The sequence below is a fragment of the Cryptomeria japonica genome, chromosome 5 (assembly GCF_030272615.1).
Source record: "Cryptomeria japonica chromosome 5, Sugi_1.0, whole genome shotgun sequence".
In the NCBI taxonomy this organism is placed as follows: domain Eukaryota; kingdom Viridiplantae; phylum Streptophyta; class Pinopsida; order Cupressales; family Cupressaceae; genus Cryptomeria; species Cryptomeria japonica.
Window position 1 is genome coordinate 115,853,283 of NC_081409.1, and position 144,179 is coordinate 115,997,461.

The 144,179-nt window shown below is 37.5% G+C and overlaps 2 protein-coding genes across 2 annotated transcripts; both read left to right on the forward strand.

The window, feature by feature from the left end:
* The first annotated feature begins 6,319 nt into the window (after window positions 1-6,319).
* On the forward strand, window positions 6,320-98,862 carry LOC131066972 (protein ORANGE, chloroplastic). Its single transcript, XM_058001879.1, has 8 exons — window positions 6,320-6,872; window positions 26,545-26,659; window positions 27,844-27,960; window positions 28,257-28,343; window positions 31,615-31,691; window positions 31,938-32,065; window positions 97,797-97,933; window positions 98,598-98,862. The coding sequence occupies exons 1-8, from the start codon at window positions 6,607-6,609 to the stop codon at window positions 98,673-98,675; spliced, it is 1,005 nt and encodes a 334-aa protein (XP_057857862.1). The 5' UTR covers window positions 6,320-6,606; the 3' UTR covers window positions 98,676-98,862.
* A 15,197-nt stretch (window positions 98,863-114,059) lies between these two features.
* Window positions 114,060-117,162, forward strand: LOC131875741 (uncharacterized). The gene is made up of 3 exons (XM_059220382.1): window positions 114,060-114,314; window positions 114,415-114,513; window positions 116,821-117,162. The coding sequence occupies exons 1-3, from the start codon at window positions 114,060-114,062 to the stop codon at window positions 117,160-117,162; spliced, it is 696 nt and encodes a 231-aa protein (XP_059076365.1).
* The last annotated feature ends 27,017 nt before the right edge of the window (window positions 117,163-144,179 follow it).

Below are 144,179 nucleotides of genomic sequence, written 5' to 3' on the forward strand. Positions count from 1 at the left end.
GTTGATCATTGGAGATCGAATTGGGTTTATGTAAGAGGATTTAGTCCTCTGGTATTGAGCTTAACCAGAACTATACTCAGGCATAGGAGATGCTATCTTTGTAGTTCATTCATTCTTTCAGATTGTAGTCTGGATTTCTATGTAGTCAGTGAGACTCCTTTTGTGATGAGCAATGTGCTCTAGGTTGTTGGCCTTCTTGCAAGTGTAGGCCCCTCAATTGTAATTGACATACTTATTGTAGAAGTATTATCTGACTGTGGGTAGGCTTCCCACCATGGTTTTTCACTTTATCGGGTTTCCCAAGTATAAATCTTGGTGTCATGTGGATGGTATTTATTCTCTGATTATTGTTTATGCTTAATTGGTTTAACTGCTAGTACGGTATTTGGTTCAAGCATTATGTTAATAATGTTTTGGGTTCCGGTATTAAAGTTTTAATTGCTAAATGTTCTGGCAATCTGTGACAATTGATTCACCCCCCCTCTTAGTTGTCTTCTGGTTATTTGAATTGTCTAACACGGTGAGGTTCCTGTACTCAGATCCATTCCTAAGAATGATGTAGAAAATTTAACAGGATCTAAATGTGATGGAAGAGCAATGACGGTGAATAATATTAATGATCCGATAGTAAAGTATACTTCTATGGTGACCGGTTACCGAATCTATTACTCTAGCAGGATGAATAGCATCCCTGCTACTGCTATTCACACTGCCCACCAGATGATAAAAGAGGATGTTGATTATGACTTGTCGGAGGCGTTGAGGATTCAACTAATGCTGAACCTAGAATCCATCAAGAAGGATAAGAGGTTAAGGTTTAAGTTTGGACAACTAATTCTTGGTCTATTCTTTTATTTTCAGAAATGTTTCCCCAGTATTGGTGATATCCAATGGATAGATGACACTCCAACATTGGTACAAATGAATTATAGCATAAGAATGCTTGGTAATGGTTTTGATAAGATTGCATGGGGATACTTTAAGGACTTTCAAAAGAAAATTCATGCAAGGGAAAGGATATCGACAGAGGTTGTCAACCGGTATGAAAACACAATTTGCTTTATGGTTGATACAGATACTTGCATGATGGAGATAATTGTGCCTCATACTACATGGGTTATGCCCATGGGATATGAAGTGGACAAGGATCTTCTGATTGCATATTTTGATCATTTGCTTGCCCAACCGGTAGATACAACAACAAAACATTTTGGCACTTACAAGGAGAAATTCCTTCAAGTGCATTCAGAACTTAACATACCAGTTATTGCAAAGAAAGTTAGAAAAGAAGTTGAAGCATTTGTAGAGCAAGCATGATTCACAAAGGAAGCCATTGTTGAAGCAAGAGAAAAGCATGCTGCTCAATAGGGCAGAACATCAAGTGCACCAACCGGTACCCCCACCGGTGTAAAGACAAGAGCTAGAAAGGAGGAAGCTACAAAGAAAGAAAAATCAGCAGCTGTTAAGAAGGAGAAACTAGTAGCAACAAAGAAGGAGAAACCATCAAAGATTCAGTTCCAAAGAAAAGGTAAGATTGTTGAACCACCTACTGCATTGGTTAAGACTGGTAAAAGGAAAAAGCAACAAGCACAAAAACCGGTAGATGCTGATGAAGAAGAGACTGAGTCCAAAGGAGAAAAGAAAGCCCTAAGGGCCAGCAACAAAAGGTCAACGAGTGTTGGTACTTCAACTATGAAATCTTCAAAACTAGTAACCAAGCTCACACCTCTTGAAAACTTAATAGTAAACATTAAAGAGTATGGTGTATTGATTGGTGTGAAGAAAATATATGATAAGTTTAGTGAGTATGAACAAAGGGAGATAGAAGATGCAATTGTTTACATGATGAATAAATACAACAAGGCCCTAATTGAATTGCAATGGCAGATTCCAAAATCTTTGTACAATATAATTGATGCTAGATGGTAGGCAGCTATGAAACAAGATAGAGAATACATTGAATATTTTTTGAAAAACTTGCAACCTGAAGCTACTGAGGAAGAGCTAGATGAAATTTTTTCTAAGGCAAAGTCATCTTTTAGGTCGAAGAAAAGGTTGACAAGAATGTTAATTGCGGAGACCCAATCAGTCCATGAGGAGATTGAACAAATTTTGAAGAAGGTACTGGGTCTGATTTCGGATGAAGAGGAAGAAGTTAAGGAAGATGAACCAGAGAGGTTTGAGGTTGAAGATCTTCCGAAAGGTGTTAAAATAACTGATTTTGAGCCTGTTGAAATTGTGCTAGATGATCAATCGGTGAACACACAAACTGAACCTATGAATATCCCTGATGATGATGACACCGATAATAATGATGATGTTCGTGCTACTGACAATGTAAATGTACAAGATGTTGATGTATTATTTTTTGAGAAATGTGTACAGGAACAGGGACAAGAAGAAAAGAAAGATGAAGAAGAAAAGAAGGATGAGGAGCCACCGATAGTAACTCAAATTGTTGATACACAACCCCCACCGGTACAGAAAATTGGAAAGGATAAGGAAAGTGAAAAGAAAGAGGAAGTAACAGAAGATAAGCCTAAAGATGCAGAGAAGAAGATAGAAGAAAAATAAAAGGAAAAGGAAGAGGAGAAAATTGAAGACAAAGAGGAAACAAAGGAGAAGAAGTCAGAGAAGACTGAACCTAAAGTGACACCTTTGTCACTTGATTCTAAAAAGAAAATTGTTGATGAAGATGATGATGATGCTATAAGAATCAAATGACTCCTAGACATGGACAATTTGAGCTCAACTGAGTTGATGGAGATTGCAACTGCCATGCAATCCCGAGCTAAGAAGAAGAGGATGAAAGAACATCAGAAGGAGGCAGAAACAATAAAGAATGTTGTTGAGATTTTGTCTAGTCTCCTACCAAAGACTGATACTAATAATTTTGTTACTCCTATTGACAAGCTTGGTCAACTTGTTAATGATGTCGGAGAATAGATGAAATCTTTTGAGGATGCAACTTATATTAGTGTTGAGAAGGATTACAAGAAGAAAAGAACTGAGCAATTAATGACTGAAATTGATAAAGGGAAAGTTGCTCTTACTGTCAATAAGGACTATTTGACAGAAGGACTTGTGACTGGAGGTAAAATACTCTCAATTGTTTCAAAATTTTCATTGTTTTGTGCTGATTTGAAGAAGGAGGAAGCTGAGCAGGAACTTGAAGTTCTTAGTGAGTCATTCAAGCCCCTCAATGACTTTGCTATCAAATTTGGAAAATCGGTTGTTGAACTTCAGCATAAGTAGAAAGCTTATGAAAATGAACAGGTTAAGAGGATCAAATCACTGCAAGAATTATAGACATAGCTGATACCGAAGGTGGAAATCTTGCAGAGAGCTTATAAAGAATCTGAAGCTATCCCTGCAACATCGGAGATGGGTACCATAGATGCCATGGAGGAGTTTGCTGGGCAAATAAAGACACATGTGGAGATAACAGACACTACTTTGGATACTTGACATAATGATCTGACGCAATTGAAATCACATTTTAGTGATGCTTTTTCTAAAATTGTAGTGTAAAAACATTTTAAACTCATACATCTATATATATGCTATGCAATTTTTGATGCAGTTTTGATGTAACATGTATTTATCTTTCATGTTTTTACTTCTTTGTTTGACATTCTTGTCAAAGGGGGAGTAATAGTTGAAGAGTCAGTCAAAATTTTGTATGTAAAAGTAAAGAGAGAATTAGTAGAGAATCAAATTTCTGTAATAGCACGCAATTTATAAGGGGGAGTATATGTCATGAAGTCAATTTTTGTATTGCACACTTAGTTGACAAAATTTTTCTTAAGTGTTGCCATCAATGCCAAAGGGGGAGAATGTTGGCATTTGACTGAACCAGTAAATGATTGATTTGTGAATTTGATGAAGAGATTGAGATTCATGTTTGATGACTAAGTCTTATATTTTCATTGATGGCAACAATGTTTTTGTAGTCATCTAAGTCTGGGAAGCCAACCGGTAAGGTATAACCGGTACAAAAGACAGTTTAACAGAGAACCGGTAAATAGGTCCTCAACCGATAAATAGGAACATAGTTGCATTCATGCAACCGATACAGACAATTCATAAAGAGTTGGATGATGTGGTTTTACATGAGTGATGGAGACAGGTATTTGGAGCTATGTTCATGACTGCATTGGCAAATTCAACCAGACAAACAAGATTTGATGTACAGAGCAGGTATTCTGATGAACACTTAACCGGTAGTGATACAATCACTTAAATCGGTAAACCGACATAGGTTTTCTTATATTTTTAGTTTGTTATGTCAGTGGATGACATAAGTTCGACGTGCAATGTTAGTTTGTCTAGATTCATTGAACCTAGGAAATTGTTCCAAGGTTGTTAGCCGACTAAGTTGATGTCTATAAAAAAGTGTGATGAGTTATGAGATAGACATGCGTATGTTAATGAGATCAAAGGCGAATATTGAGATTCTGATTGTGCAGCGATTAGTGAAGCTTTGTATTGATGTGTTGTTGAAGTTTTGAGGATCTGAAGCAGATCTTATTAGACTCAGAGGTGTTATATGAAGATCATTTGAACTGTTGTTATCCTAACAGTTACAACAACAAAATCCCTTAACCGGGTAGGTCCTAACATGCCTTACATTGTAAATCCCTTAACAAGGTAGCTCTATATCAGAGTGTTAAATCCTCTCGCGAGGTTGATTCTAACAGGTCAAAGCTCCTAACATGGCTCATCATTAAATCCCTTAACCGGGTGACTCCTAACCGGGTCTGCTCCTAATAGGGCATATTTGTAAGACCTTAATCGATCAAGATTTCTATTTTGCAGATAGTGAATCTTGTGGGTATTAGCTCCCATTGTGGTTTTTCCCTTTTGGGTTTCCACGTATAAATCTATTGTGTTATGTGGAATTTGTTTTATTGGGCATTAGCTTATGTGGTGATATTCCTCTTATGCTTGTTAAGTTTTAAGTTGTTTAAGTTGGTGATCAGATTCATATTGTTTTTGCTTGCACTGATTCACCCCCCCTCTCAGTGCCTTATAAGTTTATTATATTCATCAAATCAATCATTATCATGCTATCTATTCTATTTGATCAATCGAGTCTTTCTTCATTTGATATCCATCAACCCTTTTTCTACAATCAATTAACATTCTTCACTTCTTCCTAACATTTTTCTCTTTCATTATATTTTCTCTTTCATCTCACATTCTTTTCTTCTTTCAAGAGATCATTCATTTCTTTCATACATAAACAATCTCTTGAGGGGGCATCTTACCTCCATCCCGTTGTCTACTAGGGCATAATTTCTCAATTTTTTTCTTTGAAACAATGCTCAGAATCGCATTGTCTCAAAGAGAGGCAAAATGAAGACACCTAATTCTAGTCAGGGCATTAAATTTTCATCATGCGTCCTAGGGCAATAATAAATCAATTATTTGCCCCTTATTCTAATATTTCCCCTCAATAATTAAATAAATTTAATTTATTTGATTAACTAATTCTTAAATATGAATTGTAAATCAATAAATTTAATTTATCAATTTATCATATTTATATTCTCATATCTAGATAATTAATAAATTTCATTTATTAATTATCCCATATTTATCTTTTCAACTTGCCAATTTGGAAATATATGAGGACAATCAATTTATTTATTTATTAAATCCCTATATTATCTTCCTCGATTTGATTCCATCTTCCTCGATTTGATTCTAGATTTCTTTCGCTTTTTTTCTATCTCCTAATGGAAACTCTGCTATGTGTTTGATCCTAGCTGCTGATTCTACCTATCTCCAGATTAATTTCGTCCGTTGATTCAAAATCCTTTTTTCCATAAATTAAGCTCTCATTACTCATTTTCAACAACCACATTTCGAGTATCCTTACACTATTGATTTCATTCTATTTGCTATCATCTTGCTTGTATCACACTTCCATCATACATCTATTTGAAGGAGAAAGAAAAACAATAGAAAATTATAGAAGAGACATCTGCGTTTATGGTGGTTTGCGTTTATTTTAATTGTCTTATCTTCATAGCTCTTTTAAATTTATTAAAGATCTTTTCATTAGTATTTTAGATTTGTGATCCTAATTTCCTAACTACACTAACAACTTTAAAGTCACAACTATTTGTAAAATATTGTAAAAAACATTATACATTAGATCAACAAATACTATAACAACTATTAGAACATGCTAGAATCCTCAGTACTACTCTTCATCTAATACAACAATTAAAGGATGACAATTGTTTTATAAAATAAAATAAAACCCAGTATTGTGCTATATCCGTAACACTGTAGAAGACAGCTGTAAGAACCCAAACGAGCATTGTTCGCACTACCGGCTTCAAAAATAAAATATCACATCATGAATGGAAAGATCTTTGTCTGGTTATGGCGTCTACCAGAAGGAATCAATTAGAAGATTCTCGCACAAGAGGCCAATCAGTTCATAGCATAAAAGAAGTAATGGGTGGTGGTCATATATGAGCCTAGTTTTGGAAGTGCCAAAACTTTTTGTCATCTCAGTTCCATCCATTCTGTATAACAATTTATTATGGTTTCCAACAATCCTTAAAACTACGCAATTCATAGTTTCACAGAATGGCTGTGAAGATGGGCTGTTTGCAGCCTGAAAGAGGGAGCCCTGCGTTAGCATTTCTGCAAGCTGGTGGAGCTTACAGAACAACAGTTAATAAGAAAAATTCACTAAGGCCTTTTTTGGGCAGTAGAGTTGTAGGCTTGGCAGAGAAGGGACACGGGAAGGAAAATGAGAGGAGGAAGCTCTTGCAATGGCAAGTCAAGTCAATGGCTGCAGATGACAACGGGCCGATGGCTCAGAAGGAAGGAGATGAATTGGGTTCTTCCAGGTTTGTTAAAATTATTAGTATCTTTTTAAGACGCCATATGTCAGTGGATGAACGTGTTTTCCTTTTTAATCAAACATTTTGGATTTTAAACATGCCACATAGGCACCTTAGTCCATCGTTGGGCGTAGCCAATAGCAGTAACACAGTTTTCGGGATATATACGACACAATTATAATTTATAGGCATATCCGAACAAGAATTTCTAGCAATGTTTTACGTTTCCATGTTCACATTCGTAGGGAAACGATTTTACCTTTTCCTTTTTTTTATAGTGTTTTGGAGTTGCATAAAAGGCTCCTTTTCTCTAGTCTCAGTTAAACGTGCTTTACAGTTACACTGACCTATTTGGACTTATTAATATGTTTTCATTCTCTTCTCGGGCTATGGTGATCCTGTGACTCGGTTACTTCCAGTTTTAATGCCAGATTTTTTTAATTGTTTTATAGTAGGCTTTAAAACTGAATGGATTTGATGCCCAATAAGTAACATGTATACTAGCTACCACATTGTATATGGAACATTTACTCACAAGCACTAAATCATATCTTTGCCAAATGATCCTTGGAAACTAATGGCACTTTATTGGGTGTATTACTCAATATAGTTCATGGTGCCATCGTAAGATATACCCAAGAACAGGAACCTAATTTTCCAGATATACCCAACAAGTTTTTTTGGAATATCCGAATAAGATAATTTTGTTGCAATGGATTAATTTCTCTATGATGTGGGGACTCTGTAAAGTCAAAATTGGGTACTTCCAGGTTTGGTGTCAAAATTGCTCCTGTTGTTTCCAAGCAGGATTTATCATTTAAGACATTTTGGTTTTGCTAACAAGAAGTAGCATTGTTGCTAGTAAACATGTTTGGATTTTTCGATCGATACCATGTTGTATACCTAGCAGGTATAAACATCTATTAGGTCTCTTCGTAGTGACCCTTGCTAACTAATGAGGCTTACTAAGGTTAATCGATCATAGAACACAGGTCATAATACCCTTGTAGGATATATGGAAGAGCAGAAATCCAGCTTTTGGGATATAACCAATAAATTTTCTTGGCATATGTGAACATTTTTTTGTTTACAATGCTTCAATTGCTCAATGGGAATGTAGGGATCTGTTGATGTGTTTTTCATGCACATGCGAACACAGAATAAAATACCAAGGTATCTTATCCTTTCTTGAACAAAGTTTCCCGACTGCTGAAGATCTGCAACCTGTGGCTCATTCCAATCTATGTTCAGTTCTTTATCTTCCTTCTCATAGGACGATTGGAGATATCTACCACTGTCCTGGGCTTGATCGGCTACTCTGTAAACTTTACATTTCCTGATAAGATCCAAGGGTAACCTGGAATGCATCTTTCTTTTCACCTCCATATCATCCTGAACATTCATCCAGAAGTCCTCTACTTGAAACTCATGTTTGTATTTCTTCCCAGCTGTCTCTTCCATATGACCATGAGGGTCGAAATTCTCCCTTGAGGCAAAGGATGTGAATGAATACAGAGATAATTCCTTCTTTGCATCTTCTGCGGCTTGAGAATTAGGACACACTTCAATTGAATTTCCCAGTAAAATAGGTACGGGGATACCATTTCCATGCTTATTTCTTGATGCTTTAGCATAAGTTGCCAACTATCTAGTCACCTCAAGTAATATTATTCTGTCCGTAGGATATCTTGGCAACATATAGGGAGGTGAAGGACACCCATGGACCCTAATGTAGGTGAATTTTGGAAATTGGATGAACCATGCACCATGCACCATGCTTCTTCACGAGCTCTTGTGCCTCCAGAGACAGTCGATGGTGAATCCCTCCTTGCAATGTCCTGGTGATATACATCGTGAAGGTGTCATTGACTAGTTTGTAGCAATTCTTAGGTGGATGATGTAGTTGAACATAAGAATCACATGCTCTTATCTCTCCTGCCCCTCTCCCAACAACTCCTCTATGGGGTTACCCGGCATACTCAAAACTTCTGACTAAGGAATATAAAACATATGAACTTATGTGGATTGGCTTGGTAGGGACTAGCCTCCTCAACTGTACGTCTAGATTGTTGCTAATGATTCTAGCCCAATTGAGCATTCCTTTTCCTTGGACGATCACCTGAATAAAGAAGAACATCCACTTGTCGAAGAAGAAGGCCTGAGAGGCACCTATAATCCAATTGAGCATGGTTATCAAGTCCCTGAATTCTTCTTGGAAATCAATTCTGTGTGGCGTATTAGGTATCTTGTTCAAGCGAGGCCTACTCTTGAGTAACCAATTCTTGTTGACGAAGTTCAGACAGGTATCAGGATCATCTTCGTAGATAGACCTAGCCCCTTCCAAGCTCTTATAGATCATATCTCTTGGCTCCGGAAGATGAAAGGCTTCACTTATAGCTTCTTCTGAAAGATAGGCTAGGACAGTTCCATCCTTGGCTACGATCGTCCTTGAATGTGAATCGTAGTGCCGGGCACATTCAATCATCAGCTCGTGACATTTGACTGCGGGAGGGAAGTTTGCAGCCTTGATGATGCCACTCTCAATTATCTTCTTGGCTACGGGTGACAGCTTGCCGATGTAGGGTGCTTCTCGAAACTTCTTCACATTGAAGTTTCCTAGATTGGTGTCTCCGATATTGCTCCATTTGGACACGATCCTGGTCTCCAAATCATCGTTCCTTTGATCTTCTTTGATGAGAGCCTGCCGGATAGTGGATCCACTGGCCTTGGGGGTCGTCATTTGATACCTAAAAAAGAGGCTTAAGTTAGGTTTGAGTATAATACCTCAAGATAGGAGATTTGAAACCTTTTAAGAAATGATTAGATTACAATTTGAAAATAGAGTGATAAACCCTTAAAATTATGAATTCTCAGATTGATATCACTTATGAATCAAATCAGATTATTGAAGACTTAACCTCACAAAGGATTGATATAGAAAAATGAATCAAATCTTCAATATGCTTTCAAAAATCTGATTGTACATACTTTCTAGCTATCAACTTGAAAAGATGGATAAAGAAAAAAGAAGATTTGCTGGACGAAAGGTCTTTGATCTGAATTTTAGGTTCTCCCTTGATGATTTTAGCCTTCATCAGCCTTTAACCAGCCTTCCTCAACCAGAAATTCGCCTAAACCTGCTGAAATTCGCACCTCTCATTCTGCTCTTCAAATTCGCATAGGAAAGAACACAAATGAATGATTAAAGATTTCAAAATTCACCTTCCTTTATAGGGCGCTCTCATCATTTTACCCAAAAGGCTGACTTCATAAATGTATAAAAAATAAAATAGAATCACCTCAAAGCATGGCCGACTTAGCAACAAAGCTAAAAAAGAATATTTGGGTGCCAAAGGATAAATTTCTTGATCTTAAGGCTTAAAAAGAAATCGATTAATCCATTTTTATAAGTGCCTAAATCATGCAAATTTGCCTTACTCACACAAATGAGGCTTAATTAGCAATTTAATGAGGGGATATAGGTAAGCCTAGAAGATGCTAGAGTTTTTTTCTTTTCAAAACTTGATGAAGGCACATTTTCTTCATAGGCACTAGAATGTTCATGGCATGGGAAAAGCTTAAATCATCCCAAGGAGGCTTGCTTGAACATCTCACCTAGGTACATCTACTCCATCAATCAACACCTTCACAACCTTGATTTTTCACTACTTCATGCTCTTGTCATCATGTCCTTGCAACTTGCCTTTGCCTAGCTCAAACAAGGTGAAAAATAGGCATTTCAAAAGGATTTCGCCCTGGACCCTTTGGAAGGGTCAGGAGCGATTTCCATGATTAGGTCTCAATTGCCTCACTCTTTCACTCCGAATTTCTCTTAAAGGTAAGCATATGCTAGTTTTAGCTTTTCAAAAGCCTAGGGATTCATTTTTTAGCTTCCACCATGGGTGAATTAGGTGATCATGAGAATTTCGCTCTGGAGAAGGGTCAGGAGCGAAATTCAAGTTTTAAGCTAAAATTCACACTTCTTTTATTCACAATCCTCTCTAAGGCATACTTGTGGCAATCTCTAAGCCCAATCCACCTTGATCATTGTCTTGGCTCAACACAATCTTTTGGAGGAAACATGATATTTTGTGAATTTTGCTCTGGACCCTTTGGAAGGGTCAGGAGCAAAGTTCAAGTTTTAAGCTTAATCCTTCATCTCCTTTACCTCAATTCATCTTGCAAGGCTAAATAACATCATTCCAACCTCAACCATGCCCTAGGAATCAAAGTCTTGACTTTACACAAGGAGGAAATAGGTAGTTTGAAGAATTTCGCTCTAGACCCTTTGGAAGGGTCAGGAGCGAAATTCATGTTTTGCTTGTTTTCTCTTATCTAGCTTCATTCTTTTCACTTTGTTTCCCCTTGACTCCCTCATTTGAATCCATTTCTCAACCTGACAACATTTGCTTGATCCCTGTTGATGTGTATTTTGTACACGACCAAACACAAAATAAAATACCCAGAGGTATCTTATCCTCTCTTGAACAAAGTTTCCCGACTGCTGAAGATCTCGCCGAAGGATCAGTCGGAGTAACTCCAAGGTTCTGATATGTAGGTTATCTACGTGTGGATAAGCTCTTTGTGGTATGATGTGATTTTGCTGGAATCACAAGGGGACTTACACTCGATGATTTGAACGTCTGATTTGCTTTAAATATTACTAGAACACAAGATTTCACTAGCCTAGATTTTGAAAAAAGGAATAAAAGATGAGGGCGAGGGAAGGATCTAATTCTGACACTAAGAATGTAGGAGCAATGAATGACCTTTGATGAAATTCTAACTAAGTCTTGTTTTGACATCCCAGGACCATCTCCACAAGGTTAGTGCGATCTTTGGAGGAAAGGTTTATGATGTTCAGATCATCGCTACCGGCATAGACACCATCAGGCTGATGCATATCAGTGAAGAAGCGACAATTGAAGTTAGGCTTAAGCTGAATGATTCCAGTTGACTACACAAGGCAAGTCTGCAATCAACAAACTGCTAGTAGTATGGATATACAAATTTCACCATCAATCAAACACATTTCTTCCACTCATCTAATAACATGAAATCAAATCTGAGAAGTATAGAGACCATGCAAATTGTTGAATCGACCCATAGATTTCACCATTTATTCAATGAAGTTTACAAGTCTTTTACAACAACATCTTGGCAACAATCTTTGCCTTATCTTTCTATTCTACTCTAACTGCTATTCTATCAGTTGACTATTCACTATTAGCTAACTATTCACCCACTATCAACTATTGACTAACTATTAGCCTTTACAAATGACGAGCCAGGGCTTATATAGTGCTCTCAATACAATTCAATGGCTCAGATCAATTTGAGATCAATGGCCGAGATTTTACAATGAAAACCCTAATTAGGGTTTGTTACAACAAACTCAACTCTAGCCAATGAAATAATTGCATTATTTGGACACATGTTTTCTCTGGAATATTTGACCAATGGATAAGCGGGGTAGGTACATCGAAGTTTGTGTCATCTTTGATGAGTCAGGTACATTGAATCTAGACACGTTGCGGTGGACCAATCCGACTAGAGTAGTGATGGCTGGGACGCCACCTTGTCTGACACTTGGTTGATGTTCAATTTGGTGATGTTGAGAAGCTAACTTTAATTAACTCTCCTGAAACTATCTGCTCCTCCAACGGACCCTTGCTTTAACCTCCTTTGTCTTTGATGTGCAGGATGGATGGTGTACCTTTCCTTGAAATGCTGGACTGGAAGAGGTCGTCTTTGATGATGTTGGACCGGAAAAGGTCGTCCTTGATGATGCTGGACCGGAGAAGGTCGCCCTTGCCCTGGTTTGGTCTTCTTTTGTTTGCACAACAAACGAAAAGATGATTAAGGTCATAAAACAAATTCATTTCAACATAGCATTTTATACCTTAAATTATCAACAAGAAGACATCAAAATGAAGTTTGCTCAAGGTTCTCCCCAGGGACAGGCCCTATAAGAATTTCGCCCTGGACCCTTTGGAAGGGTCAGGAGCGAAATTTGCTATTTTGCCCAATTTAGACCTCTCTTCAACATTATTTCACAATTAGCTCCTCGCCTGGCCCCAACAAGGTGAAAAATAGTAGTTTCAAAGGATTTCGCCTTGGACCCTTTGGAAGGGTCAGGAGCGAAATTTGCAGTTTTGGACAAATTCCATCATGTCTCTACTCCAAAATGCCTTCCAAGGCAAGCATACGCTATCCTTCTCCTCACCAAAGGCTAGGAATCCACAACTTGACCTTCCTCATGGGCAAACTGGGTAATTTTGGGAATTTCGCTCTAGACCCTTTGGAAGGGTCAGGAGCGAAATCCACTCTTTAGCTCAAAATCCTTACCTCTTGGACTCAAAAACTATTGAAACACATGCCTATGGCCATCTTTGCCTTGATCATCGTCTTGGCTTAGCTCAAACTTGAAGGAAAAAGGACATTTTGTGAATTTCGCCCTAGACCCTTTGGAAGGGTCAGGAGTGATTTTCATCATTTGGCTCAATTCCTTCAAACTTGATAATTATTGGCAATTTGAAGTCATTCCTGAGGCCTCCTTTGATCTTGATCCACACTAGATTTGGCATAAAATTGAGGGAAAAGATAGGTATTTGCACAATTTCGCCTTGGACCCTTTGGAAGGGTCAGGAGCGAATTTCTTCCTCTAGCCCAAAATCATCATTTTTGGAGACAACAATCAATTCAAGGGCAATCTCAAGGGCATCCCTCACCTTAGTCTAGGCATGGCTTGGCACAAATTTTGGAGAAAATGATGGGTTTTAGGATTTTCACTCTGGACCCTTTGAAAGGGTCAGGAGCGAAAATATTGTTTTAGGCTTATTCCTCCATCATTTCAACTTGAATCCACCTTAAAAGGCAAGAAAACACTTCTCCTCACCCATCCAAGCTACAAAAACCCAAGTTGGACTTGACTTTGCTAGGAAAATAAGGGATTTTAGGAATTTCACTCTGGACCCTTTGGAAGGGTCAGGAGCGAATTTCCTATTTTGAGCTTGTTTTGACTACTCCATTAGCTCAATCCAATATTCAAAGGCAAGAACACATCAAAGTCCTTCTAACCATGCCATAAAACTCAAGAATTTGACCATCTCCAAGAAGAAAATATGAGTTTCCAAGAATTTCGCTCTGGACCCTTTGGAAGGGTTAGGAGTGAAATTCACCCTCTTGGCTAAAATCCTTCATTTTTCAATGCTTTCAAACATTTCCAAAGGCCAAACATGACCATTCTTCCTTTCAAGATACCTTGCAAATCAAAATTTGGTCAAACAAGGAAGGGAATGAGGTCTAAGAAGATTTTCGCTCTGGACCCTTTGGAAGGGTCGGGAGCGAAAATCATGATTTGGGCTTGTTTGTTCAATTTCCAAACTTTCAATCTCATTTGGGAGCAAACATAGATCATTCTTCATCTAAGGAGCAAGATTTCAAGCTAAAACAAGGGAGCAAATGAAGTATATAATGAATTTCGCTCTGGATCCTTTGGAAGGGTCAAGAGCGAAATTCATCTCCTAGGCAAAAACTTGATTTTCTAAAGCATCCCACTCCCTCTCAAGGCAAGAACATACTAATTCCTCCTTCATCATGCCAACGCCTAGCCAAAACAAGGAAGAAAACAAGAGATATAAGGATTTTCGCTCTGGACCCTTTGGAAGGGTCAGGAGCGAAAATCATGTTTTGACCTTGATTCTTGATTTTTCAAACTCTAATCTTCCTTGGGAGGCAAACATAGACTACTTTCCTTTCATTTCCACCTTGTTCCGGACTTTGGCTAAAAGAAAAATGAGTGTTTTCAAGAATTTCGCTTTGGACCCTTTGGAAGGGTTAGGAACGAAATTCCTACTTTAGGCTAATTTCCATCATTTTGTCACCTCAAGTCTCCTCTCAAAGACAAATGTGCATCAAAACCTTCCCATCACACCCCAGAAGTCAACAAACTTGGTCATGTCAAAGAGCAAAGTGGAGAAAAATGAATTTCGCTCTGGACCCTTTGGAAGGGCCAGGAGCGAAAATCATCCTTGGGCTCAAATCCTGACTTCATTTTCACATTTCCTCATTCAAACAACGTTTTTACCTTCATTCAAGCCTAGGAATGCGTTAGTTCTAGGTTTTGGTCAAAGTAGAATGTCTTATGGAGAATTTCGCTCTGGACCCTTTGGAAGGGTCAGGAGCGAAATTCGCTTTGGACCCTTTGGAAGGGCCAAGAGCGAAATTTGACATTTTGGTCTCTCCGTCAGGATCATTTTATGGAATATAACATTTAAGTATAAGTGACATTTCTTTGAGTTATATTCCATATATACTGTCAGGATGTTTGAGAGTGGTTTCGGACCTCCAGGAGTTATATTGCAAAATCTAGTTTTTGGAGGATTCTTCAGTTTTCCAGACTTACTCAAATTTCAGGATCAGGACATTTCAGACTTAGCCAAATTTCAGGATCAGGACATTCCAGACTTAGCTAAATTTCAGGATCAGGACATTCCAGACTTAGCCAAATTTCAAGGCATTTGAAGATTAGGATGACATTCGTGACTTCATCACTCACCAACTTGACCTAGCTCGGACCTTCAAGAATAATACTCACTCACCAAGCAAGACACAATTAGCAACAAGAGCAAAACCAGGCCCTAAGGAAGACTTTCAAAGAAACCCTAATTCTGGGGTCCCAAAGACTCACCTCGGCTCAAGCAGAACCTACCATCCTAGTGATCCCCTTGGCGACACTCAAAAAGCAAAGGCTAACAGACAAAACTCTAAAACCTAGAAAGCAAAACCCCACAAAGTGAAAAAAGTAGGGGTCCCCATTTGCAATGGGGCGATGTGTGAATATGTCACAACAATCCCCAAAAGGCTTGAAAAGGAAAATTCGCTCAAAATCCTAGCTAGGGATAGGACCTATCCAGGATTTTGCTTTGGACCCTTTGGAAGGGTCAGGAGCGAAATCCTTGTCCTAGCTTAGAATTTACATTTTTGGTGGTCAAAAATCATTCAAAGGCAATCCTAAGGGCTTCTCTCACCTTGGTCTAGGCCTGGCTTGGCACAAATTTTGGAGGATAGGATGGATTTTAGGGTTTTCGCTCTGGACCCTTTGGAAGGGTCAGGAGCGAAAATCATGTTCTAGGCTTGATTCTTCATTTCTCCAACTCCAATCTTCTCTGGGAGGCAAACATACATCATTCTCCTTGCATCCACGCCAAGGTCCTGACCTTATCTAAGGAGAAAATGAGTGCTTTCAAGGATTTCGCTCTGGACCCTTTGGAAGGGTCACGAGCAAAATCCATATTCTAAGCTGAAATTCTTCATCTCCTCCACCTTTAATCACTCCCTAAGGCAAAAAACATGTCTAACACTTCCAAACATGCCTTAGAAACTAAAAATTTGGTCTTAACAAGGGAGAAAATGAGGTCCATGGAGATTTTCGCTCTGGACCCTTTGGAAGGGTCAGGAGCGAAATTCATATTCTTGGCTAGATTCTTCATTTCTCCAGCTCCAATCTTCTCTGGGAGGCAAACATACATCATTCTCCTTGCATCCACGCCAAGGTCCTGACCTTAACTAAGGAGAAAATGAGTGCTTTCAAGGACTTCGCTCTGGACCCTTTGGAAGGGTCAGGAGCGAAATCCATATTCTAAGCTAAAATTCTTCATCTCCTCCACCTTTAATCACTCCCTAAGGCAAAAAACATGTCTTTCCAAACATGCCTTAGAAACTAAAAATTTGGTCTTAACAAGGGAGAAAATGAGGTCCATGGAGATTTTCGCTCTGGACCCTTTGGAAGGGTCAGGAGCGAAATTCATATTCTTGGCTAGTTTCTCACTTCCTTCATCCTATTCTCCTTCAAACTTGATCAATTCAACTTCCTTCCATCCAAATCAAAGGCAATCCACCATCAAACTAGCTCCAGGCAAGGCTAACCTAGGTCTTAAGGCCAAAAGGAAGGTTAAATGGAGGATTTCGCTCTGGACCGTTTGGAAGGGTCAGGAGCGAAATTCTCCTTCCAGGTTGATTTCCACCATTTCAAAGCCTTAAACCTCTTCTCCAAGGCAAACATGCATCAAAGCCTTCTCAACTATGCCTCAAAAATCCAAAACTTGGCCAAACCAAAGAGCAAAATAGAGGAAAAGGTGAATTTCGCTCTGGACCCTTTGGAAGGGTCAAGAGCAAAATTCTTGCCTTAGACAAAATCCACACTTTCAAACACCTCCAGTCACTTCCTAGGGCTAGAACATATCAATTTGCCCTTACCATGCCCAAGGAACAAGGTTTTCAATGCAAATAAGGAGAAGAAAAGGCGACTTGTAAGAATTTCGCTCTGAACCCTTTGGAAGGGTTAGGAGCGAAATTCATCTAATTAAATTGATTTCACACATCTTTCCTCCTCAACTCACTTCAAACTTGATTTGACCAATTTCTTCTAACCACAATCAAGTCCACTTACCACTAAATTAGCTTGAAAACTTCGCCTTTCAATGCCTTAGGCAAAATAGGAGGTCAAATGAGGATTTCGCCTTGGACCCTTTGGAAGGGTTAGGAGCGAATTTCCTCCTCCAGACTAATTTCCATCATTTTGTCGCTTCAAATCTTCTAGCTAAGGCAAATATGCATCCTAGTCCTCCACACCATGCAGTAGAAGTTTCAAACTTGGCCAAGACAAGGACCAGAGCAGAGGAATATGAATTTCACCCTGGACCCTTTGGAAGGGTCAGGAGCGAAAATCTTGATTCCAGGCCTGATTCATTTTGGAATTACTTGACTTTGCCCTGGACTCAAGCCTTGGTGCATATCCTTACACATGCTTGCCAATTTGCTCATCAATTCCTGAAATCGCCTCCTGAATCTTCCCTTGGCCACTGACTCTGCCTAATCGTCTCTGACTCAGAGGAAGACAAGACTTTGACATGAAAATCAATACTCTTGACCTACCCTGACTTGAGACTTTTATCTCTTTTGCACAATTTACCATCTTCGATCTCCTGAAAGGTAACACTCCTCTAAGACAACCCTAGGGTTCAAGGCAGACAACATATGACTTCCCAAATCTAGGCCACATTCAGCTTTGAAAGAAACCCTAGGATGAGCTCTTTGAGAGAAACCCTAATCTACCCAGCCCAGGCGACCACCAACTCACTCAAAACACCCAGCAAGTAGAGAAAAAACCCAGCTAAGGGAAAGCAAAACCCAAGAAAAAGAGGGGGTACCCATCCTGATGGGGTGATGGGTGAAATGGTCACAACAGGACCTTATGAAGAGGACTCAACAATAAGAGACCTTTACAATCAAATAAAATTGGAAAACACTACTATTAGATGACAAACATTGTATAACTTGCCTTGTGTTTTGTATCTTTTTATTACTAAGGAGAGTAATGGTGGGGTCGCATGGGGTGGCCGCCATACCTAAAAGCCAAGTCCTGCCCGTGAAATTTGGAGCAGGCATTGATTTTGAGGAAATTTTAAGCAACTCATTTAAAGGGGTTGGACCTTTCCTGTACCATGGAGTTCTATTTGTGGGTAATCGTTTTTCTTAAAATTCATAAATACTATTCAATCTATTTTGTTAGACAAGTCTCCTAATTTTGAGCAACAAGTCCAAAATTCCAGCAGCTATAGTGAAAAATATGGCAGCTCCCTTCTATGGAACCGTTAGGTAAGCATAAGACAATTCTCCCAGGGAGAAGGGCTAGCATACTTTTCCTAGTGGATTCAGTTCGAAGTTTGAAGTAAAATACTGTATTCTCGATGATATATTGGCAGTATATTCATCTCTGGCACTGTTTTAGGGCTCCGTCTACCCAGCCCCTATGATGCACCCGCATTTTATACATGCAAAACATGTTAAACATACAGATAACTGGCAAAACATGTTAAACATACATATAACTGCATGCCGGTGCATTGTAGGGGCTGGGTAGATGTTGCCCTGTTTTAGGGCTCCATCTAAAAATTCGCAGTCTGTAGTTTTTTCAAAAAAATACACCATATTTAGGATACTATTTGGAAAAAAGATTCCCTAGAATCTCTGAGTGGGTGTTGCAAATTTCCACTTCTCTAGTGGTGAGTCAAGGTCTCTGGTCAAGAAAAAGCATCCAACATTTGAGGTGAAAGTTGCTGTTTTTCCTGTTAATCTTTTTTGAAGGTTTAGCCATTCCCAGGAAAATAGGAGCAGTAGCATGCACCATGTGACAGCAATCTCAGCCTACTAGGTTTAAAATTTGGGGATTGTGGAAATAGCTGCTGCATGGTTCAGGTAAATTGTGCTCAGAGATTGAAGAGAACCTCAGGCCTGTGTGATAGTTTATTGGGTGCACATGTATTGCCATCCTATCTTAGTGGACCCCATGGTGATACATAGAGGTAGACCCAGGTTAGTAATATGATTACATAATGCTCATATGTATTTCTCTTCACTTCAACCCATACCTCAAAGTGCCGCATCAGTTGCAGCTATATCAATGTACTCAAGGGCCAGTGAGAATGGATCCTTTGCTTATAGTGTGAAACATTTCGCTTCCCACTACTTGCTCAAGTTTCTGAATATGCTGGAATCCTGTTTAGATTCTTTCGAGCGTTTAGTAATATCTCGAATCTTGACATCATGCCGGGCCTTCCAACTTCTAATTCTTCCTTTACTTGTCGTGGTGATACACCTTTCAAATGTTTTTGCCAATTCTTTTTAGTTTTTCAAAGTTTTTGGTTGAGATGGTTCAAAATTCTACCTTCTCATGAATGTAGGTGTGTCTAAAGACACAACCTAGAAGTAAGCCAGAAGAAGCAAGATTGTATCTATAATTTTTTTGTCCTTGTCCAATAAGGACCTTTATGGAGCCTACAACTGTGGGACACAAATGTGGGCCCAATCATGGGTGTGACATTTTGTTCTTTTCTTATGTGCTTTGTTGACTACATTTTCATGTATCGTGTCATGTGAATTCATTTCTAGTGATTCCTGTGGCGATTTGAACCCTGGTTTTTGTTGTGGTAATGCTCAGCCTTTACCACTCAGTCACACCTGCTGGATAAGATAGTATTAGTCATTAGTTTAGGACTACTTTATGTATAAACTAAAACAAAAAGCTTAAGATCCCTTGGTATATAATCTGGAAGCTCAACCTTGCTACAGTGCTTTCTTTTGCTAGCTTTCTGATTATCATTTGAATTTTCTTTAGTTACAGGTGTTGAATTTTTATTTTAGATGATGCTGGCCCAAAAGGGTTCTATCATCTATGAATGCAATCACCATTGGAGAAAATATATGGAAGTACCACCTATCAATGAAAACTATTAGACACAAAAATACATGGATTTGTTTTAGGTTTGAATATGCCTTACACTAAGGTTCCACTGGAGAAGTGTACAGCATCATCCAAATACAGTTTACTACTACTCCTTTGAGGATCATTCAAGTTCGAATGTTCAACTAATAAGGGCTTTTTAGTCTTTTTGTTTGTAAATCACTAATTATTTACAATGCTTGCCCAACCAACGTTGATGTGAGTGGATTATTATTATCAAGACTGCCAAAATTTAAGTATCCCATTTGGATTGTTATGATCTGTCTTACAATGGTACAAACCGATATGATGTATTTGGTTTATTTCACATTGTCATTTAGGAACAATGCTATTTTTTTGTTTGAATCTTAGTAGTCACCATACATAAAATTGAATAGAATATTAAATTGTTTCCATGGCTTTAGTAGAATAGCAAGGTTTCCCAAGCTCTAGGAGCACCATTTGCCATTTATTATGACAAGCAAGGTCATGTTCTCTATGGTTTGTATTTTCTTGATAATCTTAAAGGACAATGACTTGGAGTTCATCATTGGACATAATATTATGGACCACCTTGCATGTAACGTCTACAAAGTCAGATTATGCTCTGATATACAAATCTAAAACTGGTCTTTAGATGTGTTGATGTGTATTTCATACACAATCATACACAGAATAAAATACCCAAAGGCATCTTATCCTCTCTTGAATAAAGTCGCTAACTGCTGAAGATTTCGCAAGAAGGATCAGTTAGGATGACTCCAATGTTCTTTTTGGTAGGGTCTCTACGTGTGGATAAGCACCAGTGGTCGTTGTGATTTGCTGTGTCATCAAGGGGCCTTACGTTGCCGAAGTTTTTGCTGAACTAAACAAACTTTTACAAAAAATAACAAAAGGATAGGGTTTTGCAAGAGGTCTAATTTAGTCTAACCCTAAGAATGACTTCATGTGGACAAGACTTGGCAAGATTCAACCAACTTCAATTTTGCCATAAAATAACAACTCAATTGAAATTGATGCGATCTTCTAAGGTAACAAATGGTTCTTCAATACATCAAAGATCAAAGACACTACCACGAAGGTACATATCCAAGATACAATAACGATTGAAGGTTAAATGATTCGAGTATTCTCCAGTCGACCACGCAAGGCGTTCCTACAATCAACAAGAAGCTAGTGGTTTGGAAAGCGAATCCAACCAAAGATCAAGTCCAACACTTTGTCCTTTGAATTAACACACTACTTTGATCGAGAAATGATTCAAGAAAATTGAACAACCATGAAGATAACCAAGAGAATTGCAACAAAACACCATAACTTCAATATTTCATTGATTCCAAAGTCATCATATACAACAATTGTTTGAATTCTTTCCTCAAAACTCAATCTTGCTACAAAAGTAAATTGCTTCTAAACTCTAATCTCTCTAATACATCAATAATCTAATCTTCTTCTCACATCTAACTTATGAAAATGAAATGAAATGAGGGTATAAATAGCATCCTCAATTACAATGAATGGTCTAGATCAAAAGTAGATCAATGGTCAAGATCATGACACCTAAACCCTAATTAGGGTTTGTTACAAAAGTTCCCCTTTTATTGCACAACATTAAATGCATAGCCAATTATAAATTTGGCACGAAAATCTAGGAGACATAGACCAATGACAATTAAGGTGCCATGTCATCTATAACAATCTCTCATCTAGAATCTTATTCCCTTTCCAATGCTCCTTTTTAGCATATGCAATGAATCTTGATACGATTCCCTCGATCTCAGCAATTGGAATCTCGGGAAGATTCTTCATTCTTTCTTCCAAGTGGAGGATCATCTTCGTACATTGACCTGGCTCCTTCTATGCTCTTGTAGATCATATCTCTGTGCTCTGGAAGATGGAAAGCCTCACTTATAGCTTCTTCTGAAAGATAAGCTAAAGTGTTTCCTTCTTTGGACACGATCGTTCTGGATTGAGGATCATAATGACGAGCACACTCGATCATCAACTCATGGCACTGAACTGCTGGAGGGAAGCCGGCCGCCTTAATGATGCCACTTTCAATTATCCTCTGGGCGACAGGTGATGGCTTGCCAATGTAAGGGACCTCTCGAAACTTCTTCGTGCTGAAGTTGCCCAAGTTAGTATCTCCAATGTTGCTCCACTTCGACACGATCTTGGTCTCCACTTCTTCGGTCTTTTGATCTTCCTTCATGAGAGCTGGACGACTGGTGGATGCTCCCGCCTTCGGGGTCGCCATACCTACACAACATTTCATAATAAGTAACTAGATATTGCAATGCATAACATAGATTAGATTAATTTTAGGAAACCTCATGATAAGTCTTTGAGTTATCATTTCCTAAATAACGATTAAGCTATTGAAATTCAAAATTTCAAAATTCAAAACTTGAAGCAATGACGATCAACGTTCAAAATTTAAAACAAGGGACCACATCGCCATACCTCTCTTAAGAGCTAACTCTTAAAATGCAAAACAAGAAAATCGCATAGGCAAAAATCGAAATTAGATGGCTTCAACGTGATCTCCTTCAAATGAACGTCCTCTTTATCAATTCGCCACCCTTGGGGATGTCTTTGACGTGATCTTCAATGTCCTTGGCAAGTTCGCTCAATATGGAAACTAAGGTTCGCACTCCTTTGATGATGCTCGCGCCTTCCTTTGCTAAATTCGCACTCTCTAAACACAATTCGCACTTCTCCTTTGAATGGAATTTCGCACCTCTCCTTGATGAAATTCGCACCTTGTAATTGTCTTCTCCAAATCGCATGCAAAGGGATGATTGAATGATGTTTTAAAATGCCATATCACACCCCCTTTATATAAGCGCTTACCTCCTTGATTGCCTCTAGGCCAACTTGGAAATAAAGCAAATAATAACAATAATTAAATAAAGGGAGGCCGACTTTTGTATAAATATAAAAATAAAACCCAAGCGCTCACCTCCTTATTTAATTAATTAATTAAAATACCTTTGTAATTAATTGTTTCGGTTTTTTTAAAAGGCAAAATTAATTATTAAATGCCTTGTGCGCACCCATTAAATGCCAATTTTAATTAAAAATATCAAGGTTTATCGAAATTTAGCATTTAATGCAATTTAAAAAATGATGTTGGCGCCTAGACATGGGAAGAAAAATGAACATTAACTTCATCGCTCTGGTCCCTGGGAGAGGGACAGGAGCGATTATGCATTTAGGTCCTCCATCTTTCATCTTTCACGTTTGAAACTTCATCCCCTACGTCCAAAATGAGGTTCTCGCTATATATTTTGATTGTGACTTATTTCATCTTTGGAAAGAATGCCCTTTAGACCATTTTCGCCCTGGTCCCTTGGTGAGGGACAGGAGCGAACTTGTATTTACTCCTTGGTCTTTGCCTTCTAAGTTGCCAATTTGTATCGCAAGGCAAGTAACAACTTTATTCTTTCATTCCACTTTTACTTCACTTGGCATCTACAAGGCATTTTGATGTTTAAATAGATTATCGCCCTGGTCCCTTGGAGAGGGACAGGAGCGATCCTGAAGTTCTTAGCCAAAATTTGCTATCCTTCAACCTTTGTTCTTTGTTCATTGCTTCCTAAATGATGTCCTTGATCTTGTGTATCCTTGCCTTGTCTTGATTTTGAAGGAAAATAAATGATCTTGTGCAAATCGCCCTGGTCCTTGGCTCAAGGACAGGAGCGATATAGGTTCCTTGTTCAAATTGATCACCCTTTGACGCTTAATTTCTTTGTATATCATCTTCTTAAGATACCTTTGATATTTTGTGACCTCGCATAACCTTGACTTGGCGTGAATTTTGAATGAATTAGCAAATATAGTAAATATCGCCCTGGTCCCTGACTGAGGGACAGGAGCGAACTTCAATGTCCTGGGCTCATGCTTGCTTTCATCAACTTGCCATTGCTTTCATCGTGTAAAATGAAGTCCCTTGATCCCTCTTGGCCACTTGATACTTGATAAACCTTTGAAAATCTAAGCCTTTGTGAAGATTTCGCTCTGGTCCCTGGGAGAGGGACGGGAGCTAACTTGGGTATATAATGAAAATTTTCCATCATCTTAACTTGTAATTGTCTTCAAAGTGCAAAACGATGTCCTTTACTCCCCTTCAAATATTCAAAATGTGGATAGCAATCCAAACTGGGCCTCATTTGAACACTTTCGCTCTGGTCCCTGCCTGAGGGACAGGAGCGAACTAGGATATTTGGTGCAATTCTTTCAATATTGGCGACCATTGATTCTTCGTTCTTCATTGAGACGCTTCAAAATGTCCTTGCCACCCTTCACCTTGACTTGGAGTGATTTGAACTTGGAGGAAAGGCATCATAACTAACATATCGCCTTGGTCCCTAGCTGAGGGACAGGAGCGAATTTAGACTTGTAGGCTCCATCCCACTTTGCCAACTTCCAATTTTATCTTCAACGGTCTTGTAATGCATCCTTTCATTCGTTCATGGCTTGGAATTCATTCAAACTTGGCAGGAAATTGACCTAAGGCAAAAATCGCTCTGGTCCCTGGCTGAGGGACAGGAGCGCCTAGGCCAATTTGGAGTTCATTAGGTGTCTTACAATCTTCAATATGTATTCAACGGGTTCATTTCACCTTCCTTTCTTGCCTCAAACCCAAAACTTGCTTGCTTTTTGCCCGAAACATGCCTCATGAGGAATTTCGCTCTGGTCCCTGGGAGAGGGACGGGAGCTGCATTGAATTTCGCCCTGGTCCTTGACTGAGGGACAGGAGCGATTTTGGCATTTTGGTCCATTTCCCTTCACGAAGGCACTTCAAATTATATTCAATTGATAAAACATATCTCCTTTGATCTCCCCAAATCGTCAAGTTGCTTAAACCCTGCAAGGACAAGGTGATGTTTGATTTTGAGCTTTGGTCCTTCACTGAGGGACAGGAGCGATTTTTACTCCTGGGACATTTCCGTGCTCATGAAATTCTTCAAATTATATTCAACGGAAAGATCACGCCTCCCTTTACTACTTCCATTCGAAAAATCATCTTGATCCTGCAGGGACAGTAAGATTTTTGAAAACGAGCTCCGGTCCTTCACTGAGGGACAGGAGCGATTTTGCTCCTACAGGCCAAAATATCATGATTTCGGGATTTTGATCACTTCACAAGGTAAAAACAAGTCATTTCCAATGCCCGGGATCAAATATCAAAAAAACTCAAAATTTGGTCAAAATTACTCATTTGGACAAAATTCACAATTTCATCACTCATACTTAGACAAATTTAGACTCTTCATTCAAAATTCCAATTGAAAATAGACCAACTCACTTAGCCTCTGGCGAATTCACTTTATTCAAAATTGCATCCTGCGAGAGGAAGCTCAAACAAAGCTCTCAAGACTGACTGGACTTTGGCCTGAAAACGACAAAACAGAAACCCTAAGGCTTGACCCTAAATCCAGACAACTGACAAACAACCAAAACCCTAAAAAGCAGAGCGAAAGGCGAGCAACAACGAGCAAAAAGAGGGGGTCCCCATTTAAATGGGGCGATGTGTGAAATGGTCACAACAAGATGCTAATTGCTTTCCTTTGCAGAGGACTTGTTATGGCTGTTTTAAACCAACTTGCTGCTCTAGATCCTCAAAATTCTTAAGACTGGTCTGCAAATATATTCTCCCTCAAGTGAAGAACATAAAGTGAGTCATTCACCAATGGACATTGACTTACTTGCTATTTTGGCATTTGGAGGTACTCAGTTTGGCTTGGCCATAATTCTTTTTTTAGCATGATTTTCTAGGATGCAACTCATCCTCAAATTGTCACAGATATCAGGGAAGAATATCAGAAATAAATGCTCAAAATTCTAGTTGAAGGCAGCTGCTATAGTCGCTGTTTGACAATTCGGCCTGAAATCAGATTTCATTATTCAATTTGTAGTCAATCTCATTTCATCGTGGTCATAGTACTTCATAGTGTATAATCTAGGTTTCCAGCCTTTTTGCCTTAGTGGCAAGAGGAGAACTTAGTATGGGCTGCTTGAGAATCTGTTTTATTAGGCTTATGAAGTATGCCTATTCTTGTCCTTATTATACCTTTAAGTTTTGATCCTTCTTCAAAATATGTGCTATTTTCCTCAATTATAATTCATAAATTTTAGTACCATGGATATTGAATGAAAACCTAAAGAGAGTTTTTTTGTAAACTTTGATGTTAATATAGAATAGAGAATGGTAGTTGCTTAATGTTTTGGTTTGCCTGTCATGGTATTTAATTTTTAAACTTCATGCACTTGTAATAGGCCTTTTGCAGCATCCATGGGTTTCTGCTTTGTTTAACGATTCATTCTCATATAGTAACTTATGTCTATAATTATTTATAAGCAATAATTTGTTCTCTTTTTTTAAAGCAGTTTCTGTATCATAGAAGGACCTGAAACAATACAATCCTTTGCAACAATGCAACTGCAAGAGATTCGAGACAATGTTAGGAGTCGTCGCAACAAAATCTTTCTTCTTATGGAAGAGGTAATGTAACAGAATGCCTTGATGCGCTTATTGCACACTTCAGGTATTCCTTATTTGAAAGATATAATGTAGTAATATACTAATATGTAGTTTTATGGTACATGAACTAGCATAAATGAAGAAGGCCTATTCCGTTGATTCTTTTATATCTGTAAATCTTCAAATAAATTATTGAAGTTAAATCCTATTATGGCCAAAGATCTTTGCATATTATAAGCTGTATCTTGAATTTTTACTAAATTCATGTCCAGATGTGATATATGCACTTATTAAATTTGGTTGATATATATATATATAGTCCATTATCATAGCCATTTTCAAGGTTCTTAAGAAATTATTATGACTTATAGTATAATAATAGGTCTGATATTTACATAGTTGGAATTTAACTGAACTTCATCACTAGGATGTCTGAGTTAGTTTGAGCTAGGACCACTTGAAAATGATCTAGGCTTGTTTGGCACTGATACAACTCACAATAACATAACTTGTGCATATATTGGGCAACTGCTCTGAGATTAGTTAAGTTGATTGTTGCAAAAGTTCGAAGGTAATTAAACTAGAATAATTTTATCTGTTATGCAATCATCTAGATTGTAAGCCAACTAAACCTCATGCATAACATCGAGACTTATAGTATGACAAATCACTCTTTGTATGATGGGGACATTTAGGCATACTAGATTTCATTATTCTTCTTATTGGTGTTTCTAATAAATTATAATACATGAGTTTGCAATTAATTATTCTTGAGTGGTAGTTGCATAAGCTTTTGGTACTTAAAATTTTTAAATTACTTTTGAGTGGTAGTTGCGTAAGATGTAAGTATTGCACAACTTGTATCCAATCATTTACGTTGTTTCTGTATATGTTTGGCAATTCTCTAACAGAATATGTTTTCTCATATAGTATCTTTTTCTCCTATATGCAGTATTTATTTCACAAATCACGGCACATAATATCTTCATAACTGGGGCCTGCTTTGTGCAACTATTTACAAACAATATGAACACTGATTTCTTAAGATGATGAACCAAATGTGATTTGATTTAGATATTGAAAAATACTCTCTACCAAATTGCTGCTGGTTTTATCTTGAAAAATATGTGGAACTCAGGTGTTGTAAGATGAGGTCTTTCAATTCAATAATGGGTATGTTTGCTAATTTTTTGTCTACATTCTAGGTTCGAAGACTTAGAGTACAACAAAGAATCAAAATTGCTGACATGAGCAGTGCAGGTGATGAGATTGAAAATGAGATGCCTGACATTCCATCTTCCATTCCTTTCCTCCCTCACATGGTGAGTTTTTAGAATATTGGCAATGATCTTACAAGTGTTTTGTGTTTTACTATTTAAATATTAAAGTGGAGAACACTTCCGATATTATGAAAAGTAAATAGAATTCAACTTTGTTTGTGGGGTGTGTGCATGTTCATTTGTTCATGCCAAATAAAATTCAACTTTTCTTGAGTGCGTGTAGACGTACTTGTCTGTTAATCCTTGCGTGTGGAAGCAAATTTATTTAGTTAGCATGATGAGAACAAATATTCTGCTATCTTAATAAATTCTAACTGCCATGTTTACTTTATAAACAGACACCAGCGACACTAAGGAAGTTTTATGCTACCTGCTTTTCATTTATTGCTGGGATCATTATGTTTGGTGGCCTTCTTGCACCTTCTGTAAGTGAACTATATGTTTATGGATTCATGGTCTTTAGATAGTAAAGTTAGACAAATTTTATTGATGTTATATTTGTTAGGGAAAATTGCTTTATCTTATATGGAATAATTTGACTTTTTGATTGATTCCCTGTTGTAGATAAAGATCACATGTATCTTATTTTTTGTTGTTCTGTTTCCACTCTAAATTTAGTTCCCTTTTGAGGGACAAAGTATAGATTGTTGGATATACCAGTGTGCTAGGACATGTTCAGTATTAAACATATTAGTGTCTTTCAGTAAATCACTTTGTCTTTAAGGCATTCCATATCCCACCTATTAGCTCCTTTAACGATCTCTTTTAATCTTCTATTATACTTAATGAGCTCTTTTGATCTTCTATATAATAGTTTATCAGCTCAAGTATTTCTTGGTTCAAAATATCTCTAATAGTGATGAAATTATATCTCAAATTGTACCTTTTCGTGAATTGGTTCTCTTTTATCCTCTATGACCATCTTTGTTGCACTTGCAATCCCCATATTGTTGTAGGGAATAATCTCATCCAATATCGTTCACCTATCTATCCTCTTGATTTCTGGAGTGTTCCACATATAGTATGGTACCATGTTGGGTTCACTTTATTATTTTGGCTGAAAGTGGGCAGCTGTATACTTTCTTGGTGAATCTGGATTGGATATTGTTATAATCTTCCTTTTCATGATTGCTCTATTCACTCATTTCAGAAAACCATGGATTATCTTTCTATGTTAAAATCTTTTCTAATTCGTGTGTAGCTTATGGCAATCCTGAAAACCATAGCATCTTCTGAATTACTGAATTGTTGAGCCTGGTTGTGGCTAGAATTCATGCATCAAGCCTTGGAAATCACAGTAGCCGTACTTTCTTCTGTCTATTTCTGCATAGCCATCCATTCTTTGATGCATTTATCATGTCTGTGTGTTCATTGCCTCCATATGTATTCAGTTGGTGATTCAAAAAGATTTACTTATCCAGAAAGTTCATTAGTTATTCATTATTGAATCGGTTGACTTGGTGCTGATCCTGTTTCTGAAGTAGTCACACAGATCTTCACTCAGGTAGAGTTTTCTTTTTTTCTTTCAATTTAGTTTCTTTGTTTTTGTGACAATAATTGTTTTGTAATTTTTTTATCGAGAGTGTTGAAACTTGAAATGTATATCAATAAAACTGCTACAATGCAAGTTCTTTCATTTTCCCCTTTTTGCCCCCAAATTTATAATTTCTTATAAAATCTGTGTAGAATTCCCAAGTTCCATTATGACAACAAAGCCAAAATAGGGTGAGGTACTCTTACCAGGTTCATACACAATGATGAAGATTTAAGCCATACAAACTTGCATTAAATTAAAATCTATGATACTCCAAGTTTCTGGGACAGGGATGGCAGGGGGACAAGTTTTTGGAATGGCCTTTTTCGGGCCATTTTTGGGGATGGCTATATAGAAAATGGGAAATTTTCAAATATTCATATGATAACATGGATAAAGCATTCGTCATGTACATTATAGGTCCTTAATAGTAATATTTGTGTTGAATTAAGTGTTCACATGAGAGTCAAACAAATTAGCAAATGTCAGAACTTAATTGCTTTCATAATTAATTCATTGTCAATATGCATGTGATATTAAAAAATAGTGTAGAAGTTACAACAAAATGCCCGAAGCCTTCAAGTTTCACTTCAACTACAATATGAAAGTACAAAAACTAAGAAAGTATACTGCTGCCTTTAATCTGCATCTGCCAACACTAGTCACATCATTAGTCATGACTGGAAGCACATTTTCAGGGTTTGGACACCAACATATCATCATTGCAAGCATTGTCAGCAGCCTATCTTTCACCAGTTTGTGGTGGATTTTCAAAGATGTATAGGGTTTGAGAAATGCAAATAAGGAACAGTCAATGCCCAAGCTTTCTGCTGTACAGGAAGATGAAAAAAATAGAAACAAAACATGGTCAAACGCACCTTAAGCACATGGTCATGCAATGCAGTCACAAAAAAATCAGACTGAATTTTGAAAACACAAAAGAGTGGTCACTTGATCCCCAAGCATGCTCATGGAAGGAAAAGTCATATTTCAAACAAAAAATAACCAAAAGGATGAATAACAATAAAGAATCATTTTTTAAAGAGCTTTTTTTTTTAAAATTTAAAAATTGTTACTTTTTTATGGGAACAGCTGCCATCCCCTTTAATTTTATCTGGGATTCCCCTGCATTTTCCCCCAATTTGGGGACGGCCAGTGGACATCCCCTAGGCATCCCTATGTCCCCAGAATGTTTCGGAACAGGGATGGCCCAAAAAATTCTGGGTACGCATCCCCAACTTTCCCTGATTAAAATACTTCCAACACTGCATTAAATTACATTACACTTGGAATTCATAATTGCAGAGTCAGGCATATAGTTGAAAAATGGAAGATAGGGTTTCATATTGTTCTTTTGTTCATCTCACCTAGTTTTGCACATAATGAAGGGATATAGGTTACTGTTCCCATTTCATGCAATTACCTGTTAAAATATTTCCCAAAGATTAATTACAAAAATATCTTTACTCTACAACAGCATGAGAGCCTTGAGTATACTTGGCAATAACAATGAGTGGAAGGGTTCCATCCTCATCTCTCAAAATTCGGCTCAAGCATTTTTTGTCCTTGGCTGAATCACTAAAAAAATGCAAAACAGATGTAGAATTCCAGAATTTCATACCCTCAATAATGAAAGGAAACTTGTAGATATACTTTTGCAATTTAGGTGTCCCGGGTCACTTTTTGCTGGTAAGCCTTGAAAATAAATATTTGAACAGAATTTAGACTTTAGTTTCAGAGACATTTTTTTTTGACATTTTGCATCATCCTAGCTGAGTAAAAATGCTCAATCTAAGCGATTAACTCTTCCATAACTACATAAGTTGGATTGTGGTGGAAATCTTTTGTGTTTGTTTCTTTGCCATTTTTCCTTGTTAGTCTTATTAAAGAAATGTTAGATATGTTATTTTCTGTTCTCTAGTTCTTGTGACACAGACTTGATTGCATTCTTTAACATAAATTGTGGCCCTATTCGTATTTTCATGTTACATTCCTAACAGTCCCGTTTCTGTAGCGTTTCTGAGATGACATGACAAGATAATATTGTAAGAAACTGTTAAATATGGTGCTTGTGTGCTTGCTTTAATTTCTTCATTAATTATGATTGATGCACTCTCATCTGAAAATATACTTACTGTTAATGTTATCTGCTTTCTTTTCAGCTAGAACTTAAATTAGGGTTGGGTGGAACATCATATGAAGATTTTATTCGCAACATGCATTTGCCAATGCAGCTGAGGTATATTTGAGAAACATGAATACTGCAAATCTCTTTTTAATTTCAAATTTTGCCTTTTACAGAGCTGGGAAATTGCAACCAGTAAATTTGCAACTTTATTGTTTACTTTTAGCAGAATTTTAGGATGTACATTCTTTTATTTGTGTACCAGAACTTAATGTATAGACTACGTATGGCTATTAAGCTGTCTGGAGAAAACTTGTAATAGATGATCTTGTTTTCTGAAATTCAAAATTTGTGAATCAGTCAGGTTGATCCCATAGTAGCATCCTTTTCTGGGGGAGCAATAGGTGTTATATCAGCTCTTATGGTGGTTGAAGTCAATAATGTTGAGAAACAAATGCATAAGAGATGCAGATACTGCCATGGAACTGGTATGTATCAGTATACCATATTTTGGTAAAGATTCTCTATCATTTATTCTGAAAAGTTGGATTAAATTTTTGCAACCTTGTTTCTAGCAAAGAACCATGCTCCCTAGGTTATATCCATTTATGTGGTTATATCTTTACTGTGAACAGAGATCACTAGGTTAGGGCATATCATGAAAGTAATATGGACAATCTTCCTTAGTCTAGCCATTTCTGATAGCAGTTTTTGGCAACTTAAAGGAGTTTACTGCAGTGAGGCACCTATTTTTAATATGTAATGTACGCATTTAAATTATTTGTTTTATGCAAGCATATCAAAATTTGGCTTTTCTGTGTATTACAACTTTAATGTAATTGGATTTGCACTACAATATTGTATCATGGAGTATAGATTGCTCTCTTACTGTGGCAGAAGACTCAATTTCTTGTGCCTTAATGAACCTCACATACCTGTTGACCTAATCACACATCACCCCATCCCAGATAGGGACCCCCTAACTTTTAGGCCCTTTTGGTCATTTGGTCTTGGTTTTTTGTGGGTTTTGGTGGCAGTCTCTCCAGTCTCTTTCCTTCCCAGGTGTTTGGGGGGTTGAGCTGGTCAAGTCTTCTTTTCGTTTGAGTGATTTTGGTGAAGTCTAGGGCCTATTTTGCAGTCCAGTACCTCTCAGCAGCTGAAGAACTGGAAATCTAGGATAACAGACGGATGGCTAGAGTGGTGGTCAAAGATTTCGGGCCATGACAATTCCACCATAAAAGTGGGTCCTCTTGTGCGATGTTGTCTATATCCATCTTTGCCGCATCTGAATAACCTCTAAGAGTGGCAAATCTTCCCCACTCAGTGCGCATTGTGCCGACATCTTTGGAATCAAACATCTTCTCTATGCACCTAAAGAAACCCGCCTTCACCTCATCATCCTGAATCGGTGTCAGTCTACCCGGTCTAGCCTTGTACCACTTAGGATTCAAGGCAAAGGCAACCATATGCAAAGGAGTGTTCAACTTGTCCCATCTACGCTGAATGATAGGCTGGATTTGCTCATTGTAGAATGCTAAAGAGGGGTCCTTCACTCGCACAGCAGCCTTCATCTGGTCAAGCATAGAGTCAATGCATTCATACACCTCTCCAAGGTTAGGTGCATCCCCATCCCCATATCTGATCACCTGGAATACTGGAGAAATGATAGAGACAATGTATTTCGCATCAGTCCAAAACACATCACTCTTCACTATCTCCTTCACCCTTCTCCCTTGCTCTTTCTTGGCCTCAGCCCACCTATTCCACTCATTAGTCATAACCATGAGTTGCAATGCCTCTTGCAACTCAATCATTCTCTCCAAGAGAATGAAATAGGATGCATATCTAGTCTCAACTGGTTTCAAGAACTCCTTCTTCGCGAAGGTCCTGAAGAGTGCATGTGAAGTGTGGTGGTTGCAGATAAACATCTGCACATCTCTCGCATCGGTGACCACTCCTCTAATCCAGTCTATCTTCCCCATGTCCTTGAGTGCATTGTTCATGGCATGCACACAACATGGGGTCCACCAAATGTGTCTATAGGCTGCCTCGATGAGTCTCCTTGCTGCTCTACACACATGGGCTGCATTTGTCACTACTTGGACCACATTTTGTGGCCCAACCTCCTCAATAGCCTCCTTGAGGACCTGAAACTGGAAATCAGCATCTTTACGATGCCCTGTACAATCAACTGCTCTAAGGAAGTATGGGCCCTCTGCACATGTGACCATGATGTTGATGAGTGGACGATGGCTAATGTTCGTCCACCCATCCATAACTATGCTGCACCCCGATGCCACCCAACATGCTTTCATCTTCTCTATCAAAATATTGATCTTGGAATAGCTTTTATCCAAGATCGAGGTCCTCATTTTCGTCTCCCCTGGTGGCACATAAGATGGTCCTCCCTTGGCCACCATAGCCATCATCTCCCTATAATAAGGAGACCGTGTAACATGAAATGGAATGCCATTGGCAAAGAAGAACTTGCCAATGGATTCTTCTATCTCATCTCTTAGCTACACATTAAACATATTAGTAATGGGGTTGCTCTGTGCTGTCTGCAACTTACGTTTCCCAGCCCTGGCGGCAGTAGAAGTGGAAGTGGATGGAGATCCAAACATCATTCCTCTCGTCTGCGAAGCATGAGAAGTATGAAGTGCTGCCCTAGCAGACAAAGTAGTAGGCATTGAAATATTTGTGTCATCTGGAACCCCCCAAATCCTTTTAAACTCAATTCTGTATTGTATATTTTTGGCTTCCTCCAAAAACTTACAATGCTTCACGCCTTTTCCTCTCCAAAACAGAAAGTGTGCATTCACCCTACTAATGCTACCGAACCATTCTGTGTCACAAATATTGCACTTCCACTTCCTTGTTCCCCCACTTGAATGTGATGCAGTGCCTTGTACTGATATTCGTGAAGCAAACTGTTTTAGAGGAGACTTAGGATCAAAATGACCCCTAGCATATGGTGCCAACAACTCTGAAGGGCAACCTGTACTAGCTGGTGCACTTGCCATAGAGCTAGATTGGGCTCCAGGATCAGCCCCATGGTCACCCCCCTCATTTTCAGGTTCATATTCTGAATCATTCTCACTATGAGAATGGATTTCCACGTCATCTTCACTCATGCCTTGGGAGCTCATTGTTTTGAATATTTTCTGATTTTCATTGTTCTATGTCATTTTTGGATTTTTTTTCCCTATTCATCTCAAGACTCAAAATGAGATTTGATGTTGAATCATTTTGCCCTCAAGATTCAACATCAAATCTCATTTTGAGTCTTGAGATGAATAGGGAAAAAAAATCCAAAAATGACATAGAACAATGAAAATCATAAAATATTCAAAAAAAAAGTAAAAAACAAAAAAAAAACAAGAAAAAGTTGAAAAACCCTACCTTGTGCTTGAAAAATCTCTCCAATCATTTTGCCCTCAAGATTCAACATCAAATCTCATTTTGAGTCTTGAGATGAATAGGGAAAAAAAATCCAAAAATGACATAGAACAATGAAAATCATAAAATATTAAAAAAAAAAGTAAAAAACAAAAAAAAAAAAAGAAAAAGTTGAAAAACCCTACCTTGTGCTTGAAAAATCTCTCCAAAATGTAGAAGAATCTTCTTCTTCCTCTTCTTCTTGCTTCTTCTAGCTCCTATCACACTTGCAATCAGCTTTTCTCACCCCTTCAATCAGTCTTCTTCAAGTTTTTCCTCCTCTTTAGCTTGCTGGAAAAAAAAATCAGTTTACCAAAATGAGAGTTAAATCTAAAAAAAACATGCTTTTGTGTTGTTTTGGGGGGTTGGGTGGGGCCCACGTCCAATTAGGGTTACCCCTTAATCCCCCCAAAAGGCACATGTTTTTTAAAATGTTGCTTTTTTAGTTTGTTTAGGCGTGGGGACGCAGGAGACGCCTGGGCGTCTCCCAAGGAGACGTCTCCACGTCTCCCTAGGAGATGCGGAGATGGGGAGACGTCTCCACGTCCCGGCGGCGATTGGGTGGCGGTGGCGGGATGGCGGGGGACGTCGCGTCCCCGTCCCCGTCCCCCCGTCCCCGAGACGTCCCTGACGGGGGGACGCGCCCAAAAAGGGGGGGGACGCGTCCCCGTGGTTCACTGCTATTTTGTCCTTTTTTTAGGATTTCTGCCTTTTGTCGTAGGTTTTAGGGGTTTCTGTTAGGGTTTTGGAAAAACTAAACACACTACTGGAATCAAGACCTTCAAGGAACCTCCCAGTAAAATTTGAGCCAAAAAGGAGCTAGAAAGTTCCTATTCTTTAGGGATTTTACTGAGTCCCGGAATGTCGTCATTTTGCCAAAAATCAAACTTACTATTTTTAGTAAGTTTCTATTCATAGTAAGTCATTCCTGTGTCCTGTCTAGGGATCTAACGTTGGCACTTTAAAGGTTTCTATTTTTGGAAAGTTTGTTCTGACATAACCATCCGGGCAAGGTGACAAAGATCAGGCATTTGCAACTATTTCTAATTCCGGAAAGTCAGAAAGCAGACAGAGAAAGCCAGAAGATGGTTGAGTGCTGGAAGCCCACTCCTGAAATGGAAAGCTCGAAAAAATTCTCCCTGTCTAGAAAAATCATCCCAAATTCTTATAGGCGCCAAAATCAAGGAGGCATGGAGGATTCACAAATTTCATTGAATTCTCCGCCAGTTCAAAATTCCGCCCAAGATGAAGGACATGCGCCAAAATCAAGAAGGCAAGGAGGATTCGCAAAGTTCATTGAATCCTCCCCCAGTGCAAAATTCCGTCCAAGATGAAGGACAGGTGCCAAAATCAAGGAGGCATGGAGGATTCACAAATTTCATTGAATCCTCCGCCAGTGCAAAATTCCGCCCAAGATGAAGGACAGGTGCCAAAATCAAGGAGGCATGGAGGATTCACAAATTTCATTGAATCCTCTGCCAGTGCAAAATTCCGCCCAAGATGAAGGATAGGCGCCAAAATCAAGAAGGCATGGAGGATTCACAAATTTCATTGAATCCTTCGCCAGTGCAAAATTTTGCCCAAGATGAAGGACAAGCGCCAAAATCAAGAAGGCATGGAGGATTCACAAATTTCATTGAATCCTCCACCAGTGCAAAATTCCGCCCTAGGCCAAAGGAAGGCGCTAAAATTAAGCTACCATGGAATTCACAAAAAAAAACATCAAAATTCTTCCTTCCTTTGAAGGGCGCCAAAAAAAGATATCCATGGAAAAGGTTGAAAGACTCAAAATTCCTTCACAAGTGAAGAATTGTGCCCTGACCAAGGAAAGGATGTTGAAATGGCTAAGTCAGGAAAAAAATCAAGGATGAAATGATGAATTCCACCATGAAGAGTGAATTCCACGCCTAAGTTGGAAAACTAAAAATTTGTCTGAGGCACGCGAAAATCCAGGGATCAAGGATGGATGCTTCAAGATGAAATTTCCTCCATCAAGGTCAAAATTCCATGCCTAGTCAGGAAGTTGAAGAGAAATTTTCTGAGGCATGGAAATAATGAAATTCCTTCACCAAGCTGGATTCCACATTCAAGTCAAAGAATGAAGAGAAATTGTCTAAGGCATGAAAATCTAAGGGTCAAGGAAGAATGAAAAGCAGAAATCCCCTCCAGAATTTTTTTGAAATTTCTATTTTTAGACACCAAATCTTATCAGAATCCAATTTTTTTTGCATATTTGGACTCGTGGGAGAGTTCTCTCTCTCCTAGGCCCGGATCCTAAATTTTAGGAAATTTCCTAAAAAATTGGAGATGTAAAAATTGGTCGAAAAGCTCCTTGCAAACATGATGAATTCAAAGAGCACAAAAATTCCTTCCTTAAGGAAGAATTGCGCCCAAGAAGAAGAAATTCCAAGAAAGTGAAAAAATTGACTAAGTGATGGAAATTCCTTCATGACAAAATTCTTGGAAAAGGTGAAAATTTGGCTAAGGCATGAAGAATTTCCTTCCTCAGGGGTAAAGAACAAATTTCTTTCCAAAGGAGAATTCCTTCACAACATGAATTCCATGCCGGGATGAATTGAAGGTAAAAAAAAACAATTTCTAAGGCAAGGAAGGAATCAGGGATGAATTGAATAAGAAATTTCCCCTCGAGATTTTTTTTTGAAAAATCCATTCTGGGGCATCAAATCACATCCAAATTTCAAAATGTTTACAGATTTGCATTCGTAGGAGAATTTTCTCTCTCCTGGACCGTGGAACCCCAATTTGGAAATTTTCCTAAAAAATAGGAAATGTGCAGAATTGATGAAAAACCTTCTTCAAGCAAGGAAAGTTGAAGAGACTTAAAGAAAATTCTTCCTGAATCAAATTTTCTCTCTCCAACAATTCAAGATGTGCAAGAGCGGATATACGACGGCAGGGTCCACTTGCATGGCAAGGATCTATTGAACGCATGGTAGTATGGTGGCGCATTCATTGCTAGAATATTTGACCAAATGGCAACCCGGTCATTGCATGTTGAATTTATGTCGGATTCTTTTTGCATGCAGCCACCGCATGTGGAAATGATGGAGCATTTATGACATAATGGGGTGATTTTTGCATGGATGAATATTCAACACATGTTGGGCGAATTTGAAAGAGGTGGTGCATTTAATGCGCAATGGATGCTATTTTGGGTACTTTTGAATTAATTGTATATGGGCATGATGGGTTATTAATTGGAGATTCCCACCTTGTTGCATCTTGAGTGGAGAATCTTCTAGGGCGAAACCCTAATTAGGGTTTGCATGGCTTGAGGCCTATATAACGGGGTGACCCCCCTCATTTCTAAAGGAGGGAGACTTGTATGAAATTATTGCATGGCTTGAGGCCTATATAACAGTGAAACATTGTTCTTTGATGGTGTCCACTTAAGTTATTTTTTCAAAGCTTGCATGGTTTGCATGGCTTGAGGCCTATATAACAGTGAAACATTGTTCTCTGATGGTGTCCACTTAAGTTATTTTTTCAAAGCTTGCATGGTTTCACCTTCATCACTTAGATTAGAAATAGTAAAGTGCTTTGATTTCAATGGAGAATGTAATGGTGTTTGATGAATTTCCATGGTTCATACTTTTGGCATATTGTTGATTATAAGATGTTGTGTAAAGTTAGCCTAAACCCCTAAATTTGTGCTAAGTTCGATTGTGGATAGTCGTTTGGATTGCGCCGTTTTTGGGTATTCAAATGCACTTTCTCAATTTGAAAATCCTCTAGCATCCCCAGAAGATTGCACTGGTTCTTGCGGAGTTGTTGATCTTGGCGAAGTAGAGCTTGGTTTGTTTGGAATTTGTCCACCAAAGTACTATTCATTGTTATCACTGCCCTTAGGAGTAAATTTAGATCCTTCTAAACCCTTTCCTTTTTACTTTCCAGTTCATTTCAGTTCAGTCCGTTCGAAGCAGCAGCATCGCAGAATTGCCATATCCGATGATGGAGTTCCAGCCACAACAAAGAAGTGAAAGAATGATGCAAATGTAAGGCCCCTTGGATTACCAGCAATCACATCAGCCAACTGAGTCACGTCTGTAGCATAAAGGAACCTTGGAGTCGATTGTTTGAACTTCTTGCAATCTTAGCATGCAATCGCACTTTGATCAAGAGAGAGTGAAGTGACCGTTAGGCAACTTTATTCTGTGTTCGACGCTGTCATAAAAAAACATGTCAACAATATCCTATGGAGGGTGATAAATTACAGAAATAATTTTTAGTAAGATTTCTTTGAGATAAAAAAATCAATGCAACATATATATGCACAATATAAAGAAAACAAAACATAATAAGTTTCTGATGTAGGAAAAGTATAGATTATAGAATGTAAGATTAAATTTTCTTCCTTTTGTTCTTTTTAGGGTTTAAAGGGAGTGGGTTAGGATAGGGCAGGGGCTGGGTTAGAAGTGGGTCAGGTTAAGATTTTCTGATATTTTTACATGTATATTATTTTGTTTCTTATTCACTTAGTGCTACGGATCTTCCATGGAAATACCCTGGAAATTTCAGGCTCTTTCTTAAACAGCATAAACATTTCTGTGAGGGTCCTGCATTTTCTGGAGAATCTAAAATGAATCCCATAACCTGGACCTGGATCAGTACCTGAGTCATTTTCAGGCTGAAACCAGGGTGGGTATGTTCTTTCCTTGCTCAACACCTCTAATATTTCTTTACTAGGAGCTATTAATGTTTTGTCAGTGTTTACTTGTATACTATAGTTGTATGGAGTTATAAAAGTGGTACGATATGGAACACTTGCTGCCTGTGCCCATTGTAAAATGCTGCCATTGTGTGATAAATTGTTTCCCCAACCTTATTTATCTGTTCAACTCTGCACTTTTAGCTGTTGTCAAACTATGAGCTGCTTAGGAATCAGATCCATATGATGTCGTATTCTTATTATCAATGATTGTCTTTCAGGGAAATTATCAGAAATAATGTCACTATATTCTTCTAACAATCAAGAAATCTTAGGTTGTGGTGCTTTTGATTTGCATGCACTTAGGAAGAACAACAAAACAAGTGCTATCTTTCTTGAAATCTTTCAAAAATTGTTTACCATTGACTAATAACACTCTTTTAAGACTATCCACCTTTTCACCCATTCTTTCACATGTTTTACTTATCTTTCATTAGTTTATATGAATTTTCTTTACCATTATGTGTATCTTTTCTATCACATTGCCATGGTCTATCCAATAAAATACAACAAACATTTATTCATCTTTATATTTTCCGATTTTAGATTTCACAAGGTATTTATTCACTAATTAGAATTCTATGATCTTTTTGCAACCAAGGTACTCTCTAGAGATTAGGATACATTAATATTTCAAATGCAGTTTATAAACACTTTAACTTGAAATTATATTGTCAGTGCTGCTACTATTAATGATTAGATTGCGACATTTACACATAAATCTAAACAAGTCTTTCTTTTGCTCTGATTCATTTAGATTTTTTTCATTTTTAAACAACTTTTTTATCATCAGCAATGAGTCAGGACTCACCTTTCTTTGGCAAATTTCCCTTTTCATGTGGTGCTCTTTCTTCATCAACATGCATCGCTCTTATGTTTCTAGTAGGTTTTATATGATAACTTCTTGGCGATTGAGTATGCACCGCTCTTTCTTGGAATTTGCACTGTTTCTTTTATATATTTCTCTATCTCTCTTATGTCTTCAATAACCAGTTTAATTAAATCTACCTATATCATTCTAAAAATACTCAGATCTATCTCTGCAATAACTTCCACTACCATCTTTTGTTTCTGTTTCATCATTATATGCTTCTCTGCTTTTGACTTGATAGCTTCCTCTGGAGAATCTACCACCTTTTCCTCTCTTGCTCTACTTATTCTAGAATTTGTGGCTCAACTTTTCTTCAACCTTTAGGGCCAATTGGTGTGCCGCCTCAACAGTTTGCATATTCAACATGCTAAGGTTTTCTTAAATAGATCCTCTCAAGCCGTTGGTCTATCTAGCCACTTTCTTTTGATTTTTGCCATAATGACTGGCTTTTATTGTTAGCCTATAATATTCTCCAGTATAATCATTTAGTCATAGCTTTTTGTGTCAAATTTTGCAACTCTTTCAACAAATCTAGCTGATAATTTGCAAGAATAAACTTAAATTTCAACTTATATACCATCTTATCTCATTTCTCAATATTAGGCTTTCCTTTTCACTTTCTTTTCTATTTGAATTACTTTCCACCAAACGGTAGCATAACCTTTTAACTAAATTTTAACAAATTTTACTCTATCAGGATTAACAGTATCTTTATACTCAAAATGTTCTTTTATAACGATTCAAACTAGTAGCATAGTTAGGTATATCAACTCTAGTTTTCTTACCAATATTGGAGATTACTTTCAACATTTTTTCTTCTTTATCTTCTTCAATATGCTCAATTGGATCTGATCTGCTAGTTTTTTGTTTGTTATCACTTTCATCTCCTCTAGAGAAGGACCTCTTCTGCAGTCTTTTTTAACATCCAATTGGATTTGGACATTTTTTATCGTATGAAACATTTTCTCAATTCGTCATACAATATGGAGTACACCTCAATCTCTATCCATCCTTGTAGAAGGCATTGCAACAATTTGAATTAATCTTGAGTTCAAATCATGAATAAATTGCTTTGGTGCAAATCGCTTCATAGTCCATGGTCTGTTCATTCAATCAGCTCACAATTCATCAATAAATTTTCTGCCCAAAAATGTAGCATGGAAAATTCACACCTAGAAAAACTTCTACACAACTCAATGCTAGAAGACTCTCTTGCAATCCTCTCCCTCTAGAGATATAGAATGTCAGGTACAAGTACATTTAATTTAAATTGATCTGAAGATCTTCCTCAGATTCACAAGCCATGCTTTGATACCATATGATGTACTAGATTGGAGGGTTGAATGAAGGACTATCTAACCATGCAACAATTTATAAATTCGCAATAGTTAACAATGAATTAACTGACAAAACACAATGCACAATGGAATTAATAGAAAAAGTGTGAATAATGAACATACAAAAATGTTAGTTAGAAAGAAGCTTCAATGAGCTTACAACTTGCTAGGTGTTGTGACGTATTCACACATCGCCCCATTGCAAATGGGGACCCCTACTTTCTGCTTTATAGGGTTTGCTTTTTAGGTCTTTTAGGTTCTTGTCTATTGACCTTTTGCATTTGAAGGGTCGCCAAGGGGCTCATTAGGGTAGCAGGCTCTGCTTGAGTTAGGTGGAACTCCTCAAGAGGTCAGGTCAATTGAGTGATTAGAAGTAATTTAGATCATTCCTAGGGTGTTTTTTGTGTACTATCTGGTCACACTTCAAGTTGCTAAATCAAACCTTGGTTGAATGCATAATGTCCTCCTAGGTCCCATCCCTTACATCAAGGGTGGAGTGAATTCGCCTTGAGAAGTCTGGAATGTCATCCTGATCCTCAAATGTCCTGAAATTTGGCTGTTTGGAATGTCATCCTGATACTGAAATTTGACTGTTTGGAAAATTGAAGAATCCTCCAAAAACTAGATTTTGCATTATAACTCCTGGAGGTCCGAAACCCCTCTCAAACATCCTAACAGTATATATGGAATATAACTTAAAGTATCACTTATACTTAAATGTTATATTTCATATATGAATCTTGACGGAGAGGTTAAGATGTCAAATTTCGCTCCTAACCCTTTCAAAGGGTCCAAAGCGACTTTCAATTTCGCTCCTGACCCTTCCAAAGGGTCTAGAGCGAAATTTCACAAATGACCTAAATTCTTCACCTAAATCATTGAAAGGTTGAGCAAATTTGCAAGGATATGGAAGGAAATGGATCTAGGATCAAGTTTAAGACAAAGTCAAGTCAGTTTGAAGGTGAATTGAGCCTAGAATAGGAATTTCGCTCCTGACCCTTCCAAAGGGTCCAAAGCGAATTCCTCTATAGGACACTCTACATTGATCAAAACTATAAACTAATCCATGTCCTAGGTATTATTGCAGGCAATTCACTTATTTGGAATGAAGAAATATGAAAATGAAGTCAGGATTTGAGCTCAAGGAAGAATTTCGCTCCTGACCCTTCCAAAGGATCCAGAGGGAAATTCATATAAAACCCTATTTTTCACAAAATCTTGAGCTAGATGTCAACTTGAAGAGCAAATTCACATGATCGTAATGGAAGGAAGCCTAACAAAGTTATGTCCAAGGCATGGAAAGGAGAAAGGAACTGAGAAATTAGCTCAAAATATGAATTTCGCTCCTGACCCTTCCAAAGGGTCCAGAGCGAAATTCTCCCTAGACACTATTTTCTTCCTTGTTTTGGCCAACAGCCTTGTTCCTTGGACATGGTGGAGGTAGATTGATATGTTCTTGCCTTAGGAAGTGATTGAAAGCATTGAAAAGTGAGGATTTTGTCCAAGATTGTGAATTTCGCTCCTGACCCTTCCAAAGGGTCCAGAGCGAAATTCTTCATAAGCCTCATTTGCTTCCTTTCTTAGACTACCAACCTTGTTCGTTGGGCATATTTGGAAGTGGATTAACATGTCTTTGCCTTTTGAAGTGATGGAATGTGAAGAAGTGAAAGATTTTTAGCCTAAAACTAGAATTTTGCTCTTGACCCTTCCAAAGGGTCCAAAGCGAAATTCTTGAAGAACACCTATTTTTCCTTGGAGAGGGTCAAATCCTTGGTTTTTATGGCGTGGATGGGAGTGGAGTGATGTGTCCTTGCCTTTTGAGGTGGATTGGAGTTGAAAAAATGAAGAAATGAGTTCAAGACAAGAATTTTGTTCCTGACCCTTCCAAAGGGTCCAGAGCGAAATTCCCAAAATCTATTCTTTCTTCCAATTTTTGTGTCAAGACAAACCTTGATTAGGGTGAAATGAGCTTGGAGATACCCCTAGGCATGCCTTTGAAGGGCTTGTGGCCACCAATGATGAAGATTCCAAGCTAGAACTTGAATTTCGCTCTTGACCCTTCCAAAGGGTCAAGAGCGAAATCCTAAATAGGTCCTGACCCTGGCCATGATTTTTAGCGAAATTCTCCTTTCAAGCCATTTTGAGGTCAAACAAGTGTTGTCTTCGTGAGAGGGGGATCCAAAGTTGAGAGTCAAAGGAAAGCAAGGTTTGAAGAATGAATCTAGGTGAAGGAAAACAAGCAAATCAAGAATTTCGCTCCTGACCCTTCCAAAGGGTCCAGAGCGAAATTCCCCAAATCATCTAATTTGCCCATGATTGAGATTAAGAGATGGATTCCTAGGCCTTGGCGGAGAGAAGACTAGTGTATGCTTGCCTTGGAAGGCATTTTGGAGTAGAGAAATGATAGAATTTGTCCTAGAATGTGAATTTCGCTCCTGACCCTTCCAAAGGGTCCAGAGTGAAATTCTTAAAACCTCTATTTTGCTCCAATTTTGCATCAAACCTAGTGTTGGTTGAGATTAAAGGCATCCTTAGACATGCATTTGAGCAAGTTGTGGTCACAAAATGTGAAGATTTTGTCCAAAAATGCATATTTCGCTCTTGACCCTTCCAAAGGGTCCAGAGCGAAATTCCTTATAGAACCTGTCCTTGGCCAAGGTCCAAAGCAAAATCCTCTTTTTTTGGTCTTTTGGAGGTCAAATCAATGATGTCTTCAGGAGAAAGCGATTCAAAGGTCAAGAGAGGTTCAAGGCAAGGAGATGAGGTTTAAATTGAGCAAAATAGCAAATTTCGCTCCTGACCCTTCCAAAGGGTCCAAAGCGAAATTCCTATAGGGCCTGTCCCTAGAAAGGATCCTGAGAGAATTCCATTTTGATGCCTTCTTGTTAATGATTTAAGGTAAGAAATGCTATGTTGGGATAAATATATTATGTATGCTTAATCATCTTTTTGTTTGTTTTGCAGGTGGAAGAAAATCAGGCCAGGACAAGGACGACCTATTCTAAGCCCATCACCATCAAGGACGTCCCAGATGCATAAAGGAGGACTCAAGGTGTTCTGAAGCGTTGGAAGACTTCAAGTGTTTGAGGAGTTGCAAGCTAGCCTCAAGACCTCATTCTACCACATGAAGAAACCACATGATGACAGAGAAGAATGACACTTCAAGGCGAGGTATGCTACTAGAGAAAGAACACTTGACAATGAGGAAGCCTCATCAAGCATATGGGAGTCAAGGATGTACATCATTCATCGCGTCAAAAGACAGAAAAGAGATCAACCAAGACACAGACGTCAGACAAGGTGGCATCCCAGTCATTTTTCCTCCAGTTGGATTGGTCCACCTCATCATGTCCAGATTCAATGTACCTGACTCATCGAGGACGACACAAACTTCGGTGTACCTACCTGTTGTGACCATTTCACACATCACCCCATTAGAATGGGGACCCCCTCTTTTTCGCTTTTGTTTTGCTTTTTCTTCTCTCTGCTTTTAGGGTTTTGAGTGAGTGAGTTGTCTGTCTGGGCTAGGGCTAAACCTTAGGGGTTTCTTTTGGATGTTTTTCAAGCAGAGTCCAGTCAAATTTTGAAAGTTATTAAGTGTCCTCCCAAAGAGTTGAGACGATTGAAGTGAGGTAAGCCTTTTAGGGGAGTCAAGTAGGTCTTAGGTTAGGTCTAATCAGGGTTTTTGGGGGTAAAAATCCAAATTTTGGCTAAGTGTTAGCATTTTGAGGGTGAAATTGTGTGTTTTTGCATAGGTGAGTTTTGATCAATTTTTTGAAGTAAGATGATGCCTGAGACACAAAAATCGCTCCTGACCCTTGCTAAGGGTCCAGGGCGAAATTCATCCTGAGTGCAAATTCTTGTTTTGAGAAGGCTTGCTAACTGGTTCCTAGCCTTGAGAATGACCTAACTTTGCCTTGTGAAGTGATTGGAGACTTAAATTTTGGATAGTTTAGCCAGAAAAGGTAAATTCGCTCCCGACCCTTGCTGAGGGTCCAGGGCGAAAATGTTATTTAAGGCATATTTGTCACAGACTTTTCTAATTTGTTTTGTGCAGGGTCTCTAGGAGAGATGATTGGACGTGACTTGATGCTTTTGAAGATTTGAAGGCATGGAAAATGATGAATTTTGAAGGCTAAGGGAAAATTCGCTCCTGACCCTTGCTGAGGGCCCAGGGCGAAATTTTGATTTCCCTCATCTTATAGTGAAAAAAGGACCCAGTGTTGGACATGAGTGGAAAATCAATGACTTTCTCCGTCCACCTAAGGGAGTTTTAACTTGAGATGATGAAGGATCTTGTTGGAATCATCAAAATCGCTCCTGACCTTCTTTGAAGGTCCAGGGCGAAAAAACTTATTAGAGTCATTCCTGACCTTGTTTGGTCAAATTGAGATATCAAAGGCGTGGTGGAGGACGAAATGAGCGTGATAAAGCATCCGGACTTGATTGAAGATGATGAAATGATGGAATTTTGCCCAAGAAGGGTAAATTCGCTCCTGACCCTCTCTGAAGGTCCAGAGCGAAATTTTCAAAAGGCACATTTCTTGCTAGGTCAAAGTGATTTTTTATGATTGGAGTAGATAAAGGCAAGTGCGTTTTACCCATCGAATATAATTTGGACGATCAACAAGGAGGCAATTAAGCCAGGTTTGAAAAGTTGCTCCTGACCCTCTCTGAAGGTCCAGGGCGAATTTCTAGGATTCTCTCCTTTCTTTGAAGAATTAAGACAAAATCTTGCTTGAATGAATGAGGAAGAGTGTGTTTTGCCCGTTGAAGATAATTTGGAGGGCTAGCAAAAGATGGATAAGCTTGAATTTGCAAAATCGCTCCTGACCTCTAGTAAGGGCCCAGGGTGAAAAACCTAATATCCAACCTTTTTCTCCAAAATTGAGCAAAGCTAAGCCTAGGCACAAGGTTGAAACGATGTTTGAAATGCCTTGAGGTGGAATTGAGATGCTAAGATTGCAAATTTTGATGACAAAAGGGAAAATCGCTCTTGACCCTCTTCAAGGGTCCAGGGCGAAATTTCCATGTATGCCCACTTTCCTTGCATTTCGAGATGATATTTTTGTTCTCAAGACTCAGCAGGGAGTGAAGTAGGATGTTCTACGCCTTAAGAGTAATTTGAAGTTGGAATGATCAAGAATTTGTGCAAAATCGCTCCTGACCCTCACTGAAGGCCCAGGGCGAAATTTGCAAAACCAACAACTTCCCTTCAAGATCGCGCTAAGGCAAGGTTGTGCTAAGGTGGAAAGGTCCTCCAAAACATGATGAACAAGGATTTACCTCCAAAACTTGATGATCTTGGCCTAAATTGCAAAAGTCGCTCCTGACCTTCACTAGAGGCCCAGAGCGAAAATCTTTGAAGTCCTTAGTTTGCATTGCAAAAGCAAATCAAGCATGCATGGAATGAGTGAAGGAGATCATCGCTTATCCCACAAGGAGAGTTGACAATTAAAAGATGAAGGATTAAGAGCAAAAGTGAAAAATCGCTCCTGACCCTCTCTGAGGGTCCAGGGCGAAAAAATCCTAATTGCATTTTCCTCCTAAAGATCAAATGAAATCAACTTCAAAACTCCAATAAGAAATGCCATTTAAATGACTAGACGAAGTTTTGGGCAAGAAAAATGAGGAATGCAAGAGCAAAATTGAAAGTTCGCTCTTGACCCTTGCCAAGGGTCCAGGGCGGAGTTAGTAGCATTCTTTATTTTACCATATTTGAGCATTGATATTCCCCAAATTCCTCAAAATTTCGAAGCCTTTGAAAAAGAAATTAATTAAAATTAAATTGGCATTTAATAAAGGACATATTGACATTTAATAAATTAATTTTGAGCCTTAAAATATCGAACTTTTATTGTTAAGGCATTTAAAATTAATTTTTATGAAATTAAAATTAAATATGGAGCACTTAAGGTCTTATTTTTATTAATTTTATCAAGTTGGCCCCTCCTTTTTGCAATTTTTTTTTTTTTTTTTAAACCTCTTTTTGCCAAGTCGGCCTAGAGGGAGCAAAGGGGTGGGCGCTCTATATATTGAAGGTGTTTTTTCATTATTCAAATCATTCAATCATTGCTTCAAGTGCGAATTTGGAGAGCAAGAAGGAGGTGCGAAATCTGGTCTATTCGGAGCGAATTTATTTCAAGTGTTGGAGACTAGAAGGAAGTGAAATTGATTCTTGTGAAGACTAAAGGAGGCGCATTTTTATTCAAGGGAGAACTTTGATCTACATTTTGCCTAGCGAAATTCATCTATTTTTGCATCATTTCTTAGAGTTTAATACTCGAGGAGGTATGGCGAAATCATCTTGACACCATTGTTGAAGATTTGAATTTTGAACTTTGGTTTTGAAAATTCCAAGTATTGCATAGTTAATTAGGAAATGATAACTCAAGATTTATCATGAAGTTTCCTAATTAAAATCCTAAATCTTCCTTTCTACTCTATACTTCTACGCTTCAAGGTATATTACTAATTGTGAAATGTTGTGTAGGTGTCAAGATGGCGACTCCAAAGGTAGGAGCATCTACTAGTCGTCCAGCTCTCATGAAGGAAGATCAGAAGAATGAAGAATTGGAGACCAGGATCGTGTCCAAATGGAGCAATATCGGAGATACCAACTTGGGAAACTTCAGTATGAAGAAGTTTCGAGAGGTCCCCTACATCGGCAAGCCATCACCTGTCGCAAAGAAGATAATTGAAAGTGGCATCATCAAGGCGACCGGTTTCCCTCCAGCAGTCCAGTGTCATGAGCTGATGATCGAGTGTGCCCGCCATTATGACACAATCAAGATCGATCGTATCCAAGGAAGGAAACACTCTGGCTTACCTTTCAGAGGAGGCTATAAGTGAGGCTCTCCATCTTCCAGAGCATAAAGATATGATTTACAAAAGTTTAGAAGGAGCCAGGTCAATGTATGAGGATGATCCCGACACTTGCCTGAATCTCATCAATAAGAATTGGTTGCTCAAAAGTCATCCTCGCCTGAGCAAGATTCCCAATACACCACATAGGATCGACTTCCAGGAGGAGTACAGAGATTTGATAACTTTGCTCAATCGAGTTACAGGGGCTCCTCAGGCCTTCTACTTCGAAAAGTGGATGTTCTACTTCATCCAAGTGATAGTCCAAGGAAAAGGAACGATTCATTGGGCTAGAATTATTAGCCATTGTCTGGATGTGCAGTTGAGAAGGCTAAGACCTACTAAATCATTCCACATGAGCTCATATGTCATATATGCCTTGATCAGGAGTTTCGAGTATGCAGGGCTACCTCACAGAGGAGTGATCGGAAGAGGACCCGGAGAAGTGAGAGTTTGTGACTCTTATGTTCATTTGCATCATCCTCCCAGAGGTGACTACAAGTTAGTCAATGACACCTTCACGATGAACATCACTAGGATATTGCAAGGTGGGATTCATAATCGACTATCTCTGGATGCACAAGAACTTGTGAAGAAGTATGGTGCATGGTTCATCCAGTTTCAAAAGTTTACATATATCAGAGTTCATGGGTGTCCTTCACCTCCCTACATGTTGCCGAGGTATCCGACAGATAGGATAGTGCTACTTGAGGTGACTAGACAGTTAGCAGCTTATGCAAAGGCATCTAGACACAAGCATGGACATGGAGTTCCCGTGCCCATCATATTGGGGAATTCAGTTGAGGTATGTCCTAATACTCAAGCCTTGGAGGATGCAGAGAAGGAATTGGCTTTATATTCATTCACATTCTTTGCCTCGAGGGAGAATTTTGATCCTCATGGTTATACGGAGGAGACAGTTGGTAAGAAGTACAAACACGAATTTCAGGTAGAGGACTTTTGGATGAATCTCTCAAGTGATTTAGAGGTTAAAAGAAAGATGCATTCCAGGGTACCCTTAGATCTTATCAGGAAATGCAAAGTTTATAGGGTAGCAGATCAAGCATAGGATAGTAGTAGACATCTCCAGTCATCTTATGACAGAGAAGACAAAGCAGTGAAGATAGATTGGAATGAACCTGAGGTTTTGGACTTGAGAGCTTTAATGGCTCCAGTTTTGTCATGTACTCGCAGATGGGTGGATGTGCAACATCAGAAGCTAAGAGAGCAGAGCATACCAATGACTTTTACTTTGGAGGAAAGACCAGAAGGAGGAGGAGCGAGCGTAAGTGAAGACAATTCTCATCCTAGAGGCGCAAAGAGGAAAGAAAGACCTGAGAAAAGAGAGCCCTCCAAGAAGAAGCAAGAGTCCAATCGAGATCGCTCATCAGGCACATCTTCTCGACATGGAAAAAAGGCAAGTCAAGCTGAAGGACAAGAGAAGACGGTGCCTGAGGTTGATGAATTTATGGAGTCCATGGTACAAAATGATAAACCTGAGAAGGGGCAGGCACCTCAGCATTCATCAAGTCAATCTCCCCAAGTTGATGAGCTACATGAAGAGAAGAATGATGATGAGGCGACATCTCCTCTCCGAGAAGATGAACCATTGCCTAAAGAAATACAAGTTATAGAGACGAGATCCGCCATCCCGGATTGGTTGAAGGAGAGACTAACGAGGGTGATTGTGATTGAAGATGAAGATGATGTAATTGACTTAGAGAGCCTTATAGGAAATTCTCAAGAAGTAACAGAGAAGAAGAAGGCCACCAAGATGTCCAAGGTGATCAGAGATGAGACAGGATCCAGGAAATTGCATATAGCTACACCAGTAGTGGACAAATATGAAGGTGAAATCCTTGCAGATGAGTATGATGTAGAAACATTTGAGCTTGGTCCCCTCACTACTAAACAGGCACTGGATGAGGCAACCGATTCATTTGAAGCACTTAAAGACAAGCTTAAAGAAGAAATGGAAAAGAATAGAAAGCTTGAGAGAGAAGTCGGTGCTTGGAGAGGTTACTTTAGCCATCTCAATCAGCCCTTGGGACGTTAGGATCCGGCAGTATCTCCTGTGCAAGCACTTCCCCTCGAATCAGTTGGCGAGGCAGAAAGAGTCAAGAGCTTGGTTCAGCTTATGAGCTCTTGGATTGACAAATCCCACACAGTAGCCGTTGAATTTACAACAAGAATGATGAAGACAATCCACCGAGCTATCCAGGTCCTTGAGATCGTCCACAATCTAATGATAACTGTAGCCGCTTTCGCTCACACTAGAGATGTTATCATCCTTGTTCTGCAAGTAATCAGGCAAACACCAAGGAAAATCCTAGCACAAGGAAAGATAATGGATGGAGGAGCTCATAACCTACTTCAGTGGTCAACTCTACTCCAGATGAAAGAGGTTCTTTTCGAGGACATTAGCAGCAAATGCAATCAAGTTGAAGGTGTCATCCATCCAATTCAGGATAAGGTGTTTGAAGTGTTATGTACCATTCTCGGCAGGAGGATCGAAGTTGAGACGGATGTGGACCTCCAAGAGTTGGAAGAGAGAGTCAAGGTCATCTTTTGCAAAGATGAGAATGTCATCACAGAAGAGCAACGGGATCTAATGTTCACTACTATGCTCCTGATTGAGAAGATCAAAGAACTCGAACCTGGATGGGAAGCTGCTCTTCTCATTGCATTTGATCAGGTTATCCACTTGGAGGAGCGCATGAAGAATCTTCCTGAGATTCCCATTGCTGAGATTGAAGGAATTGTGTCTAGATTCATTGCATATGCTAAGAAAGAGCATTGGAAAGGGAATAAGGTTCTAGAAGAAAGGTTGTTATAGAATGATGTGGCATCTTAATTATCATTGGTCTATGTTTCCTCGATTTTTTGTGCCAATTAAATATTTGGCTATGCATTTAATAATGTTCATCTAAAAGGGGAACTTTTTGTAACAAACCCTAATTAGGGTTTAGGTGTCAGAATCTGAGCCATTGATCTTCTTTTGATCTGGGCCGTTCATTGTAATTGAGGATGCTATATATACCCTCACTCATTTTCATTTTGTCATTAGAGATTAGATATTAAGGAGATAGATAGTTAGAGCTTTGGAGAGAAGAAAGTTATTTTGTAGCAAGATTGAGTAGTGAAGAAAGAATTTCAAACAATTGTTGTCTATTTTGGCTTTGAGATCAATAAAATATTGAAGTTATGGTGTTTTATTGCAATTCTTGTGGCTATCTTCATGGTTGTTTACTTTCTTGAATCATTCTCAGTCGAAGTAGTATTTAAGTTTGAAGGACTAAGTGTTGTGCTTGATCTTTGGTGAGATTCATGTTCCAAACCACTAGCTTCTTACTGATTGTAAGGACGCCTTGCGTGGTCAACTGGAGATATTTAGATTGCTTGAACCTTCAGTCATTATTGAAATATTGATATGTATCTTTATGGTAGTATCTATAATTCTTGATGATTTGAAAATCACTAATCACCTTAGAAGATCGCATCAATTCCAGTAAAGTTGTAATTCCTTGGCAATACTGAAATTGGTAGAATCTTACCAAGTCTAGCCTACATTGAGTCACTCTTAGGATTAGATTAGAATTCATCTCTTGCAAACCCTATCTTTTGATCTTTTTTTGAGAATTTGTTAGTATTAGGAAAAATCCTGTTCCTACAGTCAAGCAAGAGTAATGCGGACCAGCTTTCAAAGTGCGTAAGACCCCTTGAAGAAATAGCATTCACAACAACCACTGGTGCTTATCCACACGTAGAGATCCTACAACGAAGAACCTTGAAGTCACCCTGATTGATCCTTTTCGCGATATCTTCAGCATTCAGAGGCTATTGATAGTGTACAAAATACACGTCAACACTACCCCTGCTTCCTATTGGTCCTCACTCCTGGAATGTAATTTTCTCATTGGCTAAGGAAGTTTGTTATAACAAACCCTAATTAGGGTTTCTATCCTTTAATCCTAGCCATTGATTCTAAGTCAATTAGAGCCGTCAATTTGTAAAGGGCTCTCTATATAAAGCCTTGGCTCCTCATTTGTAAGGGTTAATAGTCAAAGAATAGTTAGGAGTTAGCAAAAGAGAGATAGTCAATAATTAGTAGCTCAATAGTAGATAGCATTTTAGAGTAGAGTAGAAAGAGAAGGCAAAGATTGTTGCCAAGAGATTGTTGCAAAAGACATGTAAACTTCATTGAAGGAATGGTGAATTCTATGTGTCGATTCTACAATTTGCATGGTCTCTGTACTTCTCAAATTTAATTTCATGTTATTAGATGAATGGAAGAAATTTGTATGATCAATGGTGAAATTTGTATATCCATACGACTAGCAATTTGTTGATTGCAAACTTGCCTTGCGTAGTCAACTGGAATCATTCAGCTTAAGCTTAACTTCAATTATTGCTTCTTCATTGATATGCATCAACCTGACGGTGTCTATGCTTGTAGCGGTGATCTGAACATCATAAAGCTTTCCTTAGAAGATCGCACTAACATTGTGGAGATGATCCTAGCATGTCAAAGCAAGAATTAGTTAAAGTTTCATCAAAGGTCATCCATTGCTCCTACATTCTTAGTGTTAAATTAGATCCTTCTCCAACCCTTATCCTTTTCCCTTTTAAAAAAATCAAGGATCAGTAAAGACCCACGTTCTAGTGATATCCAAAGCAAATCAGACGCTCAGGTCATCGAATGTAAGTCCCCTTGTGATTCCAGCAAAATCACATCATACCACAAGAGCTTATCCACACGTAGAGAACCTACAATCAGAATCTTGGAGCTACTCCGATTGATCCTTCTGTGAGATCTTCAGCATTCGGGGAAGCTTTATTCAAGAGAGGATAAGGTACCTTTAGGTATTTTATTCCGTGTTTGGTCGTGTACAAAAGACACATCAACACTAGGCCTTAGTGATTTGATTACCAAATCGATCAATGAGATCTTTTAGAATTTAGAACAAAACTTTTCCTCTATTTTCCTTACAAAATTTGAGTTATTGCTTAAGCTAGTGAATCATTATTTGCTTTTTCTTGAACACGTGCTATGGTGTGGATTCTACCCTCAAATGATATCAAACTGTTCCTTACATAAGTGAATGTAAAATGATATGCACCCAATAGAAATAGTTACGCTGATTTAGGTGAATGCGACAGAGATCAATAGTCCCAACATTAGATTTTTTATCAATAGTCAACCTCTAAATTGGCAACATCACCTTTTGTAATATGTAGTCGAACAGTAATGTGCAGATTCATCTCCAATGATGCACCTTTAGCTAGGAGCCTCCAAACGCAATGTGGTGTCATACATGACCTCTCTTAGGATTCATTCAATTTAAGTAATTTAAGTATTGGCTCAAGATTTAAAAGCTTGTTGCAAGTCCAAACAAAGTTTGGTCTGAAAATACATCTGGACCACACCAAGGGACCTGCTTTTGACCATTCTTGAAGACCATAAAGAAGCTAACTTCAATGCCCCAGTAAGTGTGCAAATGATTTTTTCCCCAAGGCCCTACCATCTATGGTTCGATAATTGCTGACAATGCCTAGAGTCTTCCATCATTGACTTGATCACCTGTTTAGTTCCATATCAGATTCAAAATATCATCTTCATTAATATTCAGTCTGATCCTATTGTGCAAATCTTAATATTCGTGTGAGCATCTAATATGGGTTGTTGTCAGTCTATCCAAACTTGTTACTTCCCACAGAATATGCTTTGAATTAATGAGTTGACTCAAAATTGTTATTAATATCCAATCTCCTGAAAATTATATGTTCGGGAATATAATCCTCTTTATTTGAGTCCCATAGATCATGCCATGAGCTAAGGTTTTTCTACAAAGGATATTACAATAAAATCTTAAGGTTAGTCCAAGCAAATTGCCTGCAGATCTAAAAGGACATATGTTGCTAATACCAAGGTGTAGTTTACATCAAAGATGCAGAACTTACCACTTCTATTTTTCCTTTCATGCGCTTTCCAAGTTAGAGACTCCATGTTGGTATAATCTACATCAAAGGCGCTCAACTTCCCACACCCATTATTTTTATTTCAAAAAAAATATGCTGTAAATTTCATAGTTGAGAAACTCAGACTCAAGGAAAACTTGGGAACTGCAAATTTTTCGAACATTAAAAACCACATAAATTTGTAAAAAAGATCCTCAAAAACATGCATACTAGTAAATTTAGGGAACACAACTAATTTCCTTCATATATAGATTATATTTTGAGTTCAATACGCATCATAGACCAAAAAATGAGTTCAACGCATTTCAACTTCCTAAAAAATGATAGTTTCAATGTTCATAATCCATAAATTTCTCCCATGACTAAAGCTCAAAATAGGCTGCTGTTGTCTAGGTATCCTTAAATTGGATGGTTTTGTTGCAGCTTGAGGAAAAATATCATCCACGACAGGAGCATGCTATGAATGTGATGAACCCACCATTGATGGCTTGCCATCTCACTCATATGCTGCCACTTCTGCTTGCCATTTTGTTGCCTTCCTCTCCTAATTAGCTATATCATCCTCAGTTAACAACAGTTCCACATTGTCAGCAACCTAATAGGAATATGGAACAATGTGATTGAGGTCAAGTTTCCTATGTGTCTCCCACCCTTTGGCCTTCTTTGCACACAAGTGGAGGTTGTAATGCACAAAGAAAAGGTCATTCAAGTGTGTGTATGAGTTAACCTATTGCCCTTCTTTGTGTAAATTCTCTAAAAAACACTTCGATTGGACTTAAACCAGAAGCCCTATAAAGATGGGACAAAATGTGGATGGCAAGAGTTTGAAGATTAGGTGTTATTGCACTAAAATCTTTCCACCACAAATTCATAAAGACAACGTGTATAATTTTGTAAGGGTTTAAGTAAACTTAAAAGTTAGAAGTAAACAATAAACAAAAATTAAACAATATATGTTTTTTAACTTGGTTGTAGAGTGACTCTCCTATGAATGCATAAAGGCAAAGAAAACAATCTCCTCTTTGCCATATATATACTTGTAACTCATTATAAATGATGTCTTTAAGGTTCTCATTGGGGACCAACCTCTCCATACATGTGTTGAGGTCAGCTATAACCTCCTTATTTGCCTTGAATGTATTGGAGAATAAAATTGTGTTCAAATAGTAGATAGTAGCATAGATATGTTGAAGTTTTTGGTTCCATCTCTAATCGATAATGCGTCAAATGGGTTTGCTTTTGTTTTTATTGGACCCATACCATTATAGTATAATAAAGTACACATCTAAAGCTAAGATATTGGGTTCGCAGCTTGGACAGCCGGGTCCCGATCCAGTTCGATTTGGGTACCAATCCCAGTCTGGTCCGCTTGTGAGTCCGGCCAGGGTGCATGCCAAGATGCTCCGGTCTGTCTTGGGCAAACCTGGATGCCTAGGCCCCCTTTTTTAAAAATTTTATGCACAAACCCCAAAAGTGAGTTTTTAAACACTTGGGCAATTCATTTTTTCTCATTTCTTTTGCAAGCAGCTGTTTTTTTCTTCAAGGTTGAGAAAAGTTTTGCTTGTAGCATCAAATAGAGGGAGTTGAAGATTGATTGTTGAAGCTTGATCAAGTGTTGTAGCCTCATTCCTACTCATTTGCAAGCTTGCATTGGCTGAAAGAAGTAAGTTTTTTCTCATTTTTTTCATCCATTTTTGTTTCACAAATGTGAAACATTATTTGTTTATTTTGCCTATTTTTTTCCATTCTTTCGTTTTTGTTTTGAATATGTTCATAAAATATCTTGCCATAGGAACTATGATGGCATCGGCCTCTTCCTCCATAGGCACAAGTGAACAACAAAAACAAAAAATAGATCCAAATTCTCCTTTATGGAAATATGTTGATATAATAAGAACACTTCTAGGAGGTGGGAGACGATACGTTTGGAAATGCTAGGGATGTTTTAAAGAATGTTCTAGTTCATATTATTGGGTGGTCTGCCATTTGTGTGGAATACCAAGAAGATGCATCAAAAAAATACCTTGGAAAAATGGTCTGTCTATACTAGAAGAGACAATGTTAAAATAATCCTGGAGCACAAAGATGTAGAAGAGAGAGAAGCACGTAGATTAAATCAGCCCATTTCAAAAAAATCAAAGGGAATGCATGCCCCATCTAATCCCAATATAGTGGTAGAAGACAAATCATTTTTTTCCACAGCTGAGCCTGAGAGTGAAGCACCCATTGTACGCAAAAGATCAAAGGGACCTTTGGAAATTGCATTTCAAAATGAGAGTCGAGACATTGTTGACCAAGATGTATATATGCAAATGGGTTTGTTTTCACTGTTGTTCGCTCCCCATATTGGAAAAAGATGTTGAAAAGTGTTAATGAAGCTCCAAGAGGGTATAAGGGCCAAGGTTTTGAGAAGCTACGTGGCACCTTGTTGGAAAGAGAGGTCAAGGGGGTTGAAGATGCATCGAAGCCCATAAGAGATTCATGGATTGAGATATGTGTATCCATTGTTTCAAATGAGTGGAAAGATTCAAGAAATTGTCTCTTGATCAATGTCATAGCGGTGTCCCCTAAAGGGGCAATGTTTTTGAAAGTTGTGGATTGTGAGAGGCAAGTAAAAGATGGGCAATTTATTGCTGATATTCTCATCTTTGCCATTGAGACATTGGGACCCCGCAATGTTGTTCAAGTGATAACGGATAACACAAAGAATTGTACAGCTGCTGGTTTGTTGGTTGAGGAACGATATTGCTATATCTTTTGAACACCTTGTGTGGTCCACTAACTCAATCTTATACTAGAAAAAATTGAGTGGATCAAAGAGGTGTATGCAGACACTGAGGACAGCCAAATGTTCATCACCAACCACCACATTTCTCAATGGATTTTTAGATCATTTTCAAGTTTGGCGCTATTGAAGGTAAGTGAAGTAGTAATTTGATTTTACCTTTTCTGATTTTTTGATTTTCATAATTGGATTGTGTAATGTGTATTCTTCTTTAAAGTTTATCTCTAAAATATTAATCATTTTGGCTTTAATTTCTATTATATGTTGCAGAGATCCATTTTTCATTTAACACAATTGTCTTGAGATGACTTGTGAAAGTTAAAGTGGCACTTTGTAATATGGTTATCAGCCAAAAGTGGGCTATATGGAAGCAAAGCCCATTATGAGCATGATTCGCCACATTGACATGGATAGGCCTTAAAAATCAAGCAAAGGATATAAGATGACTCGTGGTGGGATTGTGTGGAGTATCTCTTTGGTTTCACTAAGCCCATTATGAGCATGATTCGCCACATTGACATGGATAGGCCTTGCATTGGAGAGGTGTATGATGGCATTGACTCAATGCTTGAGAAGACAAATTGCATCTTAAGTGCAAAAGACGAAGACCTTGAGGTGACTTTCTCCAAACAATTGCAAGCGATTGTTGAAAAAAGGTGGAACAAGATGACAACTCCACTACATCTTCTTGCCTATGCATTGACTGCAAAATACTATAGCAACCAATATCTTGATATGCTAGGAAGGCTTGCACCATATAGAGATATAGAAGTGTTTGAAGGGTACAAGGCAGCATTCCTTAGACTCTTCCCTAAAGATGATGTGTGAGATTTGATTACAAATGAGTTCATAGATTTTGTGAATGCAAACGGTCTAAGTGTTGACACTCTTTGTCATAGGTTTAAGAAGGATGCTCATAGTTGGTGGTACTTCCATGGCCAATGCTTCCAAAACCTACAGCCCCTCGCTATCAAAATTTTATCACAAGTAAGTTTAACAATTGATGAATATTTATTTTTTCACAGGCAAGTTTTATTTATAGTTTACTTTGTCTTCATAGGTTGATAGTTTATCTACATCAGAAAGAAATTGGAGCACATATTCTTTCATCCACTCAGTAAAGTGTAATGAATTGCAATCAAATTGCGGAGAACTTAATATATGTGCATTCCAACTTGCATCTTCTTTCACACAAGCAACATGACTACAAGCAAGGGGAGTTGAAGATGTGGGATATAGAGCCAGAGCATACTGACTTGGATGCTTCCACTTCTCAGCTTGTTGCATTTGGGGACTCAGAAGTGAGAACACTATTAGTGTAAGTGCAAGTGGCATTGGCATTGGTTCATCTAATGTCAATGTCAAGGATGATGATGATGATGATGTTGATGATTTAGAGAATCCATTTGATGATTAAACTGTAAAACTAAAGTTCCAATTGTTGAAACAATGATACTTGAACTCATTATTATCATTTTGATATTGCACTTTTAAGTATATGATGCTATGATGGTATGATCACGATGCTATGATGACATGTTTATGGTGGTTTTGTTGTTTATATGATGCTGTGTGACATTCTAATCTTAATTCATGCTTCTAGGCTATATATATATATTGTTTCTGTATTAATAAACCCAAAACCCATTTCAAAATTTTGCTGAACCAGCGAACCAGGTTCTTGTACCTGAACTTGAACCAGTAACTTAGATCTAAAGCATATGCACAATATTAAATTATACTAATATTTTATAGTAATTGTTGAATATTGAATAGGTTGCTGATTGGTTGGTATTTGGTTAGTCACATGTTACTTAACTATTTCATTTGTATTTATTGCTTCCTTTTTGAATAGCATCAATGCTCATTGTGATCTATTGCATTTTCAATATGATACTAAAGCAATAATTGTCCTTGCACCCATGATTGAAGAAGTGTTGTGAACCTGTCGAAGAAATCTTGTCAAGTGTGAAAAAACTGCAACGGAAGAGCCGGGGAAAATTTTCATTTTTCTATTTGCTAAGCACATGCTAAGTGGTAGCAGATACAAAACATGAGAAGTGTTGAGTGGTGCCCATCTGCTGCACCAAAACCAAATGAACGAGAATGCTCAAAGGCCATCCTCCTCCACTATCATTGAAGTGCAGCCATAGGGGACAACTAGACATTGCATGGAGTTGAGGTTGCAATACAGGGTGGCTACATGTAGAGAAGAATTGTTGTCATCGTCTTGTGCACTAAAAAAGGTTGGGATTCTTATTCACAAATTCCTCAAAGTCATGGATGTGGAGGACATTGTAGAGAAGCCACCACGAAAGATAGTGGTCACACTCAAAAAAATAAAATTGCAAAGTGCCTTGTGCATAGCAAATTGCAATGAATGTTGTAATTGCAAATTTGCCAAAAAACACAAAAATATGAAGGAGAGCACATAGACTAGAGGGGTTTGTTTTTGAAGGAAAGAAACTCAATAAGGAGCATTTAAAAGAAAATGCATCCTATCACTTATCCTAGTTGGAAAAGGAAAAAAATTATGAAGACACTTAATGTTTGAAGAAAATACAAGATACATGGTTGAGAAATCAAATTTCTATGACTGCATAAAATGTAGTTGAAAAAGGAAAAACTATATTAATTGTTATTTTTGCACTAGGAGAGATTAAATTCTCTTTCTTTGGAGCATTATAAAAATAATTAAATAAGCTATTAATTGTTATTTTTGCACTAGGAGAGATTAAATTCTCTTTCTTTGGAGCATTATAAAAATAATTAAATAAGCCAATTTTTTGTTATTGCTTGTAAACGTTTATGGCATTGACCCTATAAATTGTTGGAAGAATAAAGGTCATATATTTTTGGGTAATATTATCTCCTCCATTCATTGCCCATTTGTCTCCTTTGTTATATTTAAATCTTGACAATAAGAAATTCCAGGTATATATGAAAGGCATCCATGTACAAGAATTTCTTTCTAAGCAGGTGTCATTGATAGGGCAAATCACTTTCCCTTATTGCTTGGTACAATTTCTGTTCTCTTTTACATACCTTAAGATCTCTTCCATGCACAATTGTGTATGTACAACGAGGACAGTTGCTTCTATGTACCAATGGGTATATCGTGAGGGAAGGTATATAGAAAAGTTGAGTATATCAGATTGGTGGTATATAGAAAGGGGAACATTCTTGGAGAGGTATGGAACCTTCAAATTCAAAATGGCTTCAAATGCTCTCACAATCATGCTTCTAGATTATTAACTACTAAGTGATGATAAGTATAACTATTCAACCTAGAAAATCAAGATCGAAACTCATCTTGAGTTTGAAAATTTGTGGGATATTGCTGCCGGAACAATCACCAAACTAGCAGCAAGTGCAAATAAGCAAACAAGATTTGATAAGGTCCACCAGAAGGCCAAATTGATCATTTTGTTTGGTGTTTCAGATTTAGCTTCACATCAGAAACAATGACGACAACCAAAGAGGCCTGGGGTCACCTCAAAATATTCTATGAATCAAAAAATAATTAGTTTCATTTGCATAGTTAGTTACATTCTATGTTGCCGATTTGGGTACAGATACAGATTCGTGGGTACAACAATTTTTTTTTCCTTGGTATGAGTACATCCGTGTGTATATATATATATATATATGATTTTAAAAAAAGCTTTAAAATTAATAAATAAAAAAGTAACCTATATTAATAAGCAGTATTAAATATATATATAAACACTCACTCGACAATAGGCACTAAACAATTAGTATACTTGCCACACGGGAATATCAATAGACACTAAACAAACATAGGGAAAAATTAGAATGAGCCATACTAAGATGTGTGGGTGAAAAATCAGTAAAAAAAGCACCAGTTTTAGTAGAGCTTGTAGGGATGAACCGGCAGCGAACTCATGGACGCACTCGGCTCAGACCTAGGCCCGGACCGACACCTGCATTTCCGATGTTGTTTCCTATAATAGAGGTTACATTGCTTGAAGATGCAAAATGACTAGTAGTTGGAAAGTTTATTTAGAAAAGTTGCAAAATTGAAGGCATCACTTAGTTGTTGCCTAAAGATACAAAATGATAAGTTGGAGAGTTTATCCAAGAGTTTTAGAATTGAGGGCATCAATGCAACGATTAAGGGAAACTCTTTTGTACCCATTGTCTTGAGAGCACTACCCCCTACTTTATGAGTGTTCATCACTTGTTTTAATGTGGCTAGTAAAACACTATTGTTTAAGGACTTGGCAAATTTGCATTAACAAGAGGCAATTCATGATGAGACCACAAACTCCCAAGACAATCAAATCCTTGCAGTTGGAGTGTTCTATTTGGTACATCAAAACTCAAATAAGACAATCCGTTTGCACATAAAAAGAAGTGTTTCATTTGTGGGAATTGTTGATGATGTTTTTACGCACTATGCAACATAGAATAAAATACTAAGTATTTTATCCTCTCTTGAACAAAGACTCCCCAAATGCTAAGTTGTGTGATCAAATGGGACAACTCCAAGGTTCTAGATGTCAGGTCTTGACGTGCTCTTGGATAGATTCAATTGTTTGATGTGATATTGCTGGAATCACAAGGTGGACTTACGTTGAATGCTTGAATGTCGTTGGAATGCGGGATTTCACTTGATTTGAAAAAAAGGGGAAAAAGGATAAGGGTTTGAGAGAGATCTAATCTACTCATAAGAATGCAAGAGAAATGAATAATCTTTGATGAAATTCAACTAAGCTTTGCTTTGACATGCAACGAACATTTCCACAAGGCTAGTGTGATCTTCTAGGAATAGCTTTATGATTTTCAAATCACCACCACAAGCATAGATACCATCAAGTTGATGCATATCAATGAAGAAATAGCAATTGAAGTTAAGCTTGGCTAAGATAGATCCAGTTGACTATGCAAGACACTTTACAATCAGCAAAGTGTTAGTAGTATGGATGTACGAATTTCACTATTGATCGTACACGAAGTTCTTCCATACATCTAAACAACATGAAAATAAATGAGAAGTAGTGACCATGCAAATTGCTGAATTGTTGATGTGTATTTTGTACACGACCAAACACAGAATAAAATACCTAAAGGTACCTTATCCTCTCTTGATTAAAGTCTCCAAATGCTGAAGATGTTGCGAAAAAGATCAATCGGGATGACTTCAAGGTTCTTTGTTGTAGGATCTCTACGTGTGGATAAGCACTAGTGGTCGTTGTATATGCTGTTTCTTCAAGGGGCCTTACGTACTTTCAGAGAAAGCTTGTCCGTGTTACTCTCTTTCCTAAATGCAGGAATAGGATTTTCCTAACACTAATAGATTTTCAAAAAATGTCAAAAGGTAAGGGTTTCAAGGAAGAGATACTTAAACTATTCCTAAGAATGACTCAATGAAGACTAGACTTGATGAGATTCTACCAATTTCAGTTTCACCAAGAAATTACAACTTTTCTGGAATTGATGCGATCTTCTAAGGGGATTCAACAGTTTTTCAAATCATCAAGGATATAGATACTATCATAGAGATACATATCAATACTTCCAAGAATGATTGAATTCTTAATCAATCTCAAGGTTTCCAGTTGACCACACAAGGCGTCCTTACAATCAGTAAGAAGCTAGTGGTTTGGAATATGAATCTTATCAAGGATCAAGCACAACACTTCTTCTTTCAAACTTAAAATCTAAATGCTATTTCGACTGAGAGTGATTCAAGAAGATAAACAATCATGAAGATAGCCACAAGTATTACAATAAAACACCATAACTTCAATATTTTATTGATCTCATAGCCAAATGGACAACAATTGTTCAAAAATCTTTCTTCACTACTCAATCTTGCTACAACAATAACTTTCTAACTTTCTTCTCTTTAAGCTCTCTCTCTTCTCTAACTTTTCTCTCTGTAACCCTTGAAATGAAATGAGTGAGGGTATATATAGCATCCTCAAATACAATGAATGGCCTAGATCAAAAGAAGATCAACGGCTAAGATTTTGACACCTAAACCCTAATTAGGGTTTGTTACAAAAAAGTCCCCATTTAGATAAACATCACCAATCCATAGCCAATAAAGAATTGGCACAAAAACCGAGGAGACATAGACCAATAGGAATTAAGCTACCACATCATCCTATAACAACTTTTCATATAGAATGTTGTTCCCTTTCCTATGCTCTTTCTTAGCATATTCAATGAATCTGGACACAATTCCTTCAATCTCAGGAAGATTCTTCATTCGTTCTTCCAAGTGAAGGACTTGATCAAAAGCAGTGAGAAGAGTTGTCTCCCATCCAGGTTCAAGTTCTTTGGTCTTCTCAATCAGGAACATAGTAGTGTACATCTGATCTCGTTGCTTATCTGTGATGATGTTCTCCTCTTTGCAAAAGATGACCTTGATTCTATCCTCCAACTCTTGGATGTCCACATCTGTCTCGATCTCGATCTGCCTGTCAAGAATGGTACACAACACCTCAAACACCTTATCTTGAATTGGATGAATGATACCTTCAACTCGACTGCATCTGGTGTTGATATCTTCAAAAATGACTTCTTTCATCCGGAGCAGAGCTGACCACTGTAGGAGGTTATGGGTTCCTCCATCCATTATCTTTTCTTGAGCCAGAATCTGTCTTGGTGTCTATCTTATCACTTGTAAGACAGGAATGATAACATCTCTAGTGTGAGTGAATGCAGCTACAGTTATCATTAGATTATGGATAATCTCAAGGACCTGGATAGCTCGATGAACTGTCTTCATCATTCTTGTTGTAAATTCAACGGCTACCATGTGGGATTTATCAATCCAAGAACTTATAAGTTGAACCAAGCTCTTCACCCTTTCTGCCTCACCTATTGATTCAAGAGGGAGTGCTTGTAAAGGAGATACTACTGGATCTTGACGTCTCAAGGGCTGATTAAGGTGACTAAAATAGTTCCTCCAGGCACTGACCTCCCTTTCAAGCTTCTTATTCTTTTCCATTTCTTCTTTAAGTTTGTCCTTAAGTGCTTCAAATGAATCAGTTGCTTCTTCCATCGCTTGCTTAGAGGTAAGTGGACCAAGCTCAAATGTTTCTAAGTCATACTCTTCTGCAAGAATTTCATCCTCATATTTGTCCACCACTGGTGTAGCTACCTGCACTTTCCTGGATCCTGTCTCATCTCTAATTACCTTAGACATCTTTGTGACCTTTTTCTTCTCCATTACCTCATGAGAATTTCCTATAAGGCTTTCCAAGTCAAACACATCTTCTTCCTCTTCAACCACAACTACCTTTGTCAGTCTTTCTTTCAGCCAATCGGGAATGGCAGATCTTGTTTCCCTCACTTGTATTTCTTTAGGTAGTGACCTATCTTCCCGAAAAGGAGATGTTGCTTCATCATCATTCTTTTCTTCGCGTTGCTCATTAGCATCAACTTGGGGAGATTGACTTGATGAATGCTGAGGTGTCTGTCCTTTCTCTTGTTTATCATTCTGTACCATGGACTCCATAGACTCATCAACTTCATATACTATCTGCCTCTGATCTTCCCCTTGACTCGCCTCCTTTTCATGCCTAGAAGATGTGCTTGGTGGGTGATCAGGGTTTGATTTCTGCTTCTTCTTGGAAGGTTCTTTCTTCTCAGGTCCTTCTTTCCTCTTTGAGCCTTTGGAATGAGAAGTATTCTCACTCACACTTGCTTCTCCTTCTGGTCTTGCCTCCAAAGTAAGTGTCATTGATACATTCTGCTCCTTCAACTTTTGATGCTGTACATTCACCCATCTGCGAGTGCAGGATAAAACGGGAGCCATTAAAGCCCTCAAGTCTAAAACCTCGGGTTCATTCCAATCTATCTTCACTTCTTTGTCCTCTTTCTCATAGGACGACTGGAGGTATCTACCATTATCCTGGGCTTGATCGGCTACTCTATAAACTTTGCATTTCCTGATGAGATCTAAGGGTAGCCTGGAATGCATCTTTCTTTTAACCTCTAAATCACCTGGGAGATTCATCCAAAAATCCTCCACCTGAAACTCATGCTTGTACTTTCTACCGACTGTCTCCTCCATATAACCATGAGGGTCAAAGTTCTCTCGCGAGGCAAAGGATGTGAATGAGTATAAAGATAATTCCTTCTCTGCATCTTCCGCGGCTTGAGTATTAGGACACACCTCAACTGAGTTCCCTAGTATGATGGGCACGGGAATCCCATTTCCATGCTTGTGTCTGGATGCCTTCGCATAAGCTGCCAACTGTCTAGTCACCTCAAGTAGCTCTATCCTATTTGTTGGATATCTTGGTAACATGTAAGGAGGTGAAGGACACCCATGAACTCTGATGTATGTGAACTTTTGAAACTGGATGAACCAGGCGCCATACTTCTTCACAAGGTCTTGTGCATCCAGAGACAGTCGATTGTGAATTCCCCCTTGCAATATCCTGGTAATGTTCATCGTGAAGGTGTCATTGACTAACTTGTAGTCATTTCTAGGCGGATGATGCAGATGAACATAAGGATCACAAACCCTTATTTCTCTGGGTCCTCTTCCAATCACTCCTCTGTGAGGTAGCCCTGCATACTCGAAACTCCTGATCAAGGCATCTATAACATATGAGCTCATGTGGAATGATTTGGTGGGTCTTAGCCTTCTCAGCTGCATGTCCAGACAATTGCTGATGATTCTGGCCCAATGAAGCATTCCCTTTCCTTGGACTATCACTTGTATGAAGAAGAACATCCACTTTTCGAAGAAGAAGGCTTGAGAAGCACCTGTAACTTGATTGAGCAAAGTTATCAAGTCTTTGTATTCCTCCTGGAAGTCAATCCTATGTGGTGTATTGGGAATCTTGTTCAGGTGAGGCCGACTTTTGAGCAACCAATTCTTATTGATGAAGTTCAAACAAGACTCAGGATCATCTTTATAGATCGACCTGGCTCCTTCTAAGCTTTTGTAAATCATATCTTTATGGTCTGGAAGATGAAGAGCTTCGCTTATAGCTTCCTCTGAAAGGTAGGCTAAGATGTTCCCGTCTTTGGTTACAATCGTCCTTGATTGTGAGTCATAGTGGTGGGCACACTCAATCATCAACTCATGACATTTGACTGCGGGAGGGAAACTTGCCGCCTTGATGATGCCACTCTCGATTATCCTCCTTGCAACAGGTGATGGCTTGCCAATATAGGGGACCTCTCAAAACTTCTTCACATTGAAGTTTCCTAAGTTGGTGTCTCCGACATTATTCCACTTGGACATGATCCTGGTCTCCAATTCGTCGCTCCTCTGATCTTCCTTGATGAGAGCCTGCCGACTAGTAGATCCTCCGGCTTTGGGGGTCGTCATTTAATGCCTACACAAAAATTTAAGATTAGTCTTTAAGCATCATACCTTAAAGCATAGCTTTTAAGAACTTCCAAGGGAATAATTCAAAACATTAATTTGAAAAGGACATGATTCCTCAAATTAATTATGAATGAAAATTGGATTTTCAAGACTTAAAACTTTAAAAAAAAATGCTATGAAAATCAAAACAAGTCTTGAATAAGAGCTTCAAATAATTTGATTCCTCATACCTTCTCCTTTGAAAGCCTAACTATGAACCTTGAAAAATGAAGAACGAAGATCAGACTTTGCTGGATAAGGATTGAATTGCTGGCCTTCTTGGATGAATTATGTCTTGATTAACCTTCAAAAGAAGTTCGCCTTCCACTAGCTTCTCAAAATCTGGAAATTATCCTTCAAACAACTTCAAAATCTGGAAATTATCCCCCAACTCGCTAAGAAATTCGCTCCTATGATCTGCTCCTCAAATTCGCATAAGAAGGAATGAATGAATGATTTGAAAATGCTACAACACTCCTCTCTTATATAGGGCGCTCACCCTAGTTAAGCATAAGGCCGACCTAGCAAATAAGCTTTAAAATAAGATAAAATCCATTAAAAAGGAGGCCGACTTGCTTGTAAAAGCAAATAAATGTATTTGAGCGCTCACCTTTATTTTTTCATTTTTGAATTAATTTCAAAGCTTTAAGGGTGGATTTTTACATTTATTTTAAGGCTTGAAAATTAATCAATTCAATTACAAAGGCCTCAAATTATGCGAACTTAATTTAACTTCCCCAAATGTCTTGAATTTGGCTAATTTAGTGAAAATTGAGGAACATCAAGGTTTGATTAAGGCTTAATGAAGTTTCCTTATGATTTCGCCCTGGACCCTTTGGAAGGGTCAGGAGCGATTTTTCAAATTAGGCCTTGAATACCTCATTCCTTGACTCCAAAATCTCCTGGAAGGTGAGTTCATGTGTGTCTTGACCTACTCCAAGTCTTGCCTTTCAACTTTTTATCATTTTTCATGAGGAAATTAGGTGAAAATGTGAATTTCGCCCTGGACCCTCTGGAAGGGTCAGGAGCGATTTTTTCATTTTAGGCCAAAATTCACCTTAGTTTGATCACTAAACTCCTCCGAAGCAATCTCCAGGGTTCATTTCTCTCCATCACTAGGTTAGCTCATCAAAATTTTGAAGGAAATGCCACCTTTTGGGAATTTCGCTCTGGACCCTTTGGAAGGGTCAGGAGCGAAATTCTCTCCTGAGTTCAAAATTCTAATTTTTGTAAGTCCAAAACCTCACCAAGGCATTCCAAATGGCATCTTTTACTGTAGTTCAGGCTTAGTTTCACTTGAATTTTGGAGGAAAAGGTGTCTTTAGTGTTTTTCGCCTTGGACCCTCTGGAAGGGTCAGGAGCGATTTTTCTTGCTTAGGCTTACTCCTCCATCATTTTAACTCAATCCACCTCACAAGGTTAGGCAATGATCCTCTTCATTGACTTCATGCATGCTTGGTTTGTTATTGCAAGGCAAAATAGGTGTTTGAAGGATTTTCGCCCTGGACCCTTTGGAAGGGTCAGGAGCGATTTTCCTTCTCTGACCTAGAATCATCAAATTTTGAAACAAACACCTACTCACAAGTGGTCTCAAAGGCCTTTTCTAGCTTGGTTTAGCCTTGTCTTAGCACAAACTTGAAAGGAATGCACTGGTTTTGGATTTTTCGCTCTGGACCCTTTGGGAGGGTCAGGAGCGATTCTTAGGTTTTAGGGCAATTCCTTCATCCTTTCATCTTCGAATCATTTCCAAGTGATAGAACATCATGTCTTATTCCCATCCAAGTCATGAATAGCGAAATCTTGTCTTAAATTTGCAAGAAAAAGGGAGAATTTAGAAATTTCGCCCTGGACCCTTTGGAAGGGTCAGGAGCGAATTTCTTTCTTGGCTTCAAAACTTGCATTCTTGGCAATCCATTTCCACTCTAAGGCAATCCAAATGCCTTCTCACACCCATGTCTAAGCTTGGTTTATTCCAAAATTTGGAAGAAAGGATGACTTTGAGGATTTTCGCTCTAGACCCTTTGGAAGGGTCAGGAGCGAAAATCTCTTCTAGGCTCAATTGCTTCATCTTTTCAACCTCAATCATCTTCAAAAGGCAAAAACATACTCCCTCATACCCATTCAAGCCATAAAAACCAAAAAGTTGTTTTTGACCTTGCAAGGAAATAGGTGCTTTTAGGAATTTCGCTCTGGACCCTTTGGAAGGGTCAGGAGCGAAATCCACCATTTGGCTCAATTCCTTCACCTTTTGATGATTTTTTGCAATCTCAATTCACTCCTAGGGGCAATTCTTTCAGTGTTTGACCTTATCCCATACTTGGCTTAGCAAAATTTGATAGCAAAAGGTGATTTTGAGGGAATTCGCTCTGGACCCTCTGGAAGGGTCAGGAGCGATTTTTGCAATCTTGACCAAAAATCTTCATTTTTTCACCTTAAAACTTCTTTGCTTAAGTGGGATTTCATCTTTTATTGTCCTAGGAACAAGGTTTTCATGTCCAAGAAAGGTTAAAAATGGGTTTACAAGGAATTTCGCTCTGGACCCTTTGGAAGGGTCAAGAGCGAAATTGCCTTTCTTGGCTAAAATCTCCATCCCCCAACGCTATCAAACACTTCTCAAAGCAAGATCATGTCCATTACTCTTTTCAACATGCTTTTGACACTTCAATTTGGTCAAGCTGAGCAAGAAATGCCTCCTATAAAGTTTTTCGCCTTGGACCCTCTGGAAGGGTCAGGAGCGAATTCCTCAATTTAGGCTCAATTCAATCATCATTTCAAGTTGATTTCACCTCTCAAGAAAAAGACACTACTCCTCTTTCATCTATGCCAAGCTTGACTAGATTTTTGCAAGAAAAATAGAAGGATTTGAAAATTTTCGCCTTGGACCCTTTGGAAGGGTCAGGAGCAAATTTCCCTCTTTTGGGCAAAATCCTTCATTTCTTCATGACTTCTAAACATACCTAAGGGTTTGAATATGCTCATTCTTCCTTTCATGATGCCTTAGACTCCTCAATTTGACCAAACAAGGCAAGAAATATCCCTCATAGATATTTTCGCTCTGGACCCTTTGGAAGGGTCAGGAGCAAAAATTAGGTTTTAAGCAAAATCCCTCATTCTTCAAAGTTGAAACTTCTTCAGGAGGCAAAAACAAGCTATTCTTCTTCCATCATGTCAAAAACTTGACCCTCTTCATTGCAAAATAAAGGCCTTTTGGGAATTTCGCCCTGGACCCTTTGGAAGGGTCAGGAGCGAAATTTCCCATTTTGGTCAAAGTTCTCAATTTTTTCATGCTTCCAAATCTCAAGGATGTCCAATCTTTCCCCCAAGATACCCTGCACATCACAATTTAGCCAAAGTCAGTGAAAAATAAGCTCAAATAAAATTTTCGCTCTGGACCCTCTGGAAGGGTCAGGAGCGAAATCTCCATTCCAGGCCAAATTGCTCAGTTTTCAAGTTTTAAACCACCTCATAAGGCAAAGTTAGGTCCTTTTCCAAGCTAGGAACAAGTTTGCAATTCCATCTAAGGCAAGAAAGAGTTTTTAGGATGAAATTCGCTCGAGACCCTCTGGAAGGGTCAGGAGCGAAAATCTTCTTTCAGGCATCATCTTGCTCTTCAAAAATCCATCAAATCCTTCTCCAGGCAAGAACACATCAAGTTACCTCCAAACGTGCCCTAGAAAGCATTACTTAGTCAAAAATGAGGAGAACAAGAGGTTCATAATGATTTTCGCCCTGGACCCTCTGGAAGGGTCAAGAGCGGAAATCCTCTCTCAGCTTGATTCTGGACGTCTTAAACTCCAATTTTCCTTGAAAAGCAAACACAGATTCTCCTTCACGCATTTCCATCGAGATCCTGCCTTTAATTACCGACTCTGCTCAACTTACTCAGCCCGGGAAACAAACATGACCCTGACCAGAAAAAACCCTCTTTCAATCTAGACCTGACCTGAGATGAGACCTATTCACCCTGCCCCCTAATCTAACCAACTTGAATCTCCTGAAAGGCATGCTTCATTCTGGCAATCTTGAGGCTTCAGGCAGACGACTAACAACCTCCTAAACCAGACTAGACTTAGCTTGAAAGAAACCCTAAAATGAGCTTCCAAAGTTTAGCCCTAATCTAGCCAGCCCAAGCAGACCACTCACTCACTCAAAACCCTAAAAGCAGAGAGAAAAACGAGCAAAGAGAAAGCAAAACCTAAGGCAAAAAAAGAGGGGGTCCCCATTCTAATGGGGCGATGTGTGAAATCGTCACAACATGAATCAACACATGAATTTCACCATATCTTCAATGAAGTTTGCATGCTTCTTACAACAGTATCTTGGCAACAATCTTTGTTTTCTCTTCCTACTCTACTCTAACTATTTGCTTGCTATCTAACTCTATCAACTATTGACTACTCACTATTAACTATTAACCTTTACAAATGAAGAGGTAGAACCTTATATAGTGCTCTCATTACAATTGAGTGGCTCAGATTAACTCACAATCAATGGCCAAGATTGAAAGATAGAAACCCTAATTAGGGTTTGTTACACCCATTACAAAGCATTTAATGCTTGACCAATGATAAAATTATATTAAATGGGACACGTGTCCTTTGAAAATTCAACCAATAGATGACGACAGTAGGTGCATCGAACTTTGTGCCCATGTGATAGTTATCTTCTTTGAAGGATGAGTTAGTTACATTGAATTTGGGCGCCTTATCATGTAATAATGTGATTGGATAAGTGATGATTGGGCACCACCTCAGCTTGTTCTTTGTAACTCATCACAAATGTAGGAATGTATGAGGCATATCTCTTGATACTCAACATTTCCAAACTCGATCAATGAATGAGGTGATGGTGACTTTTCTCAAAATCAATCCTCTAGCTTTGATTAACTCTTCTGAAACTATCTCTTGTCTTGATCACTTGCATTCTCCTTGTCTTGTGCAGAAACTCCTTCGTCTTGGATATTGTTGTGACGTATTCACACATCACCTCATTGCAAATGGGGACCCCCCCACTTTTTCGCTTTCTAGGTTAGTGTTGATGTGTATTTTGTACACGACCAAACACAGAATAAAATACCTAAAGGTACCTTATCCTCTCTTGAGCAAAGTTTCCCGACTGCTGAAGATCTCGCCGAAGGATCAGTCGAGGCAACTCCAAGGTTCTTGTATGTAGGTTCTCTACTCGTGGATAAGCTCTCTGTGGTATGATGTGATTTTGCTGGAATCACAAGGGGACTTACACTTGATGACTAAACGTCTGATTTGCTTTGAATATTGCTGGAACACAGGATTTCACTAGCCTAGATTTTGAAAAAAGAAAAAAGGATGAGGGCGAGGAAAGGATCTAATTCTGACACTAAGAATGTAAGAGCAATGAATGACCTTTGATGAAATTCTAACTAAGTCTTGTTTTGACATCCTAGGACCATCTCCACAAGGTTAGTGCGATCTTCGGAGGAAAACTTTATGATGTTCAAATCATCGCTACAGGCATAGACACCATCAGGCTGATGCATGTCAATGAAGAAGCGACAATTGAAGTTAAGCTCAAGCTGAATGATTCCAGTTGACCACACAAGGCAAGTCTGCAATCAACAAACTGCTAGTAGTATGGATATACAAATTTCACCATCAATCAAACACATTTCTTCCACTCATCTAATAACATGAAATCAAATCTGAGAAGTATAGAGACCATGCAAATTGTTGAATCGACCCATAGATTTCACCATTTCTTCAATGAAGTTTACAAGTCTTTTACAACAACATCTTGGCAACAATCTTTGCCTTCTCTTCCTATTCTACTCTAACTGCTATTCTATTTGCTATTAATCATTAGCTATTCTAACCTCTATGAACTAACTATTAACCTTCTAACTATTAATGACTAACTATTCACCTACTATCAACTATTGACTAACTATTAGCCTTTACAAATGAGGAGCCAGGGCTTATATAGCGCCCTCAATACAATTCAATGGCTCAACCTCAATACAATTCAATGGCTCAGATCAATTTGAGATCAATGGCCGAGATTTTACAATGAAAACCCTAATTAGGGTTTGTTACAACAAACTCAATTCTGGCCAATGAAATAATTGCATTATTTGGACACATGTCTTCTCTGGAATATTCGACCAATGGAGAACCGGGGTAGGTACATCGAAGTTTGTGCCATCTCCCATGAGTCAGGTACATTGAATCTGGACACGCTGAGGTGGACCAATCCAACTGGAGGAGTGATGACTAGGATGCCACCTTGTCTGACACTTGTAACTTGGTAGATATTCAATTTGATGTTGCTAAGAAGCTAGCTTTAATTAACTCTTCTGAAACTGTCTGCTTCTTCAACGAACCCTTGCTTTAACTTCTTTTGTCTTCGATGTGCAGGATGGATGGTGTACCTTTCCTTCGAATGCTGGACTGGAAGAGGTTGTCCTTGATGATGCTGGACCGGAGAAGGCCGTCCTTGTTGATGCTGGACTGGAGAAGGTCGTCCTTGTCTTGGCTTGATCTTCTTTCATCTGCAAAAACAAATCAAAAGATGATCAAGGACATAATAAATTCATTTCAACATAGTATTTCACACCTTAAATCATCAACAAAAGATATTAAAATGAAGTTAGTTCAAGACTCTTTCCAGGGATAGGCCCTATAAGAATTTCGCCCTGGACCCTCTAGAAGGGTCATGAGCGAAATTTGCATTCCTAGCCAATTTAGACCTTTTTTCAACATTACCTCACAACCAGCTCCTTGCCTGGCCCAAACAAGGTGAAAAATAGGCCTCCCTAAGGATTTCGCCCTGGACCCTTTGGAAGGGTCAGGAGCGATTTTCTTGATTAGGCCTCAATTACCCCATTTTTTTCACTCCAAAATCCTCCAGAAGGTGAACATATGCTTGTTTTAGTCCAACAAAGTCTAGGGATCCATCCTTTTAGTTTCTCACATGGGAAAATTAGGTGATAATGGGAATTTCGCTTTGGACCCTTTGGAAGGGTCAGGAGCGAAATTCACCTTTTAGGTCACAACTCTTCATTTTCTTCACTTCAATTCATCTCCAAGACCAAGGACACATCGCCTCACTCCTATCTAGGCCATAAAAACCAAAAACTTGACTTGATTTGCAAGGAAAAAAGGGTGATCCTAGGAATTTCGCTCTGGACCCTTTGGAAGGGTCTGGAGCAAAATTCTCATTTTGGCTTCAAAATTTGCATTCTTGGTGACCAAAATCCACTCTAAGGCAATCCAAATGACTTCTCTCACCCTTGTCCAGGTTTGATTTTGCTCAAATTTTGGAAGAAAAGATGGTTTTTAGGATTTTCGCTCTGGACCCTTTGGAAGGGTCAGGAGTGAAAATCACTTTTTAGGACAAATTCTACCATTCAACTCACCTCCAAGGTCAAGGAAACTTTGCTCCATCCTTCCCTAAGCCATAAAAACCAAAAGCTTGACTTGATATGCAAGGAAGATAAGTGATTTTAGGAATTTCGCTCTGGTCCCTTTGGAAGGGTCAGGAGCGAAATTCACCATTTGGCTCAATTCCTTCACATTTGATAATCATTGATAAGTCAAAGTTATTTCTAAGGACCTCTTCCATCAAAACTCACCTTAGTTAGCACTAGGCTTGGTACAACATTGGGGAAAAAGGTGGTTTTTGAGAAAATTCGCTCTGGACCCTTTGGAAGGGTTAGGAGCAAATTTCTTGTGTTGAGCTCATTTCTTGTGTTGAGCTCATTTCTTCATATTTGATGACTCTTGACAATTCAAGGACATGCCTAAGGACACCTCTAATCTTGACCCACACTAGACTTGGCATAAATTTGAGGGAAAAGATAGGTTTTGCACAATTTCGCCCTGGACCCTTTGGAAGGGTCAGGAGCGAATTTCATGATTTGCTTGTTTATCCTCATTCAATTCCATTCTTTTCACTTTGTTTACTTGGACTCTGTGGTGACCATTTCACACATCGCCCCATTAGAATGGGGACCCCCTCTTTTTGCTTTTGTTTTGCTTGTTCTTCTCTCTGCTTTTAGGGTTTTGAGTGAGTGAGTGGTCTCTCTGGGCTAGGGCTAAACCTTAAGGGTTCCTTTTGATGTCATTCAAGCTTAAGTCCAGTCAAATTTTGGAAAATTTTTAAGTGTCTTCCTGAAGAATTGAGATTGTTGAAATAAGGTAAGCCTGTCAGGGGAGTCAAATAGGTCTCAGGTTAAGTCTAGATTGAAGGTCTTTAGGGTAAGGTCCAGTTTGTTTCCTGGTCTAAGTCAGTTAAACACAGTCAGTGAAGAAAGTGAGTCTAGTGGGCTAAGTTGAATAGGTGAAGAAATAGATCAAGAGCCTGATAATGCCAAATTCGCTCCTGACCCTCGCTGAGGGCCCAGGGCGAAAATCCTTGTAGACTGGATTTCCTTCACAATTTTGGCTAAGTGTTGAGATTTTTAAAGAGGATTTTGGTGTGTTCTTGCCTGGGGAAGTTTTGATTGAATTTTTGAAAGCAAGATGATGCCTGAAATAGAGAAGTCGCTCCTGACCCTTCCTGAGGGTCCAGGGCGAACTTCATCCTAAAACACAAATTCTTGTTTTGAGAAGGCTTGCTAACTGGTTCCTGGCCTTGAAAATGACCTAACTCTGCCTTGTGAAGTGATTGGAGACTTAAATTTTGAACAGTTTAGCCAAAAAGGGTAATTTCGCTCCTGACCCTTGCTGAGGGTCCAGGGCGAAAATGTTAATTAAGGCATATTTGTCACTGACTTTTCTAATTTGTTTTGTGCAGGGTCTCCAGGAAGGATGATTGGACGTGACTTGATGCTTTTGAAGATTTGAAGGCGTGAAAAATGATGAATTTTGGAGGCTAAGGGAAAAATCGCTCCTGACCCTAGCTGAGGGCCCAGGGCGAAATTTTGATTTCCCTCATCTTGTAGTGAAAAAAGGACCAAGTGTTGGACATGAATGGAAAATGAATGACTTTCTCCACCCGCCTGAAGGAGTTTTAACTTGAAATGATGAAGGATCTTGTTGGAATCATCAAAATTGCTCCTGACCCTTGCTGAGGGTCCAGGGCGAAAAAACTTATTGGAGTCATTCCTGACCTTGTTTGGTCAAATTGAGATATCAAAGGCATGGTGGAGGATGAAATGAGCGTGATAAAGTATCCAGACTTGATTGAAGATGATGAATTGAAGGAGTTTTGCCCAAGAAAAGTAATTTCGCTCCTGACCCTTGCTGAGGGTCCAGAGCGAAATTCTTTATATGCACATTTTTGGACCTTTCTTGGACATGAATTTTTATTCATAGCGTGAAACAAGATGAAATCTTCCTTAGCAAAGACATTTCATGATGAAAAGTGAAGCATTTTGGTCTAGATGGCAAAATTCGCTCCTGACCCTCTCTGAAGGTCCAGAGCGAAATTTTCAAAAGGCACATTTTCTTGCAAGGTCAAAGTGATTTTTATAATTGGAATAGATGAAAGCAAGTGTGTTTTACCCATTGAATATAACTTGGACAATCAACGAGGAAGCAATCAAGCCAGGTTTGAAAAATCGCTCCTGACCCTCTCTGAGGGCCCAGGGTGAAAAACCTAATGTTGGACATTTTTCTCCAAGTTTGAACGAATCTAAGCCTAGACACGAGCTTGAAATGATGTTTTGAAGTGAAAAGGGATCGTTGAAAGTGAGGATTTTGAAGGCAATTGCAAAAAATCGCTCCTGACCCTCTCTGAAGGCCCAGAGCGAATTTCCAAAGTACCCTCCCTGTTGTGTGGAATTAAGACAAAATCTCGCTTGGGCAGAAGGAAGACATAATGTGTTATGCCTTAGAGGTGATTTGGAGACTTAGAGATGAAGGAATATGCCTAATTTGCAAAAGTCGCTCCTGACCCTTGCTGAGGGTCTAGGGCGAAAATCATAAAACCAACATATTTCCTTCAAAATTGTGCTAAGGCAAGATTGTGCTAAGGTAGAAAAGCCCTTCAAAAACATGATGAATGATGATTTGCCTAGAGAAGTTGATGATGCTAAGCCAGGAAGCAAAAATCGCTCCTGACTCTCTCTCAGGGTCCAGGGCAAAAATTTTGAAAACTCCCATTTTACCTTGCAACAACAAAGCCAATTTGGGTGAGATGGATAAAGCAAGGACATTGGCAGGTGATGAATAAAATTTCAATGAAAAATGATAGAGAATTAAGCCCAATTTGCAAAAATCGCTCTTGACCCTTGCTGAGGGTCCAGGGCAAAAAAACTTGAAAGAGGATTTTATTGCTTATTTTGGAGGCATTAACACGATCTTGCTTGATGGAGAGGTGTTTTGATAAGGAAATGAGGATTTATAGTCAAAAATGAAAAAATCGCTCCTGACCCTTGCTGAGGGTCCAGGGCGAAAAGCCTCAAAATCACACCTTTTCTCCAAAATTTGATAGAGCTAAGTCTGGAGGCCAGTGAGAAAGATCTATTTGAAATGTCTTGAAGAGATTTTGAACGTTGACAAATGCTAATTTTGAGCAAAAAATGGAAAATCGCTCCTGACCCTTGCTGAGGGTCCAGGGCGAAATTTCCTCTAAAGATATCATTTCCTTCAAAATTGTTGATGAATTAACTTGGTTGTGCAAGGAAATGGATCTTAGAAATAACGATGAGGGTTCAACAATCAAATTAAGGTGGATCACAACCAAAAATTAAAAAAATCGCTCCTGACCCTTGGAGAGGGTCCAGGGCGAATTCTACATTTCCACCTATTTTCCTCATGCAAAATGTCAAAATTTGAAGTGCAACACCTTAACTGGATATCAATTTACCCTCCAGGATATTTTCAAATCAAGATGCAAAGTATTCAAGGCTCAAAACAAAAAATCGCTCCTGACCCTCTCTCAGGGTCCAGGGCGAAATCATCATGAAGTCTCATTAAGCCTTGTTTTAAAATTTGATATTCTCCAATTTGCATTAGATCGCCAAAATTGCTAAATTTGAGGCATTTGGAAAATTAAAATTAAATTCGCATTAAATTAAAAGGCATTTTGGCATTTAATAATTAATTTTAGGCCTTGAGAAAACCGAAATTTTAATTTGGAGGCATTTAAAATTAATTTTATTAAATTAAAATTCAATTAATAAGCGCTCAAGGTATTATTTTGCTTTTATTTGCCAAGTCGCCCCCCCTTTTTTGAAATTTTATTTATTTTTTACCTCCTTTTTGCCAAGTCGGCCTAGGGGAAGCAGGGGGTGAGCGCTCTATATAATAGGGATGTTTTGATCAAGTTTAATCATTCATTCAATCATCCTTTTAAGTGCGAAATTGGAGAGCTGATTGGAGGTGCGAAATAGAGCTTATTTGGAGTGAATTTCTTCTAAGTGTTGAAGGCTAACTAAGGTGGAATCTATTCTTTTGAAGGGTAAAGGAGGCACAATTCATCCAAGAGAGGGCTATGATCTAAACCTTGCCTAGCGAAGTTCATTTTTTCTTGCACCATTTTCAAAGGTCTTAGAGTTTAATACTCAAGGGGAGGTATGGCGAAATCATCTTAACATCCTTGGTCAAGACTTGATTTTTGGACACTTTTTTTAGAAAATTCTTAAGTGTTGCATGGTTAATTAGGAAATGATAACTCTAGATTTATCATGAAGTTTCCTAATTAATATCTTTAATCTTCCTTTTGAATTTTAATTTCTACACTTCAAGGTATGAGGAACTAATTTCGAAATGTTGTGTAGGTATCAAGATGGCAACTCCAAAGGCAAAAGCATCTACTAGTCGCCCAACTCTCATCAAGGGAGATCAGAAGAATGACGAATTGGAGACTAGGATCATGTCCAAGTGGAGTAATATCGGAGACACCAACTTAGGAAGCTTCACTGTGAAGAAGTTTAGAGAGGTCCCCTACATTGGCAAGCCATCACCTGTTGCGAAGAAGATAATTGAAAGTGGCATCATCAAGGCGGCAGGTTTCCCTCCAGCAATCAAGTGTCATGAGCTAATGATCGAGTGTGCCCGCCATTATGACTCACAATCAAGGTCGATCGTATCCAAGGAAGGGAACACCTTAGCTTACCTTTCAGAGGAGGCTATAAGTGAAGCTCTTCATCTTCTAGAACATAAAGATATGATTTACAAAAGCCTAGAAGGAGCTAGATCAATGTATGAAGATGATCCCGACACTTGCCTAAATCTCATTAATAAGAATTGGTTGCTCAAAAGTCGTCCTCGCCTGAACAAGATTCCCAACACACCGCATAGGATTGATTTCTAGGAGGAGTACAGAGATTTGATAACTTTGCTCAATCGAGTTACAGGGGCTCCTCAAGCCTTCTACTTCGAGAAGTGGATGTTCTTCTTCATTCAAGTGATAGTCCAAGGAAAATGAACGATTCATTGGGCTAGAATTATTAGCCATTGTCTAGATGTGCAGTTGAGAAGGCTAAGACCTACTAAATCATTCCACATGAGCTCATATGTCATATATGCCTTGATCAGGAGTTTCGAGTATGCAGGGCTACCTCACAGAGGAGTGATCGGAAGAGGACCCAGAGAAGTGAGAGTTTGTGACTCTTATGTTCATTTGCATCATCCTCCTAGAGGTGACTACAAGTTAGTCAATGATACCTTCACGATGAACATCACTAGGATATTGCAAGGTGGGATTCATAATCGACTATCTCTGGATGCACAAGAACTTGTGAAGAAGTATGGTGCATGGTTCATCCAGTTTCAAAAGTTTACATATATTAGAGTTCATGGGTGTCCTTCACCTCCCTACATGTTGCCAAGGTATCCGACAGACAGGATAGTGCTACTTGAGGTGACCAGACAGTTGGCAGCTTATGCAAAGGCATCCAGACACAAGCATGGAAATGGAGTTCCCGTGCCTCGGAAGATGCAGAGAAGGAATTAGCTTTATATTCATTCACATTCTTTGCCTCGAGGGAGAATTTTGATCCTCATGGTTATATGGAGGAGACAGTTGGTAAGAAGTACAAACACGAATTTTAGGTAGAGGACTTTTGGATGAATCTCTCAAGTGATTTAAAGGTTAAAAGAAAGATGCATTCCAGGCTACCCTTAGATCTCATCAGGAAATGCAAAGTTTATAGAGTAGCTGATCAAGCACAGGATAGCGGTAGACATCTCTAGTCATCTTATGACAAAGAAGACAAAGCAGTGAAGATAGATTGGAATGAACCTGAGGTTTTGGATTTGAGAGCCTTGATGGCTCCTGTTTTATCATGTACTCGCAGATGGGTAGATGTACAACATCAGAAATTGAGAGAGCAGAACGTACCAATGACTTTCACTTTGGAGGCAAGACCTGAGGAAGGAGAAGCAAGCGTGAGTGAGAACACTTCTCATCCTAGAGGTGCAAAGAGGAAAGAAAGACCTGAGAAAAGAGTCTTCCAAGAAGAAGCAAGAGGCCAATCGAGATCACCCATCAAGCACATCTTCTCGACATGAAAAGAAGGCAAGCCAAGGAGAAGGTCAAGGGAAGATGGTACCTGAAGTTGATGAATCTATGGAGTCCATGGTACAGAATGATAAGCCTGAAAAGGGACAGACACCTCAGCATTCATCAAGTCAATCTCCCCAAGTTGATGAGCTACATGAAGAGAAGAATGATGATGAAGCGACATCTCCTCTTCGAGAAGATGAACCATTGCCTAAAGAAATACAAGTGAGAGAGACAAGATCTGCCATTCCGGATTTGTTAAAAGAGAGACTGACAAGGGTGATCGTAATTGAAGAAGAAGAAGATGTATTTGATTTAGAAAGCCTCATAGGGAATTCTCAGGAGGTAATGGAAAAGAAGGCGGCCACCAAGATGTCCAAGGTAATAAGAGATGAGACGGGATCCAGGAAATTGCAGATTGCTACACCAGTAGTGGACAAATATGAGGGTGAGATTCTTGCAGATGAGTATGATTTAGAAACATTTGAACTTGGTCCACTCACTACTGAGCAAGCAATGGAAGAAGCAACTGATTCATTTGAAGCACTTAAAGACAAACTTAAGGAAGAAATGGAAAAAAATAGGAAGCTTGAGAGAGAGGTCGGTGCTTGGAGAGGCTATTTTAGTCATCTCAATCAGCCCTTGAGACGTTAGGATCCAGCAGTATCTCCTTTGCAGGCACTTCCTCTTGAATCAGTTGGCGAAGCAGAAAGGGTCAAAAGCTTGGTTCAGCTTATGAGCTCTTGGATTGATAAATCCCACACGGTAGCTGTTGAATTTGCAACAAGAATGATGAAGACAATCCATCGAGCTATCCAGGTCCTTGAGATTATCCACAATCTAATGATAACTGTAGCCGCTTTCGCTCACACTAGAGATGTTATCATTCCGGTCCTGCAAGTAATCAGGCAAACACCAAGGAGGATCCTGGCACAAGAAAAGATAATGGATGGAGGAACTTACAACCTACTACAGTGGTCAGCTCTACTCCAGATGAAAGAGGTTCTTTTCGAAGACATCAACACCAAATGCAGTCAAATTGAAGGTGTCATCCATCCAATTCAGGATAAGGTGTTTGGGGTGTTGTGTACCATTCTTGGCAGGCGGATCGAGATTGAGACAGATGTGGACCTCCAAGAGTTGGAAGAGAGAGTCAAGGTCATCTTTTGCAAAGATGAGAATGTCATCACAGATGAGCAACGAGACCTAATGTTCACTACCATGCTCCTGATTGAGAAGATCAAAGAACTCGAACCTGGATGGGAAACGGCTCTTCTCTCTGCCTTTGATCAAGTCATTCACTTGGAGGAACAAATGAAGAATCTTCCTGAGATTCCTATTGCTGAGATTGAAGGAATTGTGTCCAGATTTGTTGGATATGCTAAGGAGCATTGGAAAGGGAACAAAGTTCTAGAAGAAAGGTTGTTATAAGATGATGTGGCATCTTAATTCTCATTGGTCTATGTTTCCTCGACTTTTGTGCCAATTAAATATTTGGCTATGCATTTAATAATGTTCATCTAAAAGGGGAACTTTTTGTAACAAACCCTAATTAGGGTTTAGGTGTCAGAATCTCAGCCATTGATCTTCTTTCGATCTGGGCCATTCATTGTAATTGAGGATGCTATATATACCCTCACTCATTTTCATTTTGTCATTAGATCATTAGAAATTAGAAGATAGAGAGATAGATAATAGTTAGAGCTTTGGAGAGAAGAAAGTTATTGTGTAGCAAGATTGAGTAGTGAAGAAAGAATTTTGAACAATTGTTGTCCATTTGGCTTTGAGATCAATAAAATATTGAAGTTATGGTGTTTTATTGCAATACTTGTGGCTATCTTCATGGTTGTTTATCTTCTTGAATCATTCTCAGTCGAAGTAGTATTTAAGTTGGAAGGACTAAGTGTTGTGCTTGATCTTTGGTGAGATTCATGTCCAAACCACTAGCTTCTTATTGATTGTAAGGACGCCTTGTGTGGTCAACTGGAGATATTGAGATTGCTTGAACATTTGATCATTGTTGAAATATTGATATGTATCTTTATGATAGTATCTATATTCTTGATGATTTGAAAATCATTAATCACCTTAGAAGATCGCATCAATTCCAGTAGAGTTGTAATTCCTTGGCAATACTGAAATTGGTAGAATCTTACCAAGTCTAGCTTACATTAAGTCATTCTTAGGATTAGATTAGTATTCATCTCTTGAACCCTTATCTTTTGATCTTTTTCGAGAATCTGTTAGTATTAGGAAAACCTGTTCCTGCAGATCTAAAGAGCGTGACATGGACAAGCTTTCTTAGAAAGTGCGTAAGACCCCTTGAAGAAACAACATTTACAGCAACCACTGGTGCTTATCCACACGTAGAGATCCTACAACGAAGAACCTTGAAGTCACCCTGATTGATCCTTTTCGCGATATCTTCAGCATTCAGAGACTCTACTCAAGAGAGGACAAGGTACCATTTGGGTATTTTATTCTGTGTTTGGTTGTGTACAAAATACACGTCAACAGACTCTTATCCTTGGATCCCTCTCCCATGCTTGCAACATTTCGCTTGACCTCAAAGTGACTAGAAAAGAGAATTTCGCTAGAAATCATGGCCAGGGACAGGACCTATAATGAATTTCGCCCTGGACCCTCTGGAAGGGTCAGGAGCGAAATTCTTCCTCTATCCCAAAATCATCATTTTTTTGAGACAAAAATCCATTCAAGGGCAAATCTTAAGGGCTTCTATCATCCTTGTCTAGGCCTGACTTGGCACAAATGTGAAAGGAATAGGTGGATTTAGGATTTTCGCTCTGGACCCTTTGGAAGGGTCAGGAGCGAAAATCTCATTCTTGACTTGATCCTTCATCTTTTCACCTCCAATCTTCTCTAGAAGGTAACTAAACATCATTCTCATGCAAGGAACAAAGTCTTAAGCCCAAGCAAGGTCAAAAAGGTAGGCTTGTAAGGAATTTTGCTCTGGACCCTTTGGAAGGGTCAGGAGTGAAATTCACCTTCTTGGCTAGAATCCTTCATTTTTTCAAGGCTTTCAAACATTTCCAAAGTCCAAACATGTCCACACTTACCTTCAAGATGCCTTGCAACTCAAAATTTGGTCAAACTAGGGAGGAGATGAGCCTTAGGAGGATTTTCGCTCTGGACCCTTTGGAAGGGTCAGGAGCGAAATTCACCATTTGGGCTTGATTGTTCATTTTTTAAACTTCAATTTTCTCCTGGAGGCAAATATAGATCGTTTTCCATCAAAGGAGCAAGGTTTCAAGCCAAAACAAGGGAGCAAAAAAGGTTTATGATGAATTTCGCTCTGGACCCTTTGGAAGGGTCAGGAGCGAAATTCACTTTTTGGGTAAAATCTTCATCTTTCAAAGTGTCCAACTCCCTCTCAAGGCAAGAACATACCAATTTATCCTACATCATGCCAACACCTAGCCAAAACAAAGAAGGAAATAAGAGCTACAAGGATTTTCGCTCTGGACCCTTTGGAAGGGTCAGGAGCGAAAATCATGATTTGACCTTGATTCTTGCTTTTTTCAACTCTAATTTTCTTTGGGAGGCAAACATAGACTACTCTCCTTTCATCTCCATCTTGGTCTTGACTTTAGCAAAGGGGAAAATGAGTGTTTTCAAGAATTTCGCTCTGGACCCTTTGGAAGGGTAATTTCTTTTCTAGGTTCAATTCACCTTCAAACTGACTTGACTTTGTCTTAGACTCGATCCTAGATCCATTTCCTTTCATATCCTTGCAAACTTGCTCGACCACTCTTTGACTTAGGCGAGATCTTGAGTCTTTGGTGAATTTTCGCTCTGGACCCTTTGGAAGGGTCAGGAGCGAAAATTGAAATTCGCTCTGGACCCTTTGGAAGGGTCAGGAGCGAATTTTGACATTTTAGCCTCTTTGTCAGGATTATTTTATGGAATATAACATTTAAGTATGTACTTTGAGTTATATTCCATATGTACTTCCAGGATGTTTGAGAGTGGTTTTGGACCTCCAGGAGTTATATTGCAAAATCTAGTTTTTGGAGGATTCTTCAGTTTTCTAGACTTAGTCAAATTTCAGGATCAGGACATTCCAGACTTAGCCAAATTTCAGGACATTTAAAGATCAGGATGACATTCCATACTTTATCACTCACCAACTTGACCTAGTTTGGACCTTCAAGAATGATACTCACTCACCAAGCAAGACACAATTAGTAACAAGAGCAAAACCAGGCCCTAAGGAAGACTCTCAAAGAAACCCTAATTCTGGGGCCCTGTGGACTCACCCTGGCTCAAGCAAAGCTTGCAATCCAACGATCCCCTCGACAACACTCATCTTGCAAAGGCTAACAGACAAAACCCTAAAAGACCTAGAAAACAAACCCTAGAAAGCAAAAAGAAGGGGTCCCCATTTGCAATGGGGCGATGTGTGAATATGTCACAATAGTTAGGTCCTCTTAGCTTGGTAAGTTTAGTAGCTATTAGCCCTTGCCTACGAGGAGTGAATATGTCTTGTCAAGTTAGGAATGAGGTTGTGTTGTCAACCTTGTCAAGGTGGTTGATGTTGCTAAAGGTTGTCAATTTGCAAATTAGAGGGCATTAGGGGTTTGAGATGGCATGAACTAGGGTTTTTGATGTGCAACTTGACAAAGCCATGAGTTTACTCAAAAGATCGATCTTGATAAATGTTAGTTTAACAATTTCAAGTTTGTATTGCAAAGCTATCTAATTTGGCCGATCAAGTTTCAAACTGCAAAGCAAGTCAATTTCACCACTCAAGATTTGCACTGCAAAGGTCTTCAACTGCAAAAGCTCAAAAAGCTGCCATGATGTTAACATGGAAAGGTAGCTCAAAATTCCGCCCAAGTGTTGAATTGCAAAGCTATCTCCAAAAGCTACCAAGTGTGGAAGAGTTGCAAAGGTGACCCTAAAAGCCGCCCAAGGTAAAACTTGCAATGACTCCCTAATATGCCGCCAAGGTATGAAGTTACAATGGTGCCTCTAATTGCCGCCAAGAAGCAAATCTTGCAATGCTCCTCCAAAAATCCGCCTAAGTCAATAAAGTTGCAATGCTCATCCAAAATGCGGTCAAGGTGTTAAGCTGCAATGCTCCTCCAAAATTCCGACTTGAAGCAAAACTTGTAATGCCCCCTCAAAATGCCGCCAAGGAAAGAGATGCAATGATCATTTAAATTTGCACCAAGAAAGCAATGATGCAAAGCTCATTCAAAAAATCCGACCAAGTATTGAAGATGCAAAGGTGCTGATAAACATTAGTAAGATCAAATGGTGCAATGGTCATTGAAAATTTTGACTTGATGGTTGAATTGCAATGGGGTCCTAACTTCCCGCTTAGATGTTGAGTTGCAATGACTCTCCAAAAATCCGATTTGATGTCACCAAATGCCGCCGAGGTATGCAATTGCAATGCCCCTTCCAAATTCTGCCAAGGTGGTTACTTACAAAGGTCATCTAGATTTCTGCCAAGGTAGTTAACTTGCAAAGGTCACTAAGATTACCGCCCAAGAGATTGATTGTGATGGTCACTCTAAAAGCCGCCAAGATGTTTAAATTCAATGGTGTCATGAAATGCCGCCACAATCAATACTTGCAATGGTCATCCAAATTTCCGCCATGAAGGCTAAGTTGCAATGACCCTACATAAAGACGACTTCATCAAAAGTTGCAATGGTACCTTAATATGCCGATTTGAAGATTGATTTGTAAAGATGCTAATGAATACTGCCTAGGTCAAAGGATGCAATGGTATGATGAAATTCTACTAAGTAAAAGACATGCAAAGGTGTTGTCAAATGCTGCCATGGAGCAAAGTTGCAAAGCCATCCTTAAAAGCCGCTGCAAGAAAAACTTGCGAAGACCTCCCAAAATCTGACCAAAGGTTTAATGGCAAAGGTCTCATGAAAAACTGCCTTGATGTCAAATAGCAAAGGTGCTTCAAAAGGCCGACTTAGCAAATCTTACAAAGCTACATTGAAAATCCGCCAAGGCTACAAAACAAAATGTCAAAATTCATGAGTAAAGTCGGCCTTCACCCTAAGGATATGTCTTTTGCCCTAAAAGCTCCTATATAGGAGGACTCAAAGCATTCATTCAATCAACAATTCTTAACAAGTTCTTCCTTCAACAGCGAATTTCATCAGCAAGGCAAAGAATCCAATCAGCATCAACAGCAAATCTGATCCAAAAGCAGTGACTTTAATCAATAGTGACAATGAAATTCATAAAGGAAGAAGCGATTTCATCAAGAAGACAACAAATTTGCTCAAACCAAGGAGCGACCTTCTCTCTAAATGCACTCATCAGACCTGCAATACATTGAAATTCAGAGATCACATTATAAAGATGTGTAAAATTATATATCATGTGAGTTGATATCATACTTGCTATGTTTTGCAGATGTGAAAGGAGGATTACAAGACCCCGCCACCATGCAACTTCAAAGAGGAAGACTTCTTCGGCAAATGCAAGGACATCAAGGAAGGTGACTACACAAGAAGGATTCACTTATACAAGGACATGATTCACAACACCAACAACATGAAGAGAATCACAAAGAAAGAGTTTCCAAAAGAGTGAAGAAGCAGTCATCACAAGGCAATATCAAGATTCAAAACTAAGAGGGAGTCAACATCTATACCTTGCACCTCCATCGAGACATTCAAGAGGATAGTTTTAAAAGAGTTAATCAAAGTTAGAAGATCATCATCATCATCGCCTTAGCTGGATAATGTTGAGTATCAAGAAATGTTATTCAATACTCATTCATGATGATCTATCAAGTTTACAAGTGCAAGATGAGATGGCATCCTAGTCATCATCCCATCAATTAGAGGAGTTCCACCTTAGCATGTCCGGATTCAATGAACCAAGCTCATCCATGGTGGCACAAACTCCGATGTACCTACCCCCACTATTTATTGATAGAATATTCTAAAGATGACATGTGTCAAAGCATTGTAATTATTTCATTGGCCGGAATAAGGTTTGTTGTAACAAACCCTAATTAGGGTTTCATTGTAAAATCTCGACCATTGATCTCAAATCAATCCAGGCCATTCATTGTAAAATGAGCTCTCTATATAAAGCTCAAGCTCTTCATTTGTAAAGGTTATAGTAATAGAATAGAATAGTGAATAGTAGATAGCAATCAGAGTAGAAGTTAGATTAGGAGAAGGCAAAGATTGTTGTTAAAATCTTGTTGTAAAGAGCATATGAATTCATTGAAGTTGTGGTGAATTAATGTGTCATTTCAACAAGTTGCATAGTCTCTACTTCTCAATTCATTTGCTTTCATGTTGATAGATTGAATGGAGGAATTTGTTGAATGTATTTGTGTGGAATCCGTTTAGTCCATACCACTAGCCTCTTGCTGATTGTAAGTGTGCCTTGCGTGGTCAACTGGAATGATATGAGCTTAACTTCAAATTGTTATATATCCATTGTTTATGCATTAACTTGAATGGTAATCAATGTTTGATGGTAATGATTTGAACATCTTTGAATTGCACCTTAAAAGATTGCACTGAACTTGTGTCGAATTGTTCAGTTTGATGGTGAGACCTCGCCCAGTAGGATTCCATCTCTTGCATTCTTAGGATTAGAATAGACTCCTCAAACCCTATATCTTTTTCTCTTTCTTTATTATCCTAGCAAGTAGTTAGGATCTAAGTTCCAGCGATTCAAGCATTCAACAATTCAATGTAAGTACCCTTGGATTACCAACAATCACATCAACCATTGAGCTTATCCACACGTCGTGATACATTTGTGAACTTTGGAGTTGTCTCAACTCTCAAGTGATCCTTAAGCCAATCTTAAGCATTCGAGTAACTTTGATCAAGAGAGGATAAGATACTTTTGGGTATTTTATTTTGTGTTCGCATGTGTATGAAAAACACATCAATAGATACCCATCCTTGGAATCCTTTGTCTTGCTTATGTGGTAAAATCTTGACGTTTTATGTGAGTTGATGTTTCTTCCACGCCTTGGGGTCTGATGTTCCTTCCATGCCTTGAAATTGCCCTTCTTCACATTCCTTTGCATGTTCATTCCACGTGCATCAAACCTGGAAACAAACATAACTTGGATCAAAACATTGCAAAAAGTACCTAATCAAGCTTCCTACTACCTTCTCTAAATCTGGAAATGAATTTTCTGATCATGGAAACATCTGATTTTGAGTTTGATTTTTTGAGAATGACCAAATCAACCTATTTCAGACCTGCAAATTGCCTCTAAACAGACTGGTTATATGAATCAGATTGCTTCTTTGACAAAATCGTCCTCTCTTAAATGAATACGCCCTTGATGAATCACTGGACTTTGTCAAACTGTGGTGTAGATTCGATAGTCTTCTCCAATTTGCTGTAGGATTAATGAATTCGCTGTATCTTCAAGTCAGAACTGCCTTTCACAGTATGGGAATTTGCTATGATCTACAATGGCAAATTTGGATCGCTGCACTTGAGAATAGATTGTGCTGTGAAAAGGACTGATTCGCTGCATATGATTATCATCTTCGCCTCCTTCAATGACCTTGCTCTTGCTTTTAATAAAAAATCGTCTTCTACTTAAGGGAGGGAATTTGCTGTAACAGAGACCACTTCGCTGTGAATGGTGATTGAATTGGATGTCTCCACTGACCTCATTCTTGCTTTGATGAAGATCACTGTATATAGAGAATAAATTTGCCTTCAAGAAATAACAAAATTCTCAAATAAACCTGATTGAAATTGCTATCCACACAAGCATATCTGCAATATCTATTCTATGTTTGATCAAATGAAATGATCAAACATGATTTATAGTTGCTTGGAGGAAGAATCGCATCCTTTCACCTAGCCGACTTGCAACCATCATTTAATGTTTTGCAATTGAACTTATAAGGCCGACTTGATTTCAAATTCAAAATTTAAATAAACGTCTATAATCAATTGTGGCGGGGCCTTTGCAAATCGTGTTGATTCAAATCGCATCTCATGGATGTAGCATTAAAATGTGTCTTGTCATTGCCAAGGGAGGTATCAAAATCAAATGTTGCACTTTGACATTGCCTAAGGATGGGTTGATGTGTGAAGTTGCACATGTCCTTTGCCTAAGGACGGGTTAATATCCTTAATTTTCTCTTTGTCATTGCCCTAGGATGGGTTCATTGCTTAAGTCGCTCATGTCCTTAGCCAAGGGACTGATTTCATCTCTTATGTCGCTGATTGACGTTGCCTAGGAACACCTTGATTCCTTATGTCACACTTTGACATGGCAATGGAAATGCTAGTTTGCTTACTTGGATGGGCACAGGAAATCGCAATGCTTAGTTCATGTCTTAGAATGGTCAAAGGAAAATCTTAGTTCCTGCCTTAGAAGCAAAGGAGAAGTCAAGGCTTATGTTGCACATTTAGCTAGGTAAAGGAAATCCTTAATTCGCTGATTTGGCAAGGCAAAGGAAATACCAATCCTTAATTATGTGTTTGACACCCAGCTGGAAATGCAAGGCTTAATTCATTGATTTTGATAGTCAAAGGAAGTCACAAGACTAAGTTCATGTTTCTTTTGAAGGCAATCGAAAGTGTTGATGTTGGTGATTTGACCTCTACAGTGGCATTGTAAATGCCTTAGAAACTTTTGATCTCCACCGTAAGGTTTGTGTGGCCCAAGCATGCCACGATAGTGAAGGAAGGTCGAAGGTAATAAGGTGGAAAGGTGCGTGACAAGAAAAGGGAATGGTAAGGAGAAGCCGCGGGGTAAGGTGGAAGAGATGCAGGGGTAAGATAAGAACTGTGCGGGGTAGGCTAAGTGCTGCAGTGGGGTTGGAGTTAGGAAAAGGAAGCATGGGGGAAGTGATGAAGAAGGTGCCGGGAAATAGGGAGGCATAAGGGGTAAAGGGGATGTTGTGGGAAAGAGAGGAATTAAGGAGGGTAGGCTAGGCTAGGATCGGCCTATGATGGGTGGAAATGGGGTTGAAGGTGGGCAGTGGAAGGGTAGGCAAAGGGAAATAAGGGGGCAAGGAATGTGAGATGTGGGTTAGAGGATGTAGGAAATGGTAGTTAGGAGGTATAAGGGATGGACGAAAGGTAGGAAGTGGGGTTGATGGAAGGGTAGTAGATGAAAGGAAGGGTGGGTGTAGGGATGGGATGTGGGAGGAAAGGAAGAATTGTGAAAGGAAAGGGTATTGGGAAGTGGAAGGAAGGGTAGATGGAGGATGGGAGATTGTGAAGTGGAAGTGAAAAGGTAAGTGGAAGGAAAGATCGTGCTCTTACTTGGGGACCGGGAGTCGTAACTTGCACATTTGAGGGGTCAATGGAAGTGATGTCAATGCCTTGGCTGGGCAAAGGAAGCGTTGTCAATGCCCAAGTCGCTGATCTAGGCAATCAAAGGAAATTTTCATGCCTTAGTCAAATTTCAGCACTTTATTTCTGATTTTGTAAGCAAAAGATGATCAAATGGAATGATCCTCACGAATTGTTCATTTTGTAAGCCTTGAAAACTGATTGACCTCACTTCACCCTAAATAGAGAGCCTTGACTCGATTAGCTCCTAGCCAAACTATACCTCTTACAAATGAAGGGCTAATAGAAAAAGACTACAAGGACCAACGGCTAAGCTAAGACAGCTAACCTAGAAAACGAAAAGTGGGGATCCCGATTTGCAATGGGGCGATGTGTGAAAACGTCACAATAGGAATAAGGGATACACTCTCCAAGAATTTTGGTATAATTCATTTGCAAATGGTGAATCCAACTAGCATAAGCTGAACCATAATTCTCAAGGGGGACATGGAGAAGAATCCCCATTGGTAGAAAAAGAACAAGAAGCAACAAGGGAATGTTGCTTCAACAAGTATTTTCAATTTTTAAAGAAGATTTTTCGTAGGGTGCAGAAACTCAGGTCTCCGCATTTGAAACTCTTGTTTGGTATGTTGATTCTAGTGCATCTAGACTTGTGAAGAGAAAACGAACAGTTTTACAACCCAACCACTTCAACTTTGTATGGGCAAGTTTCACTTGGTGATGATACATTCTATGAAGTGCATAGCATAGGTGATGCATGTTGAGACATGGACCAGCTAGGACTTGAACCTAGGACCTTCCATACGCTGCTGGAGTGCTCTACCACTGAGCTACTAGCCCCTTTTTGGACCAGTCCATCGTCGGTCCGGGTGTGGCTTATTTCCAACACCAACACCCCCCCTTAAGCCACACCTCTCGTGTGCTTGGGGTTCCTAGCCTGGACCTGGCTCTGATACCATGTTGAGACATGGACCAGCTCGGACTCGAACCTAGGACCTTCCATACGCTGCTGGAGTGCTCTACCACTGAGCTACTGCCCCCTTTTTGGACCAGTCCATCGTCGGTCCAGGTGTGGCTTATTTCCAACACCAACAATGCAATCGAGATTAGGGGGTCTTATCAAAACGCCCAGCCACACAGCCAAACAACAATATTGACAATCACAAGAAGTTCTAAAACATTTATTCATGTGCAGTGTTTGGGAATACAATAAACAATGAGAGACATTACAACCTCTTTCTGGTTACATTTCTCAAGAACTATTCATTCAAAAATTACAGTCTTCGTTTCATTACAATATCTTCGTTCTTAAAAATAACCTCAATTGTTAGCAGCTTCTCTCCTTTCACAACCATCCAGCTGCAGACCCTGCTTGTGTCACTTGACCTACACCTCCACAAAATCGATGGAAGAATATTGCATGCTTGTGAGCAATAACATCTTCCAGCTCTTCCCCTGTTGAACCCCCCTCTTCATAATACAATGGTAACCACATGTATTGTTTGCTTTGGAAGTTAAACTATTATCAAGAATTGTTGGTTATGGAAACTGAAACGTCTTTCAAATTGTCCCAACTTCCAAGGATATGTTGTGCCTTTTCAGCACAAGGATTTTGACCACTATATGCTATCATTTTGAAATACCTTCTGTAAACATGTTTTTCATGAAAAAAAGACTCTTCATTTTCTCCTTGTTGACGAAATTGATCTTATGCAAACCTCTTTCAGTGTTTGTAGGAGTTCGAGAACTGACAGAAGTACCGAAACAATCTTCTTTTGACAAAAATGCCTTTTGGCTACGAACCATTACTTCATGTGCCTCATCAACTTCCTTTTTTGGCAAATTGAGTTTGCAAACCAAGCTTTTTAGTGAACTTGCAAACTTTCAAACGTTTCCTTCACAAGTCTTTTCGGTGTTTTGACGAAAACATGAACTTTGGAACCTTTTCAATGAACCCTCCAATTTGCGAACATGGAAAATTGCTGAAATGTTCTAACTTTCCCAAAGACTTCAAACTTCATAAAAGTGATATTCTTCTGTAAAGTCCCCTACTAGGTTTAGGCCTGTTTTAACCATAATTAATCAATTTCAATATTCTTATGACTTAAACTAAATTGATTAGGAGACAAATCTATCTTAACATGAATCAAATCTGTGATATTCCATAGTTCAATTAATTTATCAATTATTAATAAGTAGACTGTTCATCTACCATACTAGATAATTACTTTTATCATCCATAATTCTTAATGCAAAGTTCAATCCTTGTTACTACTCCAGTTTTAAGGAAGAAGGAGATGACTATTTGCCAAGCACTTAGATACCAAACTCAACAGGCTCCCTCAAAGTTTATGGGACACTGATCCTTACTCTATTTTGGGAATCATCCTATTGGTTGGATTTAGATTGCCCCTCTTGGAAACAACTCGATCTCATCTTCTTAAATACTGACAGTACTAGCAAGAATGAATAGTATATACATATTCTCTTTAATGTTTATTTAAGAGTTCTTTCTGATTTTACAATCTAATATTATTATTTTTCTAGTTAAAACATATATATATATATTCTTTTAATTATATTTCTGATATTACAAGTTACAGCAGATTATTCCCAGAATGAAACATTAATAGTATGATAGTAATAGCATACCGTTGGCAGTAGGTTACAAGTCGCTGACATCCACTGACTCAGCCTTTTCCTTTTCTTCCCTTTCGATGCCCATTCTTGAATGCCAATTTACATTATATATCTATCCATTAGTAATGAAGAGTCACGTCTTTTCTACAGCCCCGTCCCCCTTCTAAAAGAGGTGTCTCTTCTAACGGTGATCCTTTCCCCTTGTTGACTAAACTATTGTGAGTTAATAAAATTCTTTCCGTGCCACTTAACTAATGACCTGCGGCTGCCTTGGTATAATCTTATTTCTTTAATAACTCATGTATTAGAAAACATACCATTGTCTCTCACCACTTAAGTATATGCAGCAGTGCAAACTGGGATAGCATGGCTGCCTCTTGCTGAATTGATTTATGGGATCTAAAAACCTCAGAAAATCGTGTAGTCTCATAATTGAGACGATTTTCTGATCAACAATGTCTCTTTATTTATTTTGTTTATGTTTTCACTTATGCTAGAAGGCAGATATGTAGTTGATAGGCGGGGACATGAAATCTTCTCTTAACCAAAAATGAGTTGCACAATGCTCTTGAGACATCATCAAAAACTAATTGAAAAAACAACAAAACGGAAAGCAAAACCTGAAATGTTTTTGGTTGATGCTGATCGCTCATGCATTTGGATGCTCTTGTATCAATAGGTGACATTTGTCTACCACTCAAGACTCACAAATGTTGACTTAAGAAGGTCCTTTATGTTCTCCGCTCACTAAGAGCTTTTAGTTAGTAAGTTAATTGCTAGAGTTAAAGGTTGGATCTGATAGATATAATGGTGAGAAACTTTGTGTCTTTTGGGACAAGACTTGCAATGGTGAAGTTGTAGGTGTGCCTCAAGGGTTGGCAAAATGTTTCAATTGGTTGTTGTAAGCCATGAAGGACTTTCTTTTGTAATCAAGGCACATTCATGTACCACTCTTTGGCATATTAGGTTTGGTCATCTTAGTTTGGGCTGGCTTTTTGTCTTGAGTAAATAAGACATGGTGTGATGACTTCCCTTCGTGAAAAAAGTAGTTTCTTTGCTTCAACAATCTCGCTAGGAAACAACATTGGGCTCCTTTTCCTATTGTAGAAACATAAGCCTTTGGTCCCCTAGATTTGGTGCATATTGATTTGTGTGGATCAAGGACAACAGATCATGGTCATGCCCAATATTTTCAGTTTTTTGTGGATGATTATACTAGAATAATGTGGGTCAATTGTGTGACTAGCAAAGATCAAGCATTTGCAAAAAAATTTGAGCCCTTAAAGGACATCCACCTAGGTCAAGGGGGGTAATTCACTAGTGAGGAGTTCATGAACTACCTTCAAAATGGTATCAAAAAACAGTTGACCACAACATATATGCCTCAACAAAATGGAGTTGTAGAGAGGCATAATTGTACCTTAGTAGAAATAGTGTGATGTATGATAATTGCTAAAGGATGTAGATCTAGTTCTTGAACGTACATCCTTTCGAATGCAGATGATGGCAACAGATTCATGCATGGTGATATTTGGGCAATTTATGCCTTGCATATCTGTCCCACAATAGCTATATGTTGTACCTGCTATTGCATTTTTCCAAGTAAGGTTTCTAGGCTTGCCACCATCTATTCTATTTGTGGATGCCATTTCTTTTCAGAAAAATGGAAATTAACACTAGCAAAATGAAAAAAAAACAAAAAAAAAACACCTTAGCAAAAATAAATGGGTTGAAAAAAGAAAAACTAAATAAATCAAATTATCAAAAAAGTTAAAAACCCTAACAATTAATTAAAAACAAAACAAAAACAAAAACATAAAACCTAAGCATCTTTCTGCAAATACCTTGAAAATAAAACAGTATACGAAAACAAATCATACTGCTGCAAATCCTGCTACTAGGAGCCAAATAAGAGCTTGAATGAGCACTCAAATGTCTGCAAAATCTTCTTCGACTATTGCTAAAAAATAAAAACAGTTGAAAATGATGAAAAATGTTAATTTTTTGGGCCAGATGGTATTTATGTAAGCACAGCCAAGATTTTTCTATGAAATTGCAAGTTTTTACTAAGTGAGCGGTGAATTATCTGAGAGTCATGGTCAAGTTTTTCACAAAAAACTTGGGGTTCAGTTATTCCATGAGTAACTCATGAGCAGTTTTGACCTATGAGATTATTTGCGAGTTTTTCATCTACAGTTTACTGTCCAGGGATGACTGTGCATCCTTGAGACAGTTGAGGCATGCCATTAATATCACCAGCTATCCTGGGTTGGTCAGCTATTCCCGGACATTTCTGGAGGGTTCAGTGCTGTTTCTGGGATGTAACTGATCCAATGAGGGATGCTGGGGATGTTTCTGAGACCTCTTTGCATCCCCGAAACATTATGGGGATGGGGATACCTGGAAAAGGTCCAGAGACATGTCCCTGTGTATCTCTGTTTCAAACAGGATCAAAGTAAGAAGCATTGGACATTTTGTACAACATCTTTGAAAATACATAACCACTTCTCCCATACTGCAGCTCCTTTACAAGCATTGTCAGAAAATGGAAAGTCTTTTACTGAGTAAAAATCAGAAGTTGCACTTGATGGGTTGAAGATTATAATATGCAGCACTTTGGTTTTATTTACCTAACTTTCAGCAGCCATTGAGGTATGTAATAAGTGTTGTGCATATGCAAGGAGGATGGCCAGTTTTCTATCATTCTCATTTTTCCCAGGGCAGTTTTTTCAAAATGTTACACATATGGCAAGGAATTATATGCATTAGTACACGATGCAGAAGAGAAAGCATTATTCAATGGGGAACAAAAGGGGAGGGCATGCTGATCATCAGCCCTTGCAATACTTGTTTGCATACATGAAACAAAGTGCACCAACTGAGAAATGTTTAAATAGATGAGAAAATAATACCAGTTGTAAATGATTATTAAGTACAAGAGGGGGACAACAAATATGGTAGCAAATATGAGAGCATTTTGCTATCATTCTGAGTTGTTTGCTAGGACAGTTTTGAACTTCTGACATATCAAAAGAATTGTATGCATTAGTGCAAGCAATGAAGAAGTGGAAGCATTATTTGATGTGGAAGGAAAGTATACCCAGATCACCAGCCTTTGCATTACATATACTCGAAACAAATTGCAGCAATTCCACCTTTGAAGGAATCAGATGCTAATAGCAGTTCCACTTACTGCTTAAGTAGTAGATATGCTGTCTATAGCTTGACTGCCAAATATTGCAGCCATTTGTACCATCATGCAGCTTGACTTTTTTCGCCCCATGAGGTGTACAAGGTGCAATCTGAGCAAGATGGAGATTTTGTGGAAACATTTCAACACTTTCGTGGTTTGTGGAGGTCACCGGATTATCACTACAAGGATTATTGTCTGAATTGAAAAAGCTATGTGTGCCTTAAAGAGAGTCTTCATCTGGTGATGGACATATGCCTAAAACTGGTGTCACTTCAAGGTTTTCAAAATGATTGCTAAGCTGCAGCAGTATTTGCATTGGCCCAAAATTCAAGTGGATGTGGTAAGGTTTAATGGTGGGTTTATTTTATGCTGGACAAGAAAACCAAGAATTGGAAATTGGGATTATGCACGCAACTGCCACTTTGTTTTTTGTACTAATAATTTTAGCAAAATGTTTGTTTTGATTCCATGAAAGAAGACAAGCTCAGGTCAAGAAGCTACCAAAATTTCTCTATCAATGTATGGAATATATGGATGCACTAATGATTGTCTAGGCCATAAATCTATTGTTTCCAATAGAGTTGCCAGCATCTTGAAAAAGTTTTGGACTACTTAGTCGGTAAAGGTGGACTCTAAGTCGTAGCAATCCACCACATACCATCCACAACTGGATGGCCAAACTGAAGCAGTGAACTAGACATTATTAGAGCTCTCGATGGGTTATTTTTGGAAGAGCTCAAACACTTGGGGTTAAAGCTTGACCTACATTGTAGTCAGAAAGCAGTTAAGTTTACCAAAGGAAGCAACAGATAACTATATGTTGGAAGAGCGATAATACTTCATTTTTTAGTTATGGAGTTGCTTTTTATTCAATTTGGTAAAAGACTTGTAATCATGAAAACACAATATCATATTCCTATTGTTCTGATGAAAATATTGAAGATGAGTTTATTTTACTGTTCAAAATATGGAGTCAACAAACTTGATTTGAATTTCGAAGGATTTGTGGTAGGAAATCATGTTTATGTGGATTTTTCTTTAATTTTTTTTTGTCTCAGAGGAGCTTTAGGAATTTTATTCATGCATGTATTAGTTATCCAGCACTCTCAGTTGATCACTTTATTTGAAATTTGGTGTCATTTATGTAAACCTGATAAAGTACTTTGGAACCATTAGCAGAAGATGTTTAGTTTTTTTGTTTGCTTTCAAAGATATTTTGGGTGGAAGCTATTGCAGTAAAATTTTGTTTGTTTGTATCGTAAATGTGAAATAAAATCTGGCGTGTCCTTACATTTCAGGGTATCTAGTTTGTGGTCGTTGTTCCAGTACAGGCGCAATTGTGGTTGCAGAACCAGTTGCAAGAGTCAGTGATTCCAATTCTCCTTTGCAGTTACCTACAACTGGAAAATGCCCAAATTGTTTGGGTGTGGGGAAGGTAATACATCTGGTGTTTTACTTGTTTTAATCTTTAATTTTGTTTGCATTCAAAACTTGCAGGTTTACATTATAATATAGCTCATTTCCTTGAGATACCATTTCAATGACAACAAGCTTGTAGCCTTAAGCTTGTCTTCTTGCTGCCGAAGTTCAATCTTGGGTGGTATACTCTATTCTGGGTTAAAGATGAGAGATATGGAAGGACAACATAGAGCATTAATGTGTGTGTATATCAGAATACGGTTTCATTAATCATCTAATATTAGTTCGATGGTAGAAGAAAGCTTGAATGATTTAAAGTTTAAACAGTCCTTAGGAAACAGAATATAATGTTGACATCCTATAGCAGAATTTGGGTTGAAGAATGTTCAAATCATGTGCACTTGTTTTCCTAGTTTGGTATCAGTTCCATGCTGACCCAATTATGATTATTGTTTCTCAATAAGAGTTGGGGGTTGCTGATCTCCATTGTCAGTTGATTTGCATAACAATGCTATAGCCAATTTTTTTTATTTTTAAGTTTTTAAATTTGATTTCTTTTTAATTAACTTCACGATTTAGCATTACTTCCATTCTTGCACCATACTAATATTCATTTTATAAGTGCTGAATAATCTTTATTTCCTTCTTTAATGCTTCTATTGATTATGTGTGGCCTGCAGGTTATGTGTCCGACATGCCTCTGCACTGGAATGGTAATGGCAAGTGAACATGATCCACGGATAGACCCATTTGATTGAAATGCAAATTTTTTTCTCATAGAAAAAATGCATATTGATGTATCACAATTATATGAGTCTGTAGTTATCAAAGAGATCGTGACTTTCGAAATTGTCTAAATTTTTTTCAAAACTGCACTTGTTACTTTTAATCTTCCAAGTTATGCCATAAGATAGAAAAATCCAAAATGGTTTTAGACATGGTTGATCACATGATATTTTATATATAGTGGTTCATGTCTTTCCATAAGCTTGTTATGAACTTTATTGTTAGTTTAGTATAAGATCTATTTTTATACATATGTGGATGCTTAATTACATTCAATTAACAGGTATTCCACAATCATTATACTAAAACCTTAAATTGCATTAATACATATGCTTCTTTCAGTAATTGAAAACTGTGGCAAGATATGGAAAACATATAAAATGTAATAGCTTACTTTTTGTTAAGAATTATAATGTTTTAACTTTTCGATATTGGTACAAATGGGTTTTGAAAGGGTCCAAACTCTTGTACAATGAAGCAGCAAAACAGGCAAACAGAACAAGTATTATGAGATATGGGACAAATCAAAGAACCTATCACATCAAATCAAAGTGAGACACAGCTACAGCCAAGCTGTCAAGCATGAACAACAACCAAAAAGTAAGAAACAACAGGGTTCCTTGAGATTCAACCTAGACAATGCCAGAATCAACTTTATTTAATCTCACACCCATCTGCTAAGAATTATAATGTTATATGTCAAAATTAAAATTCATTAATGTACAATAAAACCGTTTCAGTAAAGACACTAACCACATGTTACACATAATTAAGAATCATGATCCATTACATCGAGCAAAAGCTGTATCATGGGGGAAAAAGCTAGAGGTTGAAAAGTGTAAAGCAGCGAATTTTGAACAATTATCATCCATCCTTACAAATTCTTAGAGGGGCTTGTGTGCTAAAGAGGTCCTCATGACTCCTAATTATCAATATATATTAGAAAATAAAATGTCATTAGTGTAAATAAGTACTCGTGGATATGGATGTCATCTTGTGATGACTTCAAAATACACTTAGTGCTTTTGTGAATGTTTTATTGGTGTGGTTGGTGCATATCATCAATTGCATAAATGTATTTTTTAATGATTTGAGTTGAGTGGCTATATTTTTGGGATTGCAAATAACGTCTATCGAATTAACTTTTTAGTTCAATTGTAAGGTACAAGGCATTGCCTTTTGACTTTTGAGGAACTCAGTGACGAGGATCGTCAAAAGCACATTATTTTAGTTCCATATACTATAAGTATTATTTCAGATGGAATTATCATGATTGTAGAAAGATTAACAGCAATAGTGTGATGAATTAATTCGTTCGAAAAAGTGGGCTTTTTTGGGGACGGTCATTTTCATGTTAGATTTATAAAAAATATTTAATTTTTCATTTGTTTTAATATGTCATATAATATAATAATTTTTAAAGCATATGCATTGTTTTTTATTAAATTAAGTGGGAAACAAAGGTCTGATTTTTTACAAAGTTATCAAAAGGTTAGGCAAAGCAAGCCAGAAACAACACAAGAAGAGAAAAAGGAACAACTACAACCAAGCTATCAAGAATGATTAAAAACGGACGAGACAACTAGGATCCTTGAGGCCCCACATAGATAATTCCAGGCCTAGCACGAGTTAGCCTCTCACCCAACACTCAAGCATGAACTTGGGAAAATGAAAGAGGAAAACCTTTTATCTTACAACAGTCTATGAGACATTATCTTTCAAATTTTCAGAACAAGTGGATGGAGAATTCCCCATGAAGAGCTCGTCAACATGTGAAGAGGGAGCAATAGAACAATGAGGTGAAAGGTAACCTCCCACCATATGAGTATTATGGAGTTAATCCAAGCTAAAAGTAATTTTGATTGTGAGATCAGGGCCCATAGGGCAAATCAAAATCACATCAAAAGCTAAGCACTTGTCATCATCTTGAGAGGAGTCATCCAAGAGAGAATCAAGTGAATATATAGTCAAGTAATTTTTGTTAGCATTCTTCGACCAAGAAGTGGTGACCTAATGATGCGAGAGGACAATCCATAACCAAGTGACTAATGGAGAAGCAACGACGACACTCATGACACCAAAAGTTGGAGGTGAGACAACCCTAGGAGAAGTCACAAGCACAACACTCGAGACACAACTAGGGTCAATAGTATTGGCAATATGCTGGAATTGCACGTGTTGTCATTGATGTCAACACTGTGCTTCGGTTGGATATGGTTCTGTCTCGGTTGGTTACTGCTATCCCGGTTGGACTTGCGTATCAGTGTCTTTGATCTAGTTTGATCATATTGGTTGTTTCGGTTTTGGATGGTTATTCAAGATGGTTATATGCTTGTCATATTCAGTTGGTTCATGATTTGGTGCTCTGGAAGCTATCGCTTATGTTCTGGATTACCAGTTGATATTTCTTGGTACCGGTTGGCGATATTTGATGATTTGGTTAAGTGATTTTGGTTCGGCTTATAGAAATGGTTCCTAACGTGTTGAAGGCATTCTTGATCATGTCCTAATTGTTTGGTGGCTTCACATTAGCTGGCGTGATGATTTGGTGGTCCTTGGATCCGGTTGGTAATTTTGTGTTATTACATTGAGGGTTTCTGCCGGTTGGTGAAACGTGTTGATAAAGGTCTTAGCTGAATTTCTGGCAGATATAATTATTTGAGAATTTGAATTAGGTCCATGCTATGTAATGTAAATCATAGTATTGGTCTGGTGGTATCGTGTGATGTAATTTTGGTAATTATGGTTTATGGGTTTAGGGTGTAGCCGACCTTTTTATCAAGGTTGATGATCTGTATTTATAAGCGACTTATTCATGTAATTTGTATATCGATATAGATTGAAGGTTATGTTTGCATTATTCAAAGAGGTAATTGTGCGAACAAGGTTATATCATTCAGCGAAGGTTTTGGTGTTGCAAGGTAGCAATTTGTGCTTAACCGAAATTGTATCAAGCATTAGGAGATGCTATTTTTTAGAGTTCATTTTATTCGGATTGTAGTTTGATGTTTATGTAAGTCAGTGAGACTTCCCTTTTTGTGTTGAGCAGTGCGCTCTAGGCGGTTGGCCTAATTGCAAGTGCAATCCCCATTGCAATTATTTCGCATACTGCTGCAAAAATATTATTTGACTGTGGATAGGGTTTCCCACTGTGGTTTTTTCTTTTACCGAGTTTTCCATGTCAAAATATTGGTGTTGTGTGTTCTGTGCTTTCATGCTTTATCTTTCACTGTGCTGTTTATATTGTGCTTTGGTAAATGGTTTATAATATGCATTAAGTGTTTAATTTATGGAAATTTGATTCACACCCCCCCCCACTCTTAGTTTTCCTTCGATATCTGAGATTCTAACAATTGGTATCAGAGCAAGGTCCTCTCCGCAAAAGCTTAACCTCCTGAGGAGATCCGATGGCATCAACTTCTACATTTAACCCCTACTGGAAGGAAAGTCCCAGATTTGATGGTACAAATTACAAAATATGGAAGGAGCGAATGAAGATTCATTTGAGATCTCTTGAAGCTGAAGTTTGGGAGATAACAAAGCAAGGGTATACACCTCATGATCCTAATTTCGGAACTTCGACACCTGCTGATGAACAAAATAATGCTGATAATGATATCAGAGCGAAAGAAGTTTTGTTAAGTGCCCTATCAGATGAGAAGTTGTTTAATGTCATAGAGCTAGAAAATGCTAAGCAAATCTAGTTGAAGCTTGAAACTCTTTATGAAGGTGACCAAGCAGTAAAGATTGCAAAACTTGAAGGTTACCGAGTGAGATATGAAACTTTAAAGATGGAAGAAGATGAGAAGATAAGTTCTTTCATGGACAGAGTCAATGAGATTGTCATGGGAATCAAATGGTGTGGTGGAATTGTTAATGAGGATGAGGTTGTTTCAAATATTCTGAGAGTTCTACCTGTGGCTTACAAAATGAAGGCTATTGCAATAAATGAACTTCGGACAATGTTAAATACCCTATTACCAGAGAACATTACTTGGGAAGTTGACTGCTTTTGAACTTGAAGAACTTGGAGATCGGAGTGCTACTAAAACTGAGACTGCATTTAAAGCATCCACCTTCGGTATGTAGAGAATGTCAAATGGGTAAGAAAGTTAGAACTTCTTTCAGAAGCATACATGATAAATCTAATGAAATTTTGATCCTATTCATACTGATCTGTGTGGACTGGCAAGGACTAAAAGTTTTCAAGGTGATAGATACTTTATGTTGCTTATTGATGATTACTCCAGAATGATGTGGGTTACATTTTTGAAAGAAAAATCAGAAGCTCTTGAGAAATTCAAAATTTTCAAGGCTATGGTAGAGACAAAAACAAGATTGAAAATAAAATATTTAAGATCAGATCAAGGCGGTGAATTTATATCTGGTGAGTTCAACAACTTTTGTGAGAAGCATGGAATCAAAAGACAATTTTCTGCACCTAGAACTCCACAACAAAATGGAATAGTGGAAAGGAAGAACAAAACTATCTTAGATGCTGCAAGGTCAATGATGATGGAAGCCAAATTGTCTGATATCTATTGGAGAGAAGCTGTCAATACTGCATTCTACATTTTCAACAGAGTACACATAAAAGGTGATATCGATAAGACTCCTTATGAATTATGGTTTGATCATACTCATACTGTCAGATATTTCAGAATTTTTTGAAGTAAATGCTGTAGCAGAAGAGATGATGCATTAGGGAAATTTGATCCTAGATGTGATGAAAGAATATTTTTGGGTTATTCTACTAAGAGTAAAGCATATAGATGTTATAACAAAAGACTGAATAGGATAACAAAAAGCATAAATGTCAAAGTGGATGAGCAAGGTAATAATCAAATTTGATCATATGACTATGGACCAGAAGACGAGATTTTCAGATTAGAATCAATTATGCAAGAATCAGTTCAGAGTATTGATCCAGTTGCTTCAGTAACATTAGAAAATTCCACAATGATTGTTGATGAGCAGAAAGAATAAGAAAGTTATGATAATTCAAAGACTCCTAGGTATGTGAAGCTGAATCATTCTGAAGGTCGGATCATAGGAGACAAGAGGAAAGGTGTGATGACAAGAAGAAGGTTAGCTACTTAAGAGGTATGTTTAATTTCTCAAATTAAACCGAAATCTTTTATTGAAGCAAGTAAAGATGAGAATTGGATGAAGAATTGAATCAGATAGAAAAGAATAAAACATGGGAATTAGTTCCTAGGCCTAAAGATAAAAATGTTATTGGAACCAAATGGGTTTTTAGGAATAAATTAAATGAGGAAGGTCAGGTTGTAAGGAACAAGGCTAGATTGGTTTGTAAATTGTCTAAGAAAGATGAATCTCCGAGAGTGAACCCATTTAGATACAAATCAATAATTGATGGATTGTTGTACTTAACTCAGACCAGGCCGGATATAATGAATGTTGTTTGCATTGCTTCTAGATTTCAGTCTGATCCAAGAGGAAGTCATGATATTGCTATTAAAAGAATATTCAAATATTTGGCAGGAACAACAAAGTATGGGTTATGGTATCCAAAGGATGACGATTCCCGATTATGTGCCTATACAGACTCCGATTGGGTAGGAGATGTTGATGACCGGAAGAGCACTATAGGTGGTGCATTCTTTCTTGGGAAGAAATTGGTTTCATGGCTTAGCAAGAAACAATCATACACTTCATTATCTATTGCTGAAGCTGAATATGTAGCTGCTGCTACTAACTGTACTTAGATTTTATGGATGAAGCAAATGTTGAAGGATATAAGGGTAAGTTATGATAAGCCTATTGTTATTCACTGTGATAATACTGCTGCTATTGATATGTCAAAGAATCCGGTATTTCATTCCAAAAAAAAACACATTTCTATAAGGTATAATTTCTTGAATGAAAATGTTAAAGCAAAGGAAGTCAGATTGGTTTATGTGCCTACTAAGGAACAAATTGCAGATATTCTAACGAAACCATTTCCTAAAGATACTTTTGAATATTTAAGAGATTAGTTGGGGGTCACCACCCCTCCCGAAGAGACTTAGAGATGCAGGGATGCATCAATCCGGTGAGCTTATCAAAAACATCTTCTGATCCGGGTTGATGGGATGATGCTGTTGCTCAAGGGGAGTAGTCAGTTGTTTGGTTTGGCTTCAACCCTTTGTCATTGATGTCAAAGGGAGAGAGGTGTTCAAGTGAAAATCAAAAAATCTTAGGGAGAGATATTTTGTTGGTTCTTGATTGTTTGGGGAGATTGTTGGCATTCCTTGGCACTTGGATGTTTTCTCATTCAGTGTTGCCATCAATGCCAAAGGGGGAGATTGTTGGTAATATGCTGGAATTGCTTATGTGTTGTCATTGATGTCAACACTGTGCTTCAGTTGATTATGGTTCTGTCTCGGTTGGTTACTTCTATCCTGGTTGGTTACTGCTATCCCGGTTGGACTTGGTTATCAATGTTCCCGATACGGTATGATCGGATTGGTTGTTTCGGTTTTGGATGGTTATTCAGGATGGTTATATGCTTGTCACATCTAGTTGGTTCATGATTTGGTGCTCTGGAAGCTATCGCTTATGTCATGGATTACCGGTTGATATAACACATACTAGAGGGGCACGATTATCACCAACCAAGAAAGCACCTTGCGATGAAGCTAGAGGATCAGTAATAACAATCCTGTCATAGGTGAAGGGTGCAACAAAAGTGATAGAGGGTATGAATGGGAAATTTGAACTAGTAATGACAATGAACAAAACAGTGGTCATCGCATCAAACATGGTATAAACAAGATTAATGAAATATTACTTTAGGTATACTATTTAGACCTATTTCTTTTGTTTCTTATCTATTATTTTGGCACATAACCCATTTTCTTTGGTAGGACATGTTTACTATTATTTGCATTATTGATTTTTCACAAGATTTAATTATATTTGTTAGTGTAATTAAGTGTTGTACCTAGTCATGTCTTCACCTAGGTCCTTATTACACATCACTTCAGTTTACTTAGTGACCACTTTAGGAACATTCCCACTATCCACTTTATATGGGTGATAGGTTATCATTTGCATATGATTATGACACTTGTCCACATCGTGTGTAATCCTTCATTTGACCTTGCCTTTATATGCAAGGGTCATTAGTAAATTTTCATGTCCATTAGCAATATTCATCAATCTTGCATTGTTGAAGCAATCTTTCTTGCCATTCTCTCTTGTGAAAATTATTTTGGCCTTCAGTTATTTTGGAGCTATTGTGGAGTCATCAAATAATCTAACAATATCCATCGACTCAAAAAAAATTATTTGTATTTACAAAGCCAACTTTGAAGATATAATTTTTTTTTTGTATTTATATATTTTATTATTTGTAATACACTTTCTTTTGAAGCATACAATTGAAAGATTTTGGAACTAAATATATAATTTGATTAAATAGATTATAAATCACTTATTTCATTTACATGTTAGAAGATAGCTCCAAAATATTCTAAATTTTACTATTTATCATTATCATATTTATATGTCTTGTCTCTATAACACATCTAGTCAATTCACTCAATTCACAAACAAGAACACTAAATGAAATAAGAAAAAAATATTTATTATGTATCACTCAAGATCAAGCCACTCTTTAGCTTTAACAAATGGTTTCTCTTTAAAGAGATTAATTAGTCTACCTTCTAAAAGAGTAAGGTCATATTGCATTCTATCTATTTAAAAATATTTATTATATATCACTCAAGATCAAGCCACTCTTTAGCTTTAACATATGGTTTCTCTTTAAAGAGATTAATTAGTCTACCTTCTAAAAGAGTAAGGTCATATTGCATTCTATCTATTTTTTCTCTAAAATCTAGCTAGTTTATCTTTAAATATATCATAACTAATGCTTTTAAAAGTGGGAAGGTTGCCTTTTTTTGTTATAATATAGATCAATCAATGTTAAGAGTATCCTCCCTTGTTTTCTTTAATATATTTTTAAATTGATATATATAATGCTTTTAGAAGAGTAGAGTCACACTACAATATTTGTTTCAATCAAGTAGGAGAGCTCTGAAATATAAATAAATGTATCAAAATGTCATTTGGGACTTAGTAATTCTTCTTAATTGCATTATTATTTTGTACATGAGTGGCTAGAGGGTGACTAATATAGACCATGGGAGACCACAATGTACCATGAAATGCAACAAATTAGATTCATGAAGCTGAATAAATATAAATGCACTTGAATAGGATAACGAGACAAGATCTTTAACATAGGAAAATCTTAAAAGAAAGTTCCATAGAATGATCATCATAATGCAACAATTTACTCAAATGATCAAACATAAAAGCATATAAGAAAAATATTGAGCATTGAAAGTAAAGTAGTTCATGGAAATGTTGAGCTTATGTAAAATATGGAAGAAATGGAAATGACTTGATGTATGTGTTGTTATACTCATTTTTTCTCCCTTTAAAATTTGAATAAGGCTCTCATCCAGAGGTAAGTGAGTGTGTTGATATGGCATGTGGGACATAAATATGAAGTTAAAGTGTCATTGAACTTTCATCTATAGATTGAAACTTCTTTATTAAACTTATTACTTAGCCTAACAAAGATTAATTCTACTTTTATACTAACAATAGTCACATTGTATAGTATATCAAAATCAAGTGCCAAATTTCTTCTTATAGTCCTATCTATTTTGCTAATGGCTAATTATTTAAATTCTATGAAATGAGTTGGTCATTATTTCATTATATTCTATAAAAAGTAAACTTTAAAAATCATACTAAGATCTTTGAACACTATTTTTTTACTTATATGTTTATTTATTTTTAATTTTTGCTAGTTAGGTGTAGCCTTAGGGCTGCTACCTTTATATTGATATAAAAAGAGAGAACAAAACATTTGTTGTTATGTAATGAGGAGGCAGTGAGAGATTCACAGAGTTTAGGAGCATGCCTAACAAAAACTAAAATATGCAATCTAAGATTCCATATCAATTATTGCAATTGTAATAATGAATAGTGCAAAAGTTGGATGAATGGGCTTCCTCTAAGAGTTGCTATCTTGACCAAGAGGTGGAGTTGTAGATATATCCTCAAATATCCCTTGTATATGCACATTGTGTAGAGATGAGAGATTGAATTTGTTAATCTTAGAGGATTCGGTTAATACTGAGAGGGGGTTTGAATCAGTATTAACAATAATTTCAAACTTAAAACTTGAACTTATAAAACTTCACCAAATCAATCATAAACCAGTAATAAACTCTTTACCATTACCAGTAATCACTGATAACCAACTGTTAAACCGATTTATCAAAACTGCTCATTAAGTGTTCATCAACATGCATAAGCTGAAAGTAAAACATAACAACACAAAAACATTCACCATATGAACAACATGTTTTTCGTGTGGAAACCCAAAAAGGGAAAAACCACGGTGGGAATTGGTACCCACAAAAATTGTGCTCTCTTTCTAAATGCGCCCTATTAGGAGCCTAGCCTAGTTAGAAGCTTACAAAGATACCCTGTTAGGAGTAGACCCTATTAGGATCAACCTCGCAAGAGGATTTAACACTCAGATGTTGAGCTACCCGGTTAAGAGATTTACATTGAAAGGCCTATTAGGACCTACCCAGTTAAGGGATTTTGCTGCTGTAATTGTTAGAGAACAACAGTGAATGGTTTGGGTATAGCACTTAACTACTTGCTTGATCAGATCCAATTCCTGCTCCAAATCTGCTACTCTCTGAGAGATCTCATACTCTGGTTCAACTTCACACTCTTCTCAAAACCATTGACACAACAAACATCAACTGTACTGACATAAATAACCTTTACAACTTAGTCGGTTAAAAAAACCTAAGACTTACAATATAGATCATCACAGATCTTTTACAACTAATTAGAGATCATCATTGATCATCATATGGATCATTACAATCAATTATAAATCAATTACAACCGTTGAATGATCATCTCGATCTGATACAAAGCCAAACCCTTAGAACACTCCTCTAAGCACTTTGCATATTCCCAAGAAATTCTCTCTACAAATGCGCCAAAACATCATTCAAATACTTCATGCGGTTTGTGCCACGTCATCACCAACATTTGAACTTGATGTAGATCATTTCCAAACCAAAAATCATTACCGGTTAAGAGAATTCTTTATTGGTCCTTAAAACATTCTTAAACCCTAGCAAAAATATAACATGACTTCCGATAACCAAAACATGATGTGGTTCCGATCAGATGCATATTACAATGATATAAACTCACATTCCAAACTGCAACACTTCAATCATCACCAATCGCTAGATCTAATGAAAACATTTCCTCGTTTACCAGTTAAGGTCCTAATTCCTAGTTTCCCATTCATTTACCGGTAAGCTCTTTCCGGTAGACCAAAAATACTAAGATGACAAAATAAAACATAGTAAACATCACTTGCCATCAATGACAACACAAATAACTGATCAAAGTCATCCAATCATGCAATCTCAATCTCTTCATCACAATGTCATCACAAACAGTCCTTTACTAGTTCAGTCATCATTCTTCATCTGCATCAGTTATGCCAATAATGCCAACATTCTCCCCCTTTGGCATTGATGGCAACACCAACATAAACATCAACTAAAATCACGGTGCTCAGTTATGAAACTTCTCAGCTGTACTTCACTCTTTTGCTGGTTCTTCTCTTCTCTTCTTCATTTCTTCTCCCTCTTTCTGTTACACATCTTCTCCTCCTTAGGCTAATATATTTCTTCTCCCCCTTTGACAACAATGCCAAAGGTGCATATGCATCGTCGATCATCAAATCTGCTGCTGCCTTCAACATCTCTGCAAATCTCATCTAAGCTGCTCCCCCTGCGGAGTAGCCACCATTTCATCAATCCATAGTGAAAAATATTCATTCAGCCTACTGGATTGATGCATCTCCTGCATCTTAGTTCTTCTTATGTAGGGATCTGACCCCTAATTTACCTTTGAGGTACTCAAAGGTAGTCTTTGGCAATGGTTTTGTGAAAACGTCTGCTAGCTACTCTTTGCTTGTCACATACTCCATTATGACTTGTCTTTCCTGTACTCTCTCCCTTAGAAAGTAATATTTCAATTCTATGTGCTTTGTCCTTGCATGTAACACATGGTTTTTCAAAATATTAATTTTACTTGTATTGTCACAATAAATAGTTACCAGTTCATACATATTAAGTTTAAAACCTTCTAACACATGTCTCATCTAGATTGCCTGCATATAATTCATTGATGCAACAACATACTCTGCCTCTGCCGTTGAATGTGATACACATGTTTTCTTCTTAGTTGTCCAAGCAACCAATCTACCTCCAAGAAGAAAAGCTCCACCGGTAGTGCTTTTCCGGTCATCAACGTTGTCTGCCCAATCTGCATCAATAAACACTTCCAAAGAAAAATCATTTTTATAAGGATACCATAGGCCATAATCTATTGTGCATTTCAAGTACCGGAATATCCTTTTCACTGCTACCAAGTGAGTCTCCTTGGGATCCTTCTGAACTCTAGCAACCAAACCAACAACATGTGAAATATCTGTTGGCTTGTAAAATTCCCTAGCTAGAATTTGATTGCAGTTAGTTGTATCACCAACACTAAATAGGAACTTGTTTATACAGCAGTTGTATCTCTAGCACTAAACAAAAACTTGTTTATACAACACAGTCAAATGTGAATGAACATCTTTATATGGTTTAATTTGGAACCTTCTTGTTTATTCAATGCATGGTGTTTTACATTCTATCTTGTAAGTACTGATAAACATAGCAACTTGAACATTTATTATTCATGAACATTGATACCAGTTTATTAAATTTCCATCAAGGAGCGGGAAGGGAATATCTTTTTAAAATGCACCTGATAGTTGAACTCTGACTGCCGATGGTGGAATTCCCGTAATGCTGAACTTGTAGTTGTATTCTATCCAAGGATCTTCAAAAACTTCCCATGCATAAGCCAAAATATGACACTGTCGATGCAGACAATTCACCAGAGTTTTGTGCTATCGGTCACCATCTACGTCAATACTGACGTACTGAGTTTCTCGCGACATATGGAATGCTATTAAGCACTTCTCAATCTTCCATGTGTTGTAGACAACTTCTACTTTGCGGTACAACCAAACCCTCTGCTTCGCACCTGTCGGCTCTACGCCATACTGCGGTAACACAAACTTCATGTCACTACCCGATATTGGGTTAGCAACAATGGTTGATGATGCACGTAGATGCTATGTCTCTGTGTTCAGGAACACATAATGCATGTTGACGTCTTCACACTTATGGAATCACATTTGTAGTCCTCCACGTAGCGATATGCTTCCTGCAACTCACACCACGAGACCTGCTGGCTATACTGCACTTGCTTTGACGATAATGACACTGAACTACACTTGCTTTGTCAATAATGATTTCAGAATCAAGCAACCAATAGGCTAGTTTGGAAACTGACGAAAGGCTAGTAAACTTCGTGAGGTGCAATAACATACACACACAAGAATTCAATTCTTTTCTTCCAGGCATGATCATTCAAACTCATGCCATCCTTTTATTCAACAAACCAGTTAGTTATATTTCCCGTAAGAACTATCTTAATAGTTAAAGATAATTATGGTGTTTAACTTTATTTTATTCATCAATGCGTTAAAAATATTAATTATTTACCTATAATGTTCCCCAATAATTAAATTCTTGAAAGTAAATACAAAACAATATTAATTATTTTATATTAATATTATAGCTTTGGATTAATATAAATAATTAATATTTTAACGCATTGATGAATAAAATAAAGTTAAGCACCATAATTATCTTTAACTATTAAGATAGTTCTTACGGGAAATATAACTAACTGTTTCGTTGAATAAAAGGATGTCGTGAGTTTGAACGATCATGCCTGGAAGAAAAGAATTGAATTCCTATGTGTGTGTGTTATTGCACCTCACGAAGTTTACTAGTCTTTTGTCAGTTTCCAAACTGGCCTATTGGTTGCTTGATTCTAAAATCATTATTGACAAAGCAAGTGTAGTTCAGTGTCATTATCGTCAAAGCAAGTGCAATATAGCTGGCAGGTCCCGTGGTGTGAGTTGCGAGAAGCACATCGCTACGCGGAGGACTGCAAATGCGATTCCATAAGTGTAAAGACGTCAACGTGCATTCTGTGTTTCTGAATGCAAAGACATAACATCTACGCGCATCATCAACCGTGGCCGTTAACCCGATATCGGGTAGTGACATGAAGTTTGTGTTACCACAGTATGGCATAGAGCCGATGGGTGCGAAGCAAAGGGCTTGGTTGTACCGTGAAGTAGAAGTTGTCTACAATGCATGGAAGATTGAGAAGTGCTTAATAGCATTCCATACGCCGCGAGAAACTCAATATGTTAGTATTGACATAGATGGTGACCGATAGCACAAAACTTTGGTGAATCGTTTGCACCGACAGTGTCATATTCTGGCTTATGCATGGGAAGTGTTTGAAGATCCTTGGATAGCATACAACTACAAGTTCAGCATTACGGGAAGTCCACCATCGACAGTCACAGTTCAACTATCAGGTGCATTTTAAAAAAGATATTCCCTTCCCTCTCCTTGATGGAATATTTAATACACTAGTATCAATGTTCATGAATAATAAATGTTCAAGTTGCTATGTTTATCAGTACTTACAAGATAAAATGTAAAACACCATGCATTGAATAAACAAGAAGGTTCCAAATTAAACTGTATAAAGATGTTCATTCACATTTGATTGTGCTGTATAAACAAATTCCTGTTTAGTGCTAGTGATACAACTGTTGTATAAACAAGTTCCTATTTAGTGCTGGTGATACAACTAACTGCAATCAAATTCTAGTTAGGGAATTTTACAGTGGTATCAAAGCTTAGAAATCTTGCCAGTCTGTAGGGTTTTTTTCTTTCTCTTGAGTTGGAAATTCATGAAAAATCTATGCACAACTGAGTATGCACCAAGGAAATTATAATTTTCGGAATACCAGAGTCCGACAAAATAGATATCAAAACTCTCCTTTAGCACAAGGTAGCTCTTCTATTCAATTTGAGATTGAGGATAGCCATACTGAAATTGACGAAGAGATTATTTTGGAAACAAATAGTATGGGGGAACCAGAAAACAATAGGGATCTTACAACTTCTTTAATTAGAAGTCAACAAGATATGTAGAACAATGTCAACAAAATGACTAATTTAATGACCCAATTCATTAATCAACATCAAAATAATGGAAATAATCAACACCATAATGTTGGGGCAAACAATGGAGGTAGAGATGAGCATTTTGTCAATAATAATAAGCCGGAAAGAATAGGAACAACCAAACCTTTTAGGCCAACTTTCACTGTTAGGAATGTGCAACCTGAAAACAAACCAACAATTAGAGAAATACATGATGAGATACACCAAAATTGGTTATTATCAGGGGATGATTTTAGGTCAATAATGACATTTAGAGAATACTTGGATGTTAGAATGAAACATAGGCCAAGAGGACATCAAGGGAATAACAGTGAATTACAGAGGAAAATCGGTAAGATGTCTATCCCTTACTTTGATGTGTCAGGAAAAACCACAACTAGAGCTTGGGTGCAAAAACTAGACACCTACTTTCAATTAAATCCTTTGTTAGCAGATGAAGCAATCAAATATGCAACATTACATCTTGACAGTGTAGCACACGAATGGTGGCACATGGGCAAGTAACTTTGGGTCATAATCAGACTATTACATATGTTGAATTCATTGAGAAACTTATTGACAGATTTGACTCTAAAGATCCTGAACTTCATCTAAAAGATTTAACTCAGCTTAAGCAATTTGGAACTGTTGAACAATACATTTCTGAATTTGAAAAATTGGCAGTTTTAGTAACAGAAATTTCAGAGACATAAAATTGTGATATTTATAGATGGATTGTCTGATTCACTCTAAAGTTGGGTCAAGTCCTTGAACCCTCCTACTTTACAAACAACTATTAAAAGAGCAAGAGAATTGGAACAATCTTCAAAAGGGAAATTTTTTAATAAAGCACCACCACCTAAACCTGGAAATGACAAACAACCTTTCAATAAAGATAATTTCCCTAAAAACAAGCTAGATAAAGAGGAGAGGGAAGAACTCAGAAGGAAAAAACTATGTTTTAGCTGTAGAGAATCATGGCAGCCAGAACATAGATGTTTGGGAAAGGGAAAAATTCATTACATTGAGGTTATGTCAGATAGTGACGATGAAGAGAATGTTGAACCAAATATAGAACCTGCACCATAGAACACGGAATCAAAGACATGTACTAAACATGGAGAAGGGGTAATAGCATCTATGACAATAACACCTCATTATAATATTTTTAGAGTTAGAGAAGTTTTGAATGGGCAACGTGTGGTTGTCATGCTTGATAGTGGTTCTACTCATAATTTTATAGATGCAGCTCTTGTGGAAAAATGTGGATTGCAAATTGAAAAACATGAAGGTTTTGATGTTAGAGTAGCAGGTGGAACTAATTTGTCCAGTACTCATAAAGTCCCTAAATTGAGTATTACTCTTGGCAATTATACTGTTATTGATGATTTTTATGTGATTGACTTGGTTGATACAAATGTTGTTTTGGGCATTCAATGGATGGAAACATTAGATGAGTACACTCAGAGTTTTAAAAGTGGAATTTTTTTTTAAGATTGATGATAAGAAAGTAGTGCTTTGGGGTATGTCTAACAGTGGTCCTAGGATCGTTAGTGTTAAAAGAATGGAGGCTATTTTCAGACATGGAGATGTGGTATGGTTGTCACAATGTTTAATTTCCAACAAGCTATCAGGATTTGAATCTAAAAATTATCAAGATGATTTATTGAAAGTATTAGATTCACATAATTTGGTTTTCAGTGATATACCTCTAGGAGTTCCGCCTGATAGAGGATTTGAACATACCATTGAATTAGAGGAAGGTGCAAAACTCATTCTCACAACTCCTTACAGACATCCTAAAACATTCAGAGATGAAATAGAAAAGGCAATTAAGGAATTGTTGGATATGGGGCATATCAGGCCCAATTCTAGTCCTTTTGCATCATCAGTAGTACTGGTCAAAAAGAAGGATGGGACTCTTTGCATGTGTATAGATTACTGTGCTCTTAACAAAAATCCAATCAAAAACAGGTATCCAATTCCTCGAATTGATGAGTTGTTAGATGAATTACATGGTGCTGTTTATTTTTCTAAAATTTATTTGAGGTCAAGATATCATCAAATTAAGTTAAGAGAACAAGATATCCAGAAAACTACTTTCCATTGTCATTATGGTCATTATGAATTCTTGGTTATGCCGTTTGGGTTAACAAATGCTTCGGCAACATTTTAGTCTTGCATGAATCATACTTTTAACAAACAGTTGAGGAAATATTTGCTAGTTTTCTTTGATGATATATTGATTTACAACAAAACTTGGGAAGATCACTTAAAATATATTGATATTGTTCTTGATATTATGGAATCTCAATCACTTTATGCAAAGGCTTCTAAATGTGAATTTGGAATGACAAAAATTTTGTATTTAGGGAATATGATCAGTGCTATAGGTGTACAAGTTCATAAGGAAAAAATAAGAGCCATTTTGGATTGGCCACCGCCACGAAATCTTACAGATTTATGAGGTTTCTTTGGACCATGCAGTTATTACAAAAGATTTGTCAGAGGATTTTCATAGCTCAGGGCACCGTTGACAAATCTTACCAAAAAGGGGGTATTCCGATGGACGAAGGAGGCACAACAAGTTTTTGAGAAACTGAAAAAGGTAATGAGTTCTTGCCCAGTACTTGCGCTTCCAAATTTTAATCATCCTTTTGTCTTGGAATGTGACACATCGGGTGAAGGAATAGGAGCCGTTTTAATGCAAAATAAATATCCTATAGCATATGAAAGCAGGAAACTTAATAATCTAGAGAGATTGTATTCTATTTATGACAAAGAAATGTTGGCAATCATGCACACATTGGCAAAATTTAGACAATATTTGGTTGGAGGCAAATTTGTAGTCAGAACTGACCATAACAGTCTGAGATATTTCTTGGGACAGAAAGGCTTGAATGACAGACAACAAAAATGGATAAGTAAGATCCAAGCTTATGATTTCAAAATTGAATACGTGAAAGGTAAAAAATAATGTTGTTGCAGATGCACTATCTAGAAGGCCTGAAATAAATGCATTGTCTGTAGTAACAGCTAATTGGAAATCTTTATTGCTAGTTGAATATTCTAAGGATTATTTTGCCTGTGATTTGCTAGATGGTAATACACAAGATGATAAATATAAGGTTGAAATGATGTTATCTATTACAAAGACATGATTTACTTGATTCCAGGATCGAAGTTAAAAGAGAAAATCCTCCAATCAGTGCATGATGTTCCTTTAACAGGGCATCCCGACTACTTAAAAACTTACTGACAAATAAGAGAAAGATTCACCTAGAAAGGACTAAAAAATGATGTCCTTCGTTATGTCAAAGAATGCATCACTTGCCAACAAAATAAAGCAGAGCATACTTATCTTGCAGGTCTATTGCAGCCATTACCTATACCAGAACAAAAATGGGAAAGTATATCAATGGATTTCATTACAGGCCTACCACGATCTCAAGGTAAAGATTGTATTTTTGTTGTGGTTGATAGATTAACTAAATTTTCACATTTCTTATCTATCACGACAGAATTCATAGCTGTTCAGCTCACAAAATTATTCTTTCAAGAGGTGTTCCGCTTACATGGTTTACCAAAATATATAATCAGCGATCGCGATAGCAGATTTTTGAGTATATTTTGGGGGGAATTGTTCAGACTGACAGGTATGGAGTTGAATCACAGTACGAGTTATCACCCACAAAATGATGGACAAGCATAAATAGTAAACAAGTGGGTTGAGGGATACCTTCGTAATTATGTATCTGGACATCAGAAAGTGTGCGTTCGTTGGTTATATTTGGGTGAATATTGTTATAATACTATATATCATATATCTATTGGTATGACTTGTTTCAAAGCATTATATGGGTATGATGCACTATCTTTTATTGATCTTGCTTTTGATCAGAGTAATGTTCCCAAATCTCGTGACATGCTTCAGGAATACCAAGATATCTTGAAATCACTTAAGGAAAATTTGCAATGTGCTCAAAATCAACATAAAATTTATGCAGATAAGAAGCGTGTTGAGCGACATTTTGAAATTGGGAAATTGGTGTATCTCAGACTACAACCCTATAGGCGGCCATCTCTCAAGCTTAGTGGGGCTGAGAAATTGAAGCCTTGGTTTTATGGGTCATACCAGGTGGTTAGAAAAGTTGGTGCAGTTGCGTATGAATTGGATTTACCCGTAGGAAGCAAAATACATAATGTATTCCATGTATCTTGTTTCAAAAAAGCTTTGGGTTAGCAGGTGACAGTTTCAGGAAATCTCCCACCACTGGATGAAGAAGGGAAATTAGAGATAACACATGAAGTGATTTTGGAGACCCGAGATAGGCATTTGCATAATAGGACAATCAGGGAATATCTCATTAAATGACAAAATTTACCACTAGATGATGCTACTTGGGAAAATGAGTAGGTTCTTCAGCATCTTGGATTGCAGTTGCTTATGGGCAAGCAACATTAGACAGGGGAGATTGTAATGTTCACCAATAATTAAATTCCTGAAAGTAAATACGAAGCAATATTAATTATTTTATATTAATATTATAGCTTTGGATTAAATAATTAATATTTTTAATGCATTGATGAATAAAATAAAGTTAAACACCATAATTATCTTTAACTATTAAGATAGTTCTTATGGGAAATATAACTAACTGGTTCATTGAATAAAAGGATGACATGAGTTTGAATGATCATGACTTGTCTTTCCTGTACTCTCTCCCTTATAAAGTGATATTTCAATTCTATGTGCTTTGTCCTTGCATGTAACACATGGTTTTTCAAAATATTAATTGTACTTGTATTGTCACAATAAATAGTTACCGGTTCATACATATCAAGTTTAAAACCTTCTAACACATGTCTCATCCAGATTTCCTGCATGCAATTCATTGATGCAACACATACTCTGCCTTTGCTGTTGAATGTGATACACATGTTTTCTTCTTACTTGTCCAAGCAACCAATCTACCTCCAAGAAGAAAAGCTCCACCGGTAGTTCTTTTTCGGTCATCAATGTTGTCTGCCAAATCTGCATCAGTAAACACTTCCAAAGAAAAATAATTTTTATAAGGATACCATAGGCCATATACTATTGTGCATTTCAAGTACCGGAATATCCTTTTCACCGCTACCACGTGAGTCTCCTTGGGATCCTTCTGAAATCTAGCAACAAAACCAACAACATGTGAAATATCTGTTGGATTGATGATGATTGTAATATATTCATCATTTGTTGTCATTGATGAAACACTCTCTCACACACATATGATTATATTGATTACCGGTGTAGCTTCAATTGTTTACTCTGTCAACCGGTATGTTAGACGTTATACTAAGAGGTTTATCTCTAATCGGTACTTTGTGTCAACCGATATGTGCATAAGAGACAATATGTGATTATACTAAGTCGCTGTCAAGATGAAGGTCAAGATGGAGATCAAGCAAAGATTTGAGGACAATGGTTCATATGTTTTATTCAAATCGGTATTTGATTGTTCCAACCGGTATTTGGTAATTTTGTGATGAGTTACCACATTTCGTGATGAGGTACTTGCATCGACTACTTGGCGGAAATTTTTGTGATGAGTTATGATCACTTGTCCAGATACACTGCACCTAGGAAATTGTGTTATGATTTCTTAAGGCCGACATGAAATCATAAGGTCTACATATTGACATCGCAATGAATTATTTGATACAGTGAAAAGTGTTATGTTATGTGCGAAAAGAAAAAGTGTTCAGTTGCAGAGTATGTAGAAGAGCAGTGTTGAATATGTTTAGAAGGATCTGATTAAGCAAGTATTGTGCTACTCAGAACATATCAAACCATTCTTTTTGTTTTCTAACCATTACAACATAATAAAATCCCCTAACCGAGTAAGCTCTAACAAGCTTCAATGTATAAATCCTTCAACATGGTGATCCATTAGTTTGGATTCATAAATCCTCCACCAAGGTTACTCCTAATAGGGTACTACCTTTAACAGGGTATAAGCTTCTAATCAAGCTTTGGGATCTCTAACAAGATTCCCTCCTAGCAGAGCACTTAGTAGATCTTAATCGCTCAGTTATCTATTATTGCAGATAGTTAACTTGTGAGTTCCATCTCACCGTGGTTTTTACCTATTTGGGTTTTCCACGTACAAACACTTGTGTTATGGTGGATGCTTTACTTTTTGTGGATGCTGTTATATCATTTTGGATTGGATGCATTGTGTTTAAAAGCTTTGTTAAGTTCATCTACCGGTTAGTGTTTGAAGTAGTTTTATTTTGGTGTCACTGATTCACCCCCTCTCTTAGTGCTTTTTCAAGTCCATCAATATCAGGCCTAGTGTTAACAACATAATGCAACTTACCAATCATGGACCTGTATTCTTTTTCATCAACAAAAGGTGAATCATCCTGTTTAGACAATTTACAACCTGTCACCATCAGAGTACCAACCGGATTACAATCCTCCATTCCAAATGTTTTCAACACTTCCTTTACATACTTACTTTGATAGATAAATATTCCACCATCCAATTGCTAGACCTGCAACCCAATGAAAAAAATAATCTCACCAATAAGAGACATCTCAAATTCTTTCTTCATCTCCTCAGCAAAATCCATACATAAATCATCATCACCTCCAAAAATTATATCGTCTACAAATAGTTTAGTTATCAACACTTTGTCTCCATCCATCTTAAGATATATGTTACTGTCCTCACTGGTAGGGTGGAATTCTATATTGATCAGGTGTGCATTTAATCTTTCAAACCATGTTGTCGGTGGCCGCTTCAATCCATACAATGCCTTATGCAATTTGAAGACCATATCTTTATCCCTAGACAAAGTAAATCCATCCGGTTGTTCTATGTACACTTCTTCCTCAAGGATGCCATTAAGAAAAACATATTTAACATCCATCTGGTATACCTTAAAGCCTTTAAATGCAACATAAGCAAGTAACATTCCTACTCCTTCCAATCTTGCCACCGGTGCAAAGGTTTCTCCATAATTTTCTCCTTCTTCTTGTGCGTAGCCTTTGCATACCAACCTTGCTTTATTCCTCACAACCTTGCCTTCTTCATTCAACTTGTTTCTAAAGACCCATTTAGTGCCAATCACATTCTTGTCTTCCGGTCTGGGAACAATTGTCCATCTCTTGTTTTTCTCTATCTAATCTAATTCCTAATTTATAGCATTAATCCAATCATCATCCTTCAATGCCTCTCTAATTGTTTTAGGCCGAATTGTAGAAATTAGACACGAGTTTTCTCTTATTTTCCTTCTTGTTTATACACCAACATTTTTATCTCCAATAGTTGTTTCGTCAGAATGATTCGGTCTAATACATCTTGGTATTACTGGTTCTGGTGCTGTGCCTTCTGCTTCATGTTCTTCATTTTCTTCATTTCTCTCTTCATTTATCAGTTGAGCACCCATTTCTACATTTTCTTGCTCATCATTCTTTTGTACTTTCGATTCAATAAACACAAGTTTTTCTTCATCTTTCTTAGGTTCAAATCTGTTGGTCTTATTAGATTTGTCAGAGAGTTCATCTACCTTCACATTTGGACTCTCAATGGTCCTTTTTGTTCTCTTGTTGTAACATTTGAAAGCCTCACTCTTTGTAGAGTAAGCAAGAAAAACACCTTCATTACACTTTGCATCAAACTTTCTAGTGAAATCATCACGTTTAATGAAACATTTACTCCCAAAATTTTCAAAGTAACTTACAGTAGGAGTCTTTCTATGCCATAATTCATAAGGTGTTTTGTTGTTACCTCTCTTGACAAGTACCTGGTTGAAAGTGTAAACAACAGTGCTAACTGCTTCTCTCCAAAACATTTTTGGTAATTCACCTTGAATCAATATGGTTCTAGCAGCTTCAACAATTGTTGTAGTCATTCTCTCTGCTATCCCAGTCTGTTGTGGAGTTCTAGGAGCTAACATCTGCCTCTTGATTCCCTGTTCATCATAAAACTTCACAAACTCATCAGAAGTAAATTCTCCTCCTTGGTTAGAACTCAAATATTTTAAATTCTTCCTGGTATATTTCTCAACTAAAGCTTTGAATGCTTTGAATTTACTGAATGCCTAAAAATTTTCTTTTAGAAAAGTTACCCACATCATCTTGGAAAATCATTAGTGAAAATCATGAAATATTTATAACCAAAAAAGCTCTTAGTCCTCATAGGACCACAAAGATCAGTATGAACCAAATTTAGAATATTTTCTAAAGAGAATGACTTACTCTTAAAAGATACAAAAGCCATCTTACCCATCCGACAATCCTTACATAACACATTATCTAGTATAACAAGCTGGGGAAAACCTCACACGATACTTGATTTACTAACCTTTATCAAATTGTCAAAATTCACATGACAAAACCTCTTGTGCCATAACCAGCTATCTTCAATCTTTGCCACCAAACAACTATTCACATTAGAGTTAAGATGAAATAGATTACTTCTTGTTTGCTTTCTAGTAGAAATCAATTCTCCATTATTTCCAAGAATCCTGCACACTGCACTTTTAAATTCTAGAAGATATCCCTTATCATTTAATTGACCAACACTCAAACGGTTATGTTTTAATCCATCAACCCAAAAGATATCATCTGCATTACTTTTTCTATTTAATGAAATAGGTCCTTTACCTTTAACCATGTAGGGTGAGTTGTTACCAAACGTAACCACATCGCCATTAAATTCCTCAAGAGACAAGAACTTGTTTCTATCACCGTTCATGTGGTGTGAGAAACCACTATATATTATCCATTCATTACTTCTATTCATGTGAGACACCAATGCCTTTTCATCAGTCGGATCTTCCTTCACATCAAAAAACACTATCTCCTCATTGTCATCTTCTTCCAATTCTTCATTAGTTACTCCTTCATCAACTGCAACATAACAATGTTTCTATCATTTTCCTTTAAATTTACTCAACTTTTCTTTTCTATCACCGTTAGGACAATTTGCAACAATGTGTCCAATCTTATTGCAGGAAAAACACTTCAAGGGTAAATTACCTTTATACTTACCGGTCCCTCTAGGAAATATTTTCGCCAATAATGCCTCAAGTTCCATTAGATGATCTTCATTATCATCCTCACCTTTGCTACCGCCATGACTAGACCTGCAGTCATGATTATGATAAAAATCCTTTCCTTTCCTAGCAGATGTACCGGTTATAGAAGCTTTAAAAGCAGATCAAATGGTTTTGAAACACTATTATCAAAGCTGTTTAACTCAAATGTAGTTAACTTTCCAATAAGAGAATCAACAATGACCTTATCTTTAGAAATAGATCTCAGTTCTTGAATAGCAGAAACTCTAATAGCATATTGTGGTAGGAGAGTTCTAGGCATTTTACTAACAACAATATCATCATCAATCTTACCTCCAACACTCTTAATACCACCTACAACTTCAACTTCTTTAATCTTTTGACCATATTGTGCAATGTTCTCACCATCAACCATTTTTGTGTCATCAAATTTGCCTCTTAAACTTTCTTCTTTTTCTCTTTGAACATGTTCATCTCCTCCATAAACCAATTCTAATTTCTGCCATACCTCAAATGCAGTTTCTAATCCATGAACATCCATATACTTAGAATCAGATAAAGTACTTACAATTGCTTCCAAGGCTTGAATGTTTTCTTGTTGTTCTTTAAGCTCATGAGGTGTCAAGGGGCTAGTAGTAGGAGCAACATACTTGGTTAACACATGATTCCAATACTGAGCACCCAATCCTTTAATGCATATCTTCATTTGGTCTTTTCATATCCAACAGTTGTCCTTGGTAAACTTGGGAGCTTCCTTTTTCATCATCTTTCTTCAGGATAATTACCTCAAGCTATTAAGCTTTCTGCACACATAGGAACAACACTCTGATACCAATTGTCAATCTTAGAAGATTCGGTTAATATTGAGAGGGGGGGGGGGTGAATCAGTATTAACAATAATTTCAAACTTGAAACTTGAACTCATAAAACTTCACCAAATCAATCATAAACTAGTAATAAACTCTTTACCATTACTAGTAATCACTGATAACCAACTGTTAAATCAGTTTATCATAACTGCTCATTAAATGTTCATCAACATGCATAAACTGAAAGTAAAACATAACAACACAAAAACTTTCACCATATGAACAACATGTTTTTCACGTGGAAACCCAAATAGGGAAAAACCATGGTGGGAATTGGTACCCACAAAAATTGTGCACTCTTTCAGAATCTGCCCTGTTAGGAGCCTAGCCCTATTAGAAGCTTACAAAGATGCCCTGTTAGCAGTAGACCTTGTTAGGATCAACCTCGCAAGAAGATTTAACACTTAGATGTTGAGCTACCCGGTAAAGGGATTTACAATGAAAGGCAGGTTAGGACATACCCAGTTAAGGGATTTTGCTACTGTAATTGTTAGAGAACAACAATGAATGATCTGGGTATAACACTTAACTGCTTGTTTGACCACATCCAGTTCTTTCTTCAAATTTGGTACTCTTTGACAAATCTCATACTCTGGTTCGTCTTCACACTATTCTCAAAACCACCAACAAAACAAGCATCAACTATACCGACATAAATAACCTTTACAACTTAGTCGTTTACAAAACCCTAAGACTTACAACATAGATCATCATAGATCTTGTACAACTCATTACAAATCATCATTTATCATCTTATGGATCATTACATTCAATTATAAATAAATTACAATCGTTGAATGATCATCGCATCTCGATCTAATACAAAGTCAAACCCTTAGAACACTCCGCTAAGCACTTTGCATATTCCCAAGAAATTCTCTCTAAAAACACGCCAAAACATCATTCAAACACTTTACATGGTTTGTGCCACATCATCACCAACATTTGAACTTGATTTAGATCACCGCCAAACCAAAAATCATTACCGGTTAAGAGAGTTCTTTACCAGTCCTTAAACCCTAGTAAAAATATAACATGACTTCCGAGAACCAAAACATGATGCGGTTCAGATCAAATACATATTATAATGATAAAAAGTCATATTCTAAACCACAAATTCACTCATCACCAATCACCAGATCAAATCAAAACATTTCCTCATTTACCGGTTAAGGTCCTAATTCCCAGTTTCCTGTTCATTTACTGGTAAGCTCTTTCCGGTAGACCAAAAATACTAAGATGACAAAATAAAACATAGTAAACATTAGTTGCCATCAATGACAACACAAATAACTGATAAAAGTCATCCAATCATGCAATTTCAATCTCTTCATCACAATGTCATCACAAATTTTGCCAAACTGTTGAGAGATTTCTCATGAATACATAATGAGACTTGGAAATCCACTAGCAAGCCATCTACCAATTGTTCCTTAGTACTGTAAGAATATTTTTGTCTACTACAAAAGAATCCAAATGATCTTGGGGAAAAGATCTCTAATGCTTGTCATACCAACATTCTCATCATATGCTTCTATCACCTCAAATAACGTAGAACTAGCTATAAAAATATTATGTATGACAAGCATTTCTTAAAGACAATATCATTTCCTTAAGCCATTATCATTTCCTTATCTTATATTATGTCCAAATTATTAGAGATGATTCTATTGTAGAATGCATACATTTTTACAAAAATCCCTTAAACATTTCTAGATCAATTATCTCCCTCAAGGCACTTTCAACCAAAGGGATGCCAATGACAAAGACCTTTCTCATTCTTCCTAAATTAAATACTTAATATCCATCTCCTCCCATTTAAAAAGCACAATATGAACCTTGAGATTCATTATTATAGGGGAGGCGCTTGAATGAAAATAACTAACATTCCTCAATCACTTTGTCAACCACCCTGGTGTAGTCACAGTTAGGAGGGGCCTCAATGAGATCTATCCAGATCATGCAGCAAGAGTAAAGACAATGAAAGAAAGACAATATGATGGAGGCAATGCAAAGCTGAGTGAATTAGATCATGAAAATTGATTACAAATAACAGGTAAAATCCATACTACAAGATTCGACTCACTAGCCTGTTACATACATGCTCAATTACAGAATCGGTCAACTCCGGACCTCTAAATCTTATGATACATCTTCTATATTCTCTCTAATGAATTATGATGCTTAATTAAATTTATTTATATGGTCTAAAGGGATCTGGGTTGGCCTAAGAGGGATGAAATGTCAAAGAACATGATCAAACGTGTAAAACACTAGGTCGGCCTCCGCCAAAGAGAATCCTTCAAAAAATCCAAGGGAAGAAGTGCAGATTAGAGGGAAGGTCGACCGCACACCAAGGAAAATTGGAATCAATGAATTGAAGATCCATAAGCTATGGGAAGAATCCACAAGACTCACCAATAGCAAATAGGTCCAAGCGGTTATGGTGTTCTAAGCCAAAAAATTGTCTCGAAATCCAAAAGAGATAACTTACCGGAAAAAGATCCAAACATCTTGCGGTTCAGGAATAAGGAAGATAATCATGTTCACAAGAAAAATCCATCTCCGCAAGATCTGGTGAGAAAATACAAGAAAATGTAGAAATAAATACTGAAACTGCAAAACAAAAAACAAACTGAAAAGAAATGTTTTTGGTTGATGCAAGATTGCCAAGAACCGGGGATGCTCCTGCATCAGACATCCGGGGTTGTTGAAAAAGTGATTCCCTCACTTTGTTAGGGTTAGAAGAAAACCAAGGCGGTCCACCTCTTCCTGAGAAATCCAAGATGAATCTTCAACTAGTATGTTCTTCCATTTCACAAGATACTCCTTGTACTGACTACTCCGGGTTCTATGCCTAGCCTACTATCCAAAATGTCTTCAATTTGATCTGGTTCCTTCTGGGGCAACTGCTTCTCCAAGTCTGCAATACCGTCTTCACTAAATTTTGATTCATGATACTGATGTAGATCTATAATGTTGAATATAAGTGAATTGCTCAAACTATCCAGTAACTCCACTTCATATGCATTTTCAGAACTGAATTTCCTCAAGATCTTACAAGGTCCAAACTTCCTCATCTGCAACTTGTTATAAGTTCCAACTGGAACTCTTTATTTTCTTAGGTACACCATCACTTCATCACCAAATTCAAATTCTTTATGTCTTCTCTTCTCATCTTCTTTCTCCTTATACTTTTTATTCATATCCTCCAATTGTTGTTTAACCTGAATATGCAAGGCCTTCATGTGATCTGCAAATTCTTATACTTCTGCACTCCTCTTGTCTTCATTACTGATATCTCTCAATTTTGATATACCTCTAGGGTATGCTCCGGTAACAATCTCAAAAGGTGTTCTTCTGATACTCATGTATACTGAATTATTGTAGGCAAACTCTACATGTGCAAGGATCAAATCCTAACTTCTGGTCTTCTCTCCAACTAAGCATCTCAACAAATTTCCCAAACTCCTGTTTACTACCTCTGTCTGTCCATGAGTTTGTAGGTGAAAAGTAGATCTGAATTTCAAATCTGTCTTCATCTTTTTCCAAAGTGTTCTCAAAAAATAACCAACAAACTTAGTGTCTCTGTCTAAAACTATGCTCTTAGGTAATCCATGCAATCTCACTACCTCCTTGAAAAATAAGTCAGCTACATGCACTTCATCTGATGTCTTCCTACAAGGTATGAAATGAGCCATCTTAGAGAATCTATCCACCACCACAAATATAGAATCATTTCCTCTCTGTGTCTTAGGTAATCCAAGTATGAAATCCATGCTTATGTCCTCCCAAGGTCTCTTTGGTACTGTCAAAGGTTTATATAATCCCACATTCTGACTACTACCTTTTGCAACTTGAAAAACTCTAAAACTTTGCACAAATTTCCTAACATCCTTATGAATCTGAGGCCAAAAGTAATGTTCACTCACCAATGCTACTATTTTGTCAACACCAAAGTGTCCACCATATCCTCCACTATGCTTCTCCTTTATCAAATTCTCCCTCATAGAACTCTTAGGTATACATAGATGAACTCCTCTGAATAACATCCCATCCTAAATGAAATGATCCAACCACTTACTTCTATCTACCATGATTGGTGCTCTACATGCTTTCCAAGGTTTTGCAAAATCCGGGACATCATCATACAAGGTCTTTAATTCCTCAAATGCTAATACTGTCACTCTCATCTCTATCAACAATTTCCTCCTTCTACTCAATTCATCAACAACTTTGTCTGACTTTACACTTCTATGCTTCAACACAAAGGTGTAACTCTGCAAGAATTCTACCCATCTCATATTTCTCTGATTCAACTTACTCTAACTATTTAAATACTGCAAGACTTGATGATCAATATACAACACAAATTCCTTATGCAATAGGTAATGTCTCCACTTAATCAAATCTTGAACTATAGCATAAAATTCCTGATCATACACTGAATATCTTTTCTTGGCATCATTCAACTTTCATTGAAATAAGCTACCGCTCTCCCTTCCTGGCTGAATACTGCTCCAATTGCATTCCCACTTGCATCACAATCCACTTGAAATACTTTGTTGAAATTCGGTAAAGCTAACATAGGCTGCTCAGTCACCTTCTGCTTCAACAATTTAAAACTCTTATTTGCTCTTGTTGTCCACTTGAATTCCTTCCTATCTCCTCTCATTGTGTCAATCATAGGGCTACAAACTGAACTGAAATTTCTGATAAACTTCCAGTAGAAACTAGCCAATCCATGAAATGATCTTACCTCTCCAATGCTTTCCGATGTAGGTCATTCAACCATGAATCTTACCTTCTCAGGGTCCATCTTCAATCCATTTACAGACATCCCAAAACCTAAATAGACCAACTCTTCTTTCAAGAAAGTACACTTCTTAAAATTTATTAGCAACTTCTCCTCTCTCAACCGTTGCAAAACTTGTCTTAAATGCAACAAATTCTCCTCTTTTGTCTTACTGAAAATCAGAATGTCATCCAAAAATACAATAACAAACTTACCCGAGAATTTCTTCAATACCTCATTCATCAAGCTCATGAAAGTACTTGGTGCATTAGTCAACCCAAAAGGCATCACCAACCATTCATACAATCCTTCATTTTTCTTGAATGTTGTCTTCCACACATCTCCTTCTCTGATTTTGATCTGATGATATCCACTCTTCAAGTCTATCTTTATGTAGTATTTAGATCCAGTCAAACAATCCATTATGTCATCCATCCTAGGCAAAGAGAACTAGTACTTCACTATGATTTTATTTATTGCTCTGGAATCGATACACATCATTTTCCATTCTTCTTAGGTGCTAACGCTTATGGTACTACACAAGGACTCAAACTTTCTCTGATTAAACCTTTCCTCAATAACTCCTATACTTGTCTATTCAACTCTTCATTCTTTGCCAGTGTCATCCGGTGTGCAACTTTGTTAGGCAAACTAGCTCATGGAATCAGGTCCATGCAATGACTAATACTTCTCACAGGTGGTAATCCATCAGACACATTATCTAAAATGATGTCTTCATACTTTGTTAGAAATTCTTTTCTTCTGCGGTTCTTCATCATCATGTTTCGGGTTCTCAGTCTTCTCATCCTGAATCCATGCTATTTGGTAAGGCTTAGGGTATTTCAATCTATTCAACTTCAATTTATTCACCATTTCTTCTGAAATAAGATTATCCAAACTACCACTATCAATAACTACTTTACAACACTTACCAGATACCTTACACTTGGTCTTGAACAAATTTATCCTTTGCAAGGGCTCCTTATCCTCTCTAGTATGACACAAGGCTCTCCTCATCATTATCAGTTCTCCATCTTCCAGTTCGTTAGCTGATCCCATGGGGTTTTCTTCTACCAATGCTATTCTCCTAGTGTTCTCTGTCTTCTTACATTTGAAAGAACGATGTCCTTCTCCTCCACACTTAAAGCAAGTTCGTCTAAACACTCTCTTATCTTGTCTTCTATCATCTTTTCCAAAATCTTCATTCTGATAACCATTAGGTTCTCTTCTATAGTAGAAATTTTTGTCATCCTTCCGGTATGAACTACTATGTTTGATTACTTCATTGTCCTTGTTCTGATCTATATAGGTTCCTCTTCCTCCAGAATATCCTCTTTCTTCAGAAAACCTTCCACCTCTACCTCTCTATCTCTGCTCATGTCTTTTGTTCAACTTCTCTTCTGCTTTCAAGGCATATTGGTAAGCTTCTTCAACACTTTACAACTTGATCAAACCGAGTTCATCTTGTATAGACATCCACAAGCAATTCAAATATCTTGCAACATGTTCAATCTCATCATCGACATGTCCAGATTTGATATTCATCTTGTACAACACTTCAGTGTACTCCTTCACACTATATTTTTTCTGCTTCAAGTTTTGTAACTTCTAGAATAGGTTTACTTGGTAATCAGTTGGCATAAACTTTGATTTTAACTTGGCAACCATCTGCTCCCATGTTTTGATCTTTTGTTTTCCTTTTCTCTGTCTATCAACCCGCGAATGCTCCCACCAAAGAGATGCATGACCTTTCAAGTGAGTACAAGCATATTTTACCTTCCTTTCTTCCACGGTGTTCTCAAAATAAAAATACTTCTCCAACTTCGAGATCCAATCCATTAATTCATCCGAATCCAACTTACCATCATACTCCAGTGGGGTAAAATGAGGTTTGGTGTTTGCCCTACTCAAAACCCTCAAGAACCTCTTTTCATTTGGATTGATTGCTGGTGGGTTTGCTACTTGTTCTGTTGGTGTTTCTTCTTCTTCATCTTCAATATGTCTACCTCTTCTATAGGCCGTTTCAATGACTTCTAACCGAGCTGCAATTCCTCTCAATATTTCCATCATAGCAGGGTCTGCATTCCCACATGATCCACTATTCCTATTTCCCCTTCACGCCATCTTCACGCCAGTCCTTTGTAGCTCCAGGCGGATCCACAATCCGTCACCCCACAACAAAGTTTCAGGACAATGCAATCTCCAAAATGAAATCTCACTCTGATACCACTTGGTGTAGTCAAAGTTAGGAGGGGACTTAATGAGATCTATCCAGACTATGCAAAAAGAGTAAACACAATGAAAGAAAGACAAGATGATGGAGGCAATGTAGAAATGAATGAATTAGATCATGAAAATTGATTACAAATAACCGGTAACATTTAGACTACAAGATTCGGCTCACTGGCTTGCTACATACATGCTCAATTACAAAATGGGTCAACTCCGGACCTCTAAATATTATGATACATCTTCTATATTCTCTCTAACGAATTATGATGCTTTTTTACATTGATTTATATGGTCTAGAGGGATCCAAGTCGGCCCAAGAGGGATCGAATTCTGAAGAACAAAGATCAAAGATGTAAAACATAGGTCGGCCTCCACCAAAGAGAATCCTCCGTAAAATACAAAGGAAGAAGTGTGGATTAGAGGGAAGGTTAGCCACATACCAAGGAACATTGGAATCAACAAACTGAAGATCCGTAAACTATGGGAAGGATCCACAAGATTCACCAATAGCAAATAGGTTCAAGCAATTCTGGTGTTCTAAGCCAAAAAAATATCTTAGAATTCAGAAGCGATAATTTGCCGAAAAAATATCCAAACATCTCGCGGTTCAGGAATAAGGAAGTTACTCATGTTCACAATCAAAAACTATCTCCGCAAGATCTGGTGAGCAAATACAAGAAAATGTAGAAATAAATGTTGAAACTAAAAAACATAAAAGGAACTGAATATAAATGTTTTTGGTTGAGGCAAGATTGCTAAGAACTGGGGATGCTCGTGCATTAGAACCCATATTAACCAATGCAAGTGATAATATATCAAATCCACCACAATCCATTATTTCAGCCTAATAAAAAAAAATTGTCCATTTATGTCATGGACCAAATTCATATGGTTTTATCATCCTTATGCCAAGGGAGGGAATGATGTCTCTTCAAAACTTCATTTGTACAACCCTTGGTGTAAGATCATCTTTACTCAGTTGTGGTTATACTATGGATTGAAATTGATAATTGGTTCTAGGTAGGGCTAAATTGTTTCATCTTTAGTTGATGTACCAAAGGCTATGGAGTTACTATTGGCATTATGCTGAAATTGCTTATGTGTTGTCATTGACGTCAACACTGTGCTCCAGTTGGATATGGTTCTGTCCTGGTTGGTTACTGCCATCCCAATTGGTTCCTGTTCTGGTTGGACTTGGTTATTAGTTTTTCTAATCTGGTATGATCAGATCGTTGGTTATTTAGGATGGTTATATGCTTATCACATTCAGTTGGTTCATGATTTGGTGCTCCGAAAGCTATCGCTTATGTTCTGGATTACTGGTTGATATTCTTAGTATCGATTGGCTTTACCGGTTGATGATATTTGATGATTTGGTTAAGTGATTTTGGTCCGAATTATAGAAATTGTTCCTAACGTGCTGAAGGTGTTCTTGATCATGTCCTAATTTTTTGGTGGCTTTTCATTGGCTGGTGTGATGATTTGGTGATCCTATTTGGATCCGGTTGGTTATTCTGTGTTATTTCCACTAAGGGTTTCTACTGGTTGGTGAAATGTGTTGATATAGGTCTTAGTGGAATTTAAGGCAGATATAATTATTTGGGAATTTGAATTAAGTCCATGCTATGAAATGTAAATCATAATATTGGTTCGGTGGTATCATGTGATTAAATTTTTATAATTATGGTTTATGGGTTTAGGGTTTAGCCGACCTTGTTGTCAAGGTTGATGATCTGTATTTATAGGCGATATATTCATGCAATTTATAGAGGATGATACATTATACTTATGTCTACATTATCAGAGAGAGGTAATTTTGCGAACAAAAATATACCATTCAGGGAAGGGTTGTGAAGGTTTTAGAGTTGCAGGGCAGACATCTGTGCTTAACGGACTGTATCAAGCATTAGGAGATTCTATTCTCATAGTTCATTTTCTCCAAATTGTAGTCCGATGTTTATGTTAGAGTTATCTTTTATTAGCTAATAATTATTTATTTAATTATTAGTCTATTATACTCTACGCTTAAGCTAAACCTAGAGGAATCTTATAATTCTTTAGGGTTTTCACCTTAAGGGTTTCGAGTATCCTTTTATAAGGATTCTCTCTTTGTATTTTCATAACAACTGTAATTATTGAATTGCATTCTTGTTGCACAATCAATATGACTCCTCTTTTCTGGATCTCTGAATTCTGGCCTCCATAGCTTTTTTGCTTCTCTCCTTCTATGACAGGTTTGCATGCAAGTAATCTTTGGGAGCTATAGAGTTGATTTTTCCTCAAATCCAATATGGTATCAGAGCTCCAGATCTACATGCCCTTGTTCTCTTCATGAGAGTTTTTGGGCCTTGTTCTTCATATCTGTGTATTAGGGGGTTTGTATAGTTTTTTTTTTTTCCCATTTCTAGGGGTAACGGATTTTTCGGTACATTTTGGTGCCAAAAGGACCGCATAGTTGGATTCAGAAGGTTGATTCCATGAATTTTGATATATAATTTTCCTATTTTCGGTGACAGAGGCATCTGACACATGATTTTTTATTGGCATGTTTTTCGAGGCACAAAAAATCTGTACGACTGTACCTGGAAATGCGTCAGAAAATTTTCGTCAATTCTTTTCCCCCCCCTTTTAACGCCCTAAAAGGGTTTTTTTTTTCTTTTTCTTTTGGCCTTAACTTGGTCATATGGAGGCAGTTTTTCAAAAGCCTTATATCGTCGGAAAGCTCTTTTCGAGCTCTATCCAAATTGGGAGGTTTGAATTTTTGTTTTTTTGATGGCGTTTTTTTTGGTCAAATCTAGAGGTTCATTTTTGCACTCCGGGAGACATAACTTGAGCATTCGAACTCCGTTTTTTAAAAACTTTATATCGTTGGAAAGCTAGTTCTTTGTTCTTTCCATTCATATGAGTTTTATTTCTAGATTCTACTCTAGGTATATTTTATTCATTTTTTTGCTTTTCAACACTCTGGTAAATATCTTGGATGTTTCATGTCCTAGGATCTCTTTCTTTGAGTAGGATGTCTCGTCTTTGGCTATTCTTTCTAATTCTAGTCTTCTGATAATTGTAGCATTTTATTTATGCAAACACACTGAAATAAAGTGCTTGTGTGCATTGTATACTTGGGATCTTGTACATCTTGTGCCTTAATGTACATGCACTACTTATAAAGTGCCATGGGGGGGTTGATGTTTTCCTTTATTTGCCATCTACCTTTGTCATGTGAGTGTTCCTTCCATGACATTAGTTTCATGATGTGTGTCAAGTGAGTGTTCCTTCCACGATACTATGTGTAGTCACACAAATCTGTCCATTTTAATTAAATGAATATTTCATATTTATTTGATTAAAAATCCACTAGCCATCAGTTAATTAAATAAATATTTAATTAATTCATCTCCAAACATTCTTCTATTAATTAAATAAATTATTCAATTTATTTTAATTAATTCATTAAATCAAATTCCATTCAATTAAATAAATAAAATCTATTTATTTAATTAAAATTCCCTTTTCCTCTTTTAAATAAATTAAATAAAACATTTATTTAAATCATTATCCCCACCCCACTTGCATTTTCCTACAAATGCAACTTGCACACATTTTGAAATAAATGAATTTTTATTTTAAATAAAATCTTATTTTCCCTCACCCACCAAATCCACTTGCAAAATCTAATCCCCTTCTAGACTCTTCTAAACCCTTCCTAATTAGCCTAATCCATCTTCTAAACTTTGTCACATTCCTAAACAAAATGGAGTCACTTCTCAAAGCCTAAAAGTCTTTGATAACCATTAAAGGCTTTCAACCTTCAACCACTAAATGTCTCAAAGTCTTGGATAACCTTTGAAAGCTTCCAACCTTCAACCACTTAATCCACAAAGTCTTCAAAAACCATTAATGGTTAACCCAAACCCTCCCACATGGTTAAAACATTTGTTTTGACTCAACCTCTACCCAACCCAAGGGTCTCATCAGGCCTTTAATGCTTTGACCATGATTATCTCTTAATCATTTGCACAAAGGTTTATCCTTGCATTAACTCCTAATCCAGTGGGTAATCCTAATTTAGACTTAACCCTTAGCCTTTAGATAACCATGAGGTCTTCTCAGGCCTTTAATGCCTCCAACCTCTTCTCTCAACCCAATCCTATGTTGACACTTGTCACTATTTTATTGGTGCCAATTGTGCACATGGATCCCCAACTTCAAGCTTGACCCTTGATTAAACCCTTCAATCTTGGCCATCCATTGCTCCATTTTTCCTATAAATAGAGCCCATTTCTTCATAATCAAAATCCTGAAAACTTGTATGCATTTAGGCTATAGACATTTTAGAGAGCATTTAGCATAAGCAATCTAACATTTTGTCTTTTTGGTAAAATCAATCATTTTAATATTATCATAGTATTTAGCTTTTCATTTCATATTTGAAGCTTAATATTAAATCTCAATCCTCCATAAGAATCCATAGTGCAAAAAGCTGTTGAGAGCTACACTATTTTGGAACTTGGAGAGGAGAGGAACAAGGGAGAAGGAGCTAAGGCCATGCTAAGAGGCAGTTGGAGATGCCTAATAATCTTTGTTTCATTTATTAGATACATTAGCATGCTTTTAGTGTCTCTCTTGGTATGCCTTCATAGACTAGTTTTTGATTGACTAACACTAACGGTTTTTGTGTCTTTGGTGTTGTTTATCATTTGCTAACCTTGTGCCATTTTGCAGGGCATCACTATGTACTTTCTCTGCACCTTTGATGTTCCTGGTTCTTCATCATGCAACTCTTGTTGGTCATACTTTTCAGTGTACCTGTCCCTCTCCCTTTTCAACATTATGGGGAGGTTTGTCCTATTGTTCTAATGCTTCCTTTGTTTGATTGATCAGCTCTTCAGGATTTGGTGTTTCATTCCATCTGTATCTTCAAGTTCAGTTGTTTGCCTTTGTTTGCCATCTGATTCGAGTAGTGTCATTTGAGGGCACTCATGCAAATTACAGTCTTCTCTACTTGGTCATGTTCTATTTCAGTGGAGGTTCTTCAGATCAGTAGTTACTTTTCAATAGTGTTTGCAACTATTTCTTGCTTAAGTGGTGTTCTTCATTCTCTTCTTTTTGTTCCTATCTTCTAGAACACTCTTGTTTGGAGGCTTCTTAGTCCTTCACTTGAGCTTTCATCTCTTTTTGGAGAGGGGTTTTGTTCCCATAGGGTTTTCTCCTTTTTCTCCACTTTACAAAGATTTTTATCATACTTGGGTACCTCATTAGGCCTAGTTGCCAAGAACCCATTGTTGCTTTCCTGCATTTTTTACATGTTTTTTTAGTCCTTAGTTATTTTTTAACTATTCCCTAAGTTCATCTTAAGGGGGGGGGGGGTGTTAGAGTTATCTTTTATTAGCTGATAATTATTTATTTAATTATTAGTCTATTATACTCTACGCTTAAGCTAAACTTAGGAATATTATAATTCTTTAGGGTTTTCACCTTTAGGGTTTCAAGTATCCTTTTATAAGGATTCTATCTTTGTATTTTCATAACAACTATAATTACTAAATTACATTCTTGGTGCACAATCAATATGACTCCTCTTTTCTGGATCTTTGAATTCTGGCCTCCATAGCTTTTTTGCTTCTCTTCTTCTGTGACAGGTTTGCATGCAGGTGATCTTTGGGAGCTGTAGAGTTGACTTTTCCTCAACTCCAATAGTTTATGTAAGTTAGTGAGTTGACCTGATTGCAAGTGCAATCCCCATTGTAATTATTTCACACACGGTTGTAGAAGTATTATCTAATTGTGGGTAGGGTTTCCCATTGTGTTTTTTCCCTTTACCAGGTTTTCCACGTCAAAATATTGGTGTTGTGTGTTCTATGCTTTCATGCTTTATCTTTCATTGTGCTGTTTATATTGTGCTTTGATAAATGGTTTACAAACTGCATTAATTGTTTATACTTATGGAAAACTGATTCACCCCCCATCTCAGTTTTCCTCCGGTATCAGAGATTCTAACAATTGGTATCATAGCAAGGTCCTCTCTGCAGAAGGTTGACCGCTTGAGGAGATCTAATGACATCAACTTCTATATTTAATCCCTACCAGAAGGAGAGTCCCATATTTGATGGTACAAATTACAAAATATGGAAGGAGCAAATGAAGATTCATCTGAGATGTCTTGGAGCAGAAGTTTGGGAGATAACAGAGAAAGGGTATACACCTCATGATCCTAATCTGGAACTCCGGAACTTGCTGATGAACAAAAGAATTTTGATAATGATGTCAGAGAGAAAGAAGCTTTTTTAAGTGCTCTATCAAATGAGAAGCTATTGAATTCCACAGAATTGGAAAATGCAAAGCAGATCTGGTTGAAGCTTGAAACTCTTTATGAAGATGACCAAGCAGTAAAGATTGCAAAACTTGAAGGTTACCAGGTGAGATATGAAACTTTGAAGATGGAAGAAGATGCGAAGATAAGTTATTTCATGGATAGAGTGAATGAGATTTTCATGGGAATCAAATGCTGCCATGGAAATGTTAATGAGGATGAAGTTGTTATATGCTAAAGATTTGGAAGACAGAGAAATTGAAAATTTGGAAGCCCTAATTGCCAGAAGAATCCCTAAAGGACATGTTGGAAGTAAGTATGAAGGAAAGGATCCTTTTAAATTTTTTTCATGCAATAAGATTGGTCATTTTTCTTCTAGATGTTCTGAAAGAGATGCTAGGAATCATGAAAGATTTATGAGGAATTATAAACCTAATCCAGAATATTAGAACAGACCTAGATTTAGAAGGAATAAGGATAAATGATGTTACTATGCTGGTGATGATGATTTTTATATTACTGATGATGATGACAACCCTGTGAGTGGATCCGGAAATGGAAGGTCTGCCAAAGAGTAGGTCTTTATTGCTATCAAGGATGCTTCTCTGGAATGTGTCATTGATACAAATCATATTGAAGAGAAGGCTCTAGCTGCTAAAATTAAAGAGAAGGATGAATGGGTTATAGACAGTGGTTTCTCACATCATATGACTGGCGACAAGAGGAAATTCCTAACTCTGCAAGAATTTGATGGCGGACTAGTAAGATTTAGAGACAACAAGGCATGCAGGATCAAAGGCAAAGGAACAATAACTTTGGAGGGTAAGACTAATACTAACAATGTTTATTATGTTGAAGGTTTGAAGCATATTGTTTTGAGTGTAGGTCAGATGGTGGATAGAGGATTTCATTTGCAATTTAAAGATGGAAAATGCAAGATTATTAATAGATTTGGTTTGGAAATTGCCTTTGGAACTTAGACCAAAGGAAACATCTTTCATTTTAACTTTGGTGAGAAGGCTTGTTTGATTGCTTAGATTGATGAAAGTTGGCTATGGCATAAGAGGATGTATCACGTGAATTTTGATTGCATAGTGAAGATTAGTTCAATATAGGCTGCCAGAGATTTTCCCAAGATTATCAAGCCTCATAATCCGGTATGTAGAGAATGTCAAATGGGTAAGCAAGTTAGAACTTCTTTCAGAATCATACATGATAAATATAATGAAATTCTTGATCTTATTCATACTGATCTGTGTGGATCGGCAAGGACTAAAAGTTTTCAAGGTGATAGATACTTTATGTTTCTTATTTATGATTACTCTAGAATGATGTGGGTTGCATTTTTGAAAGAAAAATGAGAAGCTCTTGAGAAATTCAAAATTTTCAAAGCTATGGTTCAGACAGAAACAAGATTGAAGATAAAATGTTTAAGATCAGATCAAGGTGGTGAATTTACATCTGGTGAGTTCAACAACTTTTGTGAGAAACATGGAATCAGAAGACAATTTTTTGCACCTAGAACTCCACAACAGAATGGGATAATGAAAAGCATAAATGTCAAAGTAGATGAGAAAGGTAATAATCAGATTAGATCATATGACCATGGACCGAAAGATGAGATTGTCAGATCAGAACCGGTTGTGCAAGAGTCAGTTCAGAGCATTGATCCATTTTCTCCGATAATGTCAAAAAATCCCATTGTGAGCACTGTTGATGAGCAAAAAGAGTCAAAAAGTCAAGATAATTCAAAGACTCCCAAGTATGTAAAGCTAAATCATTCTGAAGATCAGATTAGTGGAGACAAAAGGAAAGGTGTGATGACAAGAAGAAGGCTAGCTACTGAAGAGGTATGTTTAATTTCTCAAAGTGAACTAGAATATTTTATTGAAGCAAGTAAAGATGAGAATTGGATGAGAGTTATGGAAGAAGAATTGAATTAGATAGAAAAGAATAAAAAATGGGAATTGGTTCCTAGGCCTAAAAATAAAAATGTTATTGGAACCAAATGGGTTTTCAGGAATACATTAAATGAGGAAGGTCAGGTTGTAAGAAACAAGGCTAGATTAGTTTGCAAAGGATATTCACAGGAAGGAGTTGATTATGATGAAACTTTTGCTCCGGTTGCTAGGATTGAAGCGGTAAGACTATTTCTTGTCTATGATGCACACAAGAACTACAAGGTATATTAGATAGATGTTAAATGTGCATTTCTAAATGGAGATCTTGAGGAGGAAGTCTACGTTGAGCATTGTGATGGATTTTTATTATCAGATGACAAGGACATGGTTTGCAAATTGAAGATAGCTTTATATTTACTGAAACAAACCCCTAGAGCATAGTATGCTAGATTAGATAAATATCTTTCAAAGATCAGTTTTAGCAAAGGTAATGCTGATAGTAACTTACATTATAAGATTGAGCATGATGACATACCAATCATTGAAGTCTTTGTTGATGATATCATTTTTGGAGGAGAAGAAAGTTTATGCATGAAATTTGCTGATGATATGAAGAATGAATTTGAAATGTCTATGATTGGAGAGATGAAATTTTTCTTAGGTTTATAGATTACTCAGACCGATAATGGTATTTTCGTTTGTCAAACTAAGTATGTAAAGAAATTTCTTAAGAAATTTGGTCTTGAAAATTCAAAACCTTTTGGTACTCCTATGATAACTGGTTGCAAATTGTCTAAGGAAGACAAGTCTCCTAGAGTGAACCCATCTAGATACAAATCAATGATTGGTGGATTACTGTACTTACTTCAAACCAAACCGGATATAATGAATTCTATCTACATTGATTCTAGATTTGAGTCTGATCCGAGAGGAAGTATGATATTGTTGTTAAAAGGATATTCAGATATTTGGTAGGAACACTAGATTATGGGTTGTGGTATCCAAAGGATGATGATTTTAGATTACGTGCCTATATAGAATCAGATTGGGAAGGAGATGTTGATGAAAGGAAGAGCAATATAGGTGGTTCATTCTTTCTTGGGAAGAAATTGGTTTCATGGATTAGCAAGAAACAATCATGCACTTTATTATCTACTACTGAAGCTGAATAGGTAGCTGCTGCAACTAACTGCACTCAGATCTTATAGATGAAGCAAATGTTGAAGGATATAAGGGTAAGTTATGATGAGCCTATTGTTATTCACTATGATAATACTGCTACTGTTGATATGTCAAAAAATCTGGTATTTCATTCCAAATCAAAACACATTTCTATAAGGTATAATTTCTTGAATGAAAAGGTTGAAGCAAAGGAAGTCAGGTTGGTATATGTGCCTACTATGGAACAGATTGCATATATTATAACTATGCCATTGCCTAAAGATACTTTTAAATATGTCAAAGATTAGTTGGGGGTCACCACCCCTCTGGAAGAGACTTAGAGATGCCGGGATGCATCAATCCAGTGAGCTTATCAGAAACATATTCTGATCCGGGTTGATGGGATGATGCTGCTGCTCAGGGGGAGTAGTCAGCTATTTGGTTTGGCATCAACCCTTTGTCATTGATGTCAAAGGGGGAGATAGTGTTCATGTGAAAAACACAAAATCTTAGGGGGAGAGATATTTTTTTGGTTCTTGATTGTTTGGGGAGATTGTTGGCATTCCTTGGCACTTGGATGTTTTTCACATTCAGTGTTGCCATCAATGCCAAAGGGGGATATTGTTGGCAATATGATGAAATTGCTTATGTATTGTCATTGATGTCAATATTGTGCTCCAGTTGGATATGGTTATGTCTTGGTTGGTTACTACTATCCCGGTTGGTTCCGGTTGGACTTGGTTATCAGTGATTTGACCCGGTATGATCAGATCATTAGTTTTGGTTTTGGATGGTTATTTAGGATGGTTATATGCTTGTCACATTCAGTTGGTTCATGATTTGGTGCTTTGAAAGCTATCAATTATGTTTTGGATTGATGGTAGGATGAAAGAATAAGTATCTGGTAGATTACTGAGAGGGGGGGGGGGGGTTAATCAGTAAATAGAAAAACTGATAAAAACTTCCCAAACTCAAACTCAAACATACAAAGTAAACTTATCAATAAAATACCACCGTCAAGATCAATACTCATAAGAATATCAGTTGACTGTTACAACAACTTAACAGTAAACAACATTTTACTTGTAAACATCCAAATGCTTTATCATATGCCAATGCTTCATTTCTCAATGCTTCCAATTATCATGCCTTATCGGAAATAGTTAAATAGTTAATCAAATCAACCATAAGATCATAACCACAAAAACATTCACCACATGACACAAGTATTTATACATGGAAAACCCAAATAGGTAAAAACCACGGTGAGATGAGAATCACAAGATAATATCTGAACTGTTTTGAAGTTCACTCTATTAGGAGCCAAGCCTGTTAAAGCTCTTACAAAAGTCCTATTAAGAACTGATCCTGTTAGGAATCACCCAGTTAAGGGATTGACTACTACCTTGTTAGAAGAAAATACCTTGTAAGGAGTAACCTTAGTAGAGGATTTGAAAATCCAATCTAATGGACCACCTTGTTAGAGGATTTAATAAGCAACCAAGCTTGTTAGAGCTTACCCAGTTAGGGGATTTCAATTCTGTTGTAATTGTTAGAAAACATCAGGAGTTTCTTGATCTGTCTTAATAGCACTACACTTGCTTGATCAGATCCATTTAAGCTTCTATCTACCTTTACTCAAACTGCAGACTCATTCTCTAGTTCGACAACCACACACTCAATTGATTTCTGCCAACTCTTAACAAAACAACTTCGTTGACCTTAAATACAAAGCAATTAGGTCGGTAACACAACAAAAATCTAATCCTCTCATTGTGATTATAAACAAGTTGGTACAAGCATGACCATTGGATTTCATAGTAATCTCTACACATCAATCAAGAAAACCTCAACTGCTCCTTGATTACCACTTCATCAAGCTCAGTAACTCATCATGCATTTTGCATTAGATGCAATACACTTTTCTCATTCCCTAGACAAACAACCACGCCAAAATATTTTGAACTTGTCTTCATACAATGACCTTACATGTCACCATCATTAATGCTCAACATCAGATCATAAACCAACATCACCAATTCAACAACCTTAATCGATTAGGGTTTAACAAAAACAACTAGTAGGGTTTAACAAAAACAACTGGTAGGGTTTATCGGTTACATAACATAGAAAGTGTTTAACCTTTTACTCCGATTACCGGTTCAACTCACAAACTTACATACTGGTTTACAATAACAACAATATCAACAATATCATTACCGATTCAATTAACATCAATGACAACATAACATATCATTAGTGCAATCTTCATGCAAATGCCAACATGGATTACCGATTGATATTTCTTGGTACCGGTTGGCTTTGCTGGTTGGCGATATTCGATGATTTGGTTAAGTGATTTTGGTCTGTCTTATAGAAATGGTTCCCAATGTGCTGAAGGTGTTCTTGATCATGTCCTAGTTGTTTGGTGGCTTCTCATTGGCTGGCATGATGATTTGGTGATCCTATTTGGATCCGGGTGGTTATTTTGTGTTATTTGCACCGAGGGTTTCTACCGGTTAGTGAAATGTGTTGATATAGGTCTTAGCAGATTTTTTGGCAGATACAATTGTTTCAAAATTTGGATTAGGACCATGCTATGTAATTTAAATCATAATATTGGTCCGGTGGTATCGTGTGATGAAATTTTTATAATTATGGTTTATGGGTTTAGGGTTTAGCCAACCTTGTTATCAAGGTTGATGATCTATATTTATAGGCAATATATTCATGCTATTTGTAGAGGATGATATGGTATGATTATGTCTACATTATCAGAGAGAGGTAATTGTGAGAACATAAATATATCATTAAACAAAGGGTTGTGAAGGTTTTAGAGTTGCAGAGCATACATTTGTGCTTAACTAGAACTGTATCGAGCATTAGGAGATGCTATTCTCATAGATCAGTTTCTCCAAATTGTAGTCCGATGTTTATGTAAGTCAGTGAGATTTCCCTTTTGTGATGATTAGTGAGCTCTAGGCAGTTGGCTTGATTTCCAGTGCAATCCCCATTTTAATTATTTCACATACTACTATAGAAGTATTATCTAACTGTGGGTAGTGTTTCCCATCGTGGTTTTTCCTTTACCGGGTTTTCCATGTCAAAATATTGGTGGTGTTTTTTGTGCTTTCATGCTTTATCTTTCACAATGTTGTTTATATTGTGCCCCGGTAAATGGTTTATAAACTACATTAATTGTTTATACTTGTGGAAAACTGATTCACCCCCCCCTCTCAGTTTTCCTCCGGTATCAGAGATTCTAATAGTTACCCCTTAGCCTTTTGCCTTATTAATGATTTTGTAAAATTTACAAGTCTACCAACAAATTTTTCATCCTCTTGGGAGTAATGTTGTATTGTGAAAGAATTCGAATTTGATAGCTTTTGCTAGACATATTTCATGACATATTCTTTATCCTCCATCTGGTCAAATTTTATTCTTGATTGCATTAATAATGACCATAAATTGCATTTATCACAATGTACTTGATGTTGTTTGTTTCAAATACTCTAAGATCAAGAAGTATGGCTTGTGCTTCTAATTCATTATTTGTTCCATCAACTAAAAGCCTAGAGGATATTTAAGTCAACCCTCAATTCAAATTCTTTATTACACAATGTATCCCTAAAACATACGAGTTGCTCCTAGTAGCCCTATTGAAGTTGAGCTCAAGTATTTCATTTGAAAGAGTCCATATATTGGTACTCTAAATTCTTTAGCTTAGCCCACAAGATCAATGATTTGGGTGAATACTTATTTATATATAAATAATTAGTTTGAATTTATTTTATGATGTTAATTAGCTTTATGTATTATTTGATATCTTATTTTGACGTAATATGTGACTTGAAATATTATTTTTATCAAGTAAAAATTTAGAGCACTTTGCACTCAATGTATTATTTTTTTTTGTTTTGGTGGGGGGGAGGGGGAGCTTTGTAAGGTTTTTGGCATGACTTGGATTGCATGATATTATTTGTATCATTTGCTTGTACTTATTACTCTTGTTTCATATTATTTTCTAGTGCATGGGATCTCCACATTTATCGTGCTTTTCTTAGTTTCCCTTTCCTTGGGAAATTTTTTCTTTCCTATTATATGGATACTAGCTAGGGTGGCCCAACACTTGATGTTGGGTTTGTTGGCTTGGAAGAACTAGAAAATGGCTCCAAAACATTGATGTAAGTTCAAAGAAAAAGTGGTTAACAAGGTGACTCTCTTGCCTCTAGTGTTGCTATGCATGTTTGTGATTTTGACAATGGATGTTGATGGACAAAAAAAAAAACCCTTTTTAAGTATTTTTTGTTGGAATTTGGCATAACTAATACAGATACAGGTGATGCAGTTGAAGTTGGATGACTACACCGGTAAAGGATAGAAGTCTATTTGTGATGAAGAGATTGAGATTCTATGAATAGATGACATGATCAGTTATTTGTGCTGTCATTCATGACAACTGATGTTCCTGATGTTTTGTTTTGTCATCTTAGTGATTTGGTTTACCGAAAGACAAGGTTTACCGATAGTGAACTAAAGTTTGTGAAATAGGACTTTAACCAGTAAAGAAGATATGTTTTAATTGAATCGGACGATCGACGATGTTTGCTGATTTGTGGTTTGGATGGTGAACTTGTATCATGGACAGGTGTATCTGATTGGAACCAGAACTTGTGAATATTATCGGAAGGCGTGTTTCAAATTTTTGATGAAGTTTTGCTAAGGTTTTAGTAGGGTTTAAGACCGGTGAAGAAATCATAAAACCGGTAATGATTTTTGTTATGATAGTGATCGACAACGAGTCTACATGAAGTTGGTAACACAACACAACACGAGTCTACGTGAAAGATTTAATTGTTGTTTTGGCGCGATTCAAGGAAGAATGGCTTGGGAATCAACGAAACGCTTAGTAGAGTGTTTTGA

Coding starts and splice junctions, on each gene's coding strand:
- LOC131066972 (XM_058001879.1), top strand. CDS start 6,607: ATGGCTGTGAAGATGGGCTGTTTGCAGCCTGAAAGAGGGAGCCCTGCG. Junction 6,873..26,544: donor GATGAATTGGGTTCTTCCAG/GTTTGTTAAAAT, acceptor TTTTTAAAGCAG/TTTCTGTATCATAGAAGGAC. Junction 26,660..27,843: donor TCTTTCTTCTTATGGAAGAG/GTAATGTAACAG, acceptor TCTACATTCTAG/GTTCGAAGACTTAGAGTACA.
- LOC131875741 (XM_059220382.1), top strand. CDS start 114,060: ATGACAATAACACCTCATTATAATATTTTTAGAGTTAGAGAAGTTTTG. Junction 114,315..114,414: donor CTGTTATTGATGATTTTTAT/GTGATTGACTTG, acceptor TTTTTTTTTAAG/ATTGATGATAAGAAAGTAGT. Junction 114,514..116,820: donor TTTTCAGACATGGAGATGTG/GTATGGTTGTCA, acceptor GCTTTTGATCAG/AGTAATGTTCCCAAATCTCG.